Source organism: Mus musculus, chromosome 6 (genome assembly GCF_000001635.26).
Source record: "Mus musculus strain C57BL/6J chromosome 6, GRCm38.p6 C57BL/6J".
Taxonomy (NCBI): domain Eukaryota; kingdom Metazoa; phylum Chordata; class Mammalia; order Rodentia; family Muridae; genus Mus; species Mus musculus.
Genome location: NC_000072.6, coordinates 123255322 through 123365965, shown reverse-complemented (window position 1 = coordinate 123365965; position 110644 = coordinate 123255322). Strand labels below are relative to the sequence as shown.

At 39.0% G+C, this 110644-nt stretch overlaps 3 protein-coding genes across 5 annotated transcripts; 1 reads left to right on the top strand and 2 right to left on the bottom strand.

Annotated features, from left to right (window-relative positions):
• Positions 1-29428: 29428 nt before the first annotated feature.
• Vmn2r19 (vomeronasal 2, receptor 19) lies at positions 29429-57633 on the bottom strand. Its single transcript, NM_001104632.1, has 6 exons — positions 57419-57633; positions 56044-56341; positions 49643-50452; positions 35884-36108; positions 34329-34452; positions 29429-30321 (listed from the first exon to the last, which is right to left on the bottom strand). The coding sequence occupies exons 1-6, from the start codon at positions 57631-57633 to the stop codon at positions 29429-29431; spliced, it is 2565 nt and encodes an 854-aa protein (NP_001098102.1).
• An 18461-nt stretch (positions 57634-76094) lies between these two features.
• On the top strand, positions 76095-84177 carry Clec4e (C-type lectin domain family 4, member e). Of its 2 annotated transcripts, NM_019948.2 has the most exons (6): positions 76095-76254; positions 76977-77072; positions 79448-79534; positions 79607-79758; positions 80382-80497; positions 82270-84177. In NM_019948.2, the coding sequence occupies exons 1-6, from the start codon at positions 76218-76220 to the stop codon at positions 82424-82426; spliced, it is 645 nt and encodes a 214-aa protein (NP_064332.1). In that variant the 5' UTR covers positions 76095-76217; the 3' UTR covers positions 82427-84177. The 2 variants fall into 2 exon arrangements, with proteins under 2 accessions (NP_064332.1, XP_017177177.1); XM_017321688.1 differs by lacking the exons at positions 76095-76254; positions 76977-77072 and adding an exon at positions 77086-78194 and having other exon boundaries at positions 82270-83299.
• Positions 84178-90697: 6520 nt separating this feature from the next.
• Positions 90698-103859, bottom strand: Clec4d (C-type lectin domain family 4, member d). 2 transcript variants are annotated; one of them, NM_010819.4, is made up of 6 exons: positions 103604-103859; positions 100555-100647; positions 98804-98911; positions 97823-97974; positions 95570-95685; positions 90698-91308 (listed from the first exon to the last, which is right to left on the bottom strand). In NM_010819.4, exons 1-6 carry the CDS (start codon positions 103629-103631, stop codon positions 91146-91148), a joined length of 660 nt encoding a protein of 219 aa, NP_034949.3. In that variant the 5' UTR covers positions 103632-103859; the 3' UTR covers positions 90698-91145. The 2 variants fall into 2 exon arrangements, with proteins under 2 accessions (NP_034949.3, NP_001156633.1); NM_001163161.1 differs by having other exon boundaries at positions 97823-97971.
• Positions 103860-110644: the final 6785 nt, after the last annotated feature.

Here is a 110644-nt window from a genome sequence, read left to right as displayed (position 1 = left end):
ATAATCTTGCTAGTGTATGCAATGGTGTCAGCATTTGGAAGCTGATTATGGGATGGATCCCGGATATGGCAGTGTCTACATGGTCCATCCTTTTATCTCAGCTCCAAACTTTGTCTCTGTAACTCCTTCCAAGGGTGTTTTGTTCCCACTTCTAAGGAGGGGCATATTGTTCACACTTCAGTCTTCATTTTTCTTGAGTTTCATGTGTTTAGGAAATTGTATCTTATATCTTGGGTATCTTAGGTTTTGGGCTAATATCCACTTATCAGTGAGTACATATTGTGTGAGTTCCTTTGTGAATGTGTTACCTCACTCAGGATGATGCCCTCCAGGTCCATCCATTTGGCTAGGAATTTCATAAATTCATTCTTTTTAATAGCTGAGTAGTACTCCATTGTGTAGATGTACCACATTTTCTGTATCCATTCCTCTGTTGAGGGCCATCTGGGTTCCTTCCAGCTTCTGGCTATTATAAATAAGGCTGCTATGAACATAGTGGAGCATGTGTCCTTCTTACCAGTTGGGGCATCTTCTGGATATATGCCCAGGAGAGGTATTGCTGGATCCTCCGGTAGTACTATATCCAGTTTTCTGAGGAACCGCCAGACTGATTTCCATAGTGGTTGTACAAGCCTGCAATCCCACCAACAATGGAGGAGTGTTCCTCTTTCTCCACATCCACGCCAGCATCTGCTGTCACCTGAATTTTTGATCTTAGCCATTCTGACTGGTGTGAGGTGGAATCTCAGGGTTGTTTTGATTTGCATTTCCCTGATGACTAAGGATGTTGAGCATTTTTTCAGGTGCTTCTCTGCCATTCGGTATTCCTCAGGTGAGAATTCTTTGTTCAGTTCTGAGCCCCATTTTTTAATGGGGTTATTTGATTTTCTGAAGTCCACCTTCTTGAGTTCTTTATATATGTTGGATATTAGTCCCCTATCTGATTTAGGATAGGTAAAGATCCTTTCCCAATCTGTTGGTGGTCTTTTTGTCTTATTGACGGTGTCTTTTGCCTTGCAGAAACTTTGGAGTTTCATTAGGTCCCATTTGTCAATTCTCGATCTTACAGCACAAGCCATTGCTGTTCTGTTCAGGAATTTTTCCCCTGTACCCATATCTTCAAGGCTTTTCCCCACTTTCTGCTCTATAAGTTTCAGTGTCTCTGGTTTTATGTGAAGTTCCTTGATCCACTTAGATTTGACCTTTGTACAAGGAGATAAGTATGGATCGATTCGCATTCTTCTACATGATAACAACCAGTTGTGCCAGCACAAATTGTTGAAAATGCTGTCCTTCTTCCACTGGATGGTTTTAGCTCCCTTGTCGAAGATCAAGTGACCATAGGTGTGTGGGTTCATTTCTGGGTCTTCAATTCTATTCCATTGGTCTACTTGTCTGTCTCTATACCAGTACCATGCAGTTTTTATCACAATTGCCCTGTAGTAAAGCTTTAGGTCAGGCATGGTGATTCCACCAGAGGTTCTTTTATCCTTGAGAAGAGTTTTTGCTATCCTAGGTTTTTTGTTATTCCAGATGAATTTGCAAATTGCTCCTTCTAATTCGTTGAAGAATTGAGTTGGAATTTTGATGGGGATTGCATTGAATCTGTAGATTGCTTTTGGCAAGATAGCCATTTTTACAATGTTGATCCTGCCAATCCATGAGCATGGGAGATCTGTCCATCTTCTGAGATCTTCTTTAATTTCTTTCTTCAGAGACTTGAAGTTTTTATCATACAGATCTTTTACTTCCTTAGTTAGAGTCACGCCGAGATATTTTATATTATTTGTGACTATTGAGAAGGGTGTTGTTTCCCTAATTTCTTTCTCAGCCTGTTTATTCTTTGTGTAGAGAAAGGCCATTGACTTGTTTGAGTTAATTTTATATCCAGCTACTTCGCCAAAGCTGTTTATCAGGTTTAGGAGTTCTCTGGTGGAATTTTTAGGGTCACTTATATATACTATCATATCATCTGCAAAAAGTGATATTTTGACTTCCTCTTTTCCAATTTGTATCCCCTTGATCTCCTTTTGTTGTCGAATTGCTCTGGCTAATACTTCAAGTACTATGTTGAAAAGGTAGGGAGAAAGTGGGCAGCCTTGTCTAGTCCCTGATTTTAGTGGGATTGCTTCCAGCTTCTCTCCATTTACTTTGATGTTGGCTACTGGTTTGCTGTAGATTGCTTTTATTATGTTTAGGTATGGGCCTTGAATTCCTGATCTTTCCAAAACTTTTATCATGAATGGGTGTTGGATCTTGTCAAATGCTTTTTCTGCATCTAACGAGATGATCATGTGGTTTTTGTCTTTGAGTTTGTTTATATAATGGATTACATTGATGGATTTTCGTATATTAAACCATCCCTGCATCCCTGGAATAAAACCTACTTGGTCAGGATGGATGATTTCTTTAATGTGTTCTTGGATTCGGTTAGCGAGAATTTTATTAAGGATTTTTGCATCGATATTCATAAGAGAAATTGGTCTGAAGTTCTCTATCTTTGTTGGATCTTTCTGTGGTTTAGGTATCAGAGTAATAGTGGCTTCATAAAATGAGTTGGGTAGAGTACCTTCTACTTCTATCTTGTGAAATAGTTTGTGCAGAACTGGAATTAGATCTTCTTTGAAGGTCTGATAGAACTCTGCACTAAACCCATCTGGTCCTGGGCTTTTTTTGGCTGGGAGACTATTAATAACTGCTTCTATTTCTTTAGGGGATATGGGACTGTTTAGAAGGTCAACTTGATCCTGATTCAACTTTGGTACCTGGTATCTGTCCAGAAATTTGTCCATTTCGTCCAGGTTTTCCAGTTTTGTTGAGTATAAGCTTTTGTAGAAGGATCTGATGGTGTTTTGGATTTCTTCAGGATCTGTTGTTATGTCTCCCTTTTCATTTCTGATTTTGTTGATTAGGATTTTGTCCCTTTGCCCTCTAGTGAGTCTAGCTAAGGGCTTATCTATCTTGTTGATTTTCTCAAAGAACCAACTCCTCGTTTGGTTAATTCTTTGAATAGTTCTTCTTGTTTCCACTTGGTTAATTTCACCCCTGAGTTTGATTATTTCCTGCCGTCTACTCCTCTTGGGTGAATTTGCTTCCTTTTTTTCTAGAGCTTTTAGATGTGTTGTCAAGCTGCTAGTATGTGCTCTCTCCCGTTTCTTCTTGGAGGTACTCAGAGCTATGAGTTTCCCTCTTAGAAATGCTTTCATTGTGTCCCAAAGGTTTGGGTACGTAGTGGCTTCATTTTCATTAAACTCTAAAAAGTCTTTAATTTCTTTCTTTATTCCTTCCTTGACCAAGGTATCATTGAGAAGAGTGTTGTTCAGTTTCCACGTGAATGTTGGCTTTCCATTCTTAATGTTGTTATTGAAGATCAGTCTTAGGCCATGGTGGTCTGATAGGATACATGGGACAATTTCAATATTTTTGTATCTGTTGAGGTCCATTTGTTTCATAACTTCTGTTAGTTTCACTGTGTCCCTGTTTAGTTTCTGTTTCCACGATCTGTCCATTGATGAAAGTGGTGTGTTGAGGTCTCCCACTATTATTGTGTGAGGTGCAATGTGTGCTTTGAGCTTTACTAAAGTGTCTTTAATGAATGTGGCTGCCCTTGCATTTGGAGCGTAGATATTCAGAATTGAGAGTTCCTCTTGGAGGATTTTACCTTTGATGAGTATGAAGTGTCCCTCCTTGTCTTTTTTGATAACTTTGGGTTGGAAGTCGATTTTATCCGATATTAGAATGGCTACTCCAGCCTGTTTCTTCAGACCATTTGCTTGGAAAATTGTTTTCCAGCCTTTCACTCTGAGGTAGTGTCTGTCTTTTTCCCTGAGATGGGTTTCCTGTAAGCAGCAGAATGTTGGGTCCTGTTTGTGTAGCCAGTCTGTTAGTCTATGTCTTTTTATTGGGGAATTGAGTCCATTGATATTAAGAGATATTAAGGAAAGGTAATTGTTGCTTCCTGTTATTTTTGTTGTTAAAGTTGGCATTCTGTTCTTGTGGCTGTCTTCTTTTAGGTTTGTTGAGGGATTATCTTCTTGTTTTTTCTAGGGCGTGGTTCCCGTCCTTGTATTGGTTTTTTTCTGTTATTATCCTTTGAAGGGCTGGATTCGTGGAGAGATAATGGGTGAATTTAGTTTTGTCGTGGAATACTTTGGTTTCTCCATCTATGGTAATTGAGAGTTTGGCTGGGTATAGTAGCCTGGGCTGGAATTTGTGTTCTCTTAGTGTCTGTATAACATCTGTCCAGGCTCTTCTGGCTTTCATAGTCTCTGGTGAAAAATCTGGTGTAATTCTGATAGGCTTGCCTTTATATGTTACTTGATCTTTTTCCCTTACTGCTTTTAGTATTCTATCTTTATTTAGTGCATTTGGTGTTCTGATTATTATGTGTCGGGAGGAATTTCTTTTCTGGTCCAGTCTATTTGGAGTTCTGTAGGCTTCTTGTATGTTCATGGGCATCTCTTTCTTTAGATTTGGGAAGTTTTCTTCAATAATTTTGTTGAAGATGTTTGCTGGTCCTTTGAGTTGAAAATCTTCATTCTCATCCACTCCTATTATCCGTAGGTTTGGTCTTCTCATTGTGTCCTGGATTTCCTGGATGTTTTGAGTTAGGATCTTTTTGCATTTTCCATTTTCTTTGATTGTTGTGCCGATGTTCTCTATGGAGTCTTCTGCACCTGAGATTCTCTCTTCCATCTCTTGTATTCTGTTGCTGATGCTGGCATCTATGGTTCCAGATTTCTTTCCTAGGGTTTCTATCTCCAGCGTCGCCTCACTTTGGGTTTTCTTTATTGTGTCTACTTCCCTTTTTAGGTCTAGTATGGTTTTGTTCATTTCCATCACCTGTTTGGATGTGTTTTCCTGTTTTTCTATAAGGACTTCTACCTGTTTGGTTGTGTTTTCCTGTTTTTCTTTAAGGACTTGTAACTCTTTAGCAGTGTTTTCCTGTTTTTCTTTAAGGACTTGTAACTCTTTAGCAGTGTTCTCCTGTATTTCTTTAAGTGAGTTATTGAATTCCTTCTTTATGTCCTCTACCATCATCATGAGATATGCTTTTAAATCCCGGTCTACCTTTTCAGGTGTGTTAGGGTGTCCTGGATTGGGCAAAGTGGGTGTTCTGGGTTCTGATGATGGTGAGTGGTCCTGGCTTCTGTTAGTAGGATTCTTACGTTTACCTTTCGCCATCTGGCAATCTCTGGAGTTAGTTGTTATAGTTGTCTTTGTTAAGAGATTGTTCCTCTGTTGATTTTGTTACCCTCTATCAGCAGGCGTGGGAGACAAGCTCTCTTCTCTGAGTTTCAGTGGTCAGAGCAGTCTCTGTAGGCAAGCTCTCCTCTTTCAGGGAAGGTGTACAGTTATCTGGTGTTTGGACCTCCTCCTGGCTGAAGGTGAAGGCCCAAAACAGGATCTTTCCCAGAAGCTGTGTTGCTTTGGCCAGGAAGGTGGCTAGTTGTCTGGAGTCGAAGATGTCGCCGCCTCAGAAGCTCTGTGGCTCTTGTCCGGAAGGAGGCTGGCCGTCTGGAGCTGAGGATGGCGCCGCCTCAGAAGCTCTGTGGCTCTTGCCGGGAAGGTGGCTGGTTGTCTGGAGCTGAAGATGGCGCCGCCCCAGAATCTCTGCGACTCTCTCGCCCGTCCCAGAAACGGCTGGCACTCTGTATTCCACACGGTCACCCGTGCAGCCTGCCCTCCGCGGAGTCTCAGAGCCAAGAAGGCTCCCGCCGGCGCCTGTGCCACAAACCTCTCAGGCCGGGCAGACCCCCGTGCTCTCACCAGGAAGGTGGCCGGCTATCTGGAGCTGAAGATGGCGCCGCCCCAGAAGCTCTGCGACTCTCGCCCGTCCCAGAAATGGCTGGCACTCTGTATTCCACCCGGTCACCCGTGCAGCCTGCCCTCCGCGGAGTCCCGGAGCCAAGAAGGCTCCCGCCGGCGCCTGTGCCACAAACCTCTCAGGCCAGGCAGACCCCCGTGCTCTCACCAGGAAGGTGGCTGGCTGTCTGGAGCTGAAGATGGCGCCGCCCAGAAGCTCTGTGACTCTCGCCCGTCCCAGAAACGGCTGGCACTCTGTATTCCACACGGTCACCCGTGCAGCCTGCCCTCCGCGGAGTCCCGGAGCCAAGAAGGCTCCCGCCGGCGCCTGTGCCACAAACCTCTCAGGCCGGGCAGACCCCCGTGCTCTCACCAGGAAGGTGGCCGGCTGTCTGGAGCTGAAGATCGTTTGAGTTATTTTTATATCCAGATACTTCATTGAACGTGTTTATCACGTTTAGGACTTCTCTGGTGCAATTTATAGGGTCACTTATATATACCATCATATCATCTGCAAAAAGTGATATTTTGACTTCTTCCTCTCCAATTTGTATCCCCTTGATCTCCTTTTGTTGTCGAAGTGCTCTGGCTAGGACTACAAGTACAATGTTGAATAGGTAGGGAGAAAGTGGGCAGCCTTCACTAGTTCATGATTTAAGTGGGAATGCTTCCAGTTTCTCACCATTTAATATGATGTTTGCTACTGGTTTGCTATGGATTGCTTTTACCATGTTTAGGTATGGACCTTGAATTCCTGATCTTTCCAAGACTTTTATCATGAATGGGTGTTGGATTTTTTCAAATGCTTTCTCTGCATCTAAGGAGATTATCATGTGGTTTTTGTCTTTGAGTTTCTTTATATAATGGATTACGTTGATGGATTTCCATATATTAAACCACCCCTGCATCCCTGGAATGAAACCTTCTTGGTCGGGATGGATGATTGTTTTGATGTGTTCTTGGATTCGGTTAGGGAGAAATTCATTGAGTAGTTTTGCATCAATATACATAAGGGAAATTGCTTTGAAGTTCTCTATGTCTGTTGGGTGTTTCTGTGGCTTAGGTATCAGAATAAATGTGGCTTAATAGAATGAATTAGGTAGAGTACCTTCTGCTTCTATTTTGTGGAATAGTTTGTGCAGAACTGGAATTAGATCTTCTTTGAAGGTCTGATAGAACTCTGCACTAAACCCATCTGGTCCTTGGCTTTTTTTTGGTTGAGAGACTATTAATGACTGCTTCTATTTCTTTAGGGGATATAGGACTGTTTAGATCATTAACTTGATCCTGATTTAACTTTGGTACCTGGTATCTGTCTAGAAATTTGTCCATTCCATCCAGGTTTTCCAGTTTTGTTGAGTATAGCCTTTTGTAGAAGGATCTGATGGTGTTTTGGATTTCTTCAGGATCTGCTGTTATGTCTCCCTTTTCATTTCTGATTTTGTTAATTAGGATGCTGTCCCTGTGCCCTCTAGTGAGTCTGGCTAAGGGTTTATCTATCTTGTTGATTTTCTCAAAGAACCATCTCCTCCTTTGATTGACTCTTTGAATAGTTCTTCCTTCTTCCACTTGGTTGATTTCACCCCTGAGTTTGATTATATTCTGCCATCTACTCCTCTTGGTTGAATTTGCTTCCCTTTGTTCTAGAGCTTTTAGGTGTTTTGTCAAGCTGCTAATGTGTGCTCTCTCTAGTTTCTTTTTGGAGGCACTCAGGGCTATGATTTTTTTTTTTCTTAGAAATGCTTTGATTGTGTCCTTTAATTTTAGGTATGGTCTGGCTTCATTTTCATTTACTCTAAAATGTCTTTAATTTCTGTCTTTATTCCTTCCTTGACCAAGGTATCAGTGAGAAGACTGTTGTTTAGTTTCCACGTGAATGTTGCCTTTCTATTATTTATGTTGTTATTGAAGATCAGCCTTAGTCCATGGTGATCTGATAGGATGCATGAGACAATTTCAATATTTGTATCTGCTGAAGCCTGTTTTGTGACCAAATATATGGTCAGTTTCGGAGAAGGTACCATGAGGTGCTGAGAAGAAGGTATATCCTTTTGTTTTAGGATAAAATGTTCTGTAGATATCTGTTAATTCCATTTGTTCTATAACTTCTGTTAGTTTCACTGTGTCCCTGTTTAGTTTCTGTTTCCAGGATCTGTCCATTGATGAGAAGGGGTGTTGAAGTCTCCCACTATTATTGTGTGAGGTGCAATGTGTGCTTTGAGCTTTACTAAAGTTTCCTTAATGAATGTGGATGCCTTTGTTATTTAACTAACTTCTAATAGTTTAAAACAAGTTCTTGCTGGGTGGAGGTGACAAAAGTTTTAATCCCAACTCTCAGTATGTGGATTTCCAAGTTCAAGGCCATCATGATCTATAGAGTGAATTCCAGGACAGCCAGAGCTGCACAGAGAAACTCTGTCTTGAAAAACAAAACAGAAAACAAACAAAAATCTTGAGTTCAATCCCGAAATTTTTGTTACTGTTGGTTGTATCTTTATTGGTTGGTGGGTTGTTTTGCCCAGATTGGTCTCAAACTCCTGGGTTCCATCAATTCCCCAGGCTCAGTCTCCCGGTTGACTAAGACCATAGGAGTATGCTCCTGCATCTGGTCCAGCTTTGTCTTCTGCAATTCTGCACTGAGTTTAGTTTCTTTTCTTTGTACCCATGCTTTTCACTAATGGTACTTTGCAGCTTTAGCAGTATTAATGAGTAAAGTTAGCACTCTCTGTATACTGTAAATAGTTAGTGCTCCCTGTATACCCTAAACTATGAGATGGATTATAAAGCATGACCTTATTTCATACTAGCAATGAATACTACTAATAATCAACATTTTATTCACAAGGAAATTAAATTTCAGAGAAACTATGTAAATTGTGATGATCGTACAACCTAGAGATAGCTGAGATAAAATATAGAGGAATTTTCAAATATGAGGAATTGCTAAAATCATTGTATCAGTGTGATTGATGGCAGATAAAGCACTTCTTTACTGGGACCCTGGGACCCTGGGACCCTGGGACCCTGGGACCCTGGGACCCTGGGACCCTGGGACCCTGGGACCCTGGGACCCTGGGACCCTGGGACCCTGGGACCCTGGGACCCTGGGACCCTGGGACCCTGGGACCCTGGGACCCTGGGACCCTGGGACCCTGGGACCCTCATTCCATGACATCCTGGGATGATTTCCAATGTTGAATAGTAGAAACACCATAAATATGTGTTTATGACTAAATAAGTATTTGCCTTATGATTTAATTCTTTTCTTTGTAATATGATTCTTGTTGGAGTATTCCTTATGTATTCCTGGTACTGTACACTAGCATGAGGCCACTGTATAATCACACACTGAGAGATTGCAAAGGATGAGTGGTTTGCAGGGCTGAGAGTGATGTGCAGTTCTGTGAGTGATGTGCAGAGCTGTGAGTGATATGCAGGGATTTGAGTGATGACTGGGTCTGTGTGCAATGTGCAGGGCTATGATTGATGTTCAGGTATACTCTGCCTACTGTCCTCTGGTTATCCAGCTGTCACTACTTCCTCAAAATGTTTCCAATTGCAAAGCCACCCCAGAACACAGCAACAATGCTTCCTACTAGTTTTTATTATTATTATTATTTATATATTTTTTGTATCCTTACTTCACATCTAACATCTATTTCAAAACAGGTGTTTTGTCGTGACCAGTTTATTCTTCTGGATGAAATTTTTACTTACCAAAATCTATTTAAAATAATGTTCTTTGCTTTTTTGGTAGCAAAGTAGTGGTAGAACAGACTACTTCCTGAGTGCTGGTCTTGCAGACAAGCACTACCAAGTCCTTGTGATTTATACTTTTTTGTTTGAGATTTTTAGGTCTAAAAGGTTTCATGTGGGTTCTCAGGTTCTTTTAGATAAAGGATAAAGTTATTTGCAAATAAAGATAGTTTGAATATCTTTCCTAATACTTGCCCTTTTCTTTATTCTTTAACTATATAACTCTCTTTACAGAACAATACAAACATTGCTACTGGAAGATGAAACGTGACCCAAAAGGCTCCTATCCACATGCAAAAATCCCACTGCAAAAGCACAAGTAATGACTTAGACAAAATGCTAAATATGTTCTGAGAAATTAATAATGTTACTAATAAAAAGTTGACATAAATAAGGAACTCAATTCTGAACATGAAATAGAATGCAATAAAGATAACTTGATGGAAATGAATAGGAAAATGCAATGTATGAAAATCTGTACATTACAATGAACACAGTTCTAAGAGGACATTTTATATCTATGCCTATATTTATGCCTATTTTAAAAAATCATGACAATGAGAAATGAACTCGTGGTGCACAGGCTTTGGGTCCCCAACTTGTAAAAAAGGTACAGACCCAGGGGAGAGACCAGAGTCCATCCAGAGCAAAGACTCAAGTGAGGGTAGTCCACAACTCAAAGAAGAGTTCAGAGCTGACAAAGGTTGAGGGAACCTCCAAAACATGAAACAGAAGCTATGTTCTCAAGTAAGGAATGGGTACTGGCCTAAGGTAAAGGGAGCAGGTGTCAGGGTTGGGGGGGGGGGGGTCCCACAATGAATGATAGAGGTTGCGGACCTCGGAAAGAGATGAGAACTGACTTCAGAGTAAGGCATCTAGGGATAGTGAATTCAAAATTTGTGAAGGAAGCCATGGACTCAGAAGAAAATAAGATAACCAAAGTAAGGTATTCGGAGGTATGGGAAGCTTCACAATCCACAGTCAACTGCGAATCCAGGCTGGAAACCCAGGCTAACTCAGGGAAGTTGGTACAGGGCTGGGGAATTCTATGACTCACAGCACAAACTGAGGACTTACGGAGAAGCAAGAAGTTGACCCAGGTATAGACATACAGATTTGTGTAGTTGCTAAAATCAGAGCAGAAACTGTGGACCAATGGGGGAGACTAGAGCTAAAGCAGGACAAGGTACCCAGGCACAGGGAGGTCCACAATTAATGCCAGAATCAATGAACCAATATGGACGGAAGACCTGACACAGGACAACAGCTGACTTCAGAGAGAAACTAGGGGTAGAGTTTGGATCCCTAAGTACCATTCCCAGGAAGGAAAATGAGAGCTCAGTCTTAACTGAAATCTCTGAACTTTCTGAACATTGTAAATGTCTGATTGAAAAGTAGAAAGGTGGTTTGAAGGATCAAAAAGAAAAACATCCTAGAGTAATGGATTCCAATGAGAAAAATTTGGAGAAATTTACAGGAAAACATTTATGAAAATTATCAAGACTGTGGGCCCACCATCTCAGAGACAAAGGGGAAGAGTTATGGGGTGTGGGAATCTTGGAGGAGAGACAAGGAAAGGGGATAACATGTATTTGGAATATAAATAAATAAGGCAGTTAAGAAAATAACGCTATAGTTTTAAAAAATCATACTAAACAATCTAAAGAAGGCACTAATTTAGTGTGGGAACTAAAAAGGGGGGCCGGGGAAGGGGGATAAGGGAGGACCCATGTCCGGCCAGAGTTCCACCTACGCTCTGGACAGGCAGATGTGGGAAGGCTGCCAGAAAGTTCCACTCAGTTCCAGGTGGGCATCCAAGCCTCTAACCTGGAACTGAGTGGAAGTGGAACAGGGAGTGGACATGGAACAGCCCTGACTTGGGGGCCCCGGAGACACAGCCTGTAGCCCCAGGGTTATGGGAGACAGGGAAGAGGGAAGAGAGGTTTCCAAGCATGCAAGAGTGAGTGCAGTCTTGATGAGCAGAGATTGTCTATGGTTTTAGAGCTTTACTGTAGACATGCAGGGGAAAGAGAGAAGGGAGAGATAGGGAGGGAGGGAGAGAAAGGGAGGGAGGGAGGGGGGGGCTAGAGAGAAAGAGAGAGCAGGAGGGAGAGAGGAAGAGGAGAGGAGAGGAGAGGAGAGGAGAGGAGAGGAGAGGAGAGGAGAGGAGAGGAGAGGAGAGGAGAGGAGAGAGCAAGAGAACAAAGGAGTGAGAGGGGTGAGAGTGCAAGGAGGGGCCAAACAGCCCCTTTAATAGTGAAATGCTATCTTTTGTGTTGCTAGGTAACTGGGGAGAAGTCTAGCCTGAAGGTCAGAAGCTTGGGATATTGCCTATGTGACTTCTAGCCATGCTTCTCTTGTGGGGGCTGAGGGGGGGGGCGGTAAGTTAGACAGGATACAGAGTTCCAGGAGACATGAGAGAACTCTGTCTGTCACTTGTAGGTAAATTATGACCACTGTGTCCCAGAGTTCAGCATCTCAGCTAGACTGGAGACCAGCCTGTCTGTGCATAGCCCAAAACCCCACAATTTAGTGTGAAGAATTAAAAACAAAGTGTTAAAAACAATAGGGAAGTTGATTAATAGTGCAAAAATAGAGTTCCACAAAGTAATACAATTCTGAAAAAAAGAGTCAAGTTGAAATGAGGCTTGAAATGAAAAACTCTGTAACCCTAGTAGAAAACCTATGAATGGCTGAGAAGCACCTGAAAAAAATGTTCCACATTTTTAATCATCAGGGAAATGCAAATAAAAACAACCTTGAGATTCCACCCCATACCAGTCATAATGGCTAAGATCAAAAATTAAGGTGAAGCAGATGCTGTTGAGGATGTGGAGAAAGAGGAACACTCATCCATTGCTGGTGGGATTGCAAGCTTGTATAACCACTCTGGAAGTCAGTCTGGCAGTTCCTTAGAAAATTGGACATAATACTACTGGAAGATCCTGCAATACCTCTCCTGGGCATACACTCAGAAGATGTTCCAACTGGTAATAAGAACACATGCTCCACTATGTTCATAGCAGCCTTATTTATGATAGCCAGAAGCTGGAAGAACCCAGATGTCCCTCAACTGAGGAATGGATACAGAAAATGTGGTACATTTACATAATGGAGTACTACTCAGCTATTAGAAACAATGAATTTATGAAATTCTTGGACAAATGGCTGTATCCAGAGAATGTCATCTTTAGTGAGGTAGCCCAATCACAAAAGAAGTCATTAGATATGCACTCACTGATAAGTGGATATTAACTACCCTACCCGGGGAGCCATCCCATAATCAGCCACCAAACCCAGACACTATTGCATATGCCAGCAAATTTTTGCTAAAGAGACCCTGGTACAGCTGTCTCATATGAGGCTATGCTAGTGCCTGTCAAATACAGAAATGGATGCTCACAGTCATCTCTAAGATTGAACACAGGGCCCCCAATGGAGAAGCTACAGATAGCGCACAAGGAGCTGAAGGGGTTTGCAAGGAGCTTGAAGGGGTGGGACAATAATATGAACTAGCCAGTATCCCCAGAGCTCGGGTGTCTCTAGCTGCATATGTAGCAGAAGATGGCCTAGTCGGCCATCACTGGGAAGAGAGGGCCCTTGGTATTGCAAACTTTATATGCCCCAGTACAGGGGAATGCCAGGCCCAAGAATTGAAAGTGGGTGGGTAGGGGAACAGGGTGTGTGTGGGGGGTAATAGCGAAGTTTTGGGATAGCATTTGAAATGTATATAAAGAAATTATCTAATAAAAAAAGAGAGGATTGTGTTGAAGAGAGAATATCAGGACTGGAAGATAAGGTAGAGAAATTCTATCATTTAATAATGGTGAAAAATAAATTAAATTTTATTTTAATGTAGGAAGGGCAAAGCTTTGTAACACCATAAAAAATACCCAACCTTCACAATTTAGATACAAAGGAGGAGAATAATGCAATAACAAAAGCGTAGAAATTATTTGCAATAAAGTCATACTTGAAAAGTCCCCATATCTTAGGAAAGGGGTGTTCAATTAGGTAAAAGAGGCCTAAAGAAAACAAATACACAGGATCAGAAAAGAAACTTCACATAATATACTAGAATTAAAGTACTGGAGATAGAAAACACAGGGCATTAAAAAACTGTGACAGACACAAACAATGTCACTTACAAAGACATGCCCATCAGAAAAACAATGGAGGATGTAGTAATTAGAAACACTTAAAGCAGAAGAGTAAGGAAGGATACATTCCAAATTCTGAAAGACCACAAATGCCAACTTGAGTATGATGCATAGTAAAACTATGCCCTATATTTGAAAGAGAAATGAAAACGTTCACTGATAAAAATACACAGGAATTTATGACACCTAAGCATTCCTATAGAGGATTCTAGAAGTAGTGCTTAAGTCTAAAAAGAATGATTATCACACATACCTGGCTCCCAGGAATGAGAAAACGTAATCAGGAAAGTTAATAAAAAAGATGTCTAAGAAAACAATACAAAATCAACAAATGACAGGAACACAGACATATCCTCCACTAATATCTCTCCATATTAATGGTCTCAAATGTCTAATATTAAAACACACACACACACACACAAACAGAGAGAGAGAGAGAGAGAGAGAGAGAGAGAGAGAGAGAGAGAGAGAGAGAGAGACTAGTAGATTGGCTTGAAAATGGAATTTATCCCCTTCATGAAACCAAAACAACATGTCTTACTACCAAAGATAGATACCATCTTAGAGTAAAAGATTAGAAAATGATTTCTGAAGAAAATGGAATTAAGAATCAAGCAGGAATGTTTGATCTAGTATCTGACAAGATAGACTTCAAACCAAAACTACTCAGAACTGATAAGGAGGGTCTCTTCATACTCATTAAAAGAAGAGTACATGATGAGTCTATTACAAGTTTAGAACATTTCCACAAAGCAAAAGTGTAGCCAATTTCAGGAAATAACAATAAAAAAAAAACAAACAAACAGATTAATCCTAATACAAGTGAATAATTCAATGCACTGAAACCAAGGAGATTGAAATTGTCCCATGTATCCTATCAGACCACCATGGCCTAAGACTGATCTTCAATAACAACATAAATAATGGAAAGCCAACATTCACGTGAAAACTGAACAACACTCTTCTCAATGATACCTTGATCAAGGAAGGAATAAAGAAAGAAATTATAGACTTTTTAGAGTTTAATGAAAATAAAGCCACAACGTACCCAAACCTTTGGGACACAATGAAAGCATTTCTAAGAGGGAAACTCATAGCTCTGAGTACCTCCAAGAAGAAACGGGAGAGAGCACATACTAGCAGCTTGAGAACACATCTAAAAGCTCTAGAAAAAAAGGAAGCAAATTCACCCAAGAGGAGTAGACGGCAGGAAATAATCAAACTCAGGGGTGAAATTAACCAAGTGGAAACAAGAAGAACTATTCAAAGAATTAACCAAACGAGGAGTTGGTTCTTTGAGAAAATCAACAAGATAGATAAACCCTTAGCCAGACTCACTAGAGGGCAAAGGGACAAAATCCTAATCAACAAAATCAGAAATGAAAAGGGAGACATAACAACAGATCCTGAAGAAATCCAAAACACCATCAGATCCTTCTACAAAAGGCTATACTCAACAAAACTGGAAAACCTGGACGAAATGGAAAATTTCTGGAAAGATACCAGGTACCAAAGTTGAATCAGGATCAAGTTGACCTTCTAAACAGTCCCATATCCCCTAAAGAAATAGAAGCAGTTATTAATAGTCTCCCAACCAAAAAAAGCCCAGGACCAGACGGTTTAGTGCAGAGTTCTATCAGAAGTTCAAAGAAGATCTAATTCCAGTTCTGCACAAACTATTTCACAAGATAGAAGTAGAAGGTACTCTACCCAACTCATTTTATGAAGCCACTATTACTCTGATACCTAAACCACAGAAAGATCCAACAAAGATAGAGAACTTCAGACCAATTTCTCTTATAAATATCGATGCAAAAATCCTTAATAAAATTCTCGCTAATCGAATCCAAGAACACATTAAAGCAATCATCCATCCTGACCAAGTAGGTTTTATTCCAGGGATGCAGGGATGGTTTAATATATGAAAATCCATCAATGTAATCCATTATATAAACAAACTCAAAGACAAAAACCACATGATCATCTCGTTAGATGCAGAAAAAGCATTTGACAAGATCCAACACCCATTCATGATAAAAGTTTTGGAAAGATCAGGAATTCAAGGCCCATACCTAAACATAATAAAAGCAATCTACAGCAAACCAGTAGCCAACATCAAAGTAAATGGAGAGAAGCTGGAAGCAATCCCACTAAAATCAGGGACTAGACAAGGCTGCCCACTTTCTCCCTACCTTTTCAACATAGTACTTGAAGTATTAGCCAGAGCAATTCGAAAACAAAAGGAGATCAAGGGGATACAAATTGGAAAAGAGGAACTCAAAATATCACTTTTTGCAGATGATATGATAGTGTATATATAAGTGACCCTAAAAATTCCACCAGAGAACTCCTAAACCTGATAAACAGCTTCGGTGAAGTAGCTGGATATAAAATTAACTCAAACAAGTCAATGGCCTTTCTCTACACAAAGAATAAACAGGCTGAGAAAGAAATTAGGGAAACAACACCCTTTTCAATAGTCACAAATAATATAAAATATCTCGGCGTGACTCTAACTAAGGAAGTGATAGATCTGTATGATAAAAACTTCAAGTCTCTGAAGAAAGAAATTAAAGAAGATCTCAGAAGATGGAAAGATCTCTCATGCTCATGGATTGGCAGGATCAACATTGTAAAAATGGCTATCTTGCCAAAAGCAATCTACAGATTCAATGCAATCCCCATCAAAATTCCAACTCAATTCTTCAACGAATTAGAAGGAGCAATTTGCAAATTCATCTGGAATAACAAAAAACCTAGGATAGCAAAAACTCTTCTCAAGGATAAAAGAACCTCTGGTGGAATCACCATGCCTGACCTAAAGCTTTACTACAGAGCAATTGTGATAAAAACTGCATGGTACTGGTATAGAGACAGACAAGTACACAAATGGAATAGAATTGAAGACCCAGAATTGAACCCACACACCTATGGTCACTTGATCTTCGACAAGGGAGCTAAAACCATCCAGTGGAAGAAAGACAGCATTTTCAACAATTGGTGCTGGCACAACTGGTTGTTATTGTGTAGAAGAATGCGAATCGATCCATACTTATCTCATTGTACTAAGGTCAAATCTAAGTGGATCAAGGAACTTCACATAAAACCAGAGACACTGAAACTTATAGAGGAGAAAGTGGGGAAAAGCCTTGAAGATATGGGCACAGGGGAAAAATTCCTGAACAGAACAGCAATGGCTTGTGCTGTAAGATCGAGAATTGACAAATGGGACCTAATGAAACTCCAAAGTTTCTGCAAGGCAAAAGACACCGTCAATAAGACAAAAAGACCACCAACAGATTGGGAAAGGATCTTTACCTATCCTAAATCAGATAGGGGACTAATATCCAACATATATAAAGAACTCAAGAAGGTGGACTTCAGAAAATCAAATAACCCCATTAAAAAATGGGGCTCAGAACTGAACAAAGAATTCTCACCTGAGGAATACCGAATGGCAGAGAAGCACCTGAAAAAATGTTCAACATTCTTAATCATCAGGGAAATGCAAATCAAAACAACCCTGAGATTCCACCTCACACCAGTCAGAATGGCTAAGATCAAAAATTCAGGTGACAGCAGATGCTGGCGTGGATGTGGACAAAGAGGAACACTCCTCCATTGTTGGTGGGATTGCAGGCTTGTACAACCACTCTGGAAATCAGTCTGGCGGTTCCTCAGAAAACTGGATATAGTACTACCGGAGGATCCAGCAATACCTCTCCTGGGCATATATCCAGAAGATGCCCCAACTGGTAAGAAGGACACATGCTCCACTATGTTCATAGCAGCCTTATTTATAATAGCCAGAAGCTGGAAGGAACCCAGATGGCCCTCAACAGAGGAATGGATACAGAAAATGTGGTACATCTACACAATGGAGTACTACTCAGCTATTAAAAAGAATGAATTTATGAAATTCCTAGCCAAATGGATGGACCTGGAGGGCATCATCCTGAGTGAAGTAACACATTCACAAAGGAACTCACACAATATGTACTCACTGATAAGTGGATATTAGCCCAAAACCTAGGATATCCAAGATATAAGATACAATTTCCTAAACACATGAAACTCAAGAAAAATGAAGACTGAAGTGTGGACACTATGCCCCTCCTTAGAAGTGGGAACAAAACACCCTTGGAAGGAGGTACAGAGACAAAGTTTGGAGGTAAGATAAAAAGATGGACCATGTAGAGACTGCCATATCCGGGGATCCATCCCATAATCAGCTTCCAAATGCTGACACCATTGCATACACTAGCAAGATTATGCTGAAAGGACCCTGATATAGCTGTCTCTTGTCAGAGTATGCCTGGGCCTAGCAAACATAGAAGTGGATGCTCACAGTCGGCTATTGGATGGATCACATGGCCCCCAATGAAGGAGCTAGAGAAAGTACCCAAGAAGCTAAAGGGATCTGCAACCCTATAGGTGGAACAACATTATGAACTAACCAGTACCCCGGAGCTCTTGACTCTAGCTGCATATGTGTCAAAAGATGGCCTAGGCAGCCATCACTGGAAATAGAGGCCCATTGGACAAGCAAACTTTATATGCCCCAGTACAGGGGAACGCCAGGGCCAAAAAAGGGGAGTGGGTGGGTAGGGGAGTGGGGCTGGTTGGCTATGGGGGACTTTTGGTATAGCATTGGAAATGTAAATGAGCTAAATACCTAATAAAAAATGGGAAAAAAAAAAGGAAAAAAAATAAGCACCAAGAAATCAGCCTAAACAAAGAGGTGGACGACTTTAAAGGCTTTGAAGATGAAGCTAGAAATGGGATGAATGTGGATACAAAACGATAGGCCAAAATTAATATTACAAAATATGCCAAAATGATATATTATTAAGGGAAATTCTCATCAAACTTCCTATGACTCTTCTCACAAAACTAGGAAAGGAAATTCTAAAGTTCATATGGAAACAAAAAACCCCAACTGGACAAAGCCACCCTAAATAGAGAAGGTAGTGATATATGTTTTCCAATGCAAGATCTCAAATTATACTACTGAGCCATAGTAGCATAGCAAACTGTTGTTGGCTAGGACAAACCTTTTGACAAACTAAACAGAAGACCAATAAATAAACTCACAGAGCTAAAGTCAAAAGCATATTTTGGAGAAAAGACAATTGCTTCCACAAATTGCAAGGGAAATTGAATATCTAAACATATGTCAAAAAATTAAGGTGGAGTGGTTTTCTATCTCTCTGCCCTGTGCAAAAATCAAATCAAAGCAACTCATGGCAGGAAAACTGATTGGAGAGCTGTTAGGTGAGAGTCTGGGAACCAGTGAGAGGCGGGTAGGAGGCTCTGTGACAAAAATGAGCCAAGTTCAATTATATACACATTTCTTATAAATAAGTGAAATCATTATACATGCCGTAACAAGCATATGTCCAAAGCCAAATATTTAAAAGAAGAAATAAAATTCATTCATAAAAGCACATAAAAATAAGCATCTGGTCAGGCATGGCAGCACATGCCTTTAATCCCAAGGCCTGGACAAGTAAAGGTAGAATGACTTCTCTAAGGCTATGTTGGGCCACATAGGAAATTCAAACCAATGGAGACTGCATGGTGAGAACCAGTCTTAAAAGTAAACAAATAGGAAAAAATTAAAATTGCAGCTTAGTGCACTTGACAAAGCTTTTGAATTACTTCATGAATATAGTAAAAAACGGAAAGTACCAGAAAACAGTTATTGGCAAATCAATATTTCTAAAGAGTCCTTTTCAAGGTTTTTACTAACTAAGATGCATTTGAATAAAAAGTGCTACTATTCTAGCATTGTTTATAAAAAGTCATTACTGACCAACAGAAAGGATTTTATAGAGAAAAAATGAAACATTCATAACAAAAGAGAAAATTTACAAACACTGCCAACAACCGGCCAAAGTAAGTCTGACTCATGGTTCTTTGGAAAGGGAAATGTTTTGTGGCAATATGAGCTGTTACCACAGTGAAAGAATCAGGAAAATGTCCATGGTTGTTATACTGAAGATACATGAGTAGAATTATTATAGTCCTCATGCTTGGTGATGCTCTAAAACTGATTACAAAAGAAAGTCAGTATTAACAGTGGCACAAGGCAAAGGACATTTTCTTGAAGTGGTTAGAATACAGGTTGTCATTACTTTATAGTTTTTCAAAATTAAGGGTTTTTAAATTAAATTTGTTATACAAGCATGATTTCATCTTATGAACGAATTATTCACTAGACTTAAAATGATAACTAAATAGTAAATTTTAATTAATTTCAAACATCATCAATAAACAATAGCTGAAATAATTAGCATTTTCTACTATGTTACTGTCTTTAACCTAAGAAATGATTATTTTTTTTTTGTACCTGTGGGACATTGTAGAGACTTAGAACTCGGGAGATCTGAGTTGATATTCCTGTTGAAATGCCTCCTATCACTGCGACCAGCTTATCAGTCTTCTCAGGCCTACAGCTGTAGTTAGAAATTGGGGGGCTCTCTCCTGAGAGCAAAACCATAGAACTTTTCATGGCCTTCATCTCAAGAAAGTTAATATTGAAGAGAGAGAATCCCAGTGACATATTGAATAGAATATTTAGGTCCTTGTTGATTTTTTCTATAGCAAAAACCATTGCCAACATGTGCTGATAATGTTTGGTGAAATCATTAGGAAGAAAAAATTGGAAAGATAATTTTTGTGGTTTTTTAATATTAGTTTTTAATAAAACATAATTACATCAGTTACTTCCCTCTACTTTCTCCCTGGAGTCCCTCTCATGCTCCCTCTCAATTTTGGATTTTTATTTTTAACAATCTAGTACACAATAATCTAAGAAATAAACAGGATAGTCTATATTAAAAATGTAGAAGAATTCATCTTAAAAATGAAGATTCATAGTACAGCTTATTATCAAATCCACAATTTTAGTTTTAAATTTTATTATACAGAGTCTCACTATTCAGCTCAGGCTGGACTGAAACTCACTATGTAGACTATGTTAACCACAGACTCCTAGAGATCTACCTGCCTCTGCTTCTCAAGTTCTGGGATTAAAGTTTTGCTCCATCGCATGCTTTGAAATGTACAAATCTAACTTTTTACTGTGCAATTTGTGTATGAGAAAAATTAAAGAAATAAATGGAAGAAATAAAATATGAAATTAAAATATTGAAATAGCCAACACTGAAACAGTTTTTCATGTGGTCTTCGAAAATATGATAAACCTTGAGAAAATACACAGTGCTTGATCAACCATAGTAATTTTAAAAATAATATCAAGTAAATTTAAACAGTACAAATAAAGTGTTCTCGCTACAATGTACTAAATTACTACAAAGAAAAATTGTTTCCAACTGCAAAGTGCTTTCAACATCTTCTCACATATTTAAGAGCATTCAGAGTTAGTAGGGGAGAGACACACAGAGAGCCAGGCATAGCTGAGTAGCTATTGACATTTGGTGAGTACTTGGGAACAAAGAGTAAATTTTCTTCTAGGAGCTTTAGCTTGCGTAGACTCTAAATGATTCCCTATAAGCCAGCAGTACTAGTATGCCTAAATAAACTGTGAAGAGTAAAAAGTGAGAGTGAGACAGAATCCATGAAGTTGAGAAAAAGAGACAGAGACAGAGAGACAGACAGCCAATAAATCAGAGAGAATGAATGGATAATGGAAGGGAAGCAGTAGAAGAGGGTTTGATCAACATATATTGTATATATGTATGGAATACTGAAGCAATATTTCTTTAATGAGAGAAGCCAAAACTTACAAGTAAACAGAATCCAGTATATAGGATGTGTTTTTAAAGCTAAATTTACTCATTAAGTGTCTAGCTGTCACTCTAAGGGAGAAGAGTCCTCCAATCACAAAATCCCCATCTTGATAGTAGCCAGGAGAAGCAGGTATACTTAAAAAGCAACAAAAAATTTGTTCCTGGAGTACAATGAGCACAATCCAGAGAGAGAAAGCAATGAGTAATTTCATGCTAACATTGATAAATAATTGATAAAACACAGAAATCTGTTCAATTGAGAATCTTGGAGTAATTAATCCTCATAGCACATTAACAAACTGACAAAACATAGGGCTGTCTGGTCGATGTAAATCGAGGTTCTAAAGCATTGTTTGGTCCTTATACAGTCCCACCAGCATCCAAACACTCCCTCACTTCCTGGGAGTATAATCTCCTTTGCACCTACTTAGCCCTAGATTGTGTGCCCTCCACAGAATCACTGTGAGTCTCCAAGGGCTCAGGAACCCCTCACATGGCACCAGGGAATCCTGATTCTCAGCAAGAAAACATACAGTTAAAAATAAAGTGTGGAGTCCTCTAAAACACCTGTGAGGTATGTACACTATGTGAGCTGAGACTTTTCAAGGTCTCAAAGTAAAGAGAGACTAACCAGTAGAGGCACTATTCACTCATCAAGAGTCATATGAAGGAGACATCAAAGGGCTCCATGATTATGAGGGGAAGGGCTACACTCTTAATAATTTAACATCACTGTCATTTTACACTATTTCTGTAAGACCAAGCCAAAGCCTTGCGTTTGAAGACTTTATATTTTTCAACTCGTGTATTTTTAACAACTTACATTGTGTATAATTATGAGTAAAATGTTTTGAAATACATATATTATGTAAAAATGGGTATAAATTTTTAATTCACACATAGTTCTGTTAAGCACTGGCATGATTTCAAATGTAATGACATCAGCAACAGTAAAGGAAGGTGTACTACTAGCTTTGAAAAATGTCCATTGTGCATGAGGTCCAATATGTTCACCCTTTTCCTCTTTTTTTCCATTCTCATTCATTCATTCACTTTTGGTGCCGGCACCTGAAGAGACTGAACTAGGAGCATGGTGTCTTCTAAGCAATACTCTACCATAGTGTCACAAACTCAGCCTTCTTAAATCGTTAAAGTTAAGGACTAAGCTGCCAAGGTAGTTCTTGCAATTGTGACACTCATGTTTAAATTTTCTGATCAGTGGAGGTTATAGGCATGCATCACCAAGCCTATCTCTTAACATATTTTGATTTTAAAAATAATACAAATTTGTAATATGAAACTCAGATATAAAAAGAAATATGTCATTTCATTTTTCAAATCATATTAAATCCATTCTCATGGAAAATACACTGATTCAAATCCCCTTGCAGGGTAAGAATTTGTTGGTAAACATGTGCACAGAGACTTTGCTGCTTAGAACATGAGGGAAATCACACCTTATCCTCAGCTGATTTCTGTGGGTCTGTGGAATAGTAGCATGATTATTCTTTCCTTTATGGCTCATAACTACCCATAAGTGATTACATACCTACCACCTTTCTCTTTCTGGGACTCGGTTACCTCACACAGGGTGATATTTTCTAGTTCCATCAATTTGCTGTCAAATATCATGTCCATGGCTTTATCAGGTGAGTAATCTTTTATTGTGTAAATATACTACATTTTCTTTATCCATTCCTCAGCTGAGGGATATTTAAGTTGTTTCCAATTTTTTGGCTATCATGAGTAAAGCTGCTATGAATATAGTTGAAAGTGTTCTTGTGGTATGGTGGAGCATCATTTGGGTATATGCCCAGGGATTGTATTTGGGTCCTGATGTAGATCTATTGCATTTCACTTTTCTTGCATCTTTTGAGACAAATTTTAGGACTTCACAATTTTTAAGAAAGTTCCATAATGTCGTGAGAAACAAGTGTATTTTTTGCATTTGCATAAATTGTTCTGCAGATATACCTGAGGTCCATTTAAGCCATCACACCTGTTGGCATCATTATTTCTCTGTTCAGTTTCTGCCTGGATGACATTTCCATGGGTGAGATTGGGGAGTTGAAGTCTCTAACTAATAGTTTTGAGGGTGGATTTGGGCTAAGTTTTAGTAATCTTTCCTTTATGAGTGGATGTTCTACATTTGGGGCACAGATTTTGAGAATGTACACTTTATCTTTGTGGATTTTTCCTTTGAGGAATATGAAGTGACCTTACACATCAATTTTGATTAATTTTGGTTGAAAGTCTACTTTGTTCGATATTAGACCAGTTACACCAGTTTGCTTTTTATGTCTGTTTCCTTGCAAAATCTCTTCTCAGACCTTTACTTGAAAAAAATATTTATTTTGATGCTGAGATATGATTTTTCTTTGTAGCAAAATGATGGGTTCTGTTTTAACATCCATTCTGTAAGTTTTGTCTTTTTATTGGGAAAATGAGTTCATTGATGTTAAAAGATATTAATGAGTAATGATTATTAATCATTAGATTGATGTTGATGGTGGTGATGTATGTGTTAGTGTGTAGGTGCATGCATGTGTGTGCACTTGTTCTCTTGGCTTTGTTGGTGTGGATTCATTTATTTCCTGTAGTTTTTTTCAAGTCACTGGGTTGTAGTTTTTCTTCTAGTATCTTTTGTTTATTAGTTAGTTTGTTTTGTCTTGTTTTGTTTTTTTAAGACAGGGTTTCTCTGTGTAGCCATGGTTGTCCTGGAACTCACTCTGAATAACAGGCTGGACTTTAACTCAGAAATCTGCCTAACTCTGCCTCCCAAGTGCTAGGATTGCACGTGTGTGCCAGTCCTGGCCTGTTTTTTTTTTTTTTCTTTACATCATACTTTTATTTTAGGTTTTCTAAACATTTAAAAATTACTACAAAGAACCAAACAAACCAGGAGCTGGTTCTATGAGAAAAATCAACAAGATAGATAAGCCCTTAGCAAAATGTACTAGAGGACACAGAGACAGAAAACAGATCAATAAAATCAGAAATCAAAAGGAAGATATAACAACAGAAACTGAGGAAATTCAGAAGATCATCAGATCCTATTACAAGAGTCTATACTCATTAAAACTGGAAATAATGCTTCATAGAAGCCATATTTATAATAGCCAGAAGCTGGAAAGAATACAGATGTCCCTCAACAGAGAAATGGACACAGAAAATGTGGTGCATTTACACAGTGGAACAATATTCTGTTATTTAAAACAATGACTTCATGAAATTCACAGGCAAATGGATGGAACTTGAAAATATCCTGAGTGAGGTAACCCAGTCACAAAAGAACACACATGATATGTACACACTGATAAGTGGTTATTAGCCCCAAAGTTCGTGATACCCAAGACAAAATTCACAGACAATATGAAACTCAAGAGTAAAGAAGACCAAAGTGTGGATCCTTCGGTGCTTATTAGAAAGGGGAAGAAAATGCACACAGGGTGAATTATACCGACAAAGTGTGGAGCAGAGATTGAAGGTAAGGCCATCCGGAGACTGCCCCACCTGGGGTTCTAACCCATATACAATTCCCAAACCTGGACAATATTTTGGATGCCAAGAAATGCTTACTGACAGGAGCCTGATATGGCTGTCTTCTTAGAGGCTCTGCCAGATCCTGACAAATACAGAGGTGGTTGCTCACAGCCAACCATTGAATTGAACGCCAGGTCCCAAATGGAGGAGTTGGAGAAGAAACTGAAGGACCTGACAGGATTTCAACCCAATGCATGGTCAACAGGCCATACCCCCACCAAGCTCCTGGAGACTGGACCACCAAACAAAGACTACACATGGAGGGACCCATGGCTCCAGCTGCATATGTGGCAAAGGATAGCCTTATAGGACATCAGTGGGAGGAGAGGCCCTTGATCCTGAGGGGTTTTAATGACCCAGTGAAGGGAAAAACCAGGGCAGGAAGGTGGAAGTGAGTAGGTGGGTGGGTGCAAGAGCACCCTCATAGAGGCAGGACAAGGTGGGGAGGATAGGATAGGTGTATTCTGGAGGGGAAATCTAGAAGGGGGATAACATTTGAAATGTAGAAAAAGAAAATATCCAATAAAGGGGAGGGGGGAACCCAGTAAGGTGGCCAACTGATGACTTCAGCACACTCAGAACAATAATGGGTGGAAATTTTCTAAAAGAAACAATCCATGGGAGGGCTGGGCAAACCTGAGGAAGGCCTGACACCTGCTGGTGATTGAGCAGCAACACACTGACATCTATTTGTTTACATTCTCTAGGACACTGCAGCCAGAAACTACACCTTCCCATCAGAACTGCTTGTTCCATAAGATACTAAAATGTTGTGGGTAGTTTTAAACATTCCTACTATGAACATAAGGCTGGCTGGTTGTTTACCTCCTTGGTTATTCTTGGCTTTAATTTTTACATTTTTAATCTTCACACTTGCATAATTATCCTTTTGCTTTAATTTTTATAGTAAAATATAACAAAATAAAATAAAACTCAAAGTTCAATAAGACAAACCAACAGGAGAAAGAGCCCAAGAGAAGGCAAAAGAATCAGAGACCAAGTTTGCATACTCATGAATACCGAAAAGCATTAAACTAGAAACCATGTATATACATAGAGGATGAGGTTTTAACTCATGCAAGCCCTGTGCATGCTGCTTAAGACTCTGTGGGATCATATGAGCTTTGCTCATTTGATTTAGAGGGCCATGTTTCCTTGCTGTTTTCTATCCCCTCTGGCTCTTAAATTCTTTCTGCCTCCTATTCTGAAGTGTCTTCTGAGCTCTGACAAGAGGGATTTGATGAAGACATTTCATGTATGACGGATTGCTCCAAGGTCTCTCATTCTGTGTAATGTATGGCTGTGGGTCTCTGTGTTTGTCCCCATCTGCTGAAAGAGGAAGCAATTATAATTTGTATTTGTAGGACCTACATGGTGAAAGTGGAGAAATTCTGGCATGGAGAACTACAGGACTGGAGAGAAGGGAAAGTGAGATTTGTTCAATATGGAGGATGTACTTATATGAAGATGTTTTATAAAGAGAAAAGATGCAGTGGCCCCTGTCTTTAATCCAGGGCTAAGGAGCAATGGAAATACAGAGCACAACTGTTCTGTACTTGATCTCCAACTGAAATTCAAAAGGCTTCCCTCAAAGTTAGAAACTGACTTCTGGAAACACCAGGTCATGTTTTTCCAAATGCTTTTTATTAGGAATCAATATAGAAGTGTATTAACAGAATTGGATGCTAAAGTTATACATGGAGACAATCATATACTCTCAAATAAAATATAAATAAAATTTAAGAGACGTTAAGCATTGAATACTGTTTATTGTTGCAATCTGTGGTGTAGCTGATAGAGACCAAAGACAACAAAATGTTTGAGGATGAAGCCAGAGAACAGCCAAGGTAAAAGAAACATTTCTCTTGATATTGACGAAGCCCAGAAAATTCTAGATGAAATGAAAAAAAAAACTAAACTATTTTTTATCATTGTTGAACCATAGGATTTCCCAAAAAGTACAAACTATAGTCTGATTATTCACCATGTCAGTGTAACTTAAAATAAAAGGAGAAATCATTTCATAATTTCAATGTGATAAAATTTAAGTGTGACAAAGGCTAAGTAATTTGTACAGATTGCATCTTTTAGATAGGTACTAGAGTTGAGGCCCCAGTTATTCAAATATAATTTAGAAAGTAATTTAGTAGGTCCTAACAAATGAATATCTTTTGCTAAAATAATTATTATAAAATGAAGTTCTAGATAATCTATATGCATATATATCAGTAAACTAATACAGAAATAGGAGAAACTTCACTTCCAATAGAAAATGATAAAAGTCCCAAATTATGTCATGAAGATTAACATAATTTGACATAGAAAGATTTAATATTCATTCTTGGAAAAGACTGAATATAGCTAAATTATGCCACTACTTGTGTAGACTCCTAAAGGAAGCTTAATAAATGCAATAATCCAGAGTAAATATAAAGAATACCATATTTATATATAACTAAAAACTGACAATTTTAACAATGTATAATTTAAGAATGAAAATTGATATTTATGACAGAGCAAAGAATTAACACAAGGCTTACAATGAGGCTCCCCTCCAGAGAATTACATTTATTGAAATTGTTGAAAAATGGAAAAGGGTGGCTTTAACTCTTGTAATATTTCTTATGCAAAATTGCACAAATAGATTATTTATATAATAAAAAGTTTTTAAACAGTTCATGTGATTTCATGATATTGTGACTCCATGTATTTATAAATCATAATCAGGTAATAGATATGCATTGCTTTTGAGAAATTACTGAATAATAGAGAGTCTCCATTGACCAAATAGTGATTTCCACACTCTGCCTGTTTACAAAATGCTTGAATGTATGAATATTAATTAGCAACATATCTTTGATGAACAATTGCTTAATCTTTTATATAAGCTCCAAACAGGATGTGAGATACCCTCCATCCACCAAGAACTGACCCTAAAACACTCTATCTATCTCTCAGTGCTGTGCTTGGCTTGCAACATGATGGTATACAGCGTCAAGAGAGAAACTGACTCTAGAAAACAGGGAATTCTTTCCACTCATGGTGTCAAAGTGCTGAGCAGCATTTCAGAGTGAAGTGTCTTCCTCTTTCAAGGGTAAGACCCCATGAGTACATAGTTTCAGACACTTTTTACACAAGTGTTTCTTTGCCCACCAAGGAACACATTTTGAACAAACTTTATTTTGCCCATATCATAGATAGCAGATTCCAATGGAATTTTCTCTACAGTTTTTTGGCCAAATAGAAGCAAGTCAATCCAATGTTGTATAATTTTAAATAAATGAAAGTTAAGCAATAATTGAGACTCCAAATAGCCTAAGAATACATTAAATATTTCTTAGCTTTACAGTGGTACAATATTTCAGTGTGCAAACATTCTCTTCAGTTTAAAACTATGGATGACATAAGTAAACTTAGTTCTACAATGTAAACAAAATTACTTTGCTTCTGTAGTCCTCTCAGAGCATGTTTTGACCATGCTGAGCAGTGATCGCTCCCTATGTTGCAAGCTACAACTTAAGTTTGCCCTTGGCATGATCTGGAAATCATGTTGAAAGCTATTTCTTGGCTAATTAAAGACAAATAGCTGAAAATCCACATGGTCTAGAATGCATGATTCCACAATTGCTCATGTTCTGCTGAATCCCGGGCCTTAATCCTCATATGTTCATCCACATCTAACTTCAGACACATTCCCTGCTTGAGAATAGAATCCAATGGATATAAATGATATCAGCTTTCACTAGCTGTCTGTAGAAGACAAAGCAAATTTCCCAAATCTGCTAGAGAACAGCCAGAACTCTATAAAGGATAGCTTTTCTCTCAGAGACCCTCTACCCACTACTATGTTGGATAGCCTCATGGTAAATAAGTCTATGTTTCCCCTGAGCATAGAAAAGAGCACAAACCCTTCCAGAGACTCAGAAATTTAAATCACATATTGTCTTGTTTGTGAGGCTGTTTAAACAGGAAAAGCAGAGATAATAAGCTTTCTGTAGCAGAACTCGTGGTTGCTTTGAAATTATTTTGTATTGACTATAACTGCATATGACTTACAGAGAGGAAGCACATTTTTAAACATTGATTACTTTTATTTCCACACAAATGATTTTCTTTCATTATCACTCTTAATAGTGTCCAGTCCTCTTACATTATGTTGAAAAATGAGAGAATTGTGATATAAAAAACATCTAGTAGACACACCAGAAGTCATCTCTAGTTGACAACTGTCTAACCTGTGATGGCTTTGTTCACTGGCTCTGGCATTGCCAATGATAGCAGAGACACTCGATTAAATAGCAATTGCCATTGTAAGAGAAATACATTAATTCACACTACCCATCTGAATCTTTATTCTACATAATTCATTTTACACAAATCACAATAAATTCTTTTGCCCTAAGGAGGAAATCATTTAAAGAACTTCTTTCTAGAATGGCCACCTGACCTCAGTAGGATCACATAGCATTTGGGAAGAAATATACAGAGCAGTAAGATAGAACTGGACACCAAAATGGAAACAATTTCCACAGCTACCATGGTTTTGCCTTTGGAGCTCAGGTAAGTGGGTACAAAAGAAATCCACACACTGCAGAAAACCAGCATGCTGAATGTGATTGTTTTTGCCTCATTGAAGCTGTCAGGTAGCCTTCTAGCCAGAAAAGCAATAAGCAAGCTGAGACTGGACAGAAAGCTCAAGTACCCAAGAACAAAATAGAAAGCAAAGGTGGACCCCTCATTACACCAGAGGATGATTTGCCCAAACTCTGAGTGCATGTCAACATCAGGGAAAGGGGGATATGTCCCCAGCCAGACTGCACAGATGCACACTTGAATGATGGAACCACAGCAGACTATAGCATATGAAAGTCGGATCACCATCCACATTTGCAATCTGCTTCCTGGTTTGATGGCATTGAAGGCAACAACCACAATGAAGGTTTTTGCTAAGATAGCAGAAATGGTGACAGAAAATACAACCCCAAATATCATTTGTCTCAAGACACAAGTGACTGTTCTAGTTTGGCCAATGAATATTAATGAGCAAAAGAAACAGAGCATTAGAGAAACTAGGAGTAGATAACTGAGATTTCTGTTATTTGCTCTAACAATGGGTGTGTCCCGATAGTGGATAAATAATCCTAAAATCATAGCTGAAAATATAGATAAACTAATGGCCACAGACCCCAAAACAGCTCCTAGAGTATCTCCATGGGATAAATATGTTGTAATTTTAGGGAGACAGTAATTCTTCTGCTTATTTGGATACTGATCTTCAGGACACTTGATACATTGATCCATATCTGAAAGGGAGGCAGATTGGTTTAATACATTCCTGTGGTGAGACCACAGATGAACATTTGGGATGTATATCTTAAGTAGAACCATTGTTGAATTCTGAAGGAAATGTCCCTCATTATAATCACTGAATCATAATATTAAAAACCAATAGACAACTTAGTGAAATTTCTTTCATGAGAAAAAATATATACTAGCATCCCTAAAATATTCAGAAAGTGAGTGGGCTTGAACAATATCAAAGAGTTAGAAATATAGAAATGAAATGAGGGGAAAACGGACAATATGGAAATTATATTTATTGCATATGAAAGGAAGAAAAAATACACTTTGAAGCATTTAGTTTTTTCTTTTGTACATTTTCTTCATTAAAAATCTTTTTTATGTTCATAGCAGCCTCATTAATTTTTCTATGGTTATGTTTATTGTGTTTTGATCAAATGCACCACAAATTTCTTTGCCCTGTACTTCTTTCTCTCTCCTCCCTCCCAACAATTGTTCCTCCCAACTTTAAGTGCTCTTATTTTGTTTACCCCACTCTGCTCACTTAATGCTGCATGTGTCCATATAAATATAGGTCAATTACCATAGCATGGGCAGCCAATCAGGACCAAATATCTGAAGAAAACTGACTCTTGCTCCAGCAGTCATCATGTGCAAAGAGCTCTTTGCTAGGGTTGGGTCAATATGAGCTTGTCCTCCATTGATGCTGGGATATTGTCTGGCTTGCTCTGTTGCTAGTCTGGTGCATGCTTCTGTGAGATTATGTGCTCAAGTCATGTCTGACAAATTCAGCATCACTACAGATGTCCTCTCTCTGGCTCTTACAACCATTCTACCTTGTAGTCCACAATGATCACTGAAGCTCTTATTTCTGGGAGCTCTTAGTTATTGTTGTGGAAGGACTTGCTAACATTTACTGATACCTATGTTTAGGAACAGTGGTATTGGGCTGGGCAGTGGTGGTACATTCCTTTAATCCCAGCACTTTGAAGGCAGAGGCAACCATATTTCTGAGTTCAGGGCCAGCCTGGTCTACACAGTAATACACACCTGGAATTCTAATACTCAGGTGACAGAAACAGGATTAACAGCCTGGTCTATATAACACATTTCCAGACAGAATTTCATATTGAGGCATTGTCTCAAAAAAAAAAAAAAAAAAAAAGGCCAGGCAGTGGTGGCACATGCCTTTAATTCCAGCACTTGGGAGGCAGTGGCAGGTGGCCAGCCTGGTCTACAGACTGAGTTCCAGGACAGCCAGGGCTATACAGAGAAAACCTTTCTCGAAAAATGAAAGAAAGCAAGAAAGAAAGGATGGAAGGAAGGGAGGGAGGGAGGAAGGGAGAAAGGAAGGAAGGAAGGGAGAGAGGAAGGAAGGAAAGAAGGGAGAGAGGAAGGAAGGAAAGGAGGAAGAGAGGAAGGAAAAGAAAAGACAGGGAGGAATGAAAGAAGGAAAGCAGAAAATCTTTACATATTTGACTATGAGATTATATGTCAAAAAGTTTTCAAAAAATATCAGTAAAGTACTGTTTGATCTATACTCTTAATTTCTCTTCTAAACGGCAGGTTAAAACAGTTTTTCCAGCAGCATACACATGTTGTTTTGAGAATAATGGATTCTTCATGATCATTATCCAAAGAAAAACTCTTGCTAGCCCTGAAGGCCCCAGGCTGGTGTGAACTGAACACAGAAAATCCTCAGAAGGGGACCTTCAGGACAGAGGAGGAATGATCCTGGTGTAATTCCTTCACCACATGCAGCACACAGGAGAGTGATCCCTGTACCTCTCTTGGTCAGCACAATTGAGCTGACCCTGGAGGTTGGCAGCACAAGTAAGCCAGCCCCAAAAACATCAGCATGGCAGAGCTGGTGAACCACTTGACTGCCATGCAGTGACATGGGTGAGGGAGAGATGGCCTCTTCATTGTCTCTTGTTACCTACAACTGGTAGGATTGCAGACCCCAAGGTCAACAGAGCAGGAGAGCTATCCATGCCCCTAACCTGCTTCAGTATTCAGGAGACTAGGTCCTGAATATTGCCAGGTCAGCACAGCGGAGTTAGCCCTGGATATGGGGGTTACAGGTGAGCCAGCCCAAGGAGCATGAGTATGGGAGATCCAGTGCTGCCTCTTATCTGCTGGGTGGTGGTACTAACCAAGTAGAGATTCTCTCCTACCCTCCCTTGCCTCTTGCCATCTATGGCAGAGAGAAGAGCTGACTTTGGGATTGTGAGAATGGGAGAAGTGGCCATATCCCTCTCTAGCTGAAGCACTTAGAACAGTCCCTGAACTTCACCTAAGCATCAGGGTATAGATGGCTCTGTATCAAGGTTTGTTTGTGAACTGGACCTGAGAGAAAAGAGGTAGGAAAGTATTTATGATCTAGGCCTTTGAAGTGGCTCACCCCCAACATCTACCACACTATCTACTGCTGGAGTGCAAGAAAACATCAGTGCAAAATATCTAAAACTTCAGGAACTCCATAACACAAGATTACAACAACAGGATATCTAAGAAGAGTCCCAGTAACTATAGAGTAGCAGAATCCAGAGAACTCATAGCAGACCAACAAGTCATTACAATGAACATTTACATACAAAGAACAATGGCAAGCAAAGAAGTATAGACATAAGAGTATAACATGGACACACTGTGACATACTAAACTTCAATAATGAGTCATTTTCTCCTAAGGCAGTATAAGGGTGCAAAGGAGAGTTTGCATAATAAAGAAGGTGAAAGTGGGAGGGACTGGGGTGTATGGTGTGAAAATCACAAAGAACCAATACAAAGTTAATTTTAAAAACAGAAAGATCAAGGATTTAGTGATGCTCATCTGTAAGCTCAGCACTGAGGAACAAATGGGTTTGGAAACAACCATTACTTTGTCAACAAAACAAAGCAAAGAGTACTTTAAACAGTTACTGATAAGTAAAGGTTTCATTCCGGAGAATGAAATTTGCATGACAAAACACCTGCTTTGAAATCGATGTGAGGTGGGAAGTAAGGACACAAAGCTGGTAGGAAGCACTGCTCCTGTACTCTGAGGAGGCTTTGCATTTAGAATCAATATGAGGCAGATGTGACATCTGGAGAGTCAGAGTGCAGTGGGAGAATTTCTGCTCATCACTTGCAGTCCACACATCACTCAGAGCCCTGCACATCACTCAGAGCCCTGCACATCACTCAGAGCCCTGCACATCACTAATCCTCTGGGATCCCTCAGTGCTTAGTTGTACAGTGACTTCATGGCAGTTTACTGTACCAGAGAATTCATAATGAGAGCTCCCACAAGATTCAAAGTAATTCCACAGAAACAGTATTAACTATACCCATTGTTCAGGGTTGGCAGGAACTGCTAACTGTTTTGGTTATACAGGGACTTGACCTTTGACCATTATTCATAGTTTAGGGTATGCAGGGAGCAATAACTTTAGCCATTGCTATTGCTACAGCAGTAACATAACCGTTGGTGAAAAGCAGGAGTACAAACAAAAGAAATTGAACTCAATGCAGATGTACAGAAGACAAAATAAGGACAAATGCAGGAGCACACTCTCGTGGTCTTAGTTACCCAGGAACCTAAGCCTAGAGGCCTGCTGGAAGCTCAAGGTTTGAGACCAATCTGGACAAGCCAATCTACCAACCAATAAAGAAACAATCAACAGTAACAAGAATGACTTGGTCTTTGTTTGCTTGTTTTTGAAGATAGGGTTTCTCTATCTTCAGCCTTGGCTGTCCTGGGTCTCACTCTGTAGACCAGGCTAGGCATGAAATTAGAGATTCACCCATTGAGCTCTGGCACTAAAAACCTGTGAAACCTCCATCCAGAGGGAACTTGTTTTAAAGTATTGGGAGTTATGTGTATAACTGTAACTGTGTCTTCAGGCTTTGTGTTACTCACCCCTGACCCATTGTGAATCATTCCCCCATCCATAATCATTTCTAGAAATTTCCACATTCAAAACAAGCTCCAAAAATTTCCACACTCAGAATCATTTTATAAATACCTGTTTCATTTGCAACCTCTCCATCTGCACATGGCAGACAATCAAAGCAACAAAATGGTTTCCCTTCAACAGGTGTTTTCCTATATCCAAGTGGACAACTTTGACTGCAAACAGAAAAAGGAATCTGTACAGGAGACATGGGAGGAGGGAAAGCAGTCAATACTTGACATTCAAAATTATCATCCAAATGGTAGATTTCAGTAGGACTTCTATGTACTTTTAACAACCAAGAACTATCATGCTTTTAGAGAGTGCGAAGCCGAAGTATCTGTCTGTATTTCTTTCTCTCTCTCTCTCTCTCTCTCTCTCTCTCTCTCTCTCTCTCTCTCTCGCTCTCTCTTTCTCTCTCTCTTTCTTTCTCTCTTTCCCTCTTGTGAACACTTGCTTTTTATTTCATTCAGCACTTATTTTTATTATTTTATATACTATATTTTATTATATTTAAAACAATTTTTAAGCTTTGAATATAGTTTGATCATATCCTTTCCCTCCCCCAAGTCTGCCCAGATCCTCTCCTCCTCCCTACCTATTTTGGTTTGTTTCTCAAAGAACAAATCAAACTCCTAAGAAAACAATAATCACTCAAAATGTAGAAAATGAAGTCCAACAACAGCAAAAGGAAAACCAAGCAAAACAAACCCCACAAAACTCTAAAAAGTATTTGTTTCGAGGCCAGCCTGGTCTACAGAGTGAGTTCCAGGACAGCCAGGCCTACATAGAACCCTGTCTCGGGAGGAAAAAAAAAAAAGGATTTGTATAAATATTGTTGATTCCCTTATTATGCAACCAAACTAATCCTCAACACAAGAATTTCCTTGAAGTGGTTGATATACCCAGTATCTTCAATTGGAGAAAATTTATTGGGACTGTTAAAGAAAATAATGTTCACCACTACTATTTATAACATCTCTTTATCACATCATTGAGATATTCAGGGTGAACACCTCCAAAAAAAGGGGGATGAATGTGCATATAGGTTTAAAATTCAAATCCAGAAATATCTGTCCAGGATATTTAATTATACTGTGAACTCAGAGACTATGTTATTTACTGAAAATAGCTCTTATAATTTTGGTATGGCTCAATCCTTAGCATACCTTTTATCTCAAACAAAGAAGATAAAATTAGTTGATAGAAGGAAGCACACACGTTTGAAACTGACATCTAATTAATTTGACAGACAATGTGATGAATCAGAGAAAGATTTGACAGAGTGTATCAGATAGGATATACATAACTCTCATAAGAATAGACAGAAAAGACATAACATGCTGGGATCCAACACCAGCTCTCAGGTACTGAGGTAGGACCCAGTGATGGATGAAAGCCAAAGCTAATGAACAATTAATTTGCTCTTACTTTTCTGGGACCCAGAAGCTGATGGATTCCTGTGATTTAACTCTCTCTTGCTATTCTGTGACCAGAAGCTTTTGGTTTGGGGCTATTACCTCTTTTTGCTCTTCCTCAGTCAAAAGCTGCTTACTTCTGACAACTCTGTTCTCTGAGGAATTCCACTCTGAGAACAGCACATGGTTCTGAACACAAAGACACTTACCTCCTTGTCATATTTACCCCAAGTTATGAGTTTTTCATCTAGTGAAAAAAGCTGAACAGTGTGAGATTCAAAGACAAACTCGCCAACCTTTACTTGAGATTTGGTACTGCTTGGCAGAGAATGGTAATTTAAGATGTCAAACTTGGTTGCGGAAACCTCCTTGTTCCCAACGTTCTCCTCATTGGTGCTTCTCCCAAAACGGCCTTTTTGTAAGAATGGATGGAGCTAAAAGTAAAAAGTAATGTTCAGAACTTATACTATAAGTCACTGAGATGTAAATAAACCTGGTTACTTTAACTATCCTTTCTTTCTCTAACTATATGTTCCTGTGGTTTTTGTTATTGTTTTGTATATCAAACATTTGTCATAGGGCTAATCCATACCAGTACTAAGCTTATATCATACACACACACACACACACACACACACACACACACACACACACACACAAACATTCATATTAAACTCAACAAATACTGGAGGTACCAAAAGTTTTTAACCAAATGGACATTACAGGAGTAATATAGCAGAACTCCTTCCAGGGATACTAATTAGCAAACAAAAATTCAAGATATCACTATTTCCATAATAATATATATAAGCAACCTCTATGAGCAGGGAACTCCTACAACTAATGAAAACTTTCATAGATGTGTCTGGACATAAGACTAAAAAAAAAAAAAATCAAACCCTTCCTATATACAAATGACAAACTGAGGAAAAAAATAGGAAAACAAAACTCTTAATAGTAGTCACAATCAGTACCAAATATTTAGGGGTAACCAAATGAATCAAGCAAAATGCTTGTATAATATAACTTTAAGTCTTAGAATATAGCAACAGAAGAAGATATCTGAAGATGGAAAGATTCCCCCATACTCATCAATCAGTAGAATTAACATAATAAATAATAAAATAACTTCAAGAGGTATCCCTATCCCTAATTTTAAAATGTACCACAGTGCTATAGTTAAAAAAAAAAAGAAAAGCCACAAAGTGTTATACTAACAAAAGCTACAAAGTATTTTCATAAAAACTCACACGTTGAGCAATGGAATTAAATTGAAGCCCCAGAAATAAATCCACACAAGTATGGACACATGATTTTTGATGAAAAAGTCAGAAACACAAAATGGAAAAAGAAAGAATCTTCCTTCAACAAATGGTGCTATTCCAATTGGATAGTTTCAGGATGTGAAATAATGCAAATAAATCTATATCACCCTACACAAAATTCAAGGCCAATTAACAATCACATTAAACCAGACACACTGGCTTTGAAGAAAGAAAAAGTAGAGAACAGCTTTAAACACATTGACACAGAAGACAATTTCCTAAACAGAACACTGATAGTGTAGGCACTTACATCAACAATAATAAGTGGGACTTCATGAAACCAAAAATCTTCTCTAAGTCAAAGAACAACTTCAAAAGTCTACATAATGAGATATGATTTATACGAACTCTACATCTGACAGAGAGATAATATCCAATATATATAAAGAACTGAAAACACTAGGCAACAAAAAACTAAGCAATCTAAATTTTAAAATGAGGTACATAGCTAAACAAAAAATTCTCAGTAGAGGAATCTCAAATGGCTGAGTGCTGCAGACAAACCTCAATTGGGTTTTCAATCTGCAGGAAACGGGGTTTTGGTTACAGGTGAGCAAGCGTTGGCAAGAATGTCAAACAAATACAGACACAAGGGTGTATCTGAATGTATTTTTCTCAAAGCAAGCCCCAGTCTTATAATACAGAAGAAAAATAAGAAAGCTAGGCGAATACATCCATCAAGGTACACTGGTTCTTAACACAAAACAAAGAAAACGCATATGTAAAAAGATAGCAGGAGCCAGGCCAGTGTTTACAACTGAGAATAGGAACAACCCTTAATTAAGATCAGCTAAACACAGGAGCCAGGTGAATGCTCTGATACTATGCTAGTCTATTGTTAAACCCAACACCAGGGGTCCTTTAGTAAATACCTGATTATGCTATTCGTCTGGGCCTAGAGAAAAACCTGCACCAGAGGAATTCCATTACATTCTACTAACACATCTACTAATTCCATTCTACTAACCCTTTCATGAAGTAATTACTATGTAGACTAGCCCTGAGCTTTTCTAGCTCTATACAAGTAAATTGTAATGCCTAATTAGTTTCACTGTCTCTACCAGAAGTAAATTTGAATGTTACTGAGTAGGTAACATTCTTACTGAATTCCAAGCTCAGGGTCGGCTTCAAGGACTATCTAGGACATTGGTGAAGACCAGGGAGTAAAATTCAACCTGATTTAAGTATTTGTAAAATCATTACTTGGAAGCACCTATAATACAAGAAAGCACATAGATCTATACACCAGACTAACGCGGGGACAGGATTTGAGTATACATGCTATGGGAATGCCAAGGTTCCAGGAGGCTAGGTTTCCATGAAACTCTTTGCCTTAGGACTGCTTCCAGGCTTTTAGGCCCGTCAAGCAGCCTTCACTGGAGTGGATGTAGCAGCTGAGAAACACTTAAAATTATATTCAACATCCTTAGCCATTAGGGAAATACAAAACAAAACTATTTTGGAATTCTCTCTTCTACCTTTGAAAATGATTAAGATCAAAGGCACAAGTTCATGATGGCAAGGATGTGGAGCAAGGGATACACTTCTACATTGATGGAGGGACTACAAACTTTTACAGCCAATATAGAAATCAATATGCTGGTTCCTCAGATAATTGGGAATCGATCTACCTCAGTAACCAGCTATATTGCTCTTGGGTATATACCCAAATGACACTCCATCCTACCACAGAAACACTTGCTCGCCTACATTTATAGTGGCTTTATTAAAAATTGCCAGAAACTAGATGAAACCTAGATGTTTCTCACCCGTAGAATGGATCAGCAAATTGTGATACATTTACAAAATGGATTATTACTCAGCTGTTAGAAAACTGAGACTGCCATATTTGCAGGCAGCTGGATGGAATTAGAAAATGTCCACCCCTTCCTTTATGAATATTGATGCAAAGATACTCAATTAAATTCTTGCCAACCGAATCCAAGAACAACTCAATGGACACATCAGGGAAACATAAACTAAACAGAAAAATGGTGAAACTAACAGAAGTTATGGACCAATTGGATTTAGCAAATACATAAAGAACATTTCATCCTCAATCAAAAGAATATACACCTACTTGACAGCACCTCATGGTACCTTCTCCAAAACTGACAATATAATTAGTCACAAAACAGACCTAAACAGATACAAGAAGATTGAAATAATTCCATGCCTCCTATCAGATCACTATGGATTCATACTGGTGTTCAATAGCAACAAAAACAACAGAAATCTCACATATACACGGAAACTAAACAACATTCTACTCAATGATAACCTTGGTCAAGGAAGAAATAAAGAAAGAAATTAAAGACTTTTTAGAATTTAATGAAAATGAAGCCATAACATACCCAAACTTATGGGACACAATGAAAGCTGTATAAGAGGAAAACTCATACCTCTGGGTGCCTCCAAAAAGAAACTGGAGAGAACATACACTAGCAGCTTAACAGGATACTTGAAAGCTCTAGAACAAACAAAGCAAATAGACTGAACAAGAGTAGATGGCAGTAAACAATCAAACTCAGGCCTGAAATCAACCAAGTAGAAACAGAATGAACTATACAAAGAATCAACAAAATCAGGAGCTGGTTATTTGACTAAATCAACAGGATAGATAAACCCTTAGACAGACTAGCCAGAGGGTACAAAGACAGTATCCAAATTAATAAAATCAGAAATGAAAAGGGAAATATAACAACACAAATGGAGGAAATTAAAAAAAAAAATCATCAAATCCTACTACAAAAGCCTTTACTCAACAAAACTGGAAAATCTGAAGGCAATGGGCAATTTTATAGACAGACACCAAAGTTAAATAAGGATCAGATAAATCATCTAAACAGTCCCATTTCCCCTAACTAAATAGAAGCAGTCGTTAAAATCTCCCAAACAAAAAAAAGCCCAGGACCAGATGGATTTAGTGAAGAATTCAGACCTTCAAAGAAGACCTAATACCAATACTCTTCAAACTATTCCACAAAATAAAAACAGAAGGAACTCTACCCAGTTCATTCTATGAAGCCACAATTACTCTGATTCCTAAATCACACAAAGACCCAACAAAGAGAACCTCAGACCAATTTCCTTTATGAATATTGATGGAAAGATACTCAATTAAATTCTTGCCAACCTAATCCAAGAACAACTCAAAATGATCATAAACCACAATCAAGTAGGCTTCATCCCAAAGATGCAAGGAAGGTTTAATATATGGAAATCCATCAACATAATCCACTATATAAACAAGCTCAAAGAAAAAAACCGCGTGATCATTTCATTAGATGCTGAAAAAGCATTTGACAAAATTCAACACCCCTTCATGATAAAAGTCTTGGAAAGATCAGGTATTCAAGGTCAATACAAAAGCAATATATAGCAAACCAGTAGCTGTGGGAAGCCGTTGCAGAGTGGCAGTTACAGAGTGGCAGTTGCAGAGTGGCAGTTGCAGAGTGGCAGTTGGCTACTGCTGGCCACCACACATACATAGGCAGTAAAGGTTCTTTTGCCAAGATGAGGTTTTGAGAATTAACCAAAGTTAACCAATCAGATAAAAGACAAGTTAACCAATCAGATGAGAGACAAGTTAACCAATCAGATGAGAGACAAGTTAACCAATCAGATGAGAGAGAACGCCTCTCCTAGGCCTATATAAGCAGCACCAGTTCTGGGCTTGGGGTCACTTTGCCTCTGCAATCAAGCTCTCCTAATAAACGTGTGCGGAAGGATCCTGTTGCAGCGTCCTTCCTGGCCAGTTGGGCACGCGCAAGAAGTAGTCAACGTCAAATTAAATTGAGAGAAACTTGAAACAATCCTGCTAAAATCAGGGACTAAACAAGACTCTCTCTCCCTGTCTATTCAATATGTTACTTGAAGTCCTAGCCAGAGTAATTAGACAACAAACGGAGGTCAACAGGACACTAATTGGAAAGGAAGAAGTCAAAATATCACTATTTACAGATGATATGATAGTATACACCTATAGCAGATAAACACCTTCAGCAAAGTGTCTGGATATAAAATTAACTCAAATTAATCAATAACATTCCTCTGATGAAAAAAAATTAAAGAAGATCTCAGAAGATGGTAAGATCTCCCATTCTCATGGATTGGCAGGATTGATATAGTAAAAATGGCCATCATGCTGAAAGCAATGTACAAATTCAATGAAATCCAAATTAAAATTTGAACTCAATTCTTCATAGAGTTAGAAAAAGCAATTCTCAAATTCATCTGGAATAACAAAAAACCCAGGATAGCAAAAAGCATTCTCAACAATAAAGAACTTTTTGGGGAATCAGCATCCCCGACCTCAGGCTGTACTACAGTGCAATTATGAACAAAACAAAACAAAACAAAACAAAACAAAACAAAAAACCTGCCTGGTATTGGTACAACGACAGTCAGATAAGTCAATGGAATAGAATTGAAGACCCAGAAATGAACCCACACAACCTCCGGTCACTTGATCTTTGGCAAAGAGGCAAAAAAAAAAAAAAAAAAAAAAAAAAAAAAAAAAAAAAAAACCCTTATTTACAAAATGGGAACAGAATTCTCTTCCATAAATGGGACCTCATAAAATTACAAAGCTTCTGCAAGGCAAAAGACACAGTCAATAAGACAAAAAGACCACCAACAGATTGGGAAAGGATCTTTACCTATCTCAAATCGGATAGGGGACTAATATCCAATATATATAAAGAACTCAAGAAGGTGGGCTCCAGAAAATCGAATAACCCCCTTAAAAAATGGGGCTCAGAGCTGAACAAAGAATTCTCACCTGAGGAATACCGAATGGCAGAGAAGCACCTGAAAAATGTTCAACATCCTTAATCATCAGGGAAATGCAAATCAAAACAACCCTGAGATTCCACCTCACACCAGTCAGAATGGCTAAGATCAAAAATTAAGGTGACAGCAGATGCTGGCGAGGATATGGAGAAAGAGGAACACTCCTCCATTTTTGGTGGGATTGCAAGCTTGTACAACCACTCTGGAAATCAGTCTGGCGGTTCCTCAGAAAATTGGACGTAGTACTACTGAGGATCCCGCAATACCTCTCCTGGGCATATATCCAGAAGATGTCCCAACCGGTAAGAAGGACACATGCTCCACTATGTTCATAGCAACCTTATTTATAATAGCCAGAAGCTGGAAAGAACCCAGATGCCCCTCAACAGAGGAATGGATACAGAAAATGTGATACATGTACACAATGGAGTACTACTCAGCTATTAAAAAGAATAAATTTATGAAATTCCTAGGCAAATGGATGGATCTGGAGGGCATCATCCTGAGTGAGGTAACACAGTCACAAAGGAACTCACACAATATGTACTCACTGATAAATGGATATTAGCCCAGAAACTTAGGATACACAAGATATAAGATACAATTTGTTAAACGCATGAAACTCAAGAAGAACAAAGACCAAAGTGTGGACACTTTGCCCCTTCCTAGAAATGGTAACAAAACACCCATGGAAGGAGTTACAGAGACAATATTTGGAGCTGTGACGAAAGGATGGACCATCTAGTAATTGCCATATCCAGGGATCCATCCCATAATCAGCTGCCAAACGCTGACACCATTGCATACACTAGCAAGATTTTGCTGTAAGGACCCAGATATAGCTGTCTCTTGTGAGACTATGCCGGGGCCTAGCAAACACAGAAGTGGATGCTCACAGTCAGCTATTGGATGGGTCACATGACCCCCAATAGAGGAGCTAGAGAAAGCACCCAAGGAGCTAAAGGGAACTGCAACCCTATATGTGGAACAACAATATGAACTAACCAATACCCTGGAGCTCTTGTCTCTAGGTGCATATGTATCAAAAGATGGCCTAGTCAGCCATCACTGGAAAGAGAGGCCCTTTGGACTTGCAAACTTTATATGCCCCAGTACAGGGGAAAGCCAGGGCCAAAAAGTGGGTGGGTAGGGGATTTGGGGGGGGAAGGGGGACTTTTGGGATAACATTGGAAATGTAAACGAGGAAAATACCTAATTAAAAAAAATGGGAACAGAATTCTCAGCTGAGGAAACTTGAAGGGCTCAGAAACACCTAAAGAAATGTTCAACATCCTTAGTCATCAGGGAAATGCAAATCAAAAAAACCCTGAGATTCTACCTCACACCAGTCAGAATGGCTAAGATCAAAAACTCAGGTGACAGCAAGGGTGTAGAGAAAGAGAAACACACCTCCATTGCTGATGGGATTTCAAGCTGGTACATTAACTGTGGAAATCAGTCTGGCGGTTCCTCAGAAAATTGGACATAATACTACCTAAGGACCCAGCAATACTACTCCTAGGCATCTACTCATAAGATGTTCCAACATGTAATAAGGACACATGCTCCACTATGATCATTGCAGCCCTATTTATAATAGTCAGATGCTGGAAAAATCCAGATGTCCCTCATCAGAGGAATGGATACAGAAAATGTGATACATTTACACAATGGAGTACTAGTTATCAATTAAAAACAATGACTTCATGAAATTCTCAGGCAAATGGATGGAACTTGAGAATATCATCCTGAGTGAGGAGACTCAGTCACAAAGGAACAAACATGGTATGTACTCACTGATAAATGGATATTAGCCCAAAAGTTCTGAATACCCAAGATTCAATTCACAGACCATAATGAAGCCTAAGAAGAAGGAAGGCCAAAATGTGGAAGCTTCAATGCATTCTGGAAGGGTGAGCAAAATACTCACAGGAGTAAATATGGAGACAAAGTGTGGAGAAGAGACTGAATGAAAGGCCATTTAGAGACTGCTCCACCTGGTGATCCATTCCTTTTTTTTTTTTTCCATGCTTAGCCACCAAACCCAGAAGGATTGTGTATGCCAGGAAGTGCTTGTTGATAAAGCTGCTGATATGACTGTCTCATTAGAGTCTCTGCCATTGCCTGACAAATACAGAGGCAGATGCTTACAGCCAACCATTGTATTGAGCTTGGAGGTCCCCGAAGGAGGATTTGGAGAAGAGCCTGAAGGAGCTGAGGGGGGTTGCAGCCCCCTGGAAAGAGCAACACTGTCAACAGGCCAGACCTCCAGGATCTCCCAGGGACTGGATCACCAACCAAAGAATACACATGTACTGACTCATGGAGCTGGCCACATATGTGGCAGAAGATGGCCTTGTTGGACATCAGTGGAAGGAGAGACCTTCAGGTATGAGGGTGTTCAATGTTTTAGTGTAGGGGAATACCAGGGCAGGAGAATGGGAGTGGGTGGGTGGGGGAGCACCCTCATAGTTGCAGGGAGAGGAGGGATGGGATAGGAAGGTTATGAAGTGGAGACATGGAAAAGGGGAAACATTTGAAATGTAAATAAATAAAATAAATATATAAATAAAATTTTAAAAGAAAAATAGCAAATGAATGAGTGAAAGAATGAATGAACTGAATAAAAACCTAGCAACTAGGTTAAAAATGACCAACTGAACTGTCATTTATACCTGTTCAGAGAGGGAAAATCAGTTTTCTCCCATGGAGTGACACTGGGTATATCAACCACTGAAGGAAAGGTCTCATGTTCAGGAGCAAATCACCAACATAATGGACTCCATTGGTTTTGTGTATGTGTGCTTTAATTTGCTTACAGTGTGACATTTTGCTTTTTCGTGTTTTGGGGGGGGTAATGATTTTTTTCTCCTGGTTTTGGGTGGATTGTTGTATTGAGTTTTTGTTTTTTGAGAAAGAACATATGGTTGTGAGGAGGCAGGGATATGGATGAACTTGAGAGAAAAAAAGAATATAAACAAAATATAAATTAAAAAAAATGTTTTGAGTGATACAATAATACCCTTATGGAATACAAGCCAGTGGATGAATCCCCATGGAATAAGCCCGTGGATGATTACAAGAAAACAGTATCTTCTGGACACTCCAAAGCATCTGCACATGTGAGCTCAGTTTCCATAGCATGCATGAGACCTCAAAAGCCCAAGACAGGCTAAAGTATTTGAGCATTAAGTCCTACTCGTACCTCAGATGCCATTGGCAAGTGTAAGCTATTAGAAAGGGTGGTCAATTTTCTCTAAGAGTATCACCTCAGGAAAGTTGACCATGCACCAGCAGAAGGCAACATATCCAAAATTATTAGTACAGCAAGAATTGATCTTGAAAGTTCCTAAGGGGGTAGAATGCAAATCCGGGTGTAGAAAGGGAAGGAGGATGAATCAAATCAAAACACACTGCAAGAAATTCTCAGAATTCTCAAACATACACACAGAGAACACAAACAGTGGTAATATATATAGTATTTGAATAATCACTGTTGCCAGTAGGTTCAGAAATTTGAATTCTTGGTCCCTGTTGGAAGTGTTATTTTGAGAGGTTATGGAATTTTTAGATTGTGGAACATTTCTGGAGGGAGTATGTCACTGGGTTGGACTTTGAGAATGTGTAGCCTCATCACACTTGCTCTCTCTGATTCTTACATGTGGTTAAAGATATGATCTCACTGCGGCTTATTCTAGCTATCTGCTGCTATTCCTTCTTACCATTAAGGACTTTCCCTTTGGAACCTAAGCCAAAATAAACTCCTTCTTCCATAAGTCCCTTTCGGTTACTTTATCATAGCAATAGAAAACCCACATAAAAACAAATATTGCCTATAATATGCAGAAAAGAACTTGCTTACATACTACTAGTGGGAATGTGAATTAGCCAGCCACTCTGTAATCTAGAAAGGATGTTCCACAAAATAAACAGGAATAGACCTACCCTAGGATCCAGCTCCATCACTTCTTGATGTTTACTTGAAGGACTTTTAAGTCAGTGTATCAGAGGTACTTGACACTAGGGCTTACTGCAGCAATAATGAGTTCATGACTCAGCTTAGGAGTGTGAGGTGGATTGAATAAATCTCCCCCCCATAGATTCAGGTATGGAAAACTTGTCACCTAATAGGTTGTCAGTGTTTCAGGAAGTGTCAGAGTTGTAGCTTTGAAGGAGAATACATGTCACTAGGGGATGGGCTTTGAGAGAATAGAGAATTTTCAGTTGCTTCTCTTTGCTTTGTCTTGTGGTTGAAATATGATCTCCTGCCACTGTCACCATACCTGATGCTTCCTGCCATGACTCCTTGCCACAAGGAAACATTTATCCCTAGAACTATAAGTCAAACCCTTCCTCCTATGAGTGTTCGTGGTCATAGTGCTTGTCACAGCAACTGGAAAGTAATTAATATAGTGTATATCAATTAATTAATGCTTAAAGAAAATTTGGAATAACATTGGAATTATATCCACCTATAAGGACTAATGATGTTGTGGCATTTATGAAAAAAACGGTGTAAGAAAATGATCATATTAAGGAAAATCAGACTCAAGAAGTCACATGTTGCACTTTTTCTCTCACTTGTAGAGTTCATTTTATCACATAAACACACATACACATGAATATTAGTAAGCACCTGCATGCACATGTGCATGCACTCAGGCATAGACATGTACAAACACTTGCACATAACTGTAGTCACACTTATGCACACACAGACACACACAAAAGAGCACACACACACACACACACACACACACGTATATAAAAACAGAAGACTTGTGAGTAAAGGCAGAACTGTGTACAGAGTAAAATGTGCGTAATACAAGTGTGTATTAGTTACTGATCTGTTGCTGTGATAAAGCACTATGACCCAAGCAACTGACAAAAGGAAGAGTTTATTTGGGCCTATGGTTGCAAGAGGCCCAGAGTCTATCATGGTGAGGAGCATGGCAACAAGGACATGAGATGGCATAGGAAGCTGATGTCCCCATCCTCACCTGCAAGATGAGAGGATGGCCCTGAAGTAAGATGAAGAGAAATAAATGCCAAAACACTTCTGCATTGATGTATTTACTGCAGGAACTCTCCATCATCCAAATTTCCCTAGACAAATGCCTCAAGAACCTATTGTTCAAATTCTGAGCCTGTTGGGAACATTTCTCATTCAAACTACTACACCTCTGCAGGGAATAGAAAGTGGAGTAAAGGAACTGAGGGGAAACATAGTCAAATGAGTATTTTATACACTTCAGTGTAATTATTCTTATGAAACAGAATAGCATGTATAACAAATGTATGCCAGTAGAAACAATAAAACAATGTTCCTACTTATTTTACTAATTAGGAAAAATATCTAACGAAATAAGTAAAATATCCCTATTGCAAAACCTGTAAGACACAGTTGAAAAAGGTTGAAAAGCAATGCAAAGCACTTGCCACCCTTGAAAAAGACCTGAGTTCTGTTCCCACAATCTCTGTGAGTTAGCCAGCTCAGTCACCCATGACTCCAGTTCCAGGTACTCCGACATATTCTCCTAGACTCCTCAAGCATACATATGTACACAGGTATACAGATGAACACACACACACACACACACACACACACACACACACACACATATGTGTGTGTGTGTGTGTGTGTGTGTGTGTGTATTTAAAAAACAAATATTAGAATAAAGATAATTCTTTGGGGATTCTCGGACAACAAAAAGATCTACTATAGATAGATAGCTGAAGCTGAAAGTGACTTGTCTTGCACAGTTTTAAGGCACACCAACCAACAAAAAAAAAAAAAAAAAAGAAAAGAAAAAGGTTGAAAAGACATAGAAAAGAAACAGCATCAAGAATTAGAAGAATTAATACTGTTTAAAATAGTTCATTATGCAAACAGTTTCACAGATTAGGGCAGTTGCTACGAAAATTTAAATGATGCTTTTCTGAAGACCTAAAATGCCCACAAGTTATGCCTTTTGCAAACTTGATCAAGAAGAATAAAATTAAAGCACTGCATTTCCTATTCTAAATAGTTTCATAAAGTTACAGCAATACAAGCATGGCCTATAACATCCATACATCACAGAGGAGCTGAACAGAAACGCAGAAACCAACTGAACACACAAGACACCAGGAAAAAAGGGTGAAATGTAGGCTCTTCTTCAAAGGCTGTTGTGTAAGCAGGGTGATAAACTGCAGTTGGATTTTTGTCTGTTTTATATACTAAATAAAGTAAAAAACAGATCAAAACCTCATAGTAAAAAACTCCTACATTAAAACAGAGAGGGTAGTGTTTAATGTCATTGTTCTTGATGATGACATTTTCTTTTTTTTTATTAGGTATTTTCTTCATTTACATTTCCAATGCTATCCCAAAAGTCCCCCATACCCTCCCCCTCCACCCCCCTACCCACCCACTCCCACTTCTTGGCCCTGGTGTTCCCCTGTACTAAGGCATATAAAGTTTGCAAGACCAATGGGCCTCTCTTCCCACTGATGGCGAACTAGGCCATCTTCTGATACATATGCAGCTAGAGACACGAAGATATCAAAACCAGAGTTAAGCTAAATTAAGAAAACATCTTAGCAAAGAAAACAGCCAACAGTGTAAAAACAATTCCTGGAATGGAAGAAGATATTTACAAGCAAGACACCTAATGAAGGGTTATTATCCCAGGTTAAAGGTAAACTAATGAAATTGTTTAGCCAAAAGTTAAAATAAGAAAAAATGTCTGTTAGATTGTTTTTTTTTTTCAAGAAAGGGATACATGTGTCCATAAGGTGTGTGGGAAGATGATTACCATCACTGATCTAAGAGAAAGGGGAATGCAGCTCACCATGAACTACACAACTTTCTAAGTGTTAGAATGCCTAGTGTCAAAATTCAAAGCACACAAAAGATTTATGTAATGTTAAAGGATAATTAGCCTTCGTCAAGAAATAACCTGCCACTCTTGGGTGAGTACCTCTAATTAAATTCAGAGAATCCCACTTATAAAACTAGACCATGAGAATGGAGAGTGCTGGTTGGGAAAAAAGCTCCAACAGGGGAGGGAGGGGTCGGGAATGCAATGGGACAGAGGTAGGAAATGCCCACCATTCTTTACATAAGTGTTTGAAAGTACCAAACAATGAGCAAATTTAAACAACCTCATAAAATAAAGTGTTGACAAGGATGTAGAGGAAGGAACTCTGGTACATTGTTAGAAAATCAGTAAGTTTGAAAAGATAAGCAGGTGCAGAGGGAAAACATTCGGAAAGTTGATGTGTCATGATTAGTGATATTCCATTCAATCCATATTCATCTAACAGAAACTAATTTGTTTCAGTTGGGGTTCAGATCTAATTTTAAAGATGAGGTCTTTCTATATAGTCCAGGCTGGCTTCAAACTCGTGAAGACATACACACTGGAAAACAGTCATGGATGGCAATTTCTAGCCTTATAGGGCTATGTGTTCTTTCTAGGACCTGTTTATCAAAATAAAACAAACTATTGGCATCAAATGTGCCAAAAATACCTTAAAATATACCATATTTACTCTTGCCCAAGGCATTTGAGTTGTATTCTATAGTTTCTTCACAAAACAATGAAAACAACAATAAAAAAGATATGACTGTGAAAGGAACTGAATATTATTAATTGAAAGTGCTTAAACTAGGAAAATCATTTTTTCAGCATCATGCTTGTATTGTTTTCTCATAGAAATATTAATTCAACGTTAAACACCACAATGTGTTTTATTTTAATTATATCTCTAATTTGAGAGTACCTATTAAAGTTCATGAAACAAAATGCAGAATTTATAACCAGGAACCCAACACTTTGGAAAACACAAGACCAGCTATTGCTACCTTCCATGGGAGAGGAGCCCGGAGTACACTTTTATCAAGTGAGTCTCCTGCCATTCTGAGTGACAGCTCCTCATGGAGTGCCTGGGCAATGGCATACACAGCAGCATGGACTTTGGAGCTATAGGGTGAGGTATTCATATCCCAAACATGCAGAGGTCGTGTGCTCAGGCTGCCATTTGGCTCACATTTACTTGGTTCCCTGACTTTCTGCCAATACAAATATGGACATTCAAATAAGATGGACCACACATCCTGGATAAAGATATCATGAGGGTATTTTCTAGGTTGAACATCTCTGAGAAAATCCTTGAATCCCGGTACTTGATCCATGCGAACAGAAAATGATAATCCTCTAACAGAGATTATATGACTTTTATGTTGATGAAAAGGAAATGTGGTGAAATCCCAATCAGAAGTTGTGATCCAGACATTATGAAAAGTACCATAGTGAATGATCATATCGACAAAGCTCAGAAGAGAATATGTGTCACCAAATGCAATGATAACACGTGTCAATGAGAATCTTTCCATAAAACGTTTCCTGTTTACTGTGTCTTTAGCAGGAAATTCTGGAACTTTTTCTGCAAATGCAACGCAAATTCCTTGGTTCTTTATCTCCTCTGTGATGTCCCTAAGGAAGAATTCTCCCCTCATATCATCTGGAACCACCAGGGCAACCCAGACCCAAGTGAAGTATAGCAGCAGTTGAATAATTCCCTGATACAGAGCTGTGGTGTACACAGGAAACTGGTAAGGAGACTGAAGCTGGACTCTGGTCCCAAGGCTCTGGTCAAAAGGAGCATAGCTGATCTAAACAGAAAGTTACCACTAAAATATTACAATTATGTTTATTCTCAGATGATTTAGTTTACATCTTCTCTTAATACACTCTTGCACAAACTAAACAGTTAAATAACTGTACTAAGAAATACCACTTTGTTACTTATGATCCATCACTTACTTTTTAGTCCTTACATGAAGTGTATTTTTTTCTTTTCACTTTTATAAAATGTATCAAACAGGGTCACGGAGTGTCTATCTCCTTCTCTCAGTTCAGGCAATACCAGTCAAATAAGTACATTTACAAATCTGTCATTTTCTATACCAAAACTTTCCTCCTCCTAGTATGGAAGTGGAGAAATAACACTAAAGGCCTTTTACTTGAAGCCACAAATCCATAACTAATTACCCAATAAAGAAGAATCTAAGAAGCATTTTAAAACCCACTAGTGAAGTCTCTATTTCCCTGCACGTTCCTTTGTTTTTGTCTTTTTGTAATGCTTAATACAAGCTTGCTTAGGATAGAATGCTGACTATCTACCTCAACTAATGTTGTAAAGTTCCTATTTAACAGTAGCCTCTGGTCAACTCTCATCACATTGCTATCCTTCTTACCAGAAAACTTTAATTGACATAGTACTCTGTCATTCCTATGCACTTTAGGGCATCTCCTCTGGGGTTGGGAGAGGACTAGATTATTAATTTGCCAAATCAAATGACCAATTATTAAATTCACTTCACTTACTAAAATGAAACAATACATTCCTTTAAAATGTACTCCTGAATGAGTCCCAGGATTTTTTTCTTTGATCAAGAAATGTATTTCAACTTTTGGACAACACTATCAGTCTGCCTTACTGAATCTTCTATCTTTCTCAATACAGGTGGTATCAGAATCTCCCAGTGTCCCATGTCTCAGATTAGGACTCAATCCCCCCTTTTACACAAATTCTCTAAAGAAACTCCTAAAATCAAATGCCCACTAGATCATGCCCTAATCCACAGCTGACACCCTGGCTCTATTCATTGACTTCTTGCCAGGCATCTGGATTTGAATATTAGTGAATACTTACTGAATCCAAAATCATGGCAATTGAATACAGACACTCAATACATGTCAATTGACTGAAAGAGAGGGGTAGAAAGGAAAACAGAGGAGAAATAGGAAAGAAGAAATTAGAAAATGAAGTAAACATGAGTACATTAAGGAAGGAAACTGTAGCATAAAGAAATACTCAGTATTTACTAAATGACCAAATTAAACAATTTCTTTGAGACAGGTTTTCTCAGTATAGCCTTAGCTGTCCTGGAACTCACTCTGTAGATCAGTCTGGCCTTAAATTCAGAAATCCACCTGCCTCTGACTCCCAAGTGCTGGGATTAAAGGCATGTGCCACCACTGCCTGGCTCAAATTAAACAATTTAAATAGATGATACAACATGATACAATTTTTTATAATACTAAACATTGATAATAGGCTCATGAAGCCCATGAAACTAGTTTATAATTGTTATTACTTAAAATATTCCAAAATCTGAGTGAACTACTGTTAAACCATAAATTTAAAAATTATGTTTTTGAAATGTGACAAAAGTGCATCTGAAAGATAAGGCCAGAGGCTGTGATAGAAAGACATGTTGTCCTGCTGACAGGACAAGCCTAGGCTCCTTTCAGTTCTCCAATCCAGGTGTTGCTCTCAGGAAGACAGCTGCTCCTCCAGGGAGATGAGCTGACCAAACACAAGAGCTTTAGCTTGTCACTCTCCATGACTGAGAGGGCTGTGGTAGGCTGCCATCTCAGGAGAGAACTGATCTTCTAACACTGACCTCCTGTGAGGGACTGAGAATGGGTAGTAACAGCACCTCACAGAGCCTGCAGGCCGATGAACAGGCCTGGATGAGTCTGCCTCAGGTCACACGTGTGAAAATGGCAGTTCACAATGGCAACAAACTGAATAGTTAAGTTGGAAGGGACTTGGACCAGGCAGTTTATGGAGGGAGGGTTTAATTTACTGTCTTGCTGACTAGGAGCTGACCTCAGAATTAGACTATAAATGTGGTGTCTGATAGGCCAAAGCCTGAGCGGACTGAAGAGTAAACAATAATGCTATACATACATGAAGATGCCATGGTAAATCCACTTTGTACACTAACTTAAAATCATATGTGAGATATATATATATATAATGAGGCTGGGGGAGGCTCTGTGGGTTGGAAGTGCTTACTCTCCAATCATTAGGGCCTGTGTTAGAATCCTAAGCATCTCCATAGCAGGTCAGAGTTGCCTGCGTGTTTGTATCCCAAAGAGCAGAGTAGGGGCAGGTAAGTCCTAAGAGCTTGCAGAAGAGTCAGCCCAGAATCTCAAGCTTCTGGTTCAGTCAAAAACACTGATTTAAAGCAGCAGTGTAGATAGAGATGGAGGAAGAATCTCTGGTCTCCCTGTGTGGGTTTTTCTGACATAACTACCTGCACACCTGACACACACCATACTCACAGGTACAACATACCAGACACAAACACATGCACCCACACATACACATACATACATACAATCATGGAGAGAGAGAACTAGAAAGGGAGTCATTGGAGTGGTAAAAGAAATCCTAGGCAGGGAAAAGTAATAAAACACTGAACTAAAAGCATGAAAGAGTTGGAAGAGTTTTGTTCAAAGAGCAGAACAGCAAGATGGGAGGGTCTTTGCAGCATCGGCATGCAGACAGTAAGAACAAAGAGCATGTGAATGGCCATAATAAAATCTATGCATCATATGCTGACAAAAAAAATAATTCAAAGGATTGAAGTTCAGTTTCCAGCAACTGTGCCCAATGGTTCATAACCATTCACTTTCTCTCTCTCTCTCTCTCTCTCTCTCTCTCTCTCTCTCTCTCTCTCTCTCTCTCTCTCTCTCTCTCTCTCTCCCTCTCTCTCTCTCTCTCTCTCTCTCTCCCTCCCTCTCTCTCTCTCTCTCTCTCTCTTTCTCTCTCTCTCTCTTCCTATCTGCACAATATTAAAAATAATTAAAAAGCATTGACATGAAAGGAATCCATGGATCAATAAAAAGATATACAAGTAAAACAAAAAGAAATATCCAAGCCAGAAGACTCACAACTCAAACACAGAGACCAAAGAAACATGAGCTCCCAAAGCAGTGCGACATCCTAAATATCATTACTCCTTAACTACAGAATATAGGGATATTGACATGGATCGAATGCCAGATGAAACATTCAAAATTTAAAAGTAAAACTACAAACAAAGGGCCAGAGAGTATTCATTTTGCCATTTATTTTTAGTTTGAAATCCTAGCAAAATCAATATAGTAAGAAAACACACACAAATAGGGTAAGAAGAAGGTAAATTATTCCTCCTTGCATATTATATGTTTATGTCTGAAAGTTTTCTCATGGGCTTTCCATGGCACTTTAAGTATGAGTTTCTCAGACCATATATACACTTTCATCAAAGTAACAGAACACAAAATAGATATCCAAACTAGTACCTTTTTATATATCAATAATGAATTTGTAAAGATAGATATAATGAGAGTATTACCATGTGCAAAAAAAAAAAAAAAAAAAAAAAAAAAAAAAAAAAAAAAAAAAAAAGCACCTAGGAATAAGCCTAAGCAAAGAGGTGGAAGATTTTAAAGGCATTAAAGATGAGGCCAGAAATTGGATAAATGTTGATGCATACAGATTGGCCAAATTAATATTACAAATATGCCAAAATGATATATTATTAAGGGTAATTCTCATCCATCTTCCTATGAATCTTTTAACAAAACTAGCAAAGGCAAGTCTAAAATTCATGTGGAAACACAAAGACCTCAACTTGGCAAAGCCATCCTCAATAAGAGAGGGTACTGGTGCATGTTTTCAACACTAGATCTCAAATTATTAAAAATGAGCCATAGTAACATAGCAGCCAGGTGTTGGCATAAGATAAACCTTTTGACAAACCTAAGACAAGACCAGTAAGTAAACTCACAAAACTACAGTCAAACATATATTTTGGAGAAAAGATAATCACTTCCACAAATTGCTAGAGAAATTGAATATCTAGCCAAATGTAGAAAAGTCAAGAAAGAGTTACCTGTCTCTCTACCCTGTGCAAAAATCAATTCAAAGCAACTCATGGCAGTAAAACAGAATAGAGAGCTGTTAGGTGAGAAACTGGAAACCAATGAGAGGCAGGTAGGAGGATCTGTGACAAAAATGAGCGAAATACAATTATATATGTGCATTTTTTATAAATAATGATATTCATTATAAATGTCATAATAAGCATATGTTCAAAGTCAAATATTTAAAATAAGAAATAAAATTCATTCATAAAAAAACATAAAAATAAACATCTGGTCAGGCACAGACATACATGCCTTTAATACCAGCCCTTGACAAGCACAGGCAGAAGGATTTCTGTGAGGTCACATAGGAAATTCAAGATACTCAAGACTACATGGTGGGAACCTGTCTCAAAAGTTAAAAAAAAAATGTAAACATTAAAAACAAAATTACAGCCTAACGCATTTGACAAAGATTTTGAGATATATAGAGAGAAACAGTTAGTAACAGAACTGTTATTTGCAAAGTTAAATTTCTAAAGAGCCCTTTTCAAGTTTTTTACTAAGTAGGATGCATTTGAATTATAACTGCTGCTACTCTAGCACTGTTTATAAGAAATCATTACTGATCAACAGAAAGAATTTTAAAGACAAAGGTTAAACCATTAATGCCAACAGAGGAAAATTGCAAACACTCCCCACAACTGGTCAGAGTGTGTCTGACTCACAGTTCTTTGGAAAGGTAAATGCAATGTGACAATGTGAGCTGATACCACAGTAAAAGAATCAGGAAAATGTCCATGGTTGTTACACTGAAGATACATGAGTAGAATTATTGTACTCCTCATGCTTGGTGATGCTCTAAAACTGGATACAAAAGAAAGTCACTATTAACAATGGTACAAGACAAGCAACATTTTCTTGGAGTTGTTACAATACAGGTTAGCTGTCTCATGTGAGGCTATTCCAGTGCCTGGCAAATGCAGAAGTGGATGCTCACAGTCATCTATTGAATGGAACACAGGGCCCCCAATGGAGGAGATAGAGAAAGTACCCAAGGAGCTGAAGGGGTCTGCAACCAAATAGGTGGAACAACATTATGAACTAACCAGTGCCCCAGAGCTCATTTCTAGCTGCATAGGTAGCAGAAGATGGCCTAGTGGGCCATCATTGGGAAAAGAGGCCCCTTGGTCTTGCAAAGAGTAGAGGGGAACACCAGGGCCAAGAAGTGGTGGGTACGGGAGCAAGGCGGGGGGAGGGTACAGGGAACTTTCAGGATAACATTTGAAATGCAAATAAAGAAAATATCTAATAAAAAAAAAGAATACAGGTTGTCATTACTTTATCTTTAGTTTTCAAATTTAAAGGTTTTTAAATTAAATTTGTTATACACACATGATTTCATCTTATGAATAGATTATACTTTATAGTTAAAATGATAACTAAATAGTAAATTTTTAAGTAGTTCCATACCTCATCAACAAACAATAACTGAATTAACTAGCATTTATTACTATGTTACTATGTTTAACCCAAGGAACCATGATTCTTTGCATACCTGTGGGATGTTGTAGAGACTTAGAACTCGGGAGATCTGAGTTGATATTCCTGTTGAAATGCCTCCTATCACTGCAACCAGCTTATCAGTCTTCTCAGGCCTGCAGCTGTAGTTAGGAATTGGGGGGCTCTCTCCTGAGATCAAAGCCATAGAACTTTCCATGGCCTTCATCTCAAGATAGTCAACATTGAAGAGATAGAATCCCAGGGACATATTGAACAGAATATTTGGGTCCTTGTTGATTTTTTCTGTAGCAAAAACCATTGCCAATATATGTTGATAATGTTTGGTAAGATGCCTATGATGAAATATTATAAAGATAATTTTTGTGTTCTTTTTAATATTAATTTTTAATTAAAATATAATTACATGAGTTACCTTCCTTTCTTTTCTCCTTGTAGCTCTTCTCATGCTCCCTCTTAAACTCTGGATTTTTATTTTTAATAATCTAAGTCATATAAAGAATATACACAATAATCCAAGAAATAAACAGGATATTCTATATTAAAAATGTAGAAGAATTAGTGTTAAAATGAAGATTCATAGCACAATTTTTGCTTTTGAATTTTTTTGAGACAGTGTCTCACTATTCAGCCCAGGCTGGACTGAAACTCACTATGTAGACTAGGTTAACCACAGTCTCATAGAGATTCATCTGCCTCTGCTTCTCAGGTTGTGGGATTAAAGGTTTGCACCAACACATACTTTTGAATATACAATTTTCACATTTTACTGTGCAATTCGTGTCTGAGAAATTGAAATGGAGGAGAAAAGCAAACATTTAAACTTAGTATTTCTTGTGGTCTTCGAAAGTAGAATAAACCTCAGGAAAATACACAGTGCTTGATCAAACATAGCAATTTTAAAAAATAGTGTCATGTCAATTTAAATAGGAAAAATAACATGTTTTCAGTACAATACACTAAATATCTACCAAGAAAAAATTTTTACTTCAAAGTGCTTTCAACACCTTCTTACATATTTAAGAGATTCCGCATGAGTAGAAGGAGACACACAGAGAGAAAGTCATGGCTGATTAGCTCTTGGTATTTGGTGGCTACTGGGGAAGAGAGAGTCAGTTTCCTTCCAGGAAGTTTCGTTTGCCTACACTCTAGATGATGTCCTATACTCCTGCAGTACTGGCATGCCTAAATGAACTCAGTAGATTAAAAAGTGAGATGGAGACAGAATAGATAAAGTTGAGAGAGAGAGAGTGTGAGAGAGCGAGAGAGGCAGAGAGAGCATGAACTTGAGACAGGAGACAGTGGACATTGGGGTGGGGGGAAGCAGTAGAGGAGGGTTTGATCAACATATATTATATATATGTATGAAATCCTGAAGAAATATTTTTAAATGAGAGAAGCCAAACACTTACGCATAAAGAAATTCTGATAAATAGAATGCATCTTTAAAGCTAAATTTACTTATGAAGCGTCTAATCATCACTCTAAGGGAGAAGAGTCCTCCAATCACAAAATCCCCATCTTGATAGTAGCCAGGAGAAGCAGGTATACTTAAGGAGAAACAAGACATTTGTTCCTGGAACACAATGAGAATAATCCAGAGAGAGAAGGCAATGAGTAATCTCATATTTACGTTGATAAAAAAATGGATAAAACCCGGAAATCTGTTCAGTTGAGAGTCATGGATCCCAATAACACATCAACAAACTGATAAAACATGTGGCTGTCTGGTCAGTGTTGATCAAGTTTATAAAGCATTGTTTTGTCCTGATACAGGCCCACCAGTATCCAAACACTTCCTCAGTTCCCTGGAGTACAATCTGCTTTGCACCTACATAGCCCTAGATTATGTCCCCTTCACAGAGTCACTGTGAGTCTCCAAGGGCTCAGGAACCTGGCACCTAGTAATCCTGATTGTTGGCAGGAAAACACACAATTAAGAAAAGTGTGAAGTCCTCTCAAACACCTGTGGGGTGTTTACACTCAGTGAACTGAGACTTCTCAAGGTCCCAAGGTAAAGAGAGACTAACCAGTGGAAACATAATGAAGTCATGAAGCGTCATCTGAAAGATGACATCAAAGGGTTCAGTGGGGGAGCAGGGCGGGACTCATAATCTTTTAGCATAAATGTAATTCTAACATATTTCTGTATGTCCAAGACAAAATCTCTCATTAGAAAAAATTATGTTTGATTACTATATAGGGCAAATTATTAACATGTGTATTTTTTAACATCTTACATTGTATATGCTTATGAATAGAAATAATACACATCGTGAAAATTAAGTCTAAACACTTACTTCACACAGTTTTTTTTCAAGTACTGGTGTGATTTCAGAATTATTTACTACAGAGAAAGCAAATCATGGGATACTTATTGCTTTTAAAAATGTCTCTTGTGCATGAATGAGGTCCAATGTGTTAAGCAAATTTTCTTTTTTCCCCTTTCTTTCTCTCTCTCTCTCATTCATTCATTTTTGGTGCTGACATTCTAGGAGACTGCACTTAGAGCATGGTGTATGCTGGGCAATACTCTACTTTAGAGTCACATCTTTAGCCTTTTTAAATCTTTAAAGGCATGTAATAGGCTGCCCAGGTTGTCCTTGCAATTGTGAACCTCCTGTCTCAATCTTCTTAGTTGCAGATACCGGTGTGCGTCACCAAGCATAACTGTTACCGTATTTTGATGTGAATATATATAATATATATATTTGTAATAAGAAATTCAGATGTATAAAGATATATGTCACTTGTTTTGCAAATCAGATTAAGTCCATTCACATGGAAAATACACTTCATCACAGCTCCTAAGGGGGTAAGAACCTGTAGGTAAGAGTGTGTACAGAGGCTTTGTTACTCAGAACATGAGGAAAATCACACCTTATCCTCATCTTATTTCTTTGGGTCTGTGGATTGTAGCATGGTTATTCTTTACTTTAAGGCTAATATCCATACCTAAGTGGTTACATACTACCTTCATCTTTCGGGGACTCAATTACCTCACTCAGGATGATATCTCTATCCATTTACTGGCAAATTATCCCATCCCGCGGGATTCAGTTATTCGTGGGTGCAAGGGAGACAGCAAACCTGTAAGGAAATGGGATTGGAAGAAAAAAGAGAAGCAGATGACCAAGTAGATTTTTACCTATCAAGGTCTCCGTCTATTAGACTGAGGTGCCTGGTTTTAAAGCATACATCGAGGGGAATAGGGAAGGGTCGAAGGGAAATTTAACAAAGAACAAAGAGGTGGGCATCTGCTGACATGAGGGCCGAAGTCAGGCTCCAGGCGGCGGGCACTCTGCGTCTTATCTCCAGAACATAGATCCTCCTTATCAGCCTTGGGGTGTGAGGCTGGGTTTAGGCATAACTCATGTCCTTAGAAGTCATGAGAGTCAGGAAGAGATAGGGAAGAGGGGACTATAATTCAGCTATTACAGCCACAGGTGCCAGGAAGGGACCAGGGAGGAGGGAGTGACAATCAGCTCCTAGCACGAGGCCATTTGGCCTGTCAGGGTGGGAGATTATGAAGGACTCGCTTTCTCACGGTATGGTCTCTGACAGCAAATTTCATGACATTGCTTTTAGCAGCTGAGTAGTACTCCATTGTGTAAATGTACCACATTTTCTTTGTCCATTCTTCAGCTGAGCGGCATTTAGGTTGTTTCCAATTTTTTTGCTATCACAAATAAAGCTGCTATAGACATAGGTGAACAAGTATCCTTGTGGTATGGTGGAGCATGCTTTGGCTCTATGTGCAGGAATTGTATACTGGGTCTTGAGGTAGACCTATTACATTTCATTTTTCTTATATCTGTTAAGACGTGTTTTATGACGTCTCAGTTTTGGAGACGTTTCTATAGTGTCCTGAGAGACAGGTATATTCTTTGTGTTTGAGTAGAATGTTCCATAGATATGCCTGAGGTCCTTCTGAGTAATAACATCTGCTAGCTCCATTACTTCTCTGTTTAGTTTCTGTCTAGATGGCCTTTCCGTTGATGCGACTGGGGTGTTAAAGCATCTATCAATGTATGAAGGTGGATGTTGTGGTTTAAGCTTTAATAATGTTTCCTTTATGAATGTGGGTGTCCTTGCATTTAAAGCATAGATGTTCAGAATCTAAATGTCACCTTGGTAGAGTTTTCCTTTGATAAATAAGAATTGTAGATCCCTATCTCTTTTGATTAATTTTAGTTGAAAATCTTTCTTGTGCCACACCAATCTCAGTGGGCTCTGTGTGACAAGTTTCACAGACTGAGGCAGTAGACTTTAAAAGAAGGAGGCCTCCTGGAACCAGTTGTGGAACACTTGGCCGGAGAAAAATTATTGAACCATAATTCTCTTGGCAACTTATCTGTTTTATTTTTTTCTATTCCTTTTCCAATATACGAGATGACCTGATAGCCTAGGCTAAAATCCTAAGTGAGTATTATGGCTACAAAACCATCCCTTGAAATGGAGTCACTAACCATGGCCTCATCTCCAGGAAAACGATCACTTCACTTTATAAATCATCTATAAGATAGTATTGATAAATATAAACTTCCCCAACAGTAATATTTTATATGGCTGCATTTGATTCATCGGAAGTAGGTTTTGGTATATTGTTTGAGAAAGTCTTAAATAAAAAGAATTAAAACAGTTTAAATTTATGCTTTGAAGATATACAGATAAGCAGTAACTGATCATAAAACCTCATTAGCTTGTTCTTGGAAATGTGCCACGAGCCTTAGATGATTTTTGTATTTTGATGTAGCAAAAGATCATAATAATATTTGTTCTACCTGGCTGTTTCATTGAAAACACCTTATTTGAATTTGTAATAACTGGATGATTTTGTGTTTTAATATACCAAATGATTGTTGCTATGTCCATTCTATTTCACTGTTTCACTGAACAGCTTTTCAGAGATATAATACCTGTTTATCTATGTATAAAAACCCTTGCTTGATAGCTGCAAAATACACTCAGATTCAAACTGCCTCTGTGTTTGTTTCTGTTTGTCACAGCCGAATCCTTACCCACTTGTCTCAAGAACCTACATCCCAAGGACCCCATACCTGGGATGGTCCTGTAGAATCCAAAATAAATTCAAGACCACTCAGCCCCTTCCCCCTCTGAAGGGACTTTCTAAACTGTACTAGCAGGTCAAATGCAGATCCAGTTAAGGCTGACTAAACAATGCTGAAAGAAAAACCATAAGGGCAGGCAGAGTGAGAGACTAGGCCAAAGGTAGTCACACCATGCAAACTATCCAGTGCCTGAAAAGGTCACTTGCTACACCTATTAGAATAAGCCAGCTAGACCTGTTGCCTAGATCTGCCCCTTACAAGGTATAAAAAGTGTGTTCTTTGTTCAGGGTCTCCTCTTGCCTGCATGCTGGGGGGTGGAGGAGGGGGGTGGCAGAGGGGGCAACATGTTGGATCAATAAAAAATAAAACCTCTTGCAATTTGCAGCAATCTCAGTCTCTGAGGTCTTTGTGAGTGAAGGTCTTTCGGCAGACTCCAACTGTCTGTGACATTGTTAGATATTAGGAAAGCTACACCAGCTTGCTTCATGTGTCCATTTGCTTGGAAAATCTTTTTTCAGCCCTTTACTCTGAGGAAATATTCATCTTTGATGTTAAGGTGTGTTTCTTGTATGCAGGAGAATTATGGGTTCTGTTTTCACATCCATTCTGCTAGATTTGTGTCTTTATTTGAAAATTGAGTCCATTGATGTTGACAGATACTAATGAGCAATGACTATTAATCCTTGTTTTGATGTTGTTGGTGATGGTGTATGTGTGTGTACATGCATATTTGAATTTGTGTGTGCATTTGTGTTTATGTGTGCACACATGTGTGTTTCTCTTCTTTTTGCTTTGCTTGTATGGAATTATGTATTTCCTGTATATTCTTGCATTTACTTAATGTCCTGGAGTGGAGTTTTCCTTCTAGTACCTCCTGTAGGGACGGATTTGTATTTTCTAAATTTGGTTTTGTGATGGAATAGTGTTGTGTCTGGCCGGTAGATCACAACATGGGTTTTAGCCTGGAAAGGCATTTTGGAAACCTGGAAGAGAAGAGGGGCTGGGCTGCGCGAGATAAGGAAGGAACCAAGACAAAGCTCTCTGCTCAAGGTTCAATTTTTACTATTTCGGCACTCAATTATAAAGGAAGTGGGAGGGGCCCAATTCCCGCCAAATAATCTTGGAATCCAGTAGCAGGGTGATCACATGATGACTTCGGAACAGCAAAGTGGCAGGTTACAGCAGTAGGCGTGGCAGAAAGATTGAGCGGGAAGTTCCACCCCTGAGCAAGCAGGTTTTAGGCTGGGGGAGGGGAGACTACAGAATAGTTTGCTTTTTCTATCTATGGTGATTAAAAGTTTTTTCTGGGTGTATTGTCTGGGATGATATTTGTGGTTCCTTAGAGACATCTGTCCAGGTCATTCTGGCTTCCGAGTCTCTAGCTCTTAGAGTTGAGATATCAGGTATAATTATAACCTTTATATATTACTTGACCATTTTTCTTTGCAGCTTTTAATATTGTTTGTTTGTTTGTTTGTTTGTTCTGTATATTTGGTGTCTTAATTATTATGTGCCAAGGGGACATTTTTCTAGACCAATCTATGCAGTATTCTGTAAGGTTCTTCTACTTTTTAGACTTCTCTTTCTTCTTTTTCCCCTTTTTTTTTATTAGATATTTACTTTATTTATATTTCAAATCTTGTACTCTTTCCTGGTTTCCTCTCCAAAAACCTCCTATTCCCTTCCCCTCTCCCTATTCACCAATCCACCACACCTGCTTCCTGGCCCTAACATTCCCCTACACTCAGGCATAGAGCCTTCACAGGAACAAGGTAGGCATCTCTTTCTTTAGGTAAGGGAAATTTTCTTCCATGATTTTGTTGAAAATATTTTGTTGGACTTTGATCTGGGAATCACGTCTTCATTCTATTCCTATTATTCTTATATTTTTGTCTTTTTATAGCATCCCAGAATTCCTGCATGTTTTGTGTCAGGAACTTCATATATTTAGCATTTAATTTGATGTATTGATTTTGTCTATGGCATCTTCTATGCCTGAGATTCTCTCTTTCATCTCTTATATGTTCTGTTGGTTATGCTTGCATCTGTAGTTCCTGTTCACTTATTTATATTTTCATTTCCAGGGTTTTTCTCATTTGTATTTTCTTTAATGGTTTTATTTCCATTTTTAGCTCTTAGACAGCTTTATTAATTTCCTTCACCTATTTGTTCATATTTCCCTGGATGTTTTACAGGGATTTAATCATTTCCTCTTTAGGAGCAACAGGAAGGATCATGTGTAGGGAGAAAGAGAGTAATTCTGAGAGATAACTGCAATTAGCTGAAGGGGAGTGGATGGGGGAGGTGTGTCTCTAAGACAAGCCAGAAACCAAGGTCAGTGAAAACTCTCAGAAATCAAGGAGTATGACCCTAGTTAAAACTCCTAGCAATGAGAGATATGGGGCATGAAACATACCTCTCCTCCAAGGAAGCAAGATTACTAGCAGAGGGACTGGGACACCATCCAACTTCCAACAAGATGAGCTAGGGTAAAGGTGGCACAGAAATTGTTGAGAGGCCAAGCAATGATTGGTCCAGCTTGGGACCCATGCCATGAGATGGAGCCCATTTCTGACACGTCCTGGAGAGCCAAGAGCAAGAGATTGTATAGTCTAGAAGGCCATAATAGAATCGAACACAAATGGCAAAACAAACAAACAAAGGAACAAACCAAAAATCACCACCACAACAAAAAACAATAACAATAAAATGATTGCCAAGGATATTCTGTTATACTCATAGATAGGTTCCTATCCCAGTTGTCATGAAAGAGGCTTCACCTTGCAACTGATAGAAACAGATGCAGAGACCTGCAGCCAAACATTAGGGGCAGCTTGGTGAATCCTGCAGAAGAGGGGAAGGAAGGATTGTCAGAGTCAAAGGGGTAAAGGATGCCACAATAAAGATCACAGAATCAACTAACATGGGCCTCACAGAGACTGAACCACCAACCAGGGAGCCTATATGAAACTGACCTAGGACCTCTGAGCATATGTTATAGTTGTATAACTTGGTCTTCTTATAGGACCCCTAACAGTGGGAGCAGGAGCTGTGTCTGACACTGTTGCCTGCCTTTGTGACCCTTTACCTCTACTGAGTTGTCTTGTGTAGCCTTAATATAAGAGGAAGTGTCTAGTCCTACTGCAACTAAATATGCCATGGCTGGTTGATATCCATGGGAGACTGGCCCTTTTCTGAAGAGAAATAGAGGAGGAGTAAATAGAGGTGGGGAGATGAAATGGAATGGAGGAGGGGAGAAAAACTGTGATGGGGATGTAGAATAATTAATTAACTAATTAAACAAAAAACAAATTCACAACTATTTCTTACTACTTCTAGTGCCTTTATTACCAAAATTTTAGCACATTTAATTTGAAAGAAATGTGAGGTTTGTTTTACTTATTTCTCTCTCAAACATGCTTGTTATTGTCATCAAAATTCTGATGTGTATGTATCTGACTTAAGTCCTGATACCTTGGTTAATAATAAAGAAATACAAATGCTGAAGAAAAGCTAAGTTGAAATAAAGTTAGAAATGAAAAACTCTGTAAGCCTCGTGGAAAACTTCATTGATATAGTGGATGGTATTGAAGAGAGAATATCAGGACTACAAGACAAGGTAGAGAAAGTTTTCATTCAGTAATTGTCAACAACAAATTAAAATATGTATTAGTGTAGAATGTGGAAAAACTTTGTGACACCATAAATCATACAATCTTCACATTATAGACACAAAAGAATAGAATAGTACCATTGCAAAAGCACAGAGAATACTTGCATTAAAGTCATAGTAGAAAAGTTCCCAAAACCACAGAAAGAGATGTTCATCCAGGTACAAGAGGTCAACAGAAAACAAAATAGGCAGAACCAGAAAAGAAACTTCACATGACATACTATAGTTAAAATACTTGAAATACAAAATAAAGGGCATTAGGAGCTGTGACAGACACAGGCATAGTCACAAATACATGGACATCAGAAAGACAACTGATCTTATATTCATTAGAAATACTTAAAGCAGAAGAGCATGGAAGGATGTTTTCTAAATCCTGAAAGATCACAACTACCAACCCTGAGTTTTATGCATAGTAATACTATGCCCTGTGGGGCATTGCAGGCTGGTCTCCAGTCGAGCTGAGGTCTGAACCCCGATGGTCATAATTCACATACACGACACACGGTAGGTGTTCACTCATGCTCCTGGAACTCTGACCCCTGCCTAAGTTACCACACACCACAGTCCCCACAATAGAGGCATGGTCAATAGTCACTTAAGCAATGGCCCAAGCTTCTGACCTTCAGGCTAAACTCCTCCCCAGTTACCTAGCAACAGTGAAGACCATAAAGGGGCTATTAAGCCCCCACCTCGCTCTCTTACTCTTACTTCATTTTTCCTTTACCTCTTACTTCTTTCACTTCTTTTTTTTTCCATTTTTTATTAGGTATTTAGCTCATTTACATTTTCAATGCTATACCAAAAGTCCCCCATACCCACCCACCCCCACTCCCCTACCCACCCACTCCCCCTTTTTGGCCCTGGCGTTCCCCTGTACTGGGGCATATAAAGTTTTCGTGTCCAATGGGCCTCTCTTTCCAGTGATGGCCGACTAGGCCATCTTTTGATACATATGCAGCTAGAGTCAAGAGCTCCGGGGTACTGGTTAGTTCATAATGTTGTTCCACCTATAGGGTTGCAGATCCCTTTAGCTCCTTGCCTACTTTCTCTAGCTCCTCCATTGGGAGCCCTGTGATCCATCCATTAGCTGACTGTGAGCATCCACTTCTGTGTTTGCTAGGCCCCGGCATAGTCTCACAAGAGACAGCTACATCTGGGTCCTTTCAATAAAATCTTGCTAGTGTATGCAATGGCGTCAGCGTTTGGATGCTGATTATGGGGTGGATCCCTGGCTATGGCAGTCTCTACATGGTCCATCCTTTCATCTCAGCTCCAAACTTTGTCTCTGTAACTCCTTCCATGGGTGTTTTGTTCCCATTTCTAAGGAGGGGCATAGTGTCCACACTTCAGTCTTCATTCTTCTTGAGTTTCATGTGTTTAGCAAATTGTATCTTATATCTTGGGTATCCTAGGTTTGGGGATAATATCCACTTATCAGTGAGTACATATTGTGTGAGTTCCTTTGTGAATGTGTTACCTCACTCACGATGATGCCCTCCAGGTCCATCCATTTGGCTAGGAATTTCATAAATTCATTCTTTTTAATAGCTGAGTAGTACTCCATTGTGTAGATGTACCACATTTTCTGTATCCATTCCTCTTTTGAGGGGCATCTGGGTCCTTTCCAGCTTCTGGCTATTATAAATAAGGCTGCTATGAACATAGTGGAGCATGTGTCCTTCTTACCAGTTGGGGCATCTTCTGGATATATGCCCAGGAGAGGTATTGCTGGATCCTCCGGTAGTACTATGTCCAATTTTCTGAGGAACCGCCAGACGGATTTCCAGAGTGGTTGTACAAGCCTGCAATCCCACCAACAATGGAGGAGTGTTCCTCTTTCTCCACATCCACGCCAGCATCTGCTGTCACCTGAATTTTTGATCTTAGCCATTCTGACTGGTGTGAGGTGGAATCTCAGGGTTGTTTTGATTTGCATTTCCCTGATGATTAAGGATGTTGAACATTTTTTCAGGTGCTTCTCTGCCATTCGGTATTCCTCAGGTGAGAATTCTTTGTTCAGTTCTGAGCCCAATTTTTTTAATGGGGTTATTTGATTTTCTGAAGTCCACTGTAAGATCGAGAATTGACAAATGGGACCTAATGAAACTCCAAAGTTTCTGCAAGGCAAAAGACACCGTCAATAAGACAAAAAGACCACCAACAGATTGGGAAAGGATCTTTACCTATCCTAAATCAGATAGGGGACTAATATCCAACATATATAAAGAACTTCTTTCACTTCTTTCTCCTCTTCCCTTTCTCTTTTCTCTTTGTCTTCTCTCTTCTCTCCTCTCCCTCTCCCTCTCCCTCCCCCCCCCTCTCTCTCTCTCTCTCTCTCTCTCTCTCTCTCTCCTCTCTCTCTTTCCCCTGCATTTCTATAATAAAGCTCTTAAACCATAGAGTGTCTCTGCTCCATCAAGGTTCGCTGCGCACTCTGGTCAGTGTTGGGAACTTCTCCTATTCCCTCTCTCCTGCAACCCTGGGGCTTTAGCAAGGTAGCTCCTTGGGAGGGGGGTCCCCAGGCAGGACTGCCCCTTGGCCACCCCCTGAAGAGTGGGATATAGGAATGCCCAACCAAGGATGAGTGGATAGGGTAAATAGCAGCCCTCCCACACCTGACTGACCAGAGAATAGGGAAATTCTGGTGGGGCAGGGGCCTCTTTTCCCTTTCCCCCACTTCCCCAGGGCCCACCTCTTTTTTGTTCCCAACAATGCCCTATATTTGAAGGGGGAAATTAAAACCTTGTATGATAAAATAGGTAAGAATTTATGACCCATAAGGACTGTAGAAGTAATGTTTCAGTCTGGATCCTGGGGATAAATAAACACTATCAGGAAAGTTAATAAAAATAGCTCTAAGGAAACAATAGAAAATCAGAAAATGACAGAAACATATTCATATCCTCTACTAACATTAAGAGTCTTGATTGTCCAATAAAACAAAAAACACAGATTAGAAGATTGGCTGAGAAAACAGAATTTATCCCCTTCCTGACACCAAGAAAACCATGTCTTACTACCAAAGATAGATACCATAATAGAGTAAAAGGATGGAAAATGGAATTAAAAGTCAAGCAGGCATGGCTAATCTAATATCAGACAAGATATACTTCAAACCAAAACTACTCAGAAGAGATAAGGAAAGACTCTTTATACTCCTTAAAGGAAGAGTCCATGATGAGGCTATTAAAAGTTTAGAACATATCCACCAAGCACAAGTGCACACAATTTCATAAAATAAATATTTGTACAACCACAAATTGATCTGAACACAATGAGAGTAGATGACGTCAATGCCCTACTTTCAACAATAGATAAGTCATCTCGACAAAAACTAAACACAGAAACATAGATATTAAACTATATCAATAGAAAATGGACCTAGAAAATATCTAGAGAACATCTCATCAAATGCTAACATACATACCATCTTTTCAGCAGCTCAATGTATGTTCTCAAAAAAAAAAATCACATATTAGCAAATAAAGCAAGCCTCAATAAATACAGGAAAATTGAACTTGTATCCTGTCATTAATCTGACAAAAGTATGTAAGCATAATGTTATTGTGCCCTGTGTAAAGATTATCTTGCATTATTCAAATACTGATTTCTGTGTCCCCATATCTGCTTTCAATCTTTATTCTGAAAATCTCCTGTCTCAATGTTGTGTAAAAATTGCTTCTCAGTTATTCCTTTATTGGTCAATAAAGCTAGTTGCTCAGCCAATGACTAAACAGGAGAGAGAATAGGACTAGACTTTCTTCTGGCCAAAAAGGAGGAGGAAGATGAAGAAAAAGAAGAGGAGGAGGAAGAAAGGAAGAGGAGGAGGAGGAGGAGCAGAGGAGGAGGAGGGGCAGAGGAGGAGGAGGAAGAGGAGGAAGAGGAGGAGGAGGAGGAGGAAGAGATAGTGGGAATTAACCACAGAGACACCGTGGGAAAAACAACTGGAGCCCAGAAAGCCAGATCAATACTAAAATGCAAGTATCACAGGGATTTGAACTGGGAGGTAGCCAGAGTAGCTTAGATGATTAAAATAGAGTAATACTTGTCAGTTGTTGTGACATTAAAGATTTTTAAATAAATATAATAGTATATGCTCAACTTATTGGGAGCTAGAAGGATTAAGAAGAAAACTAATACATACTTACAAAAAGCCACTAACAGCAATGTAATAAAGCTAGATAACAAGAACAATAGAAACTACAGACAATACACAAACTCAAGGGTGATAAGTGGCAAAACTTTGAATAATGGATGGGCCACTGAATAAATTAGGAGGAAATTAAAGTGTTTCTGGAACTGAGGCTGGAAAGATGACTCAGCAGTTAAGAGTATCTGTTGCTCTTCTTGAGAACCTGGGTTTGGTTCCTGGCACCTACATGGTGGCTCACAGTCATCCAGTTCCAGGTGATCTGACAGCCCTTCTGACGTCTGTGAACAACAGGCACACAGGTGGTGAATGATATACACACATCAAAACACTCATGTACATAAAATAAAATGCATAAATGTTTAAATTTTCCAAAAAATGAATAAAAAAGAAAATGTGTCAAAACTCTTTGAGACACAATAAAGATAGTATTAAAGAAAGCTTATACCACTAAATGTCCAAATCAAAATATTTGAGAGAACACAATGACTAAATTAATCAAAATCATTCAGTCCTTAGAAAAGCAAGAATAAGAACATAAAACAATAGATTGAGAGAAAAATTAGTAAAAAAAAAAAAAAAAAAACCCCAGAGAATTGGTCAAAGAAAAAAAATGACTCATTGGAAAGAAAAGTAAGGTTGACAAATTTCTATCACAATTAAGCAAATAAAGGAAACAAAAAGGAACAAATTTAGCGATGGGAAGTTAGACATTGTGACAGACAACAATGAAATTCATAAAACTTTAAGGACCTATTTCCATATCTTTACACTACAAAATTGGATAACATAAAAGAAATGGATAAGTTTCTGCTGGGGACAGCAAACAATGACAGTGACTGCCTGCAGTAGTCTGGAATGAAAACATCTCAGTAGACCATGGCAGCTTTTTGTAACAGTTATTCCCATTTCTCCTAACCTTAGCCCTAGGCAACAGCTGTATAGGTTTCATTTGTGTGTGACTGCTTTTCAGTTGGCCTTGGTGTACATAATTATTCTATTATATCTGACTTTCTTACTTCTTTCTCCTTCTGCTCTGGTGAATTCTGTGAAACTAGAAGTTCCTTGATGTAATGGTTCTTAAACAATTAAAAAATTGAGGCATGGGACACAGCACCTAATGGTCCAGGTGCATGCTGTGTGTTCTCCTGGAAACAATGTAATAACTACACAATGGTAGTTCCAGATTAATGCTTGATTTGCAAAAAAAAAAAAAAAGTTTAAGAAATTATTAGAAAATTAAATAAAACCAACATTGGAACCCCAAGAAAGAAAAAAAAATCTATTGAAATTATGAAACAAGTTTTGCACAACATTTAAAAGTGGTTCCTAAATAAACAAGTATAGAATACATAAAATCTTAGTAAAACTAAGACAAAACACTGGGACTCTTAGTCATTGTGTGCACTGTGCAGAAGCAAAAAGCTAGTGGAACTATTGAGTTAAGGGTTAACTTGATTCTTTCTGGCCACTGCCTGGCAGCTTTGCCCATGCCCATGTCATTTATCATTAGAGATTCACAAGAAAATGCAAGTAGCTGGCTTCAGAGCTCTGAGCACTGAAGTTAAAGTTTAAATAATGATAAGTTTGCAATTATTATTATTTTGGCTATAGGCCTGGGAATAGGGAAGCTTGAAACTTTGGGGAACAATTGTAATTCTTGATTCTTTGTGGGACGTGGTTATTGTTTTGAATTTGATTTTGCAATGATTATACAATGTCTTTTTCTTACCTGCTTTTGGAGGTAAAAGACTAGGGCAAGAAAAAGGGGAGTGAGCATGAAAAGAGAATATGAAGAGTGAGTGAAGAGAAAATGTGAGGCATGTATGGAGAGTGTGTGTGTGAGTGAAAGGAGAGAGCATGTGGTGTGTGTGTGAGATGTGTGTGAAGAGTGTGTGAAAGTGAAAGAGGAATGCACAGAGGTGTGTATGAGTGTGAGAGTTCAAGAAAAGTGCACAGGAGAAAAGCAGGATGCATAGCAGAAGGCAGTATGTGCAGCCTCAAGCTGCAAGCAAATGAGCAAGAGAGAAAGAGAGCAGAGAATAAAAGAGGAGAGAAACTTTAAGCCTTAAAAAATTGCCCGTCAGCTTGTACTCAGAAAGTAGTCTGTGTATATTTATTATGTGCCTTCCAGATATCCCTGCTTCTAGTTGAGAACTCTGATCCTGCGTTGAGGCCGAACCCCAACAAATTTTTAGATGCATATGACATACTCAAATTAAACTAAGAAGTAAATAAACAAATTTATTTATTTTTTATGATTCTTTTTTTGTTAGATATTTTCTTTATATACATTTCAAATGCTATCCCGAAAGTTCCCTATATCCTCCCTTCACCCTGCTCCCCTACCCACCCCTCCCACTTCTTGGCCCTGGCATTCCCCTGTACTGGGGCATATAAAGTTTGCAATACCAAGGGGCCTCTCTTCCCAGTGATAGTCAACTAGGCCATCTTCTGCTACATATGCAGCTAGAGATATGAGCTCTGGGTGTACTGGTTAGTTCATATTATTGTTCCACCTAAATAAACAAATATATAATCAGCAGCAGAATTGAAGCAATACTAATAATAATAAACTTCTCAAGCAATAGAAAGCCTCAGACCACACAGATCATTGTAGAATTTTACCAGAACTTCAAGGAATAGCTGATGCAAAATATTATTCAAATTACTTCAATAAATTAGAAAGAATATTTTCTAAACCTTTTGTGAAGACGACATTACTCTGATAACAAGCCCAGATAAAGACACCCCAAAAGAGAACGTTAGGGTCTGATAGTCTTGGTGAATATAGATGCAAGAATTGCCGATTAAATACCTGCAAACAAAATTTAAGTTCATAGCAAAAAAGATCATCCATGGTAATCCAGATGGCCTTGATGTAGAGATGCAAGGATGAATCAACAGGCAAAAATCAAAAAATGAAATTAGTCAGCTAAATGGACTCAAAGACAGAATAACATGATCATTTCATTATATGCAGGAAAGGCTTCTGACAAAACCCAACACCTCTTCATTGTAAAGGCCAGAAGGAGACTAAGAATAGAAGGCCCATCAGCATGATAAAGTCTATGATGAGCCCATAGCCAACACCCTGGAGATGAATCATTGCTACTGAGATCAGAAGCAATGTAAGAAAGTTTACTCTCTCCACTCCTATTCAATATAGTACTTGAAGTCTTATCTAGAGTAATAATGAAATGTAGCCTCCCCTCCCCCAGCCTTAATGGTTCCACTGTTTACACCTGGATGGAGCTTGCTGCTCAATCGTTCTGCCACGCCCACTGCTGGAACCTGCCACTTTGCTGTTCGGAGCCATACACGTGGTCACCCTGCTACTGGACTCCAGGACTATTTGGCTGGAATCGGCCTCCCTTCCCCTCCTTCAAAACTGCGTGTTGGACAGTAAAATTGAGCTTTGATCAGAGTCCATTTTGACTTGGCTCCATTCTTTCTTCTTTCTGTTTAGTTCCTCTCTTTCAGCCCGAGCTGCCATCTCAGTTGTACCGTTCCTCGTGAGCTGCTGGTCGGCCCGCAACAATGAAAGAATGTGTGTGTGTGTGTGTGTGTGTGTGTGAAAGGAAATCAAAATATATTTAGCTGTATGTAATGTAACTTTACACATAAGCTCTAAAGCATCTACCAAAACACTAATAGGGATGATAAATCATCAAAGTGATAGGTACACAAGAATTCCTAATTGACAATGACAAATACTAAAAATTAAGTCATACACAAATTACTTAATAAAAGGAAATAATCACACATGGCAAGAGTGAAAGACAGAGGAGAGAAAAAAACAACCACAAAAAAAAAAAAAAACATAGAAATAGTGGGACAGGATCCTTCCAGTCACCATCTGCACCAGAGAGATAAGGCTGTTCCACAGGCTTCTGTAGACAGATCATGCCAAGAGAGAGCTGGTCTCCCAAGAGGGCTCTCACTCCTGGGCTAAGAGGTGAGATTGCCACTTTCTCTCCAATAACTGTCCAAAGCAGGACAAGCCAAGAGCACATAGGGCACAGGAACAGGGGTTCAGCTGGGACAAGATCCTCCCAGTTGCATCAGTACCCAGAGTTAAGGCTATTCCACAGCCCTCTGTACACAGGATCCACCAAAAGAGAACTAGTCTCCCAGGAGTGCTGACACAGGCTTATTGGCCCAGAGAATGGTCAAACTCCAGCCAGAGACAGCAAAACCAACTAATACTAAAGATAACCAGATGGTGAAAGACAAACTCAAGAACCTCACCAACAGAAACCAAGGCTACATGCCATCATCAGAACCCACTTCTTTCACCACCGCAAGTCCTGGTTATACAAACACACTGGAAAAGCAAGATTTAGATTTAAAATAACATCTCATGATGCTGATAGAGGATTTTAGGATGGACATAAATAACTCCATTAAAGAAATACAAGAGAACACAGGTAAACAGGTAGAACATCTTTAAGAGGAAAGACAAAAATCCCTTTAAGAATTACAGAAAAACACAACCAAGCAGGTGAAGGAATTGAACAAAACCATCCATGATCTAAAAATGGAAGTAAAAACAATAAAGAAATCACAAAGGAAGACAACTCTGGAAATAAAAAATAAAAATAAAAATAAAAAACTAGGAAAGAGATCAGGAGTAATAGATGCAAGAATCACCAACAGAATACAAGAAATAGAAGAGAGAATCTTAGGTGCAGAAGATACCATAGAAAGCATAGACACAACAGTCAAAGAAAATGCAAAATACTAAAAGGCCTTAACCAAAAACATCCAGAAAACCCAGGACACAATGATAAGACCAAACATAGGGATAATAGGTATAGAAGAAAGCAAAGATTCCCAACTTAAAGGCCTAGTAAATACCTTCAACTAAATTATAGAAGAAAACTTCCCTAACCTAAAGAAAAAGATGCCCATGAACATACAAGAAACCTAGAGAGCACCAAATAGACTAGAGCAGAAAAGAAATTCCTCCTGTCACTTAATAATCAAAACACCAAATGTTAAAAGCAAAGAAAGAATATTAAAAGCAGTAAGGGAATCATGTCAAGTAACATATAAATGTAGATCTATCAGAATTATACCAGATTTCTCACCAGGGACTATAAAAGCAAGAAGATCCTGGGTAGATCTCATACAGACACTAAGAGAACACAAATGCCAGCCCAGGTTAAGATACCCAGCAAAATTCTCAATTACCCTAGATGGAGAAACTAAGATATTCCATGACATAACCAAATTTACACAATATATTTCCACAAATCCAGCCCTTCAAAGCATAATAAATGGAAAACTCCAAAACAAGGATGGAAACTACACCCTATAAAATCACTGTCCAATGCAGGAAAATAATCTTCTTTTTTTATTTTTTATTTAATTTTTTATTAGAAATGACCTAAGGAGCTGAAGAGGTTTGCAGCCCCATAGGAGAAACAACAATATGAACCAACCAGTATCCCCAGAGCTCCCAGGGACTAAACCACCAACCAAAGATTACACATGGAGGGACCCATGGCTCCTGCCACATATGTAGCAGAGGATGGCCTTGTTGTTCATCAATGGGAGGAGAGTCCCTTGGTCCTAAAAAGGCTTAATGCCCCAGTGTAGGGGAATTCCTGGACCAGAAAGCAGGGGTGGGTAGGTTAGTGAGCAGGGGGAGTAGTGAGGGAATGGAGTTTTCAGAGGGAAAACCAGGAAAGGGGACAACATTTAGATGGTAAATAAAGAAAATATATAATTTTAAAAACAGAAATAAACCCAACCAAGGAAACAAACATAAAACTCTACAGTGAAAACTTTTAGACTTTGAAGGAAAAAACTTAGGAAAAAGACCTAGAGGATAGCAAAACCTACATTGCTTATGGGTTTCAAAAGTTAGTCTAGCCTACAAAAAGAATCTTGAGACACAAAAGACCAATGATACAGAAATAAAGTTTTCTTTTGGCATGTTTGTCTGGAGTATCAGGTCAAGGATTTGGTAACCCCATGGTTTGGATCTTGGAAATGATGGCACACCATGATAGAAGTCAAGAAACCATTGAAGACTGAAATAGTTCAGACTCTTTCAAAGCCACTGAAGCTATGGCCATTTCACAAGAGCTCATCTCTATACATCCACAAAGCCTCTTCTCTGGGGAGCAAAGCCTTACATATGAAATTTCAGTGACAACTCAACCAAGCCATATCAATTTTAAAATATGCTTCAAGATACTTGAAAAAAATCCACGTGTCTGTAAAATAAAAAGTTCTGAGGGAAATTTCCAATCTGTGGAAATAATAGAAAGTTTCCTTGAGGCAAAAAAAATATTGTGTAGCACATAGGAAATCTGGCTCATCAAACACGGGGATTACCAAGTCATATGTGTAGCACTTCTATCTCCTGACACTCATAACCTCAAGACAGCTGATACTAGTGTGACTTTTACAGACATTAAAGAGTCTTTAGAAAACTTGTAGGAAGTTAAGGAAAGACATCCTATATCAAGCTCACATTCCAGACAAACACTGAGTTCTGTCTAACTGAAATTGCTTCTGCTGACACTCAAATCTGTTCCTCCTCTAAAATTTCCAAATAAATAAAAAATAGAATTAAAGTACCTAATGAGTCCTTAGACATTGTGTGTCAGTTTAAGAAACTGAACTGACTCACAAAGGCATGTGTGGCTGATCTATAAAACAGTCCAGTGGATAGCATCTTGGTAAAGGGGTCAGATTCCACACAGTGAGCACCTAAGAGCTGGTAAAGGAAGAGGAACAGAAAGGACCTAAAGAAAACTTTCATTGCCAACTTGTAAATATGCACATTATGTTCCCAGCTGTGTGGTGTGGGCAGAGATAATTTAGAGGCTCTCAGCCTCCTGTCTGTGAACAAATGTATACTTGATAGAAACAACAAACAAACAAAAAACAACAAGAATTCAGAATGTGGTACTGAGGCACATAGTGCCAAAGGAAAATCGGGACCAAGTTAGACTTTGAGAAAAGTAAGGCATTTACCAACTAAAATAACACAGATATATTTTTCAGGCCTCTCTGCCATTTCTCTTGATGCTTAGCATATACTTCATCATTTCCTCTTTTGTGGTCTGGAGTGAGAATTGGCGTGGTGTCCACTAAACTCCTTGTCCTTGTGCAAGAGAGGAAATTCTGACTTAATTGCACATCTATAAAGCACGTTGACATACTGTGCTATCCGGTCTGTTAGTCTTGAACTTTTAAAAAGAGGGCCAAGGATTCACCATTCAAGACTCACTTTCCAGGGGCTCTTTCTAAACTGAGAAGAGAAGGAAAAGGAAGAAAGGCAGGAAAAAGGAAGAATGAATTCAACCAAATCGCCTGCATCCCACCACACAGGTACAATCTAGGCATCCTCCTTGACTCTCTTAGAAGTTTGCCAAGGGCTAGGGTGATAGAAAAGCACTTACTGAGGTGGAAACAAAACAAAAGAGAGGAAAGGTCAGAGCTCTTGCTGAGGAGTCTGGGAGAAGGGGCCAAGGGAGGTGGGAGGAGCTTGCCTGCTGACTGTTTCTACCTTCTGTGATACTCTGAATGTCTTTGAGCAAGTCCTTCACTTCTGTGGAATTTACTCGAATTGTCTGTAAAATGTATATCTGGCATAAGAAAGTACTTACTGCATGGCTGCCAACTGTTTGGTCTAATTTACAAAAAGCTTAAAAATGAAATGCTGAGAAGAGCCCAGCAGGAGAAAGACTAGAAAGGCAAAGGGAGAAAGTGAGGTAAGATGAGAAGAGAAGAAAGGGAGGAAGCACGGAGGGCAGTCCTTAAAGTGCAGAAGCATTTTAAATGGGGAGAGTAGAAATGAAAAGCTCAGACTTCTTAAGGTGTGGTTTCCAGGCTAACATCGGCCGGAAGCAGAGGCTTCCACACGGCTCGCCTGGATTGTTAGCTTTCTGGGTGAGGACCAACAGTCTCCAGAGGGCACGGATGCATGGGCAAGCCTGGGGACTGGTAGATATGAAATGAAAACAGGAAGGAGTAAAGATAAAGTCAACTCAAATCTCGTTCGTATATTGCTTTGGGAAGATCCACTGTGTATTTTATCCTTCTTCCTACAGAGAGAGGATGCTTCAAAAACTCCCAAGTGCTCTCCTGGACGATAGCCGGGGCCTCCATCCTGTTTCTCAGTGGCTGTTTCATCACCAGATGTGTCGGTGGGTTCTGATGATCAGATTCACTCTGTCTCTCCATGGCAAACACTAGCAGTAGATTCTTGCTTGGTGCATCACTTTTCCTATAAAGAGGCTTTTTGGTTTTGTTTTAATAAAGTTTTGTGCATGCTATATTTAATTATTCTTGACCGACTTTGTTGTTTAACAGTTTCATATGTGTATATAATGTTTTCCATTACTCTTTCTCTCACACCCTCTCTTATGTACCTCCCTTCACTACTAACCCCACCTGCTTCCTTTCTCAGTTTCATGAGTTTTAGTTAGTTTAGTTTAGTTTAGTTTAGTTTAGTTTAGTTGGGTTTAACATGGGCCATCTGTATGATCACAGAGGGAGGGCATCCATTGGAGGAGGGCATCCATTGGGGGAGAACATCCATTGGAGGAGGGTATCCATTGGAGGAGGGCATCCATTGGGGGAGAACATCCATTGGAGGAGGGTATCCATTGGAGAATGATAGGGTCATTCAGAGTACACAATTGAAAGGAGCAATTTCCCCACTCCCTGAATCTATCAATAGGAAGCACTCCAACAGAAGACGTACCCTTCTCCAACCATTCTTTGGCAAACCCAGCACAGGCCTGTTGGTTTGTGATTGTAATAGCTGTGTCCTCTCCAGAAGATGCCGTTTTCCCAACTATTCGCCTTTTATTCAGGCTATTACATTCTTTCCCTTTTCTGCAGTGTACCCAACACCATAAAATGGGTGATTAATATCTGGTTTAGAGATGAACACTATCCATTATTTATTCTCAGCACCTTGTGTAGTCCTGTACTTCTTCATCCTCTGCCAGTCACCACCATGACAGGCTCTGCGATGGAGGCTGCGCTGTGTTTATTCATCTATGGACATAAACACAAATATATAAATGGCAACTTGACACTATATTAATTTGCGCTTCCTGGTTCCACCTTTCCCCTCAAGGTGTCCCGATGCTGCTGGTACACTGGCTTGGAGAGGGCTGGGCAAAGTCCTGAAAGCGTGGGGTCCACAGTCTGCCTCTTCCCTTGGCCCTATCAGTCGCTGCTGCAGACTGGGCTGAAAGATTGAAGCAGAGTCTGGAACAGGCAGGATCCCCATCTGGTTGGGATCAAGTCGGCTATGTGTGCGTGGAGAAGGCTTTTGCTAAGAATCTTAGTGTTACGGGTCTGACATCTTTAATGAAGCAGCTCTCTGAGACAATCTTAGCTTGTCAGTATTTTGTGGGAGGTGGATTTGAATGCATAGACTTTATTCAGGATGAGCCAAGGGTTATATAGTTTTGGAGAAGAGCATGAGAATATCCAGAGAAGGTAAAGGTCATTGGCTGAAAGCTACGGCTACTGAAATGCCTCATTTTTATGGAGAGGTGTTCTAGGTGCTGAGTCCATGACTGACCACGTGGTTAAGGGTCACCTGGTTATAGGCTCTGAAGCAGGCATGGAAACAGGGAAGGAGCTAGTTCTACTCCTGCCACTCTCAAGTTCTGAGATTTCCAGGGTTTAAATATGCTCTACCTCACCAATTCCATACCATTCCTCTTATGGCATGGTCCCACACTCCACATTAATTCAGCTAAGTGGTTCTCAACCTTCCTAATGCCTCAACTCTTTAAAATAGTTTTTCATATTGTGGTGACCCCTGAGTGTAAAATTACTTAGTTGCTACTTTGTAACAGTAATTTGGATACTGTGATGAATAGTACTGTAAATAAATATCTGCTCTTCAAGATATCTGATAAGCCACCACCAAAGTGGTTGAGACCCACAGGTTGAGAACCAGTGACTTAGTTTAGACGTGATATTCATAGGCTCAGTTATGGACTATGATGTTCCCTGCTGTGGGTTTTTTTTTTTTGACCAGATGTATAGCATCATTTTATTTCAATTTTCTCTCTATCCATCCTCAAGCCCTAGGCTGTTTCCTAAGCCAGAAACTCAACTATAACTGAATTTCAGTCATCTCTGCATATTTTTGCAGTGTATATTTTCCATTCCCTTGGTGCTCTTGAATTCTTCCTCTCAGACCACTATCATTAGGTCAGCCTTCTCTATGAAATGTTAACCTGCAGCTGAGATACCTGGTCAGGATGAGGACACAACAATTTTCTTTATGGATGGAAGGTTTAGATGATTAGACATGACTCAGAAGGTACTGCAAACATGTATCAAAAATAAAACTTATTCTTCTTAAGTTAGGAAAGCCATCAAATATGAATTACTCTTTCTTTGAGGAAGGGCATCCCAGTATGGAGGGGGGAATAGTGGGAAAACATTGTGACCACTGTTGGCTGTTTTGTTATGAGCACAAAACAGGAGGGCAAGGGTTTCAGCACTGAAAAGGACACAAAGCATTAACCACTTCCCTTTCCTCTTACAGTAACATATCGCAGCTCTCAAATTTCCGGGCAGAACTTACAGCCACATAGAAATATTAAGGAGCTTTCCTGCTACAGTGAGGCATCAGGTATAACCATCTGCAGCACACAGAATCATTAGCAAAGTTTCTGGGCAATGTCTGAAGCCTTTCTCCTCTTAGGTTCAGTCAAGAATTGCTGTCCTTTGAACTGGAAACATTATCAATCTAGTTGTTATTTTTTCTCTACGACAACCTTGACCTGGTCATCAAGTTTAAAGAATTGCTCAGACATGGGGGCTCACCTGGTGGTTATCGACACACAGGAAGAGCAGGTAATTGGCCAACAAACTCTTCAGTGCTGATGCCATGATCTTTTCAGATATGTTCACCTGAACCTGTGATGTGTGAGCTGCAATTGTTGCCAATGGTGTGGGCTGAAATGTGCCCCTGTCACTGTTTCTCTGCATGACTTACATTCTCTCTCACCATTGCTACAGTCTTTAAAATGATAATTTAAATGAGGAGTTCCCATATTAACTAGAATGGAGGGGAGAGTACGAATCTAATTCTAGAATAATATTTTGTTGATGGATACTTGTAGAAGTGAGGGCAAACATCTAATACAGGTTGTCTTCAGGCTGATTAATTTCTCATGATAAATAGATACATCATATGTGGTTGTCATTAACATCAGAGAAACTTTGAATGAATTACCAAGAATCTCGTAGAACTTAGAAGGTCTTCATCTGTTGAATTTTGTTACTTGTAGCTTCTCACAATGAAAAAAATTAATAGATAGCCTTCAGTAATCTTAAAGTTTTAAGCATGCTTCTCAGGTCTAGTCTCATTCTGTTTCACCTCTTCTGAAAACTAATGACTTTAACATTTCCTCAGAATGAAAAGACTTGATTTCATCTATTAATAATAATAGTTATTATTATTATGTCTTCCTTAGGAATTCCTTTTTCGCACAAAACCTAAAAGGAAAGAGTTTTATATTGGACTGACAGACCAGGTGGTGGAGGGTCAGTGGCAATGGGTGGATGATACACCTTTCACAGAGTCCCTGAGGTAAGTACTGTTCTGCAAGAAAATTGTCTCATTAGATAACCTTAAAGTGAGAACATACTGGGGGAAATGCTCAGGTTGGCTTTTGTTACAATGATGCAAGTTCAGATCCATCACTGGTGACAATGGATGCAGGAAGAAGGAACTGGGAGGTATAGGCTTCTAGCTTTCCCATTCCCTAGGATTGCCAAAAGAATGAAAGAGAAATATTAGCTGAAAATGAAAAGGAACTGAAGAATCATTGACTTACAATGCAGATTTTTAAAAGGGTAAAATGGAATATTTTGCCCTAAAATAGAAATAATGGAAAAATAGTAACTTGAAAAAGACAGAATATCCTTATTTTTTTTTACTTTTTTTTGTTATTTTTTAAATTTTTTTATTTAATTTTTTTTTTACAGTCCGGGTTTTATTCCCCTCCTGGTCCACCCTCTGACTGTTCCACATCCCATACCTCCTCCCCCAACCCCATCTCCATGAGGGTGTCCCCACCTACCCCACCCCTCACCCCATGCGACCTTCCTACTCCATGGGACCTCCAGTCTCTCAAAAAATAGGTGCATCTTCTCTGACTGAACCCAAACCCAATATATGTGTTAGGGACCTCATATCAGATGGTATATGCTGCCTGGTTAGTGGCCCAGTATCTGAGAGATCTCGGAGGTCCAGGTTAGTTGAGACTGCTGGTCTGCTTACAGGGTCACCCTCCTCCTCAGCTTCTGCCAGCTTTTCCCTAATTCAACCACTGGGGTCAGCAGCTTCTGTCCATTGGTTGGGTGAAAATATCTGACTCTTTCAGCTGCTTGTTGGGTCATTCAGAAGGCAGTCATGATAAGTCCCTTTTTTGTGAGCATACCATAGCCTCAATAATAATGTCAGGCCTTGGGGCCTCCCAATGAGCTGGATCCCAATTTGGACCTGATACTGGAACTCCTTTTCCTCAGCCTGTTTTCCATTTTTGTCCCTGCAGTTCATTGAGACAGGAACAATTCTGGGTCAGAGCTTTTGACTATGAGATGGCAACCCCATCCCTGATTTAATGTTCTGTCTTTCTGCTGGAGGTGGACTCTACAAGTTCCTTCTCCCCATTGTAGGGCATTTCTTCTGAGGTCCTTCCCTTTGAATCCTGAGAGATTTCCATCTCTCTGGTATATTCTGGAGGGCCTCCCCCCTCCCCCCATCCTCCTACCTCCAAGGTTGTTTATTTCCATTCTTTCTGCTTGCCCTCAAGGCTTCAGTTCTGTTTTCCCCACCCAATATTTGATCATGTTCCCCTCTTCTCCTCCCTGACCCTTTTCCCACCGAGATCCCTCCCTCTCCCCCCCTTACACCTACTTTTAGAGTTTGCAGTTGGTTTTCACTATTTGTCTTCATTGAAATCAAGCAGCAGCTATGAATTTAGGGGCTTGACTGCCCTAAAACCTAAGATGTGGCTTACTGTACATGAAGGATGCCTCAGGAAAACAAACTCTGGCAGAGCAGTAAAAGTAATATTGGTGTAAGGTAGAAGAACAGAGGCAGCACATATGCCAGGCCAGCAGTACTCACCATGATGCCCCTTTATGAGTTTAAATCTATAGATCTGCATAACAGCATAAAAATCCAGTAATGTCCCACCATCTGATGATGTAGGCAAATGGGTTTTCTCATTGATAAAATGGAGATTATAATTTCCATCTCCCAAAATGATAGTTAAATAACAAATATGTAAGTTGTTTGCTATGTTAAGGCTGCTATTTCTGATATTTAAGATCTCCTGTGTTTTTCCTTCACAGCTTCTGGGATGCTGGGGAGCCCAACAATATAGTTTTGGTGGAGGACTGTGCCACCATAAGGGACTCTTCAAACTCCAGGAAGAACTGGAATGATATACCCTGTTTCTACAGTATGCCTTGGATTTGTGAGATGCCAGAAATAAGTCCTCTGGACTAAGTGCAAGGAAATACAAGGGACATGGCTTACATGCATGAAGAAGAACAAGAGTGAATGTAATAACAACCAAAATCCAACATAAGAAAATATCTATCAGGCATCAGAAGGACTGCACATGTATGTATTACTGGGACATAAGTAAAATGACTTGTTCCCATTGCTAAAAGTCCACAGCATTGTCTGATGGTCTTGCCATAACCTGAAAGACCTCTTTTTAGACTGTACAGATCAATTCTCTAACAAATGCAACAAGAAGAAAGGGATTCTCCTTTTCACATCTGTCTTGCACATCTGTCTTGCTCATGAGAATTGATATGAAGGAACAGGTAGAAAGCAGATGTCTGTATAAAGAGACTTTAATGGTCACTATGTCATCCTGTTCTTTCTACATCCTTGGGTCTAGCTTATCTATCTATCAGTACATAGATCACTTCTGTGTTCTCCAACAGTGAGGAAGATGCATCTTTGAGTCTTTAAACTTACCTGCCGCTTGGGAGAATGGCATGGCCTTCAGCAAGGACATCTCCATATGGAAAGGCCGGTCAAACTTCAGTTCCTAACAGATTGTGATCTAGTCCACTCTTCCTGGAGCCCCATTTTCTCTGTGTTCTCTTCTATAAACTGGATTTCACCTGTACTTGTATCTACTGCGCAAGTAGAACCTGCTCAGTAGGTTCAAAGTGAAATTATTTAAAAATTCATGTTCACATTTTTCTGTCTCAGGACTGCATTTATTGCATGATATTCTGTCAATATAGACCATGTTTCTTCCAGACAAAGCCCTAAAGGAACCTTCAGCAGCAGTCACACATTGTAATAAACATGTATCCTTGAGTAGGAAAATTAAACTAAATAAATTAATTTGACATATTAGCACTCATTACGAGCACTTCTATTAGACTTTCTCACAATCTGATTTTGAAATTGATAACCTTATTTTAAATACAAATATATCTTACAACCACACATTTGACTTCTCTTTTTAAAATTATTTTTGTTTGAAAATTTTGTGCATTTATATAATTCACTTTTAATGAACCCATCCTTACTCTCCTCACTACAACCTGCTCCTATCCACCTCACTGATTTTCCCTCCCAATTTCATGTGCTCCTCTTTGTTTTAAACCCACTCTATCTGCTCAGTGCTTCCTGAATGCACTTGAGTATAAGGCTTTCTACTGGACCATAGCCTCTCGGCAACCACATCCCACACTCCACCTGCTCCAGCAGGCAACAATAGCCAATTGACCATCCTCAGCTGAGGATGGAATTTCATGAGCTCCATGCCATTCATGCTGGAATTTGGGTTGTTTTATGTTACCTTTATTATATTGTGCTATCTCTTCTGTATCCCTAGAATCTCTAGGAGCTTCATATTAAAAGATTCTGAATTCCATCAAAGGGCACACAAAGAAATCACAAAGACCATGTGGTTTCTGTCCTTGGGTTTATTTGCATGGTTCATTACACTCCTTGACTTGTATATATTGTGACATCCCTCCATCTCTAGGATGAAACTGAAGTGATCATGATAGATAACTTTTGGATCTTTTCACTTTTCTATTGCTGTGATGAAACATGAGCCAAAACTATCTTGGGCCGGGAAAATTTTAATTTATCTTAACATAAATTTCCTATTTAGAAATTGGACAGGTGGGGAATCATCCAATTGAAACTCGAAAAATGTAGTGTTTTGTACATTAGGTTACAGAAAAACAACTTTAGCCACAAAAATAAAGTAATAAACTATTCATATTCTCAATGACATATTCCTCAAAAAAGACACCATTAGAATTTGCATACAGCCGGGCAGTGATGGCACATGCCTTTAATCCCAGCACTTGGGAGGCAGAGGCAGGCAGATTTCTGAGTTCGAGGCCAGCCTGGTCTACAGAATGAGTTCCAGGACAGCCAGGGCTGCACAGAGAAACCCTGTCTCAAAAAAAAAAAAAAAAAAAGATTTTTTTTGAATACAGCATTCATATGGCCCAAACATTTTGAAGACTAGTCACTTTACTACTTTTTTGTTAATTGGAGATTTTCTTTATTTACATTTCAAATGTTATCCCCTTTCCAGCTTTCCCTCCCTCCCAGAAAAACCCTATCACATCCCTGTTCCCCCTGCTTCTATGAGGGTGTTCCTTCACCCACCTACCCACTCCCACCTCCTGGCCCTCAATTCCCCTACACTGGGGCATCTATCGAACCTCATAGGACCAAGGAACTCTCCTCCCACTGATGCATGACAAGGCCATCCTCTGCTACACATGCAGCTGGAGCCATGTGTACTCCTTTGTTGATGGCTTAGACCCTGAGAGTTCTGGAGGGTCTGTTTGGTTGATATTGTTCTTCCTATGGGGTTGCAAACCCCTTCAACTCCTTCAGTCCTTTCTCTAAGTCCTTTTTTGGGGACCCCGTGCTCAGTCCAATGGTTTGCTTCGAACATCTGCCTCTGTATTTGTAAGGCTCTGGCAGGGCCTCTCAGGAAACAGGCATATCAGGCTCCTTTCAGCATGCACTTCTTGGCATCCACAATAGTGTATAGGTTTGGTGACTGTATATGAGGTGGATCCCCAGGTGAGGCAGTCACTGAATGGCCTTTCCTTCAGTCTCTGCTCTGCACTTTATCTCCATATTTGCTCCTGTGAGTATTTTGTTCTCCTTCTAAGAAGGACCGAAGCACCTACACTTTGGTCTTCCTTCTTATTGAGCTTCATGTGGCCTGTGAATTGTATTCAAGTTATTTGGAGCTTTTCAGCTAATGTCCACTTATCATGGGTGCACAACATGTATGTTCTTTTGCAATTGGGTTACTTCTCTCAGGATGATACTACTTTCATAATTTTAGTAAAAATTATACATGCTCATTATGAAATTTTTCTATGGAGTGCAAAGATGTATGGATGAAAAACTTCTCCAGTCAGAGAAATCCTTAGCATGAACATTAACTACCATTCCAGAAAACCATACGTGAATTTTGATTGATGCAAGAAGTACTGTTTCACTATGTGACACCTTGGAAAGTCAGAAAGTAGCAAAAGCTGGGTGGTCGTGCCTGCCTTCTACCTGCCTTTCTTCCCTAAATGAAGCCATAACCCTGACCTCCGCCCCTTTTCTCCCCTCAAGATTCTCAGGTGTCAAGGGCTCTACCCCTGTCAGAAGACTGCACAGACCTTATAAGTTCCCCTACTTTATTAGCCATAGGTTTATTTCCTAAATTGCACATTTTACCCCAACCCCAGAATTATCCACCTCTTTTTCAGACTTAACAAAACATAGATTTCTGTGGAGAGCCGTGCCGCGAGCAATCGCCATTATAAGATGGCGCTGGCTTCCACTGCGCCTAACTAGTGAATAAGCCTTATGCGCAAGTGCAAGAGTGAACTCACACCTAGTCACTGCCCATCTCGCGGTGTAGTAATGGGGTGATGGGCGAGCAACGAATCAGGAGCTGTCACGCCACATCAGGTGCTGAAACGTCACGCTGCGGGCTATATAAGCAGCGCCATTTTCCCGGTTCTGGGTCTTTCCTCCTGATAAGTAAGCAATAAAAGCTTTGCCACAGAAGATTCCGGTTGTCCTGAGTGTGTTCTTGCCGGTGGGGACAAAAGCTCGGGATAGATTTCCATTTCTTTATTTCTGAATAAACTTGTGTCTTATGAAACTTATTTGTGTATCTCTTTCTCTTGTAATCTATCCTCTTAGATACAGGAATTCTGATTGTTCTCAGGTAGTGTATCAATCCCTTACATGGAAGTAATTATATGAAAGTTAGTATAACAATGAGAAAACACCAAACCATAAATCAAATCCTGGCATTGTTCAAATATATTGCTAGGAAAACCATGTAGATCTGTGGCAGCAGAGCAGGGAAAATCCTGGGACAGCTTCCAAGTGTTATCCGATGACACCCACAGCTTCAGGGACTAGCAATCTGTCCTCAAGGATTCATCTAGTGGTGAAAAATACAGTTTCCCTCACCCAAAACTTTAAGCATTAGATATAAATGATGGGAAAATAAAAACTCAAAGGGAGTTTGTCTAGGTCCAGGTGTACGAAAGCACACCTTAAACAGCAGCCTATATCTTGAAAGTCTACTTAGTTTCTGTTGTAGCAGTTTTGAAGTGTCAGTTAAGTTGAGGTCCCTGATCTATTTGGAACTGAGTTTTGCAGAGTGAGAGATACATGTCTAGATTCATTTCTCTACACGTGGATATTCAGGGCTCATGTATGGAATTCTAAAGGAAAAATGTTTAAAATACAGAAAAGAAATCTTAGAAACCAAACCTGATGGTTGGAATTATTCTAGAGAGCTTTAACATGAGACTTCCTAAAGGAAGAGAGACTTCGCTCAGTTCTCACCTTTCTCTTTTCCCTGTTTGATGGCTTCATACATTTATACAATTATACAAATTTTTATAATTAAATATGATTTTATATATAATTTTATATAAAATGTAATTATATAATTATTTTAGCCATTTTTCCACACCTTCTTTCCTCCTCTCATTCCCCTTCCTCTCCATCTAGAATCCTTCCCAATTAGTCCTTCTCCCACTCTCCTGTCTTCTTCCTGTGTGACCCACTGAGCTGACCAAGTGTCTTGTTAGAGTGTGGGTGGGAGGTTATTCACTGCAGTTGGGGCAGGTATCAGCTAAAATGGCCACATTGTTCAACTCCTCCTACATATGTTTACATTCATAAACTGCAGTTACTTTGTGTTTTTATTAATGTGTCTACTGTTTACAGTGTTACGTGTGTGTGTGTGTGTGTGTGTGTGTGTGTGTGTGTGTGTGTGTGTGAGAGAGAGAGAGAGAGAGAGAGAGAGAGAGAGAGAGAGAGAGAGAGAGAGGAGAGAGAGTGTTGATTTCCTATTAGTGAAATGTGGGAATGTGAAAACTCTGCTGCTTTCGTCCAGATAGGAGGCTGGGAGCCCAACCTATGGTGATATCTCTGGGACTCTGGGAATGATCATTCTTAGCAGCAGAAACAGACTGTTGACAGTTGCAGAAACAGTTAAGGAAATAATGGAGGATCATATTTTATTGACAACTGGATTTCATCATAGACAGGTATATGACCTGTACATTAAAATGGATATTATTAAATATACAAGCCCCATTAATGCATAAAATTATTTCAACTTCTCTTGTGCTTTATGATTTAATTAATATGTCCAACCCAATATAAAGGTACTTAGTTCTACTTCTTTTAAACATACCAACTTTATCACAAACACACACCAAGCACATGTCACACTGTCACACTGAACCAAACATTAATGTTCTACATTTAACCCAGAAAATCATTAACAAAATTACAAAGTAACTGTTTTCTTTCAAAATGGGGCTAAGGGGATGAGGAGAAGAAAGATTTAAAAGCTGTTCCTTGGAAATTCTCACCTCAGATGAAGGAAATATTAACAAATCAAATTTCAAACAAAACCAAGACAGTATTTTTCTTTTAAATGTTTATTTATTTGTGTGTGTGTGTGTATGAGTGTACATGTGCACATGTATGTGTGCATGTGTGTATTGCATGTGTGTATTTCGTATAAGCAGAAGAAGTTGTGTTGTGTAGACCAGAAGAAAGTATAAGATACCCTAGAATTGGTGCTGTAGGCCACTATGAACCACCTTATGTAGGTAATGGGAACCAAACTCAGGTCCTCTGGAAGAGAAGCAAAGCAATTGCAACTCCATAGCCCCCAGTAGATTTTCTCATAGTAAGTCACAATTCAACCACTAGTGGTACAAACATCATAATTGTAGGCTGTCAATTCAGTGACTTTCTTGCCAATAGTACAGCTCTTAAACATTAGAAAAATTTATATAAATGAATTAAAATGTGATCTCACTGTCGATAAGACAAAAAGGCCACCAACAGATTGGGAAAGGATCTTTACCAATCCTAAATCTGATAGGGGACTAATATCCAATATATACACAGAACTCAAGAAGCTGGACTCTAGAAAAAAATAACCCCATTAAAAAAATGGGGTACAGAGCTAAACAAAATTTCTCAACTGAGGAATAAAAAATGATTGAGAAGCACTAGAAAAAATGTTCAACATCCTTAATCATCAGGGAAATGCAAATCAAAAAACCCTGAGATTCCACCTCACACCAGTCAGAACGGCTACAACCAGAAATTCAGGTGACAGCAGATGCTAGTGAGGATGTGGAGAAAGAGGAACACTCCTCCATTGTTGGTGGGATTGCAAGCTTGTACAACCACTCTGGAAATCAGTCTGGTGGTTCCTCAGAAAACTGGACATAGTATTACCGGAAGATCCCGCAATACCCCTCCTGGGCATATATCCAGAAGATATTCCAACTAGTAATAAGGACTCATGCTCCACTATGTTCATAGCAGCCTTATTTATAATAACCAGAAGCTGGAAAGAACCCAGATGTCCCTCAACAAAGGAATGGATATAGAAAATGTGGTAAATTTACACAATGGAGTACTACTCAGCTATTAAGAAGAATGAATTTATGAAATTCTTAGGCAAATGGATAGAGCTGGAGGATATCTTCCTGAGTGAGATAATCCAAGCACAAAAGAACTCACATGATATGCACTCACTGATAAGCAGATATTACCCCAGAAACTTAGAATACCCAAGATACAATTTGCAAAACACATGAAACTCAGGAAGAACAAAGACCAAAGTGTGGATACTTGGTTCCTCCTTATTATGGGGAGCAAAATACCCATGGAAGGAGTTATAGAGACAAAGTTTGGAGCTGAGACTAAAGAATGGACCATCCAGAGACTGCCCCACCCGGGGATCCATCTCTTAAAGAGCCACCAACCTCAGACACTATTGCATATGCCAGCAAGATTTTGTTGACAAGACCCTGATATAGCTGCTCTTGTGAGGCTATGCCAGTTCCTGGAAAATATAGAAGTGGATGCTTACAGTCATCTATTGGATGGAACACAGGGTCCCCAATGAAGAATCTAGAGAAAGTACCCAAGGAGCTAAAGGGGTTTGCCACCCTATAGGTGGAACAACAATATGAACTAACCAGTACCCCCAGAGCTCATGTCTCTAGCTGCATATGTAGCAGAAGATGGCCTAGTTGGCCAGCATTGGGAGAAGAGGCCCTTGGTCTTATGAAGATTATATGCCCCAATACAGGAGAATACCAGGGCCAAGAAGTGGGAGTGGGTGGTTTGGGGAGCAGTGTGGGGCAAGGGTATAGGGGACTTTCAGGATAGCATTTGAATTGTAAATGAAGAAAATAAATATATCTAATATCTAATAAAAATTGTTTCTGAAAAAAATGTGGTCTCTTTATGATTCCAAATGAAAACACCAATAGAGTGGAACTAAGAAAATTGAGTCCTGGGCTGGTGAGATGGCTCAGTGGGTAAGAGCACCCGACTGCTCTTCCGAAGGTCCGAAGTTCAAATCCCAGCAACCACATGGTGGCTCACAACCATCTGTAATGAGGTCTGATGCCCTCTTCTGGTGCATCTGAAGACAGCTACAGTGTACTTACATATAATAAATAAATAAATAAATGAATAAATCTTAAAAAAAAAAAAATCTAAAAAAAAAAAAAAAAAGAAAATTGAGTCCTTAGCCAAGTAAAAAGGCCAGCTTATCTCTATTAACTTTATATTAACTTTACTGTACATTGTACATACAAAGGAAATAGGGTTCATCTACAAAAAAAAAAAAAAAAAAAAAAAAAAAAAAGGTAGATGTGAGCCATGAACAAGCAATGAGAATGTTTCCTGGGACTTTGTTTTCTCAGTTAAAGGGGGATTGAAATTTGCGCATTACAATTAAGTTAAGTCATCATGAGACCACTTGTTTGACTCAACAGCTAGAACAGAGAAAGAAAAAAATTGTTAAAAGGTCTATATTCTTATTTTCTACCTGTGCAATACCATCACTGAAGTCTCTTTTACACTGTTTTCCTGGGAGATCTTTAGTAACTATTTAAAGGTAAAAATAAAATCTCAATGAATAGAATTGTTAAAATTTAAACTGAGATTTAGGTTTGAATGGGACCCTATTTCTCCTACTGGGTTGCTTTGTCCAGTCTTGATATGAGGATTTGTGCCTAGCTTATTGTGACTTGTTATGCTGTATTCAGTAGACATCACTGGGGGGCCTGCCCTATTCTGAAGGGAAATGGAGGAGGAGTAGATCTGAAACAGTGCTGGTAGAGAAAATTGGGAAAAGTAAAGAGAATCTGTGCTCACAGTGTAATGTACCAGAGGAGAATAAAATATGATTTATTACTACCATTTTGTCTGCTGTAAGTTTTAATTTTAAGAGGCAGGAGAAAAATGACAAAAAGATTATATTATCTAATCCATTCATTAAATATATAACAAAAACATACCAACTGAAAAGTAAATTCTTAAAATACTATCAAGGAAACAATGATTAAAAACTGAATCCCATAGGATGATGATCATTTTCTCTATCAAAACAGGACACAAAACCTCACTATCTTAAACATATGTGTGCATTAGCATGTGTGTGCATGCCAGTGTGTACCCCCACACACAGAGAGACAGAGAGAGTGAGAGAGCACAAATTATGCTATGTATATTGAATTAAATTTAAACAAAAATAATGAAAAACATCCTCATGGTTAACAGTGGTCTATGACCCAGTGTGTTCTTTATTTCTATGATGCAAGGACACTTTCCCTGGGTCTGATAGGTTCATCTTCTTCATCCTCATCAAGGATCACTTCGAGGGCTTCCAATTGAATGTTATTCCAGGTAATTTACAAATCCTTCTCACCTCAAAGTGACAAGGAAAGTCATTCCAGACCCATTTTTCATGGACATGAACAAGGACAACACAGTCTTCTTCCATAAAGTCATTGGATTCCCCCTTTTCCCAGAATCTGAAAGAGAAGCAGAACTGTGAGATAGTATTTTATCCCAGAGCAATCCAAAGAAACAGAACAAACGGAGCACATGGGCAAAACAGAGCTACAATCTGCACTGAAAAGAGTCACCACTCAAATGTTTGAAGTGTGACTTCCTTAACACATAAAAATTAGTAGTCTTCCTATATACAATGACAGAACACACAAAGAAATAAGGGAGGCAATACTATACACAATAGCCCTCATTTCTTTAACCAAAGAAACTGGAATAAGTCTAATGAAGCAAGTAAAAGACTCATACAATGAAAACTTTAAAACCCTAACAAGGAAATAAAGAAAATGCCAGAAGATGAAAAGGTCTCCCTTTCATAGTGTGTAAGTGGTCATCCTTACAAAAGTGATCACCGACTCAACTCAAGCTCCATCAAAGTTCTAAGGCAAATCTTACAGAAATTGAAAAATCAAACTTAAATTCACTTTAATTAAATTTAAAATTAAATTAAACATGGATGTCCCAGGAAAACCAAACAACCGTGAAGAGTTAAAAAAAAAATCTGGAGGTATCACCACCTCAGATTTCAAACTATACTACAGAGCTATTCTTTAAAACAAAACAAAACAAAAACAAAACAAAAATCATCACAGTAATGGCATAGAAACAGACATGCTGCCCATTGGAACAGAATCAAAGATGCATGTATACATCTACCTGATCTTCCACAGTGAGTCCAACAGTGAATTTGGGTGAAAAGACAGTATCTCCACCAAATGGTGCTGGCCAAACTAGATAGCCATGTACAAAAATAATGAAACAGAGTTCTCACCTCTCACTTGGCACAAGACACAACTCCAAATGAATCAAGTGCCTCAGATAAAACCTGATACCTTAAATTTGACAGAGGAAAAAGTAGGGAATACTCTTAAACTCATTGACACAGGGAAGAACATCCTGAACAATGGGAAGGGCACTAAGACCAATAACTAATAAATGGGACTTCGTGGAAGTAGAAAAACTTCTATACACCATCATTCAAGGGAAGAGACAGCCTGAAGGTGGGGAGAGGACATTTATCAGCTTACATAGCAGAGGATTAGTATCTAGAACATACAAAGAACTGAAGGGAAAAAAAGGTAAATATAGGGAAAACAAATGGGGATTGTAACTAAGCAGAGAGCTCTCAAAAGATGAAATACTGAAAGGAGTTACAAAGACAAAGTTTGGAGCTGAGACGAAAGGATGGACCATTCAGAGACTGCCACACCCGGGGATCCATCCCATAATCAGCCTCCAAACCCTTACACCATTGCATACACCAGCAAGATTTTGCTGAGGGGACCCTGATATAGCTGTCTCTTGTGAGGCTATGCCAGTCCCTGTCAAACACAGAAGTGGATGCTCACAGTTAGCTATTGGATGGAAAACAGGGCCCCCAATGGAGGAGCTAGAGAAAGTACCCAAGGAGCTAAAGGTGTCTGCAACCATATAGGTGGAACAACAATATGAACTAACCAGTACCCCCGGAGCTCGTGTCTCTACCTGCATATGTATCAGAAGATGGCCTAGTCAGCCATCATTGGGAAGAGCGGCCCCTTGGTCTTGCAAACTTTATATGCCCCAGTACAGGGGAATGCCAGGGCCAAGAAGTGGGAGTGGGTGGGTAGGGGAGTTGGAGAGGGAGGGTATGGGGACTTTTGGGATAGCATTTGAAATGTAAATGAAGAAAATACCTAATTTTAAAAAAAAAGATGTAATACAAGTGGCAGAGAAAAATCTTTAAAATGCTCAATATTCTTTGCCATCAGGGCAATGCAGAATAAAACTACATTTAGATTATTTTTTATCTTGCCCCAGTAGAATGCCTAAGATCTAAACAAACAAATGTTGCCAAGTGCTGGCATACATGTGGAGAAAAGAGAATACTTGTTCATTGCTGGTGGGAGTGCAAGCTGGTACAGCCACTATGGAAATCCATATGAAGCTTCCTCAAAAAGCTAGAAATATATACTACTATGATCCAGCTATACAGTTCTTTAGCATATATCTGAGAGACTCTACATTCTCCTGTAGATTGAGACTCTTCCTAATCCGTGTTCATTGCTGCTCTACTCATAATAGTCAAGAAATAGAAATAACCTAGATGTCCAACAGCTGAGGAACAGATACTGAAAAAGTGGTATATCTACATAATGAAATATTATTCAGCTGTTAACAGAAATCAAATTATGAAACTTACAGGATGAAGCTGAGAAGAATCATTCTGAGTGAAAGAATCCATAAGGACAGACAGACAGATATAGATGGATAGATAGATAGATAGATAGATAGATAGATAGATAGATAGATAGATAGATAGATGATAGATAGATAGATAGATAGATAGATAGATAGATAGATAGATAGATAGATAGATAGATTTAAAATTAATTCACCCTATAAGTTACTCCTTTTAAATACCCAAAGCTAACAAATTAAAATACTAGTGCCAAGAATGAGTTACCTCCTTTGGATGATTTGTCCAGCGAGGTTGAATAGACTCCTAAATATTACAACCTATTGCCAACGTTAGTGGTTACACTCCAGAGCATGACAGTATGGCCAACAACATGCTTGAGTCACAGAAATAAAATTGGTACTGCTTGGAAGCTTTGTCCCTACTGACTAGATTTCATAGTGCTGGAAAGTGCTGTGAACGCTATCAGGGTAAGCCTTACTCAGCTGTAAACCTGGCAAGCTATAATAACAACTATCTGGCAAGACATCACAACTGGTACGGTAGTGACATGAACATTATAGGGGTAATGACTTATTGGATTTAAGTCCTGCACCACAAGATGAACCCATTATCTGACACCATTGACAGCTCAAGAATTTGTGGTATAGATCCCAGGTCCTGGGGGAGAACTACATTATTAGTTTGTTAACTGAACACAGTACTAACCCAACTCCTAATGACTTAATATTATATACATAGATTGGTCCATCTCTCAATCTTCATCATGGAAGCTTCTGTTTGCAGCAAAGAAAAATTAGCACAGAGATCCACAACTGGCTAAGGTACAAATGATAGACTAAAAAAATGTTCACTTTACATGGGATATTTGTATCACATCCCCTATCCCAGAAATTCAGCAATCTTAATGAAAAAAAAAGTGTTAGATACAGAAGAGATGGATGACTAAAAGGAAAGAATGTCCTCCCGGCACAGCATAGCAGCTGCACACACAAATTCAGTGACTGTAGCAGCATGCACTAACGTTGTGCAAGCTCAAGGCAAATCAGATCCCAACACGGATAGTGGAAGTGGGCACCAAGTCCCATCCCTAGCCGTGGGAATTGACAACTTCTGGGAGGAGGAGAGTCAATGTTTAGAGTGTGGCTCAGATAGACCTCCTACCATATACCCAAGAACATACAAATAACACAAACTGTTATCTGGGAAAATGAAGATGACACAATGCTGGGTGGGAGAAGAGAAAATATAAGAAAAACACATTGTATGGAATTCTCAGAAGGGAAAAAAACACTGATTTTAAAAGAGAAAGGAAGAAATGTGGTTTCTCCATACTGAGATGTCCTTTGAGTGTTAAGTGCACATGGATTTACTGTGTTAAAACATTATTAATAATTGATAGTTAATGTATTATTACCATAAGTTTTGCCAGTTGTTCTTTTTTTTTTGTCTTTCTGGTGTGTGTGTGTGTGTGTGTGTGTGTGTGTGTATGTGTATGTGTGTGTGTGTGTTTTGTTGTTTTTCATTTAAAGCATTGTCTTGCTATGTACCGAAGTCCTCCCTAGAACTCACCATGTAGTCCAGGGTTGCCTCAAATTATCAACTCTCTCAATCCCAATTCATAAATACAAGGATTATGTGTGTGAACCACCATATCTAACTTTTATTTTTTAATTTCTTCACATGACTTCTAGGAAATTCAACCTATATATGTGGTATTATTATATTACCATGATTCAAAAAAGAAAATTAACAGGTTAAAACTCTTTCAAAATAATTTTAGCTCTTATATTACTGTTTATCTAAATGATAATCTTAAGAAGCCCTTGTTATATTACTCTCACCATGTCTGTTCTTTCATAAAAACTGTGCTGAAGTCATAGGGTTATTCTAGAGTGGGATCACAGCATACAGAGACTGCTCAACTGCTGGTGATCCGCTGAGTAAGCACTTACATTGGTGTACCCTACTCTAAAATGAGTTCTCCTTGCCACCCTTTTCATGTTTGCTTATAACTGCCCCTTAGCCCCAACCAATATACTCACACCGTGTGTGGGTTAAATGGCGTCTTGTCCACCCACTGCCATTGGCCTTCCACATTCTCATCAGCAAGTCCCAGGAAATAAGAAAACCGTTTATCCAAAAGCTGGGTCACAAAATTCTGCATACAAAATATACATCTTTTTAATTTTATTTATTTATTTATTTATTTATTTATTTATTTATTTATTTTTTAGTAAATGCACTTTCAAGATGTCCATTAGGCTGATAAGGAGGAACGAGGGCAATGAGATCACAAGCTAAGCATCAACATCACAATATCAGACAAGCCTGTCTTCAAATTCACTTAGTACAATAGGGGAGCTTTAACCTCATTGCACCCTGAGTCTCCTGACAATTCCACTGCTACATAGGATCATGGTAAAAATGAAGTGTGATTGTATTTGCAAAGTTGTGTATGAGCACAGGTCCTACGTGAGCTTACACTGAAGCACAAGGCCAGCATGGACTTATACAGTACCTCTGTGTATACATTATAACTATTAACTTAGTATTTTTATGAGACTCCTAGCTTTTGAGAATGAGTGGATCTCTGACTGTCTTGCCTGCTCTTGGGTCTCTTTTCCACCTCTTGAGTTGCCATGTCCAACTTCAATGGGATATGTTTTGCTTCATCTTATTATATTTTATTTTGTTGTAGTGGGTTGTCATCTCTTAGAAGCCTGTTCTTTTCTAATAAAAGACCTAAATTGGATTTATCTGGAGGGGATGGGGGGCGTGGAGGAGCTGATAGGAGTAGAGAAAGGGAAAATTGCAATCAGGATATATTATATGAAAAAATCTATTTTTGATAAAATAAAAACCCCTTTAATTGCATATTTCATTCAATTCTATATCATTTGAAGAGTTGGAAAACTTATTGATGGCAGTCAAGGAGACAGGATCCTTAAAGAAATTCCATTGACCAGTGGAAATCAGAAGCTTGGGAAGGGCACATGTAGAAAATATATCACACAAAGAGAGCAATTTCAGCTCTTAAAAAGCTGAAGTTACTTTCAAATGCATTTATTTAGAATTAATATCACATGTTAAAAACTATTTTCCATATACAAGAAGCCATTTCAGCCCTAATTAATTACTCATGTAATTATATATTCAGGAGTCCTACTCTGTGCCTGACTTTTCACAGATAATTGGAAATATAAGAGTAAGGAAAGTGTGGTCTGAGCCTTCCATCAAGTGGGAGTCATTGAAAGACCTGTAACTTACTAGAGTAAGTGTGGACACCCACTGTGCTCAAAGAGCCTTAGCAGAGCCAATGTAATAGACTAGGGAGTGCAGAGTAGAAACGATGGGTTTCTGGGAGAATTGGAATATCCTTAAAGTCTGGAAAGACCAAAAATTAGCCATATAGGGAAAAAACTGACCAATTTTCTATCATATAAAGTACTTATATTTCTACTCATGTGCAGGGCCTGCATGTGTCTGCACTAGGTCCTTCTTGTATATGTTATGGCTATTAGCTTGGTGTTCTTGTAAGAAAGGAGCTAGGGGTTTGGGAGGGAGGGAAAGCTGTAGTTATAATATATTGTATAAGAGAAGAACTTATTTTCAGTTTAAAAAGAAGAAAATACGCATTTTACTATACAAAATCTCTCAAGTATGCAATATTACTAGAGAGAGGGTAAAGAACACTATACTGTATACTGGACGTTGTATTAGGAAATGTGTAGCTGAAAAATCAATGAGTTGATTTGAAGGAAGAGGGGAAAGGAAAAGGAAAAAGTGGGAGAGGAAGAAAAGGCTTCCCAGGCTGATCAGAAAGATGAGGAAACAACATTAGAGAGCCAAGAAATTTCTTCTCTGTGAAGGGAATTAAAGCAACAGAGTAACTGGTGGTCTTGACACAGCCTAGAATTATCTGAGAAAGGAATCTCAGTTGAGGGATATCTAAATCAGATTGGTTTTTGGGTATGTCTGTGTGGGACTGCGTGTATTGTTAATAGATGTAGGAGGACCCAGCCTACTGTGGGCAGCACCATTCCTTAGGCAGGTGTCCTGGGCTGAAAAGAAACTAAGCTAAGTGTGAGTCTTTGAGTGGGTCAGAAAGTAGTTTTGCTCCTTGGTTTCTGTCTCAAGTTCCTGCATGAATCTCTGCCCTAAATTCCCTCAGTGATGAACTCTTAAGTTGTGAGCTGAAATAAACTCTTCCCTCTTTGAAGTTACTTTCGGTTGTAGTGTTTGTCACAGCAATAGAATAAAACGAGACCATCAGGATGGACTAAGCTAATGCATACCTGTTCTGCTTCGGTGTTGATGGTCACCAGATGACTGCTCATCCCTGAGCAGTTCCTCTCGCTCTCATGCCAGGTCTGGTTGTCATTAAGAGGAAAGTAACAGTTAGACTGGAAGGCTCTCCAGCTAACAGGACAGCAGGTCCAAGTACCTCCTCAGGTGAGAATTGACATAGATGTTAGTTACCAAGGAGCACTTAATTTGTGACAGGTTCACAGTCATATTATTTCAAGTATTACCTCAAATGATATTCAGTGTCTCTACATCTATTTTGCTTTTGTATTGAAAATATTCCCCAAGCTAGCAGTGTGACTCAATGGTAAGCACATTCCTAGAATGTGAAAAGTCCTGAGTTTGGTATTCATCAAATAAAGAAAAGAATTGAGAGATGGGGTGGGGGTAAATTAAATTAAGCAAAAGGTTCCTACAGCAAAGACTTTTACAGGATATTCTATTTGTAAGATAAGCAAAGACTGTGTAAAACTCAAGCGTTTAATTCTTTCTAACCTTATAAATTACAGAATATAAATAAAGAAATAGGTATCTCAGGGAGAAGAAACTGTTCTCACAACATAGCTGCATCAAGGAAAAATTAAATGAAGTTTTTTTTTATATTTCAGATGTAAAAAATGCCCACAGTCTAGGGATAATAACACTGACCTGATATCTAAACTCTTAGGAGACAGAAGCAAGGATGTCCCTAGTTTCAGGCCAACCTGGACTACATAGTGAGACTGTGTCTCAAAAAACAAGTTCTGTTGATGTGTAGTAATTGCCTAGCATGTACAAGTCCTGTGTTTGATCCCCAGCATAACCCCCCCCCCACACACACACACATTAATAATGTGTTACAGCAATTTATTACAGTCATGAGAAACTTCTCTGTCCTAGTTGACTGATATTCATTCTTGCAGCCAGTTCTCATTCTGACAGATGCTATCTAAAGGCTGGATGGAAGTAGATAAAGAGGTTTACTCTGCTACCTGTAGCTCCAGGCTGTGGCTCCTCTCGGATGCACGTTACTCTCGTGTGGTAGTCTGACAGTTTCACCACACTTCCTCTCGTCCAGCGTAAAAAGTAATGATGAGTCACTGTCATCAGGAAAAGCAGTTGATTTTCTTTTGCTGTGTAGCCATTAATTTAGAAAAGTGGGCTGATCTCCCCACCTTTCTCCTTCCCTCACAGTTAAAGTCCCCACACCCTCTTTCTTTCCTATGCCATTTCATGATCCCAGATAAATTCAATGAAAGCTAATATTTTATAATCATATTATCTATGATTTACATTGGAACTTTTGGAACCTTTTAAGTGCACAATGTTTTCAGTTTATTTCACCAAAATTTGCATAAGAGTGGGGGTTGTGGTAAGCCCTGGGCTAATTCCACAAAGTTTTGTGAACTTCACAAGTTTAGTAATATTTTTACTTTGGAAAATAATCAAATATTGAAAAGTAAAAAAAGAAAACCATAAATGTACAGGTTAGTAAATTAATGTAATGTGAATACTTCTAGCAAAGATTGCCAAGTTCAAAAAATAAGATACTACCAACATTTCAGGTAACCATAATATCCCAGCACAACCCATTCTTCCATTTTGTAGCTTGTGTCTTGCATCATAGTTTCAGCTTAAACCACACAAATCAAAATGTCTTCTGTTAGACTTTGCTATGAATGGATTCAAATGCCCTGCTTCCATTGGTGTTGGCTTATGCCCAGCACTGTTTCTGAAGCAATATTGCTGCCTAAATAAAATTATATTCTGTCCATTTTCATAACTGGACAGTAACCTATTGTCTCCGTGGAGTAAAACACCCTGATCTCTTTGGTTTCTAGCACTCTCATGACTTCCAGTATTAGGTTGTTGTGAACTGTGTTATTTTGAGCATCTTTGACCTTGAATCCTAAGAAGAGTAAGTACACATTTCTGTAAGGCATGTGTGCCTCAGAGTGGGATGGCCAGTGCATGATAAATGGGGTACATGGGAAAGCTTTCCAAACATGTTTCCTACTTTAAGCTCTCTCTTGCCGTCAAGCATCAAAGATCCAAGTTTCCTGCACCTCCGTCATCAGACACTGTGTCTTTTGAGTCACTACCATCCTGGTGTTTCTGCAATAGTGACTCACTGTGACTTGCAGTTTTACTTCCCTAACAACCAATTAGGTTGACACTGGGTGTGACATGGTAAGATGTCATTTATTAAGTTGATTTCATTTATTAAATACAATCAATGAAGCCTACAATGTTAATTCAACAAAACACCTTTCCCGATAACTCTGCAATATCGCCCTCAATATTAGATTAGGAGTTACATATTCAGAGTCTATGCTGCCACTGTTTATTCTTTCCTCCAGCCTATCTGTCTTAGGCCTACAACATACTAATTCAGTCATAACCTCATCTTATAGCTTGATATCAGAAAATACAAGATTTTCTATGACATTAAGGGTGGCAATGGCTCCATGGATGCATATTTGTTCCCAATCTTGATATGGACATATTTAATAGAGTTTTTAATATGTCCGTTAGACCTCAGCAAAGTGATTATTTTGGAAGCGAGCAGAACAGTCTCATACAAATTTTAAAAAAAATCAAATGTACAGCTCTGATAGTAAGCCTAAGATGGGGAATGTGTTGTGTGTGGATAAGCTGAGGAAAAGGGAGGCTTTGGGAGCACATGTTGGACATTCTTTGAGAAGATAATTCAAAATGAGCTTCATTCTGGCTAGTAGCTTACCCAAACAAGTTGAAATAAAGCAAGCACTAAGGAACGAGATGGAAACAACAGCGAAGACGCAAGGGATCAGTTGGGGATGTCGGGTACCTTTTGCTGAAACAAAGGGGATATAGGTTACTCTCCTCTCTGCCATAAGATGAGGGAAGTCAAGATTATCAAGGAGCAGGCTAAATGTGATAGCATGTAAAGTATGTTAGGAGTTCAAGAGACTTAAATATTCCCTGTGACTAAACCAAATAATAACAAAGAAAAATGCAAACTTGTTTTTATAAAGAAACATTTTTATACTCAGAACATAAAGGTCATAAAAATCCAAGCTTCTATATAACATAGTGTAATACAGGTACACACACACACACACACACAATCATGTACATGAAGAAAGATCTTGTAATATCACTATTGAAGACATGTAGTTTCTAAAATCAATTAAAATACTGTGTAAATTATGAGCAATAAGTTTTTTCAGTTTATTGCATAATTTATTTTTACATTTCTTGTGATTTTTTTAAAAAAATTAATCATTCCTGTCATTTACATCTCAAATGATATCCCCCTTCATGGTTACTCCTCCACAGCCCTCCCATCCCATCTGCCCTCTCCCCCTTCCATTTTGCCTCCATGAGGGTGCTCCCTCACCTACCTACCCACTCCCACCTCACTGCTACAACATATTCCTTCGCTGGGGCATCAAACCTCCACAACACCAAGAGCCTCCCCTCTCATTGATGTCAGACAAGGCCATGGTATACTACATATATATCTGGATCTAGAGCCCTGGATCCCCACCCCGTCCCCCCCCCCTTCCCTGTACACTCCTTGGTTGGTGCTCTATGCCCTGGGAGCACTGGGTGGTCCAACCAATAAGCAGCAAATTTAATCTATTGAAATTTTAAGTGGTCACCAAACAAAATGAAAGTATGCCCCATCCAGGAACTATGAACTAAAATAGTGTGGCAAGATTTTCATATCTATTCAAAAAGCGTAATGAAAGAAAGCGTGCAGTGTGGGCATGGCTGAGATAAAGTACTCAAGAGAGAGAGAGAGGGCTGTGTTGCTGAGTGTAGAAAGGAAAAGTAAACCCGGAGAAACATCAATGAGCAGCATTTATTCACTCTTAGCTATGTATGTTCCTCTGTGTGTGTGTGTGTGTGTGTGTGTGTGTGTGTGTGTGTGTCTGTGTATGTGTCTGTGTGTGTGTGTCTGTGTGTGTGTCCATGTGTGTGTGTCTGTGTGTGTGTGCACGTGCGTGTGCACGTGTGTCCTGGTGCACGTGTGGAAGTCAGAAGACAACCTGTGGCAGTTTGTTCTGTCCCTGCACTGTGTGGGTCCTCAGGCTTGAGGCAGGTGCCTTCACCTACTGAGCCACCTTGCTGGCCCAGCATTTATCCATTTGTAAATGCACTACATTTGCTGTAACAACTTCAGTCTAGAACTCCATGACCCAGAAATAACTGAATTTATTTGTATAAAAAAAATTAATTCTTGCACTGTTTTTTCTGCCAGGTCTGGTGCAACAGGAATATAATGCCAACTACTCAGGAGGCGAGGTGAGAATTACAAATTCAAGAGCTACCTGGGTTATGAAAGGAGTTCAATTCTAGCCTAGGATACACAGTGATAGTCTGTGAAGAAATTAAAAATAAAGAAAGGGCTGGGTGTGTATAGCTCAGGGTGGAGCACTTACTTCTCTAGCATGTGGTAGACACTGCTTCCAGTCTCCAACACAAAATAGTAACCAAAAACAAGCAAGCAGAACACACACACAAACACACACACAAACAAACAAGAAAACAAAACAACCAGGTTTTTTGATAGAGCATGGTCCTGGTGAAGTTAGCTCTAGTAGACTGGTGAGATTAAGCAAGATTTAAATTGTAAGCATAATTTAACATTTTCCAATGTATTTATTACTATAACATCTTTTATTTATTACTTGGTAATTTCAAACATCTAGGCACTGTATCTTGATCATTACCATCCTCAAGCTCCACCCCCATCTCACCCTCCCCCTCCCATCCCCAGGAATCCCCTACATGTTCCCACTTCCCTTTTCACGTTCTCTCCTTTGCTGCCTTGTCTCTGTAATCCACTCAGTCCACTAAGTGCTGTCTACTGGAATGTTGACTGATCTTGTTAGTTTAATCTTATGCCAAGTCTTGTGCAGGTGACAATAGCTACTAGGAGTTCATGGCTGCAATGGCCATGTCTTATCCAAAAGATGTATCAATAGCTTGCTTATAAGTAATATAATATAATTACTATAATAAAGCATTATTTCACAGTCTCACAGTGCAGATCCAGTAGCATCCTTTAAATCAATCGGGAAACCAGGGAGAGTCTCTGGCATACTATGAGCCTACATCTATATGTTCTATGTACTATTTTTCTCTCTTCTTGTCAAAGGAATCTTCCAAAGTATTTAATTCTCCTTTTCATTTTATCTCATTTCTTTTTAAAATATACTTTATCTCCCCTCTTGCTTCTATCTGATTTTAGGATCTCCTTTCCTTGGTCTTAGCATCTGTTACACAGCTTACCAGGAATCAGCCATGTCCTTTGTCTCCATCAAGGCCATCCTCATTGTGTTCTAATACCCCTCTTCTTAAATCTTTACACTGCCATCAATTCACATTTTAAAATTATAGTCATGAGTACTTAATCTAGTTAAATGTGAAAAGGGCTGAGCATGATCACATATCAACTAAAGACTCAGCCCTCAAAAGTTGGAAGAAAGGAGGTCAAGTCTGAGGCAATCCCAGGCTACACAGAAAATTCAAGACCAGCCTGTGCTACGTAACAAAACTTTATCTTGAAGAAGGAAGAGTTAAGAGAAAGAGGGGCGAAAGACAAGGAGGAAGAGGAGGACCATGGGAAGAAAGGAAGGGGAGAAGAGAAAGAAAGTAGGAGGGGGAAGTGGATGGGTGGATAAATGATTGATAGATAGGTAGATAAATAGATAGATAGATAGATAGATAGATAGATAGATAGATAGATAGACAGACAGACAGACAGATAGACAGATAGACAGATAAAGAGAGAGACTCACATTTCATTTGGGATTCTTCCAGCCACATTATGTGTGTCAAGAGATTCCAGTCTGCTTTTTACTTCTTGCCCAGAGTGTATATTTCCATCACAAGTATCTCTTCAGAAACATTTAAGATTGGACATCAATACATCTGTCTTATTCTGGTAAGATCAGTAAGTGTTCAGTACAAGAGAGCCAAGTGAAAAAGAATAAATCTTAAAAACAGAGTTTCCTCTAATGTACTAGAACACAGGGAGCAAAGAGGAAAAGGAAATTGAGAAAGCAACCCCAAAGCCAGTAAAAACTTCCAGAAGTGTGTCATGTAAGATTTCTCAATGTGTTTTTGCTACTCATATGTCATGTTTTCAAAGGTAGTTTGAGGTAAAATGAGGCTTAGAAAGTTCTCTAGCTCAATGAAATATGTCCAAAATAACAATGAACAAAGCTTTTAACATAGATTTTGTGCACATGGTGCATGTAAAGACATGAAATCCTTTGCTTTAGAACAGAGGAAGAAGTTGGTGAAGCCACTGATTAGATTTCAACATTTTCTCAGGTAAGTGAAAGTAGGCTTGTTACGGCAAAGGAAGAAAAGGTTGTATGATAGACACTATTGTGATCTCTGGTTCCACCTACAGGATTATTAAAGAATGGACATTTGTGTTCCTCCAAACTTTATTCGTTGAAGCCATAAACACTTCTGTTGGTGTTTAAAGGTGGAACCCAGGGAGGTCACTAGAGTTAGCTAAGTTCGTAAGTGGGGAGTCCTTATGATAAAACTACCATGCTTAGAACTCTGTCTCCTCTCACCCTCGTCTCATCTCTCTCCTCTTTCTTCTCTCTTCTCTCCTCTCTCCTCTCCCCTCTCCCTAGTCCCTTCTCTCCTCTACCCTCTCCTTACTCCTTCTCCTTTCCCCAACCCCTTCTAGAATACTGGGACACAGCAAGAGAGCAGCCTTCTCCAAGCTTAGAGAAGGGATCCCACCACAAAGAGACCTTGCACATATAGCCCCCATATATTCATGAGAATAAATATATACCATGCATCTATAGCACTGTTGTTGTGTCTGAACTCAATTATCATAAATACCCAGCAGCTTAGAAATGTTTCTTAAAGTCTATTGTACAGCATATAACACCTTTCCTGATTTTTTTTTTCCTTAGCGTCATAGGAGGCTTGGAGAAAGTAAGATCTGAGTTCTTATTGTGTATTATTCTTGTGTCAAAATTAGCAAAGTGATGGGCCTGTTGGCTAAATTCCATAATTTTCCTAGATAACAGACAGCAAGTTTATCAAGGGGGAAGCAGCAACAAAATCAGAAACAAAACTGAAAATCAGATTCTAAGCTAAGAAATCTTTACAAATGGTAAAAGGCAAAATGGACATCTTGATAGGTCTCCAAAAACAAATTTAACTTCAGTTAACAAAAATAATTTATTTCATTATGACAATGAAATATTTGATTATTATTTGAATGTATAAGGCTCACTATGGATTCACAATTATTCAGAGAATAAATAATTCATATGTCATAAAACATAAATAAATGTTATAGATGTCATCCGTTTTCAATGGATCTCATTCATCAAATAATTATGATTATGCACATTAAAATATGTATTATTTTCTTAAATGAAGACTACATACATATTTCCAGTATAGCTATATAGTGTTTTGTTTTTGTAAAATTAAATAACAGATACAAGAAATTATAAGGCAAGCGATTGTGGGCAGATGAGTCCATTCTGTACTCAGAACAGAAAAGGCCAACATGTGTAAGCCATTACACCTAATAACAGGAAGAGGAAAAAGCCAGGCACCCACACATAGTGAAGGTTCATAATGTACAACAAAAGGGAGTCAAATACATTCATCAGAAGAGTTAACAATGCAGGCTTTCCTCCAGAAGATAAATCCCCAATGTGGCCCTCTGGGTTGTGGCCTTGTGGTTTGGGAAATTGGCAATCAGTGACGCACATAACACGAGCCGGTCATGCATAAGCACATCATTGTGGAAGAGACAAAAACTGCTAAGTCATCTAAGAAATATTTGATTGTATCATCACTACATTATTTGGTAAGCTATTGAGTAAATAGTGGTCCCAGGCTCCAGGTAAGATAGGTTTCTAGAGAGAGCTGGGAAAGGATACAGAGGGTGCTAGAGGTGGGGCAGGTATAGCTGCTGACAGATTGGCACAGGTCTGCCTAGGTGAGAAGAACATATTCAAGCAAGCTCTTATTGTGGGTTTCATGGAGAGGAGCATGATGGCAGTGGGAAGGTGGTGGTTTGTGTGTTAAACACTGTGGTGTAGAAGTTTCTCAACCATTTGCAGGCATAGCAAGCAAGCCAGTATGAGATATGCTGGTTGCTTCTCTGTCAAGTAAATAGAAGAAGTAAGTACATATGTTTGAAGTTAATTCAAAATTGTTTCACTCATGAGTTAAAATTGATCATGTGATGCTGGTACTTTATAACACGTTTATATGTAGTGTCTACTTGTGTAATTATTGAAGTTGTGTCAGCTGTTTATGTTAGTGTTTGGGGAACTGCTGTTTCAGTCTGGTTTGATTGTTTGCTTTGGAAGTTTTTTGGTTTTTTTGTTTTTTGTTTTTTTGCGGGTGTTTTTGGGTTTTTGTTTTTTGTTTGTTTGTTTGTTTGTTTGTTTTTGTTTTTTTGACACAGGGTCTCTCTGTGCCAGAGATAAAGCCCAAGCTGGTTTAATTGATAATATGCCTGTCCCTAGATCCTGAGTGACTCTGGGATTATAGGTATGTCCCATCACACTCAGATCTTAAGTATATACAATTTTTAGTAAACTAAAGAGAACACTAGCAATAACTATAAACTACATGCACACAATTTTACAGTTGAAATGTTATGTGGGAAGATTAACCTTTATGAGCGAATGCACATGCACAATTCTCACCTCTTAGGCACCATTCAAGATACCAAGAACAGGCCACCAATTCCAGCTTACCTGGAAATCCAGTGATAAATTTAAAAGGATTTCTCGAAAGGCTGAAAGAGATGGCTCATAAGGATTCAGCTCAGATCCTCAGCACCACACATAAAATGTCACGCAGAGGGCCCCTGAACCTGGAGGAGTGCTGGAAAAGCACAGTGTTGGGGACAGGAGGATTGTGCTAGGACCTGCTGGCCACCAGCATAGCTACAAATGCCAAATTCAGAGCTCAACATTGTCTTAAGAGATATGTTGTCTTAAGAGACCAGAGGAGGGAGCCAGAGAGGAGGACTCTATGCACATAGATAGGCATGTGTATACCATAAACACAATAAATAAGTAAGTGCATTTATTGGCTAATAAAACAACGTTTTAGTGAAATTCAAGTGGAATGGTTTGCAAGAAGTGAGGCACACAGCCTGTTTTAGTGCTCCTTTGAGAACATGCTGTTTTAAATGCACCAAATACGATCCCAAGAATCAGAGACAATATAATTGACCTGCAGCTCTTTCCTTCCAGCAGAATGTCCTCATCTGCGGATTGTCACCTGCCTGTTTCACCTGGCTGTGAGAGAGAAGGCTATTTGACACAAACAAGACAGTGCTAAGAAAGCTACTTTGACTTCCTTCTTGTACTGCTTTTTCAATAGCGGCAATACGGCTGGATACCAGGCCCCTACAGTCAGACCTTCTAGCTTAAATATTACTCCCTACTGCAGCTTTACTTGCTTTTTCTCCAGTGTGTTCTTTTCTTCCCTACAAAGGCACTAATGCCACTTCTTCATTTGAAAACAAAAGCCTCAATCCTATCTTGAAATCAGCAGGTCACATCCACTTGCTACAGTGATTCTAAAACTCCAGTGAGCTATGCCTCTTCTAAAAGGTACTACATTCACTGTTCTTAGACCAAAAACATATGATGATATTTGTAATTTTTATGTATTCCATAAAACCTTGAAGAACCCCATGACACTACACAGTCTTTCTCCGTACTAACTTAACTAGAAAACGGTCGGGTTTTTTTTTCATTTATTTTTGTTTGTTTATTTATTTATATTGATTCAGAATGACTCTAAATGTGATGGCAAGATACATAAAGTGCAGGGATTGGAAAGATGGATCAACAGTTAAGAGCACTGGGTGGTGGTGGTATATGCCTTTGATCCCAGCACTTGGGAAGCAGAGGCAGGCAGATTTCTGGGTTCAAGGCCAGCCTGGTTGACAAAGTGAGTTCCAGGACAGCCAAGGCTACACATAGAAACCCTGTCTCGAAAAAAAAAAAAAAAAAAAAAAAACAGGAAAAAAATAGCAGTTAAGAGCATGGACTGCTTTTCTAGAGGACACTGGTTCATTCCTAGCTCTGACATAGCAGCTAAAAACCATGTGTAACTCCAGTTTCAGGAGGTCTGATGTCCTCTTCTGACTACAGTAGGTACTGTACATGTGCACAGATATGTGCAAGCAAAACACGCACACACACATAAAGAAATGACAATAACTGAATTTCAAGAAAAAACATAACTTTTAATTTTACCTAAAGTATCAGAATCCACAACTTGAAGTTTTTTTCATAACTGGGGCTGTGTCCTATAACGAGGTCCACAGTTCCTGATAAGAGGTTGCCCCTTATCAATTTTTTTGTCTTACCCACGTCTTTAGTGAGCAGAGTCCCATCTTTATGGGACTTTGATTTACATTCATTCCTCCAAGGTTCTCTTCACCACAGCGTGGGCAGAGACCTGGAAGAAGGCCCTTCTTGTTTCCCGAGGGATTTTTACAATCCTTCCTCAGGTGTTTTGGTTTTTTACAACTGAAACATGCAGCTTAATTCCTCTGAGAATGCTTTTCATTCTCACAGGTGTTCTTAAAATTGTTCATAAAGTTTCTGTCCTTGCATTGTAACAGTGTAGGCCTTTTCTACGACTGATGAGACATCTAAACATGTTTTAATGTCAGACTGCCCCATGGTAAAGCTTACTTGTCATCCTCAAACTGATGAGCCTTTATCAGTCAGTCTGCAGCACCAAGACAAGATCCTATCGTTGCCTGAGAAGTAAAGAATAAAAAGAAAAAAAGAGAAAGAGAGAGAGAAAGTTTTACCTGTCCAGGAGTCCCTGTTCTGCCATGGACTGGCCTCAGTCAGCCTTTCTCAATCTGTGGGAAATTAGGGTTCTGGATAGGTAGGCATGGAGTTGGCAACAAGAAGGGTGACAAACAGACATGAACACAGAGAGAATATGCATCTGACTGTATTTTCTCAAAGCGAGCACCAGTCTTATAATACAGAAGAAAAACAAGAAAGCTAGGTGAATACACCCGTCGAGGTACACTGGTTCCTAACACGAAACAAAGAAAATGCATACATAAAAAGATGGCGGAAGCCAGGCCATGTTTACAACTGAGAATAGGAACAACCCTTAATTAAGATCAACTACACACAGGAGCCAGGTGGATGATCTGATGCAATGCTACTCTATTGTTAAACCCACCACCAGGGATCCTTTAGTAAATACCCGATTATGCTATTCCTCTGGGCCTAGTGAAAAACCTGCACCAGGGGAATTCCATTCTGCTAACCCTTTCATGAATGATACTACACCCACCTATTTCCTAGGCCATTGTGTATTCCTGTGTATGGGTGTGACTTGGCTATTGTTCTAAGTAATTACTATGTAGACTAGCCCTGAGCTTTTCTAGCTCTATTCAAGTAAATTGTAATGCCTAATTAGTTCCACTCTCTCTCTACTAGAAGTAAATTTGAATGTTACTGAATAGGTAACATTCTTACTGAATTCCAAGCTCAGGTTGGCTTCAAAGACTTTCTAGGACATTGGTGAAGACCAGGGAGTAAAAGGCCAGGGAGTAAAGTTCAACCTGATTTAAGTATTTGTAAAATCATTACTTGGAAGCACCTATAATACAAGAAAGCACACAGATCCATACCCAGACTAATACAGGGACAGGTTTTGAGTGTACATGCTATGAGAATGCCAAAGTTTTAGGAGGCTAAGTTTCTGTGAAACTCTTTGCCTCATGACTGCTTCCAGGCTTTAGGCCTGTCAAGCAGACTTCACTGGAGTGTATGTAGCCGAGAAGCAAAACTTTCTTTCCAGGAAGGAAAAGAGAAGTTGGCTTTCTGTGGGAGTTACATGTAAAACCTACTTAGAACCCTTTTTGAACTATCTTGTAAGGTGGCTGGGTTGATAGAAATTCATTCCTATTTTTAAATTTGACTCCTGTCACAAGAAGCTGAAATTTTCTAATGAAATTATCAACTTTATGTCAGAGAGAGAGAGAAAGGGAGAGAGGGAGAGAGAGAGAGAGAGAGAGAGAGAGAGAGAGAGAGAGAGAGAGAGAGAGAGAGAAACCACACCATGCCAGGCTTCTCAGTGCTACTTTGATTTTCATTTATATGGTGCTGCAGGATGTTGAACATATTCTCATGTATTTATTATTCATGTACTGCTCATATATTGCCTGTATTATTTGCTTTTTGATGTTTAGTTATTTGAGCTATTCATGTATCTCATGTATATTAATCCAATATTAATTCTATCGGATAGATAGATAGCAAATATATTCTCATACTCTGTTCTCTGTTTTCTCTTCACCCTGCTGTTGCACACACACACATACACACACATGTGCATACACACACACACACACACACACACACCTTTGCCCTCCTTAACTTAGAATCTGCTGAGTCCACTAGTGCTGCCTGCATGTACATAAGTGTCATACCACCTACTGGAGCATGGTAGCCTCTTGAGTCCACATCACTGAAAGAAAGTGGCTGGCTTTCCCTCTCCCAGTTACCAACTGTAGGGGTAAAGGGCAAAGGGTAGGATTTTATGCTGGGATTCTAGCTGCTTTGGTCTTATGGAAGGCGTGTGCTTGCAGTCCCAGCTGTTAAGTTCACGTGAGCAACTGTAGTGTCACATCTGACAAATACTGTTTAACTACAGACATCACTCTCTCTGGCTCTTGCCATCTTTCTCCTCCTCCTGTGATGACCCATGAGCCTTGGAGGAAGATGGTATGAGATATACATTTCCTATTTATAGCCAATCACTACACAGTCTCTTATTCTCTG

Excerpts from the sequence above, each read along its gene's own strand:
- Vmn2r19 (NM_001104632.1), bottom strand. The coding sequence starts at position 57,633 with ATGAGATTACTCATTGCCTTCTCTCTCTGGATTATTCTCATTGTGTTC. Across the intron at positions 56,342-57,418 it reads TTATCAGAATTTCTTTATGC|GCATCTTACCAAACATTATC; the intron begins GTAAGTGTTTGG and ends ATTTCATCATAG. Across the intron at positions 36,109-49,642 it reads GGGCTCCTCTCCCATGGAAG|CTCCATCCATTCTTACAAAA; the intron begins GTAGCAATAGCT and ends TTTTACTTTTAG.
- Clec4e (NM_019948.2), top strand. The coding sequence starts at position 76,218 with ATGAATTCAACCAAATCGCCTGCATCCCACCACACAG. Across the intron at positions 79,535-79,606 it reads CTGCTACAGTGAGGCATCAG|GTTCAGTCAAGAATTGCTGT; the intron begins GTATAACCATCT and ends TTCTCCTCTTAG. Across the intron at positions 80,498-82,269 it reads CCTTTCACAGAGTCCCTGAG|CTTCTGGGATGCTGGGGAGC; the intron begins GTAAGTACTGTT and ends TTTCCTTCACAG.
- Clec4d (NM_010819.4), bottom strand. The coding sequence starts at position 103,631 with ATGTGGCTGGAAGAATCCCAAATGAAAT. Across the intron at positions 98,912-100,554 it reads CTTTATTTCAACTTGTTTGG|TGACTCATCATTACTTTTTA; the intron begins GTAAGCTACTAG and ends TCCTGATGACAG. Across the intron at positions 95,686-97,822 it reads TCAACACCGAAGCAGAACAG|AATTTTGTGACCCAGCTTTT; the intron begins GTATGCATTAGC and ends TTTTGTATGCAG.